The sequence below is a fragment of the Gambusia affinis genome, linkage group LG02 (genome assembly GCF_019740435.1).
Source record: "Gambusia affinis linkage group LG02, SWU_Gaff_1.0, whole genome shotgun sequence".
In the NCBI taxonomy this organism is placed as follows: Eukaryota; Metazoa; Chordata; class Actinopteri; order Cyprinodontiformes; family Poeciliidae; genus Gambusia; species Gambusia affinis.
This window is the reverse complement of record NC_057869.1, coordinates 18,998,109-19,142,287: the sequence shown is the minus strand read 5'-3', so window position 1 is coordinate 19,142,287 and position 144,179 is coordinate 18,998,109. Positions and strand designations below refer to the sequence as shown.

The 144,179-nt window shown below is 37.2% G+C and overlaps 3 protein-coding genes across 4 annotated transcripts; 2 read left to right on the top strand and 1 right to left on the bottom strand.

Moving 5' to 3' along the window:
* Window positions 1–27,180: 27,180 nt before the first annotated feature.
* Window positions 27,181–55,743, bottom strand: kif18a (kinesin family member 18A). Its single transcript, XM_044100773.1, has 18 exons — window positions 55,462–55,743; window positions 52,826–53,171; window positions 50,135–50,292; window positions 49,802–49,906; window positions 49,405–49,515; window positions 48,958–49,155; window positions 46,304–46,480; window positions 46,112–46,186; window positions 45,881–45,981; window positions 41,165–41,327; window positions 40,666–40,830; window positions 39,080–39,201; window positions 38,718–38,995; window positions 35,897–35,953; window positions 31,427–31,793; window positions 28,479–28,571; window positions 28,275–28,372; window positions 27,181–27,791 (listed from the first exon to the last, which is right to left on the bottom strand). The coding sequence occupies exons 2-18, from the start codon at window positions 53,139–53,141 to the stop codon at window positions 27,658–27,660; spliced, it is 2,718 nt and encodes a 905-aa protein (XP_043956708.1). The 5' UTR covers window positions 53,142–53,171; window positions 55,462–55,743; the 3' UTR covers window positions 27,181–27,657.
* On the top strand, window positions 55,639–109,628 carry mettl15 (methyltransferase like 15). Of its 2 annotated transcripts, XM_044100783.1 has the most exons (6): window positions 55,639–55,719; window positions 57,227–57,465; window positions 85,541–85,677; window positions 97,298–97,489; window positions 99,800–99,978; window positions 107,326–109,626. In XM_044100783.1, exons 2-6 carry the CDS (start codon window positions 57,241–57,243, stop codon window positions 107,757–107,759), a joined length of 1,167 nt encoding a protein of 388 aa, XP_043956718.1. In that variant the 5' UTR covers window positions 55,639–55,719; window positions 57,227–57,240; the 3' UTR covers window positions 107,760–109,626. The 2 variants fall into 2 exon arrangements, with proteins under 2 accessions (XP_043956718.1, XP_043956729.1); XM_044100794.1 differs by lacking the exon at window positions 97,298–97,489 and having other exon boundaries at window positions 107,326–109,628.
* Window positions 109,629–120,486: 10,858 nt separating this feature from the next.
* On the top strand, window positions 120,487–122,753 carry LOC122822252. Its single transcript, XM_044100764.1, has 2 exons — window positions 120,487–122,385; window positions 122,637–122,753. Exon 1 carries the CDS (start codon window positions 120,755–120,757, stop codon window positions 122,144–122,146), a length of 1,392 nt encoding a protein of 463 aa, XP_043956699.1. The 5' UTR covers window positions 120,487–120,754; the 3' UTR covers window positions 122,147–122,385; window positions 122,637–122,753.
* The last annotated feature ends 21,426 nt before the right edge of the window (window positions 122,754–144,179 follow it).

The following is a 144,179-nucleotide window of genomic DNA, read 5'->3' as shown; positions in this document are numbered from 1 at the left end:
CATTAGCCTCCAATGGGATGCCAAAATACTTTACCATTTTTGTTTGCGTGTTTGTTTTATCCCAGTTTCAGAACTTCTTTAAAAATATTTTGATGTAGAATATTTTGTCAGATAAACACGAACGCCACTATTAATGTCTTAAAAAAGTATTGGTACCGCTGGAAATTTTTCATAATTTTGCTCCAACTACAAAATTCATGATCGGCCACCACCAAGTAACACAAAATTGTGAAGTGGATGGAACATGCTACATCAAAAAATTAAAAAAAATATTAAAAAAATCATAAAACTGTTAGTATACTTTTACTCTGATACCCCTAAATAAAATTCTGTGAAAATATTTGCCTTTTCAAGTCACCGAAATAGGAAAGGGAGTTCCTATTTCCCATTATTCTAATCTCAGTAAAATAGAGCTATTCTGTGAAATTTGTGTAAGTGCGCTAACAAAACTGAACTGGCCTATGTACAAAATTATACTCCCTGCCAACCTGACAACATAATGCTGTGGGGACTTTTTTTTTTTTAGAAGGGACAGGGAAGCTAGTCAGAGAAAGTGGGAATCTGGATGCAATAATAAAAAAAAAGGTAATCCTGGAAAAATTAGTGTTAGAGGCTGTAGAAACTTGAAACTGGGGTGGAGGTTCAGCTTCCAGCAGAACAATGGCTGTAAGTATCCAGCCCGAGCTACAACAGAGGGGTTTAGATCAAAGCATATTCATGTGCTTGAATGGTCCAATCAAAGTCCAGACCTAGGTCCAACGGACAATCTGCTACAACGCTTGAAATGACACTTTACGGATACTTTCCATCCAATTACAGAAAAAAAATTAAAATAAAAAAAATATATATATGACAGAACTATGACACATCAGATTTTCATTTGTAAAAAAAAATTCATGACCATGTATCATTTTCCTTTGTGTTCAAAATTATACCCCACTTTAAGTTGGCCTGGCACATAAAAACATCATATACAAAACACACTAAAGTTTGTCTGCGACAGACTGGCGACCTGTCCAGGGTGAACCCCGCCTCTCGACCGGAACGTTAGCTGGAGATAGACACCAGCCCCCCTCCCGATCCCTCCAAGGGACAAGGGTGAACAGAAAATGGATGGATGGATGGACTAAAGTTTGTTGGACCATTAATATTTTACAAGGCACTTTATCCAATTCTGACATGTAGGAGAGCAGAGAAAAAAAAAACAAACCCTTTCTTTGGTGACTCCACGACTTCTCTGTGATCTGTGCTAACAATCTACACCTGAAAAAGTTCCTCTTGTCGTGGAAGAAATATTGTACAGTCATTTTAACACAGCAGTAGTCATACATTCTCCCCATTAACATCTGCTAATCACATCTGGGCCCTGTCGGGTCTCTGGAATCATCATTAAAATGAACTAAAACTTTGAGTCTCTGTAAGTGCTTTCCTCCTCCTCGACATAATGACAACTATTAAGCATGAATGGATCCAGTCGGGGCCACGCGCATCATTACTCTGTCTTAATCTTTGCTCCATAAATATTGATAACATGTGCCCTCACGTCATCACTTACTAGTACCTGCTGTTATAAATAGCAGCAAGTTATCTCTTACTGTCAGTGTACCGTCCCCCCCATGTTACCTCTTATATCTACAGGAAGTTGAGTGCTGGGACAAACACAGAGCAGACGGAAAAAACAACAAACTGTCCAACAGAAGTAAATCCAACGCCTCTTCTCTGCATTACCTGATGGTCAAACAAGTTGGATTCGGGGGAAATCAGCTGCCGAGTGTAAAAAAAAAAAAAGTTGTGATTTATTCACATGAATGCCCAATTTTGTTCAGAAATAGAAAAAAATAATGAGGCCTTCATTTCCGGATGGTCCCTGTCAAAGTAGCTTAGAGCAGTCACCCTGTTGACATTGTGCTCGTTGCCGTACATCTGTCATTCTGTGGAGCAGCTTCATAATATTTCTGTGGAGTGAGGAATTAATTATCAGGCTCGGCTGGTGACTCAGAGCTCAGGTCCTCAGAAAGTAATGCAGGCCGTAAATAATCGCCCCGCTGCCACCATACTTCACACTGATGGCGAGCGCTGCATTTGTGCTAATTTTGCTGTTCTATGTATAGTGTCACTGACAGTGTCAGGATGAATGATATTTGGGTTGCCCCAGTAGCTCAGCAGGCTGAAATTACACCAAAGGGTGCTGCTGTGACACTGATGGTTTCTATCTGTTTTTTTTTCTTCTTTTCTTCTTTTTTTTTGGACTGAGCCCAGAGTCATCCGTCCTCTCCGCACCACCTTGTACACATTAAATACCAGGTGACTGTATAAACTCTGTCTTTAGAGCCCCGGGGGCAGAAATCTGTAGCTTTGGGTGTGACATATGAGGGCATTGATCTCCTAGCTCTGACTAACCTCCCATCTGCACAACAGCCCGAAGAGGAGGATGCTGCCTGTCTGCAAGTATCTTTATGGCTGCCTGAGCGAGACGGGTAATCTTGGGGCCTGCCATTGGGCTTGAGAGGCTGCCAAACTACAGCAGAAACATGGAGGGTAAGCACAAAAGTTTAAATAATTAGAAATCTATTGGATAAAGTCTTCCGGTCAACAATTAAAGTGAGCAGGGAGGGGGGGGAATCCAAACTTGTCTCAGATCAAATACTGCCCCAGGAAGGTGACTTATTCATGACTGAAATGAATGCATTGTATTTTAATTCTGCAGTCCGGTGCTTTGAAATGAAATGGTGTTTGTGTGAGCTTGGGTGTGCATAGAGCGGTGCGGATTTGAATAGATATATTTGCATCTTGTTGCTCAGCCAAAGGCATTATTGGCTCCCAGTGGTAGTGACCTGAAATTTTGCATGCACGGCAAGCCTGCAAATGGTAGCCCCTTTACCCTCAGCCAAATGCTGCACGGAAGATACATGAAGCACTGACCTTCAGTGCAGCACATGCATGTAACACACGTCGCCACGGATTTTCACATTTCATCTTGGTCCTTCTTCCCTCCTGCCTTGTCTTCTGAACTCTAGGTGGAAAAAAGAGAGATAAAAAAAAAAAAAACAACCCAAACACAATCAATTGGGTTTGCATTTGTGCTGTTGGTTTTTGTCATCAGATTCATTCCTTTCTGCATTGCCCCTCTAACCGAGAAGCCAGACTTGCTGGAATGTAACAAAAAAGTAACAACAAAAAGAGAAAGTTGTGGTTACTTCGTATAGCTTACAGATGTGTGGAAGTTTTTTCACAGCTATGCAGCTGTATACTGTGGACTGCGCTGACAGAAGATGTAGCTCAGATATTCATAGTTTGGGATTCTTTCACAAAGCAGCACACAGACAGAGCACAAGGTGTAGATTTCTGAACTGGGGAGAAAAACTCATTTTTTATTTATTTTTTAAAAAATGAAGCAAAAATTAATCTCTCCTTCTTAGGCTACTAATATTATGAAAATAAGAGAGCACTGAAGTTTGATATACAAAAAGAGCTTCAGTATGTCAGTGTATGGGGTGAATGATGCTAAATGATGAGCTCAAACAAAGTACAAATATAAACAAACTTAAAATCTGTACAAAAAGGAGCTGATTGGAAAATATGTTGAATAGGATAGGTGTCTGAAACTTTACAAAATGCAATTGTTGACATTACTGATGTGTAAATAATTGTACATTAAGTGATGAGAATGTGAGCTTTAAGTCTCATTTAAAGGGAAAGTACTTTAAGGGTTCATCTAGTGTGGGGAGACTTGACTGATTTTATGTCGATCTGTATGAGAGGCAGGAAATTAAAACTTGTATCTTCCATCTGCTCCTTTTTGAACGAATTATGTAAAATTGAATCTCAGTTGGTATGACAATTTGTCTTATTCTCCTTTTCTGTTTTTACTTTTGAATAAATAACAAAAAACACTAACCAGTATAAATCCTTCTTTTTAAATCTCATAAGCATAAGCAAAATAAAAGCATAACGCCAGTCACGGCCAACATCCCTGCAAAATTCATATCATCCGGCATTAAAACTAAATAATAATAATAATAATAAAAAACATTCATGTAAAAGCCTTTTTCTGACACCCACACTAAAATGTTTGAGTGACGAGTATAATCTTTATCTGCTTAAGTACTTATGAGCACCCAGGAATGGAGAGGTCAACAGTTTTAGCTCTATTACTGACCATCTGATATAAAATAGAGCTGCACAGGAAGTGGAGGCTCATAACATGGACACTGGTAGTTCAAATCCCTCCGCTGCCTGCAACACCATGCCTACTGCCAAAGTGCTGCTCTAAAGAGATGCTGAAGTCGCAACTGGCCAGAAAGAAACAACAGTGGGACGGGATGCTGGCTTATCTTATGTTGTGAGGACAATCGTACAGAGTCAAAGGTCAAACAGTGTGATATGTCAGAGTAAAAAAAAACAAAAAACCCTTACAAATCTGCATTATTTGTGGGTTGTAAGTAAACAGAAACCAGGAGCAAACACTTTTGGTTTCCCCAAAGTCTTTAGTGTAGAAAAAGTGAATAAGCTTCACAACAGCGTTAACAGCTGAAGGGGATGGATTTCTCCTCACTTGCTAAAAACAGTCTGTCCACTAGAGACACTTTTAGCACCAGAATTATGAAAATCCTGGGATTTTGGCATCAGGAAAAGCAACAACCCAGGCCTGATGAACAGGGACGCAACTCAGTTAACGCTAAGGCAACAACACATCGCTCTAGCAGCGATTCTGCAACCTGATCACTGAGGAAAATGTTCCACATTAACATAAAGTTTATTTTCTGTATTTTTATGTTAAATTCAACAAGAATTTTTACAGATTTGGAGTTTAAGCAGACCACCTTCAGATCTGTATTTGATTTTTTCTGTGTTCATGCAAATTTTAGACACCAAATATTTTCTTAATTCTTGATTAGGAAACAATGAACATGAACATAATAATAATAATAATAATAATAATAATAATAATAATAATAATAATAAAAAAAAAATCCACTGGAATCAGCTGAAATATTTAATTTATAGCAGCACTATTCACAGAACTGATGAAGCTAACATAGAGAAATCAAAAGTTTAAAAAAATGTTTTATCAACCTTTATTTCTACATTACATAACTATTCTGGGGTATTGTCAGAGTAAATAATTGTCTCTCAAGAGAAGGTGATTGATTTTAACTTCATGTTGAGACATCACATTCAAACACTGACAGCAAACAAGAGTCAGAGAGAGAAAGGAAAGTCTCAAATATGTGGAAATTGACTCAAAAGATTAATTTCAAATTGTGATTCTTCACCTATAGAAACACACTTCTGCTTTCATTATGCTGTCATAATTGGTACTTGGGAAAGAAAGATTTTTACAATTATTGAATAAAATGTTTCGTCTATAATGAAACTCTTGTTAAAGCAAATGTAGTGACATTGCGTAATGTCACTACATTTGCGTATGGGAACAGAATAATAGCATTTTTAAGATTTGAAGACTTTGAAGGTGGGAAACTGATCTTTTTCTTCTGACTAAACGTAACTTAACTCTTTCTTTAACAACACATACTTCTGAGTCAGCTGTAGTGTTTATCTCATTCAACACAAGTTGATTTATTTGGCCTTTACGAAGACTCTTACTGAGTCTTGATGAATTTCTTTTTTTTAAAGTCTTCAATGAATAACACATATTGCTCAGAGACTTGTATATATTCTGTTAGGGATTTCGCTCATTTGTCAGTTTGTGCTTTTGTTGCAAATCCCAGTCCCAAAGAAAATGTGTGATTAAAGCGGAAGAGCTGTGTGTGAGTAAGGCAGCCTTTTAACCAAATGAAGCTACACCAGTTCTGCCACGAGGAATGTGCCAAAATTCCAGCAAACTATTGAGACGAGCTTTGGAGAAATACCACACGATACACAAATCCTACTGCTTAAAATGAAATTCCGCTAAACCAGAATTCCTGAAAGATAAATATTTTTTGCAATCCTGAGTGATGTAAAATACAAAGAGTTTAGTGTGATTCAATATCAGATAGTGAAAAGTTATTTCTTTTTATACAGTGTATGTAAGTATCCACTTTAAACTGTATTGACTATGCGATTTATGGTGCAAAATGCATCATATTTAAAGATGAATTTGGAGCTGTCTGCCTATGAAAAGCCTAAACATTTTAAGATCAATCTATAATTTTTCTTTGCACAATGCGTTCCATTTGGGAACCCAGCAAAATAAAATGTTCATTCTCAATATTTTATGGTAGACTTTTTCAAACCACTGACTGATTTCCACCTTTTAATAAAGTTGTTTTAATTCATTGCAGCCTGAGGGCATGAAGATCAAAGTCATTCAATCTTTATCTTCACACTGTGACTTCTTAAACAAATCTTTTCCCAGATTCTCTGAATCATTCTCCAGTATTAGTCTTTTGGAAAAATTCATCAAAACATTACTCTTTGGTGGATGGTTTCTCTTTTTATTTCAATTATTTCAGTGGAAATGATGCGCCCCTTCTCATTTTACCTAGTTTTTATTTATTTTTTTTTTAGTCTCGCTTTCAGCCTTTGTCATATTGTTTTCACTTTATTTTGAACGAACATAGGTTTTTAAATAACGTACAGATGTTTTTATTAACATTCCACTCACCGTTAAAGGATCTCTACCCAAATACGACGCCTCGACCCCCGCCGCCTCCCCCAAGTCAGACAAGATACCGTATTACAGGTGACAGACAGACAGTAGACCGAAAGTTTAAAATACAGGTCTTAAAAGGAATAAAAGCTTTGGAGTGAATGGTGAGGGAATTGTTAAAGATAATACAAAGGAGTGGGATTTCTTCTGTATTTGTCTGCAAGGGATATCCCAGCCAAAGTTTCTCTATGCATCAAAGGGCCGCTACAAATAAAAGCACACTTGTCAGGGGCGAACAAACTGCCTCCTTTATGCCTTCGACCGACTAAATTCAGGCGCACAAAGCCTTTGGATGTACAACACTGCAAAGAAGACATACTATTCAGATGACATGCTTTGCTCTCTGGTGGTTTGCCGTGTGCTTTTGTCTGCCCTGAGCAGGACAGATATATAATATCACTGGATAAAAATCCTTTCAGCCCCTTTTACTCCCTGCTAAAGACTCCCGTTACAGTCCCTCCCCCCCAAGTGCTCCACCATTCTTTCTTTTCTTAAACAAAGTAAACTTGATGCAGTCAGATAACACTTGCAGCCCTCAGGCCTAATGTCCAAAATGAGTCTGTGTTTCTTTCCGCTTTTTTTTCTCTCTCTCTCTCTTTTTGGCAGAGAGCCTTGTACAAACTGTGGTGGGACAGAATAGACACATTTCTCTGTTGACAGAAATCTTTGTCTGTTTTGGCTGCCATGTCTTCAACCATGCGTCACCTGCACCTTTCATGTACCGGTGAGATAAATCACCACCATTATCCTGAAACAGCAGTGGAATATCTTTCTTTTTTCTCAGATGTCAATGTACATAAGAAAATTATGTTCGGTTTTAAATTGACTTTGACAATTGCCGTCACTGAGTGTGCGCGCGGACTTTTTCGAAGGGCCCAGAAAATAACTCAGAAAGATTTTCTGATGACTCAATTGGCAGAAAAAAACAATTTATTTTAACACTTCCATCTTCCCTTTTTTAGTCTTAAAATTTGGTTGAGAAAAACATTAACAAGTCATTTCTTTATTTTAAATGAACAGATGGATTTAAACTTTGGAGTAATACTTGTTTTTTTGACAGTAAATATTACATTTTTGTTTTAATTTTTTTTTATTTTTGCCAAAGAGAAAATCATAGCTTCAATCTGTCTTAAAAGACTTCAGCCTGTTGAATTTATAAAAAAGAAAAAGAAAAAAATCTTGAATGCAATGAGTCATCACCAGGGTCATTTGCCTTTCACTGCAAATGAGTGTGGGTGTCTGCCTAACTTGCCGTTATGAGCTGGATATTGTTTTTTAATCATGCAAGATAGAAAAGAAGGGTGAAAAAGAGACACCCGCTGCTTGTCCATATAAGATGCATGAGAAAATATAAAGGCGTGTCTGTCCAAGAGACAAAGACTGAGGACCATATTTTCACTCTTGGAGATGTGATGCCTGTGAGTAGAGTAGAGTTTCCTTTCATCTTACCAAGACATCCTTTCCACTGTAAAGTGTGAATTTTGTGTGAGGGAGGAAAAGTATGGGAAGTGGGAGGAGATTTAGTAAGTAAAGCTCGTCGGGTGATGTTTGGAGGTTCACTTTTGAGTAGAATAGTTCTCATTTGATGCAAACAGGTGCATCAGTGTTGCTAACATTTTAAAACGGGTCCCAAAGGTAGGCAGGAGAACATTTAATTAACCTCTATCTGCAGAAATCCAGCCCACATACAGCTAGACTTATATCCATGGAAACACTTCATTTGAAAGGGTGTGCACAAGCCTGACATCACACTATGATGAATACTCGCATGAAAGTTGACACGATCAGGAGTTAAACTTTGAAACTGCCTGTAGGAACTTTGTTCAATCTTATAAGTGGAAAACCTGAAAATGAAGCACAAACCAATCACCAGCATTGAGCCAATCCCATTTTCTTAATTTTTAATATAACAAATCCTTCAAAGGACATTTTATGTGCTTTCCCTTTTTTCTCGTTTTTTTAAGCACAGAAAACTGTACTTTTTCAAACTATGTCTAAACATAGTCTAAAAAAACTCATTCTATGTCAAAGTTGTTGATGACATCTTAATTTCTTTGTTCAATGAACTCTTAGACTGGAAAAAAACTTTCATATTCTGGCAGACACTGGAAAGAGGTGAATCCAATCTGGACTATGGCGCATGGGGACTATGGAGACCTTGACTAAAGAGGACAAAGAGAAGTTCTCTTCGTTTGGGGTTGTCCGTTTAGAAAGCCAAGAGAGTTGTGGGGATAATCATAAGACCCTGGTTTTAAATTAGTTAAAAAAAACTCCCGTTGCATAGAGTGGAAAATGTTTTACTAAGTCTACTGGTGTCTCTGGAGTTTGTGTCGTTAAAATGCCTCTTCAGTGTTGAGTACGGGATTGGGACAACACCTGTGGTGTGGTAAATAAGGGTGGTGGTCCTGGTTTTGAAGAAAAGGTGTGTTCAGAAATCACGTTTCTCAGGTTCCCTGGGGAAGCTAACGTCAGATACAGAAAGAGCAATTTGACTGTCATCCTGGCACTGTACAATATTCCTGTTCTTTGTGAATCTGAAAAAGGTTTACAATCTTATCCCCAAACATATCAGTTCAGTGTGTTCACACCTGAACAAAATGTCCAGACTATGGAGAAACAATATCTGGATCACATGTGTCTGAAAAATCTTCAAAGTCCTTTGGTCCACTTCCTTGGTGTGGACCAAGAGCGGACTTTTTATTTGTTTAGTTTAGTGCGGTAAGCTATGATTTGTAAACAAAGCGACCCACTGGTCAGGAATATTGAGAGCGGAGCAGCACACAGACACAGGAAGAAAACAACCATGGAAGTGCTGGTTGCTGCATTTCTGTTGTGCTGTTCTGCAATACCAGTTCGAATGTCAAGAGCAGCCAATTCAATGCAGGCTTTGCAATGCATGCTGACAGCAGCATTGCTAAGCATAAAATGCTGGACCAGGTGTAAGTTCAGTACAACCATATGGTCAAGAGCTCATTTTTACCACAGTGCTCAGTAACAATGACTTAAAAAGACGTTTATTACCTGTAGTTGGTTCGGTTCAAGGTCAGTCTTTACTCACACCACAAGTTATCTGCACCAGATTTTTCACACCCCCAGTGGAGGAAACAAACAAAATGCATCAAATGTGAATATACCTGGGAGTGCATTCGTCTAGATGTGTGGCTCAATTTGTGTGCCAGGATCCAGTTTAAGTTCAACATTCTCAATCTTTCTTAGGTCAGACATTTGACAACATCAGACAATAACATAGTTAGACCATGTTAACTACACTGAAGGATTTAGAAAATGGTAGCTTTGATGAAAGTAGGAATCCTCTAGGACTTTAGGAAGAACTTTTGGAAAATTGGTGCAAAGTTCAAGAAGTGTCATGGACTTAACAATATTTTCCACAAGTGGTACATTTTTATTTGCAGAAAATCATAATTCTGCACTGATTACAGGTCAGACTCACCAGGTGTCAAGTGTTCAGAAGAACTGTCCTGATAACTAAAGTGGAACCGTGACCAATAGTGAATAGGAACCTCAGATTGAGAAAGCTGGAGCTCTTTGATGGAGAACTGATGGCCAGTCACCTACCTTTTTTAAATTAAATATAAATTAGGTTTTATCTATCATTAATACACATAATTTATAGGAATAAGTCCGACCTATTCATCATGCACCTGAGGTATGAAATTAGCTTTAAAACTGGAGTGTAATGTTGTTTATTCTCATGATTTCACAATCAGAATCAATGAAACCTGCCTAACAACAATGTCGCTGGACTTTTTAAAATATAAACATCACTCATTTGCTCTGCTGAATTTTACCAATTACAGTCACGGGTGGGCTGGAGCCACTCCCATCCATCAGCAGACTCTGTATGTCCTGACACCATGAATAGGTCATCAGCAAGCTAACTGTCAAGATTTGGCATGAGCGTCGCAATAATTATGTGTGAAGGGGTTGTCTCCCCTTCATATTTGAAAAATGTTTGTTAGCCTTGAATGGTAGGTATGCTACCATTCAAGTAGGTATGCTTGAATGGTATGCTAGTTATGCCAGTAAAACTCCACTCCTGTGGTAAGTGGTTACCACTCCTTGTAGGTAACCACTTACCTGGTTACCTACAAAAACTCATGCACCACATGCACCAATCATTTATGTACTTAGCATTTTTTTATGTGTTTATTAGCAAAGTGGGCCTCTAGTGCAGGCTCATGAAAACTGGAAAAAATAATGTCAGTCCTATTGACATCTCACAATGTCTAGCTTGAGTCATGAGGTGATTCAACTTTCTGGTTTAGCTTCTCTAGTGCTTGTTGAAGTAGACCTACTTGTTTTAGAGATGATTTACCTGTGTAAAGAGTCTTTGCTGAAAAGAAGTTGACTGGAGGTGGAAGTTTATATTTAAACGACAAAGGATTTTTCAACATAAAATACTCGACTACCTGCAGTTATAACAGGAACCTTGACAGACCAGTCAAGTCGGCGCGAGCCGCCTAGTGAGACAAAAGCCTCTCCTGCCCTAGCTAGTGTACCCCTCCACATTACAATTACTTTTGATGCTCCAGGATGTTTGGGACTGTACAAGACTACTACACAATCTGGAGAAACCACACAGAGAGACTGGAGCCTCAAGCCTAACCCCCAAACTATACATATGAGAAATTACTTGTAATATTTTCTTAAATGTGAGCATTGCTGTTCCCAACATAAAAACATACCTTTTTCACCAACGTTAATCAGTAAACAGCTACATACCAGAATACTGTAGCCTGCATATTGTTTTTCAATTATTATTTTTTTTCTTGTTTAAAAATGCCGTTTAGTGGCTAATAGTTATTGCTCCTGGTAAACAGCCAGCAATAAGAAAATAATATCAGTGCTTATCAGAAAGCAGCTACATAGCAACAAGCAATACACACACATAATTCTATGTATTTGTTTTTGTAATTATTTGAATATGTGCTACTTTCTCTATGCACTTCAGTCAAGTTATTATCTCTGATCACAAGCTGAACATGAGCAATATAAGGTCACCTTGATTGGAGTAATAAAAAATACTTTTGACAATGTAAAGGCAGGATTAATAAATGTATTCAGCAAAACTCTTGTATTTTTAACTTGTGTGGTTGTAGTCTCAAAGAACATCAGCGTTTCTTTTTCATTTCTATAACCATAACAACATCACTAATCAAAGCAGTTACATAACAGTAAAAAATAACCAACTAAGTCCTGTAACGATGCCACATGCTTTCCTGATTTAAAACTACATACTCAACTACATCGTCTATGGTAACAAAACCTTGAACTTTTCAAGGACATTACTGATGTGTTTTCCTTTTTTGCTTGAAATTTAAAAACAAATTTCTTTTCTGAAAGATATTTTTAAAGACCAAAAACTATTCTTTGTCAACGTTGCATTTAGAAATGTGTGTTGTTCAGCTTTAGCTATTGATGTATAAAAAAATGTAAATAGGCCAACTCAGCCTTGAAATGTCCCTGACATTTACGTTTAGTTTTTTAGCTAAATACTATGCAGAGTTTGTTTAAAGTTTAAAACTGAAATTCTGAGCTGGAGTTACTGAAAATAAACATGAATCAGACTGAGGTAAAAGTTTAGGAGTAATGTTTCCAATAGCAACATGTTTTACCTCAGCTTTGATGGAGTAGAGAGAAAAAGTGACTAATGTATAGATTCAGATTAAATCAATTTGCGTGGAGTCATACAGTCAAATAATAAAAAATGCTTTTGGTTTGTACATTACAACTATGGAATTTTAATACATATTTTAAGATACATGTATTGTAATTATTGACTCACCTGAAGTTGACCAAAATATATTTCTGCCTAACATCGATCTTAACATGCTGCATTTTGACCAAATGCTTTCTGAAACAGCCCAAAAGGTTCTGGCATAATTCTGGATTGGTTTATGACCACTAACTAAGGGTTGGTGAAGCTGACTTTAAATCATAGTCCCCTGGTTTTCAAAAGGGAATAGATTGGAAGTTTGGAAAGTATTTTATAAAAACTACATGTAACTCTGTTTTTACCTCCTCTAAAGACAAGACAAAAAGAAGAAAGCCATTGCTAAAAGAAAGCCAAAGTCTGTCACAAGCTATGTAGGGGACGAGTCAAACCTGTAAAAAAACATGCTTTGATCAGACAAATAAAATTTTTGCTCTACATGCAAAACACTAATTGTCTCAAATAAAGAATAACATAAATGTGTATCTCTAAACACACCATCCCATTGGTGAAACATGGGGCTAACAGCTGCAAGCTGTAGGGAGGCTATTTTCAACAGGATCAGTGAAACTGGTTAGATTCATGAGGAAGTGGAAGAACCAAGCTAATCCTGAAACCTCCCCCCCCCAAAAAAAAAAAAACTTGTTGGAGGCAGGAAAGGAGTTAAGATTGGGGAGAACGTTCCCCTGCCAATAATCCTAAACACAAAGCCAGAGCTACAATAGAATAGTTTAGATCAAAGTTCAACATTTTTCTTATTATGTTCAGATCTACAGTAAAATCAATTCAGAATCCAGGCTTCATCCAGGCCAATTAGTGACACTGAGCCTGAAATATTTTGAGGATGATTGGCAAAAATGTTAATCTTAAGATATGCGGCACTGGTAGACGTGGCTTGACTTTTGAGAGTCTCTACTTACAAACAGAGGAAAAATAAGGAGGGTGAGTGTTTGAAATAAAACAGTGTGCTTGTGTAAAATTAGTGCAAAAGTGTTTCTGCTAATTTTTCTCTTCTGTTTAATATTTCTTTTATTTTTGTGTTTTTGTGGTCTTACTGTAAAGGGGTCCATGAGGACACCATCTGCTTCTGCTTTATAATGATGATCTGTTGTTAGCACTTTACATGTATTAATGTTTCGTTGGAGACATCTAAATATTAATACTGGATATTTATCGCTGAATATACTTTATTGTAATCTATGACTAGAAGAAACAGACAAACTCAAACACTCATTGTATTTCATAAGTGTTAGACCAGAACCAGGAGGAAAAAGTCAACCTCCCTGAATGTCTCAGTGTAATTCACACCCTGGTGCTTCCCTAACTAGTGCAACAAAACTGGAAGAGGGCGGTGGAGGGTAGTGATGCAGATGTGAATTACGCTGCTTGTACACACCCACACAGTCCTGAGAGGAGGCCTAATCAAGTGAGGCAAGTGGAAACACCTGTGTAGGTGTAACACGGATGTGTTTCTAACTTTATTCGAAACAAATCCAATTAGACTGGAATAAAAAGTTAAGTTATAGAATAAAAAAGAAAGGATGCCAGGGAAGATGAAGGTCCTGTGGCGTGGTGTTGCTTTGACTCTCCCCATGCAGCCGGGGGAGAGTCGGCTTCTTGTTCCCAGAGAAAACCATATCAATGTGTTATAGGTTCCACTGCAATGCCAGAAAAAATCACAGTCATAATTATAAGATCCTTACAGGACAACCACTTGTCTTCATAAATCTCCTGAACAGTGAATAAAGTGCACCTGCATGTAATGCAGTCTCTGTATAAATATGCCTGTTCTGTGGAAGCTTTAGGGGTTTGATAGAAAATATTATTGAACACACAACATTACAAAGCCCAAGGAACAAATCAGACAAATCCGGAATAAGGTAGTGGAGAAAAATGAAACAGGGTTAGATGAAAACAATATCCCAATCTTTTAATTATGTGCTTAATCCACCAGTCTAAAATTGAAAAAGTGTAGTCTTCCATTTTATAAATGTGAAATAGTGTCTGGTCTAGACTATTAGACCAAGCAAGACGAGCATTAAGCAGTCAAGAGGCCGTTGGTAACTGGAGGAGCTGCAGAGATCCACAGCTCAGTTGGGAAAATCTTTTGAATGGACTAGTACTGCATGACACAAATCCAGTCTTAATGGAAAAGTGGCAAGAAGAAAGATATTGTTGAAAGGCAGACAAAAGAATTGCTGTTAAACATTTGCTACAAACCATGTAGTTGACTCAGCCAACATGGAAGAAAATGGACTTCTCAGATAAGAACAAATCTGTATCCTGGTCTTCATATAAAATGCTGCTTGGGGCAGAAAACTTAACAAGACCTGTCCCCTTGAACGCCACATCCTTGTGGTGACACATTGTAGTGGCAGAATCATGCTGTTTGTGTTTCATAAAAACCCAGTGGAATATATTGAAGTTTGTGGTTGCAGCATCACAAAATGTGAGGAAATCTATGCAGTAAACTCGATACAAAATTCCTCAAAGAAGATGCTATTTGAAGATGCAGTTACAGATAAAAAGAAGTGGGGGTTTTCAGTCAGATCTATTTAACTGAAAATAAATCTAACTCAAGCAAGATTATCCATTTTTCAGTATTTCACCTGCTGATCAGAGCTGAACAAGGAGAAACTGGCCGACTTCGGAATACATAATTTGTTTTACAAGCAGTGGGTATGTAAATAATTTGATCTGCAGGGAGCTGGCACATTGGGAACAAGAATCAGGTGGCATTACCAGCTGAACAATGTGTCATCAAGCAGTTACCGTAGTGAGTCAAGATGCCAAAATTCAGAGGATACGTCAGAGACATGTTTGATGGCATTTCCAGCACTTGACTGAGTTGGAAGGGATTTGCATTTTGAGAATGCATAAGGCTGTGTGGTTGTGAAACAGCACCACATGTAGGGTCATATATAGGCCACAGCAGTCCAACTTTAGAAATAATGAATCTTTGAAGGCTCACATGTTGTATTATTTAGCCCAACATGCCAATCAAGTGCACAAAACGATCTGTCTTCATGCATACCCAAAATGCCGCTCCTATAAAACCCGGTCAAGCATTTGTAAATCATTTGCATGGTGTTACAACCAGCACTGATTAATAGTCATTTTTAGAAACAGTTTTCCTCTCTTTGTTGACTTGATTAACACACACCCTTATCTCTTAATGGTGCTTATTTTGGCATTTCTTGGGGATCCATACAATATTCAGGGAATAGGAATGTAGTAGTTAATGAAAGATTTTAACCAAACTCTTTGTTTTGACCCTATAAAATGTAACAGTCCCTGAGCAGTCATACAACTGAACAATTAATATGCAAAAACCTTTTCTCAAAAACATAACTCACACTACTCCATTGAAAAGGTAGCAGTACATGCAGTATTAGTTGGATTTGACATTGAATCTTTGCTGCTTTTTACTGGGTAAACAAATATGTGGAAGATGACGCAGCTGCACAAACATGGAAAAATACTGTGAACACTGAGCTGCATTGGATCTGAGAGGAGAGCAACCAAACAATTCAGCTGTCAAAGCTGGCAGGTAAATTGAAGTTTCGATTAAAAAAATTGCAAAGCTAGCTTTTTCTTTAAAGTTTGTTTGTTTTTAGTGAATCCCCAATTGTTCAAAAACAGCAACTCCACTCACAATGTTACTTTAAATCAGCTGGTACTTTTATGAAATTCAGTTAAATCTCTGAATATAGCTTTGAGTGGTTCAAAAAGGCAATTTGTATCTTGTAAACTGGAATGTGGAAATGAGAAAGTTTAGATGGCCTGTTCACACCATTGTTAACCTGTTCACTACTATCTGCTAAAATGCGCACGTAGTTTTTATCTTAATACAGGTATTAATCCTGTATGATCTGACTGCTAAAAGCATTGTGTGGTTAAAAAAGATTTTTTTTAAAAATCAGAATTTTTCAAAACTGTTGGTAACAACAAAAGTCACAGGTTCTGCTATGTGAAGGGGCTCATTGGTGTGATTTTTCAACGGTTTACCAAATACCTTGTTGACTTCAATGGGAATGTTTTCATAATTCAGATTATATCTGAATGTGGTCAGCTTCCCTGTGGGGTACCTCATGGTTCACATTTTGGACCAGTACTTTAAAGAAGATATTTAGCAAATACTATGGGATGTCTTATGCTGATGATATCCAGCTGTTCTATTAACCCTATTGAGTTCATCTACTTATCGTCCTTAATCAAATGGTTGGCCTCCATCAACCAGTGGTTAATCAATAATTATTGTCACTTGAATTTTAAAACCCTGCAGTGCTCTAAAGGTGATAAAGAAGCAGGTCTTTTACCCTGCCCTTTGTGGCTTTGTCTGCTGTAAATAATCATAGTCATTTTTAACTGAATGATATTCATAACAATAAAAAAAAAAAACCAACAACTTTTAATGTCATTTTCATGAAAGGAGAAATCTTCATGTTGTTGTCCTTGGGACCACTGGCAGCACTCATACTGACTTTACTGTCCTTAAGCTTACAATTAAGAAAAACATGCCCACAAACACTTATTTCTGCCTGAGCTTCACATAATTCAGGAGAAGTTGTGTATTTAGCAACTACTGTCATACAGGGAATGTAAAAGTACATGTATTCATAACAAACATTTCAGGTATAGTCTTGTCGGTATGTACCAAACAAATGCAGAGTTATTTTATGCCTCAAAACTTGCAGAATTTTTATATGCGAAGCCAAATGTACAATGCAACTTTCTGTAGCTCAACTTAAAAAAAAAAACACCAAAATAAATCAGAGGACTCCCAAATACAAATTAACTCTGCCATGTGGAAATATTAAGGTTTCTCATAATAGATGAAAGATGGAGCGAAAAAATAAACTGTTTGTCAGCATATGTATTTTTCATCGGCAGTAAGCATGAATCTTGCTCTGTACTTAATTGAATTAATCAAGCAACTTCTAGCTGAATGGTAACATCACTGAAGAAAAAACAGCTAAAGTTCAAATCCAGAAGTCGGCAGAACTGAACCAGTCCAAAATGCTGCACACAATGTGAGATGTGGCAACATAATGCTACTGTTGTGACAGCCTCTGACCACAGGGATTTTCTCAACAGGTGCACTCTTATGTGTTTGAACATCAAAGCAACTCCATCGTGATTTAAACATGTTTGTTTCTGAATGTTTGCACAGTCTTATTGGAAATCCCTAAACAACAATATATCGTTTTAAGGGGTTTTTTATTCATCCATTCTTCAAGTCAGTTGTTATTTTCACCTATCCTTAATTATAAAAAAAAAAAAAAATCTCACATCTGTTTTACAGTAGCCACTTTTTTCTTTGTTTATTGTGGTAGAAATGTTGTCTTACAATCGGAAGGTGGTAGGTGCAATTCCAGCATCTCTCTGTTATGGTTTGATGTGCCCCTAGACAAGGCACTTAACTCCAACTTGCCTACCAACATGTATTTCTGTGTATGAATGGGTAGGGTGAATGTGCAAAGTGCTTTGGATCTGTATGACTTAAAGTTATGTAAATTCACTCTACAATATATGGAAGATTTATGCAGAAAAGTATTGTGTTCAACAGGAATATAAAAGTATGATGAGGTTTGAGGATCACTTGGAGGATGCGGTTGATTGCTACTTTTTAGATTCTAGTTGAAATGACTGAAATAAATTGAAAAAGCATATTAATAATAATGCAGAAACAATGAGAATAAAGTTTTTATGTCAAGCATTTATAGAAAATATGCATTGTGTAAATGAGCTATTAACTGTATGCTGTAGAATAAGATTTTAAAACAAAGTTATTCTTTCTCTTTTAGTAAATTAATATCCTGTTAATACACAACTAGCAGGTAGGCTATCAAAATGCATATCAAACCTGCTTGAAAAGAACACATCAATTTCAACATCCCAACTTTTCTGTAAGATATTTTCAATTTCTTCCCAATATTTAATCGCAAATATCAAGTATTAAATTGGTAATAAATTAGAATATTAAAGCAGATGGATTTTTTAAAAAATCCATAAAAAAATATTTTTGAATTATAAACGAAACAGAATGATTTGTAATTAACTTTTATCAACTTTTTGAAATTACACAGCCACTATATTAGATATTGCAACTTTAATCTTTTACATCTTCATAAAAAGGATGACCAGCTATAATATACATCCAGCTGATATACATCCATCCATCCATTTTCTAACACCCTTGCCCCTTAGAAGGGTGCAGCTCAAATCCAGAAGTTGGCAGAATTGAATCAGTCCAAAATGCTGCACACAATGTGAGATGTGGCAACATAATGCTACTGTTGTGACAGTCTCTGACCACAGGGTCAGAGGCCTCCCAACCCCTCTAAGCTAACACACCAGCTAACGTTGGTAGGCACCAACGTTGTCTATCTGCTGCAAACGTTCCGGGCGAGAGGCGGGGCACACCCTGGACAGGTTGCCAGTCTGTCGCAGGGCAACATAGACAGGACACAACCATGCACACACACACTCACACCTAGGGAGAATTTAACCTGACAGTCATGTTTTTGGACTGTGGGAGGAAGCCGGAGAACCCGGAGAGAACCCACGCATGCACAGGGAGAACATGCAAACGCCATGCAGAAAGACCCCGGGCCGGGAATCGAACCCAGCTGGAGAACAGTGCTACCAACTGCAGCACTGTGCAGCCTTACATAATATACAGTGTTTTGAAATTTCTCCCCCTTACAGATTTCTTCTGCTATTATTCATCAAGCAAATTTTAATAGCAAAGTAAACAAAAGTTGACAGAGATAAATATGTGTTCTAGGTTAATTTGTGATCTCCTGGATACTTCAGGACACTTTTTGATTAAATTTTTGTCTTTTTTTTATTTACCATTATTTAACCAGGTCAGTTGATTGAAAACAAATTCTCAATTTCAACAATGACTTCATCACTGCTTTGAGTTGTTCTACTTCATTCTGTCCAATGGGATCTAGTTAAATGATTTCTTGATTCTACAGCTGGAGAATATTTTTACTTAGGACAGTGTTGGTTTTGATAGTTGCTTTTCCAGCTCATAAATTAAATTCATCATTTGAAATTGGTCTTTGTATCTAATTAGTTTTTTTTTCATAATAACGTTTGATCTGAGATATTTAGGTGTGACAGTAAAGTAAAAACAGAAGATACAATTTCCAAATGAATGAACAAAATCAACAAAACATTGATGCATCACCTTTAGCTACATCATAATAAAGTGTAAAACCACCCACAGTGGAAAATGTTTCACTTTGAAACAAAAAGGAAACCAAGGGAGAATTTTTTACTGAGCTTCTTAAGGGAACCATGTCCAAAACACTGCCAGGAATCAAGAGTCATTTGAATGTGAGCATACTTACAAATTTTAGCCGTCCACCGGGAGGAGGAGTCACACGTCCACTCCTGGATTACTGGAAGTTGTGGTAATAAGCTTTCAGTGTAAAACAGCAGCAGGTTTGGGACTTAACCCTGTCTCCATGGCAATTGCTGCATTGATGACAAATTTGCTGTTTCAATAAACAAAATGACAAAGAATGTGCCTTGCCAAGTGTTGTCTTTTAGCAATAAAATCACCATGTATGCAACACACACAGGGGGGCATTTTAACCCACTGCGTTTGCAGTCTGATGGATCCGACTTCAACTCAGCAAAGTACTTGAGTAGACACTGCAAATCGTGAAATGTTTATTTGCAAGGCTACCTGCACCATACAGCTCCTTTCTCCCGAGGATGAGTCATCCGCCGGCTACATACGCTATGTTTGAGGTGGGCTTTGGATGAGCTCCTTGAGGAGAATGTAGAGGGGCAAAGAAACACTGCTGAGACATCGCAGACGTACAGATTTTCTGTCACATTGTTTCACAACAGGAGACATTATCTGGTAAAGAAAACTTACCCATCCCCCCCACGATTACCACCCGCACAAGGCCCTGTCAGCAGTCAGCTGTGTATTGATAACGGGAGCGAGGTATTTGCAGTCACATCTGTCTCTGTATGCAAGTAGGGGTGTAAACAAAAAAATAACATCTGAGACTGTAGAAACTATGCATGTAAGAAACAGAGGTGCACTTTCTGAATAACTGGGCAGCGATAGTGCCTCTCATTTCACTCCTTGAACATTTTGTACCTTAGTGTTGGTTATTAAGCATTGAACTTTTTTGCATATGATATAACTTGGGAGGGTTTCCTAGCCAGAGGAAATTAAAAGTAATTTTCTATATTTCAGTTATAATCTGCAAAGGACAAGTTCCCTTGGATACAGTGGTGTGAATAAGTGTTTGCCACCTCCCTGTTTTCCTATTTTCTTTCAGGTTCATCACACTTCAGTGTTTCAGATCATGAAACCAATTTAAATATTAGTTAAAGACAACACAAGCAAACAAAAAATGTAGTTTTTAAATGGAGTTTTTCTCCAGGTTTGGAGACAAAAACATCCAAACCTGAAACATAAAAAAGTCATCGCTGCCCCATTGAAACTTAACTATGGTTTATCACACCTTAGTTCACTGTCTCTGATTACTGTTTTCAATCAAGACATCATTTAAAGACCTGCCTGACAAAGTAAAGTACACCAAAAAATTCTCGAAAGCTAGACATTAAGCCAAGATCTAAAGAAATTTAGCAACAACTGATAAAAAAAGCAATGAAGATCTATCTGTCAGGAGTGGGTTACAAAGCCATTTCTGAAGCTTTGGGACACCACAGAACCACAGTGAGAGCTGATATGAACACAGGGAGAACACATGGAACAATGGAGAATCTTCCCAGGAGTGGCCAGTCGACCAAAATTACCCTAAGAGCAAAGCAATGACTCAAGAGGTCGCAAAAGACCTGGCTGTATGTTTTTTGGTGCCTGCTTTTGAACAATTTCAAAAATCTTCTGATTACTAAGTTATAATAATCAGAAGACTTAATTATTGTCTTCTAAAGATAATAAGACAATTATCAGAAGTAACGGTAACCGTTACTTAGGTTACTTAGCAACCTAGAACCCTCATCAACCCAAGCGAAGCTCTGCTCACTTCACTATTAGAAGACAGCATGTTTGGTCAGCCGGTTTTACCGCACTACGTGTTACACAATAGTTGTTGGAGAACACAAGTGTTTTGATGTCCATGCACATTCTCCCAGCAACTTCACTTCAAGAAGAACTCTTTGATAAGAAACTGTCAATACACAACATGATTTACCAACAGACTTTGACAGAAGGAAAGTTTTGCTCCTAATGTTTGTTGCCAATCTGCTGGTAAAAATCCTCCCGCAGTCCTAGCCCAATGATCAGGAAGAGCAAGGCAGATGTCACTCTCAGACTATGATGTAGGGTGTCTCATCATTTTCAGAAACCACAAAAAGAAAAAAAAGTTAACTTGTAAAAGCGCACACAGGGTCAGGCCGACCCTTCTGAAATGCTAACAGCAGGGACTGCACACAGGGCAAAAAGATCAAGCCCCGTCTGAGATTAGCTTTGGCAGCCATTAAACTGCTTTGGCAGCTGTAATGTCTGCCATGAAGGAAGACATTACAGCTGCCAATTTGAACGAAAACAATCAAAGAGCAATGCGCATGCTCTGCGTGCTCTTTCGTTCTTGTGTTTTATTTATTTACTAATTATTATAATTTGTATATAATTAAATAAAATAATAGCTACTGCAGTGTACGCAAAGTGTTACAAGAACAAAGAATGGCTCTCAGAGAGGCTCCAGTCCTATCTTCTTAGTAAAGAGAAGTTCAGAAGACTCGGATAGTTTGTGAATGTCATATCACTATATTGCAGACTTTTGGACACAGTGTTGTCCCATATATGCGACACTTTAGTCAAAACCTCCGCAAAATAATTCAGCGCAGTGAGTGACTTTTTTTCATCACGAATGCTTATGTGTCTCTGTACAGCTAGCTTTGCTAAAATCACGTCAACGGAGCTTACCTTTCTTTGAGCTTCTTTTCTAAGTGACGAAAAAAGTTAGACGTAATCCCCACCGTCTGTGAAAGCGAAGCGCTGCTGAATTAGCTGTCGCCATCGGATTTCTTATGTTTTATGCAGCGCAATTCTATTACTGACGATTAGACAGACATCTTCTGCCGCTCAAAGAAAACCACTGCGCATGTCTTGGAGCGCCGCAAAGGTGCAGGGAGCAACAGAAACACGTAATTGGTAAGTCACGTTATTGCTTGGATTTTAATCGGTGCGTTTTGCATCCAGTGAAAACAAACATGTTAATAAATAAACTGGACAGTATGCTGTAAGTTCAGTGATATTTCCACAGTTGCGGTCTTGACTGGTCTTGAAATAAAATCCCGAGTCCTCAGCGCCCGAGATCGAGACCAAGACCGGTCTCGAGACCAAGACCAAGACCGGTCACGAGACCAAGACCGACCGGTCTTAGCAAGACCGGTCTCGAGACCAAGACCGACCGGTCTTAGGAAGACCGGTCTCGAGACCAAGACCGACCGGTCTTAGCAAGACCGGTCTCGAGAGACCAAGACCAGTCTCGAGACCAAGAGACCAAGACCGGTCTTACCAAGACCGGTCTCGAGACCAAGACCGACCGGTCTTAGGAAGACCGGTCTCGAGACCAAGACCGACCGGTCTTAGCAAGACCGGTCTCGAGAGACCAAGACCAGTCTCGAGACCAAGAGACCAAGACCGGTCTTACCAAGACCGGTCTCGAGTGCAACACTGAAAGTGAGAACGAAAATAAAAATGTAATGAACATGTTTTGTGTAGCCCACAGACTTATCCTAATTCGTTCAAAGAACCATCACAGGTCTCCTTTAAAATCATCAGTTACCAAAAAGGGGTACGAAATGTCCCCCTGATGGGTACAAATTGACACACGGTTGGTACAAAATGTGCCAAAGTAGACAGCAGCAATTGGTACTTAAGAATTTGGGTCCAAAACAACCAAAACTGCAAATGTACAAAATGACCAGCAGTCAACGTTATAGCAGACTTGAACACATAGAAAGGAAATGTTTTGTTTACAGGCACAGGGCGACTTAAGGTGTGTCCCTGGGCATGGTGCTTGTATAAATGTGGCTATTGTGTGAAGTGCTTTGAATGACCAGAATGCCGTGAAGAGCGCTGTATAAATATATTTACCTTTACAAAATTGTTGAATAAAGTTGTGAGGGAGCATACTGACTCAGAGCCTGCAGAGATGTCTTGCACATTATGTTGCTGAGGTTCCTTGTTTACTCAGACAATCAGCCTTACAGAAGTACTTGATGGTTTTTTTTTCACAGACAAAAGCAGGTGCACTTCTTAAAATACTTTAAATATAAAAAAAAAAAAGCAAATACACAATTCAGTCTAAACTGATAATAAACAAGCATACCAATGCATTTTACAAACATCTAAAACCAAGTGAGAAAACACAAGCCAGCACAGTATATAATAATGAAAGCACTCTGTCTAATCAGCTAATTGTGTCTGCACTTATTTAAATCCAGAGTTGGAAGCTGGAAGGGCTTACCTTGTCCAGAGTCGCTACCTTTAAACTGCTTTTCAAACTGAAGTATCTCTCAGAGCATGAGCTGTTTCTGCAGATTGGTGGACAACTGAGCTAAACTTGTTTTCTAACTTTTATTCCTTTACCTCTCAGAGCGGTGGGATTCAGTGATACAAATGTTGGTGGTGCAGACAACAATCCTCACGGCTCTGTTTTACATGCCAAACCAGGGTGGATACATTGGATTTCCATAAACCTCTTTTAGATATTTGCATTGAGAATCACGGGACAGGATGACAGGCACAAGCAGCTCCACTGTGACTTAAAATTGTTTTATTTATTTTTTATTATTATTTTTTTCTTCCAGGAGCTTGATTTTTGAGGGAAAGATCTGCAAGTAGTTAACATGTGGCTAACATGTCTAAAATCATTTCTCATTTTAGTCGTGCAAAACATATCTGAAAGAAGTATTTTATAGCATAATTTATCATTTAGAATTTACTTGCAATGACATAAACCATGATTAATCTTTTCCAGGTCCACAAATAACTCCTGACTTACACAGGTGTGACACAACCAACAAGTGATGCCGGTAGTTGCAAAGGGAACACAGAGTACTAGTAGTCAGCTCTCCACCAGTTTGTTCTCCTCTGACGTATCGCTTTATGATATCAGGTCATCTTATTAGAAAGAGGATGAAAAGTTCACAGCCACACCGCGGGGAAAAGAAGGAACACCGTGGAAAAGATCATGAAGTACGCTCTTATTTGTCAAACTGAAAAAGGCTGCTTGTAGATGCCAGATTCCTTAAAACATCAGGAGTTTTAATTTAGGTCAATTTTAAAGATTTTATTAATCAGTGAAGTAAGGAACCATGCATCTGTGTGTATTAGCAGGTTTTAAGTGTTTGTTTATTTCTTTATTTTTTTGCTGCCATCACTCATCCTTGTCTCTGCATGCAGGTATGCATCCTGAAGAAGCAAAAAAAAAAAGAAAAAAAAAAAAAGAAAAGAGACATGTTACATTTTCTTCAGTCATAAAATACTGAAAAACCTGCACCATATTTAGGCTGAAGTGTCATTAAAGTTGCTTTAATCTGTCTAACGAAACCAAAAACTACACACAAAACACAAAAATAGAACAAACAACTTTGTGACGCATTTTCACTGGAGTGTTTTTTTGGAGTGCTTTTCTTTTTTAACCAACAAATGACAACACATAGCATGTAACGTCTCTCAGGGAGCCGAGATAAAACAATGGGTCCGACATGATCTGAGATTCTACCTGCAGTTGCTAAGCAACACCCACCTCCAACCCCTCGACCCGTCCCATTGGTCAGCAAGAAAAACGCACACTGTGCCCCATTGGCTGGAAGAAAGTTAATAAACTTTAGCCAGGACCTGCCTCCCTGTGTACGCACACACTCCCTCCCCTTTGTCTGTTTCGCTCCCCCTCTCTCTCTCACACACACACACACAAACACAATGAAGAGATTCTTGTGAATGAGAGCATGAGAGGGTGTCAGTGCTTGCGCAGTACAGTGCTGATATATGCATTGAGCTCCTGAGCTAAAAATAAAATCACACTGAATGCTGTGCCACTGCAAGTTGCAAGACTGAATTCAAAGTGACAAGTCTAGTTCTCTCCAGACGGAGCAATGAGGTCCCACCTTCATAATAGATCCACAAGGTATTTTTTTTGTTTTCCTTTTTGAGCTTGCTTTTAAGTTTAGAGTCCTGACAGGAGCTCGTTCCCAGCGATTCACCGCGTTTGATCAGGCTAAAAATGCAACACAAGACAGCCCAAAAATAACTTGAAAATGCAGCTTTAAAAAAAAAAAAAAGAAAAAAAAAAAGGCATTCAGCAGCAGTTCCCGGGCTTTATTGTTTAAGGCTGTCCCACACAGCCCATTAAAGAACCACAAGTACATTCATATTAACCACGCTGTGAGTGCCAGACCCATAATTTTAGACACAAATTTCTAGGAATTTACAGACATTTACCGTAACTAATTTTTTCTTTTGACACTCTAATATTGAGCAACAAAATATTGATTCTTTTAAAAGAAAACTTGGTTTAATCACAAGTAAATAGTTTAATAACTTACTTTTGGGATACTGGTGATACTTATGTGTGAAGCTAATCTGATCCACTGGCAAAGGACTAAAAATCAACTGCTGTCCTCTTTTACTCCCCAGACAGACAGGTTTTACGGAAAGATCCACCCAAAGGGTCATGTCTACATGTTTGACATTAACAGTAGTCACCTCACTGTTTTACAACATTTGAGATTGAGCTGAGAAACAGTCTAATACTAGCCAATGAATAAAATCATTATCGGCCAAAATTGGAATCATCAGGTCGAGACTTTTTAAAGATCGGTAATTGGCGATTGGCCAGAAAACTGCAATTGGTGGACCCTTATTAATAACCTTTGTTTTTTTTGAAGTCATGATTTAAATTATTTTTTAGATATAAATTTACTCAATGTGGAAAAGTCCACTTGGTTCTTGGTCCTAGTCTGACAAGCCGCTAGGACTTGTCAGACTGGATTCTTGACAAGTTCAAGAATCAAGTTTCACCAACCATCAGAATACTAAGAAAGTTATCAAGAGGCGGTCTGATTTTGACTGCCAACGACCTCTGGAGAGGTTTGGCTTTTAAAAATCTGCTTAGTGCCTAATTCATCACATGTGAAAGCAGCTCATGACGACTATGTTCCTACCTGTAAGGAGTGCATTGGTTTTATTGGCCACTAGAGAATGGGGAGCAGATGATTTGCTGCTACTGAATTTATATTTCAGCCTTTTATAGTTTTTCCAAGTACCAGGGGATTTGTTTCATTAGTTGTTCTTAATTCAGTTTTCTTAAGCTATAATTTAGGTAAACAAAATAGTAAACTATACACAATGCCACAAAACTAAGAAAACCACTACCAGACATGCATTTGGTATTCTGTGAAGAGGAAACAAAAGCACAAGGCTACAAGACATAACTCCCTTCACACTTAAGAAAAAACAATTTTACTTTAACGTATTCAGAAACTATAGATACAAAGCAGAATTAAGGGACCAAGATACAACCTATAGGCCAGAAATGTCCTTCAATAAAAAAAATTTCAACAATGTCACTTAAGAATCAAGAAATCTAGTGAGATTCTATTATACGCAGTAACTTATTTAAATCATATGTAAAAATAACCCCAAAGCTACCACTGTCTTACAAAATGTAAGATTAATTGTTGAATCTCTGAACATGTGAGGCTGGAACACCTTTTAAATGAGCCTTCATTTAAAATCTGGCTTTACTTTCAACAGCAATGACACAAAGAGCAAATATATTTTAGAATGGATTTATCAAATACAGGTTTATCTATACCAGTTTTATTAAGAAACATAAAATAACACAATTTATTATTGGTACAACATAAAAGACAACTATACAAACTGCTCCGAATAGAGCAGTTTTGGCTGCATCAGCTGCCCTGTGAAACAATCCTAAAATGAAGTTATTCTAAAGACACGCTTAAAATACATAATGTTTGTAAAATATCTGCCCTGACGCACTTTTTTGCTTTGTTTGTGTGCGTGTGTGATCTAAAAAACTTCCAAAAAGCCAAAAGTCGGAACAGTGATCTACACAAAAATATCTACAGTGTTTATTTACAATCAAGTAAGGTTTTCTACCACATAAAGAATCCTGCTGGAGCAAATCTACACAACAGAACGCCAACTTCGTCCCTGAACATATGCATTAACAACGGACGGAAAAGCTTGAAGAGTGAAAAGCTGTCCTAATAAAAACAAGGTGAAGGTTCACATCCGCTTGGCCACCCGTTTGATCTGTTGGGACGTTTTATAGAAAAGTGATTTGGGTTTCTGATGTTCAAGCAGACTGAGATTTCCCTCAGAAACACTCCTCACTACTCTGCGGGGCTTGTTCTCTGAACCTGAGGAAATAGAAAAAGGCAGGTAATGATTTAACAAACAAGCTTAAATAAACGTGATAGTGGATCTGAGAAAAGTCTAATAGTAGTCAATGAATAAAAAAATATAAACATGATACAAAAAGCACTTAGTTAAAAATACATCAATTGAAATCAGCAGGTGACCAGAGTATTTTACATCTTCTAGAAGATGCACAAAAACTATTGTTTACAATTTGTACTGCTAATATATTAATTGCTAAGGCTAAAAACATTTTAAAATGTGAGCTATCAATCTTATTTCTTTCTTTAAATCAGCACTTTCTATAGTAGCTGGAAGTTGCTGAGTGATCATCTGACTGCAATTAATTAAAGTCCTTAACATAAACTGAGAATAGGCTAACCAGGGCATGTCAATACTACTTGTGATTAGTGAAATATGTAACTATGTCAATCACAATTGTTATATTAACTGTGTGTATGGTGCTTTTCTTTACAGGCATTTACCAGTGTGTCGTTGCACTCTGAGAGGCCTCTGTGCAACGGAGGCTTCTTTCTTTATCCGCTTCGGTGCAGAGAAACCCTGAAACTCTTCTTTGAAGCTGCTATAATTAACAAGACAAAAAAAAAAAAATAGTACTCGGTAAAACTTTAGGATTTACATCCAGGTTACATCAGGAGTTACATCTGAAAACAAAAGAGGAAAATTACCGGTTAAATTTACGCTTTCCTTGTGCAGCTGATGTCATGTCCATGTAGGTCGGGTTCGTTCGTTTTGTCTCTTGCAAAGGACCGATATTTTGTCTACAGCAGAAAAGCTTACATTAATGCTACTGACTGAAAAAACATTGTAGAAACCATCACTTAAAATGTGATCAGCATGCTTTCCCATGAACACAAATCTATATTTCATATTGCAGCCGGAGATTTTAGTACTAAAAAAAAAAAAAATCGACTGGTTAGGTTACATCAACGAATGAAATGTTTTCGATAACGATGCACCAATATGGAAATCTGGGACAATATCAGATATTAATATTGCTGTTGTGGTCAATAAACACCACAAAACCAAGCTGAATAAATCTGCGTGATAAAATCCGTCTGGAAAAGCAGTTTATTCACATTTTAACAGTTTATAATTTGCACCATTTGTTTCCTGTCTGGAAAACAGAATAAACTGCATTGTCAAAATTCAGTTTTTAAGATATCAGTAAGTGAGTTAGCTGCTTAGATTTCTACCAGAAAAATAAGATAATTTAAATAATCTTACTATTGTTAGACTGCCTGTCTATAAATCAGTCTACATGCTTGAATTCCAGCTGTATGAGATGATCTAATGTGTTTTTCAGCATAATTGGAAATTTTTCAATTTCCAATTCCGCCTGAAATGTCATGGCAATAAATGTCATTAGCATGACATTTATTCTGAACTGGTGTTATATAAATAAAACTAACTGAGTTGTTTTCACAGAACCAATCATCTAGTTTAAGGTAGTTATAAAAGTGTTATATGTGTTTGTGTGGTACACTTCTCTGTCATCTTTTTGTAATAAAACATTTCTTCTGAGGCAAAACATTTGTTCTGTTTTCGAGTTTGCTGAGGATCAAATTTCTCCACAACAATCCAATAATTCCTGTGTCAGTTTGCCATTTCCAGCTGAAGACTTGGACGAGCCGCCCTTTTCAGTAGATTTAAGCCTCTTCACCCACTCTTCCAGAATGTAAACCCACGGCTGGTGAGAATATCCAGTGTGTGCATTCTAGTTTCAGCCTTGTTTTGAATAAGGTTTGGAGGATTTTCCACTTTTGGATGACTTGGTTGCACTACAGACTGCAGCTTAGAAACATTCTGATGTCTGCCAGAAAGATCATTTCAGAGTTGAAACATTTGATGGGAAAAAAAACTTGAGATGTCACGGTGAGTTTCATCTCAGTCAGTCATTATAATATTTAAAATATTTACTTGATATATTAAAAGTTTAATTGGGACTCCTTTTTATGCAGCGTGATCTGCTGCTCATTCCTCTGGATGGCTCTGATCGCACCAGACATTAACATGCATAGCTAAATAATCTGGTCACAAGGACAAAGCCCAGTGTCTATTTTGAACCCATATTAACATCTTGAGGGCATAATTACAACCAAACAGGACATTCTTGTAGATCATTTCTAACCCTAAATGCTGTAATGTAGCCTTGTTCTACTTTTGCAAACCTGTATCATTGTGCAAAATAATGCCAAACCAGACCAGACCATCTGTGCTTTAATTAATAGCGTGATCAGTCCTTTAATATGTTAATCTTAATCTCAATCTTTGCTTATTGGTGTCCAGTCCAACCAGATTCCCCCGTGTTGTTAAAAAGTTCTCACAGCCATTTATCAACAAAAAGAAGATTTCTTGGAGTAATGGGTGTGTTCAGAAATATGTGGTTTGTTGGTTCAAATGTTATTCGTAAAAACTGATTAAATACAAAGGATCTTTAACATGGGCTGCACAGTGGCGCTGTTGGTAGCACTGTTGCCTTGCAGCAAGAAGGTCCTGGGTTCGATTCCTGGGCCGGGGTCTTTCTGCATGGAGTTTGCGTGGTCTCCCCGTGCACGTGTGGGTTCTCTGGCTTCCTCCCAGAATCCAAAAACTGTTAAGTTGATTGGTCTCTCTAAATTCTTTCTAGACAGTGAGAGGTTGTTAGTCCTGCAATGGACTGGCGACCTGCACCCCACCTCTCGCTGTCAACCGAGAGTACCTCGGTGTACAGCGGGGTACTCTGTTCCCTGATGGTATAAAGGTGTAAGAGGATTGATGGATAAATGGATCTTTAACAGCTACCAAAAAAAACAAAACTGCAACAAAACCATGGCTGAAGGTCTTCCTCACATAGAAATGACACCAACTATGAATTTGTCAAATTTTTCTACAGTGGGCAGGATTTAAATGTGAAACTAGCAAAACAGAAACTGGAAGAAAGGACAGGGAGGGGAAGGAAAGGAAAGAAAGGAGTTGAGGAAGGATGAGGTCACAAGGGGGAAAAAAGGACAGGGAGGAATAACAACAAGGGAGAAAAGGATGGTCACAAGGACGAAAGTATGAAAATAAATCATGGAAGGAGGAAATGAAGGAAGTGACATGGAAGTATAGAACACAAGGTAGGAAAGAAGGATAAAAACATAGGGACAAAACTAAGGTCACAAGTAGGTCACAATAAAGAAAGGAAAGACAAAGAAGAAAATAATGTAAAAAAGGTGGGAGATCACAAGAAGGAAGGTAGGATGTTGGACACAAGAACAGAAGGCAAGTATGAAGAAACAAAAAAAAAAGAGGGCACAAGCAAGAAGGAAGAAGACAAAAGAGGAAGAGAGAAAGTACAAACCAGGAAGTACAGAAACAGGGACAGAAGGAGAGACGAGGGAAAATAAGTTTAGGGCACAAGGAAGAAAAAAGGGATGGAGGACAGAATGAATATATGAGGAAGAAACAATACAAGAACTGAAGAAAGGAGTCTACATTTAAACAAGGGGATAGAAAATAAGGTTGGGAAATATAAGAACTATAAGAAATAAGAACTTCCTTACCTTTCATAATTATTAAGACTTAGAAAAAACTGAATTCAAATTCTACACCTTTCAATACAACGTAGGAACTCTGCTGATTATTTTCTAACCTTTTGTCAGAAATCTGGTTGCCCTCCGCTGCTCTGTGTGGAAGCCTTAGCTGGCTGCAGCCTGAGACGTCCGCTGACGTCGATGCTTGACACGGGCTACCGTAGCTTAGGATGATGGTTGCATTGCTTGCAGTCTGATCATCATTTTCAATGATTTCAAATGTCTTGTTTGGATCTATGGAGCTGGAGCAGCCAAGTGGCAGCTGAGCAGGTTCTGGTGTGCATTGGAGAGGGAGCATGCCGTCCTCAAATGCTTGGGACTTGACAACGCTTAGTGGACTTTGTGGTGGGAGAAATGTGGAGAGATTCCTCCTGATGGACACTTTTGGAGGCTTGTCTCCGGTCTTATCCGGCGGATCTCCTCTGTCTAAAAACGAACCCAAAATAATATGGATAACATATTAGTTAAGTGATATTTGCATTCAAAATATGATAAACTGAAGATTATTTAGTTGTTCAGATCTATCCCACCATACTATGCTTCCTGAACATGTAGGAAAATGAAATCAGTTAAGAAAAAAGAAGAATGGGGTGCAAACAAATTTCACTAAAAATGGTAGTGGTTCATCACATCCCACCTGTAATCAATCATAATTAATTAAGTGCCAGCAATGGGCTTAGGAGTCGAATTTCAAATATAACCATGAAGAAATAATGGAGCATTTCCCTTTTATTATGCCACTGTGGGATCACCAAAGTCAGACTGACATAAGGCCATTTTAAATTTCTTCCACCTTTGTCTAAAAACTTTAAAATATCAGAACAAGGCTGTGACATGCATTATTCACCTAACAAGCAGTGCTTTTTAAAAATAGACCAGGAAGCACAGCGTTTACAAGCAAGCAACTTTTTTTTCTTCCAAACTTGAGAAAATAAAGTTTTTAAACTTTTTAAATCAGTTGATTTTTTTGTGAAATAATTATTCAGAACTATTGCAAGAAGTCACTTTTGGGTAAGATGGAGTGATTTGTTCAACATTTGCAGTAAAAAATAATAATAATAATAATTAAAAAAAACTAACTGTAATTTTTAAAGGTGGACATTATTTCACATTATTTAATCTTATGCTTTCTGTGCAACATCTATCCAGCAACTATAACGGCGACAAAAAGTTGTTAAGGTTACAGAACAAAAATAGGTTCAACACAATGCCTGCATCATTTTGGGTGCTGAGGGGAGGGGGCTAAAGAGGGAAAAATGCCACCACATAAAGAAAGAAGGAAGTGAAAACACAAAATGCAAAAGGTGAACGACTGATTTATACCATTCCCCAAATATCGAAAGCAATTTTTAGCAAACATGAGTCATACTTGAGACAGAGCTCCGTGTGAGGAATCAGTGATAAATACCCCTTTTCCTGTGGCAGAGGAGATGTCCCCAGCAATAAATGGCAGCAGAGTTTCTTCAATCACATATTTTTGGCTAGTAGGGGATTAATACATGCATGAGTTGCTATTTCTGGTGGGAGCTGCACTGAATTAGGGTCGCCTGGTTGCTGCTGCCTGTTTTTTATAGTGCGCCGTTTCTGGTTGGTGGAGCAGGGGAGTTTACGTATGTTGACGTTTTTCCCTGCCCTGCTGTGGATCTGCATTTTCATGAATGAAGCTCAAGAGGGATTGGGAGGGTTAGATGCTAGACAGACAGAGAGGAAAAACATTTGAGGATAGGATGAAAGAAAAGCAGTGGGTAAGCGAACAGAAAACTAAATGTGTTTGAAGCAAAAGGCATGACTAAAATGGAAGCAGGCAGAGGTAAATGAGAATTTAAAAAGTAGAAGATTTATTATAATACAGAAATAAACACCTAAAGCAGATACTGTGGGAGACAGGTGAATGAAAATTCATACAGAACATCAGGTAAGGATTATTTCATTAAAGTACAGTGATGCGGTCATCATAGTGACCAGATTTGTGGACTTTGCTTTTGTAATGCACCCCACGAAGAGTTAATGTTCTTTCAAAACCACAACCCTCACTAAAACCACTGAAATATGATTGGCTTTGCAAGCTGCAGGGTGGAGCCATTTCTCATAACATGGTGCAGTGACCATCAGGCGTTGTGGAAGCAGTGAGGCACTGATAAACAGCATCAGGATGAAAATCAGGAGGAGTTTGGATGATAAAACCACCATCACCAGTGAAAATGGTTACACAGGTGATAAATCTGCACATCTTTATATGTAAGTAGATATGTGATATTATTAGCTCAGTAAAAATAATAATTCAATTATAACAAATCAAGAATTCACAAATGAGTTTATAACTGGGCAGTTTGCAGTTTAATGTTAAGACGACTAACAGTAAAATATTTATGAATAGAGAGAGCTTCGGATTTAATTACATTGAACACATGAACTGACAAAATAATTTACAAAAGCAGCGCTTGCATGCATATTATTTATAAACAAAAGGACAACCTCTACATTTGATCATAGCTTCATTTCAAAGCAGGGCGACAGAATATCAACCCAAATCTCTGACAAAGGTGCAGCACATAGAAAAAGTAAAAAGGGGGTTTGCAAACCAGTCAGTACAATAAAATCTGATTCAGTTCAACACAACCAGAGTCCTGGTTCTGACAGAGTAGCCATGAGTTCAGGTTCCGCACAAAATCAATATATCATTTCCAGATTTTCCTGACTAGCGCTGTAACAATATTAGGAAATCAAATAATGCTGACTTGGATATTGGTAATTGGAATTAAGATATTGATAGTGATCAACCTGTGGGGTTTCTCACTCTTCAACTTGTTTTCCAGCATCACAATTTCTCCACCAGATTAAGCAATTTGTCCACTGAAATAAACATCAAATTCACACACTGATGGCAGGGTAAGTCTATAAAAGTTATTTCAATGAAGAAAGTCAATGCATGTCCCAGGCAGGAATCATAATAACCAACCAGATATTGCATCCAGCAGTCCTAAGCAATTGTGTTTATGTACGCATTCATATCCCGATGACAACTATAATTCAATACACTGAGCAGCTCTACTCCTGATTGTAACTTTTTTTTGTGTATAAACCACAGAATCACTCTATTCAAAACTCTCAAAAATTCAAAACTCTCCATCACCATGGATACACCAAAGAGCTGTCAACAATAATCAAGGACAGAGTCGATCTACAAAAGACTGGGACAGAGAACATCAGCTAGAAACTTGGTGAGAAAGTGACAGCTGTTGAAGAGAATATTGGGGATTGGAAGAAATATCACATGACCGTCGGCCGGCTCCAGTTTGGAGTGCCATGCAAAGTCTTAGCTCATGGGGTGAGAAAAATCATGAGAAAGTTGACAGTTCAGCTCCGAGCTACACGCTACATGCTTGTTTATTATCTGAAAGAAGTTGGGACCAAGGCCACCAGGAACTCCATTGGTCACCCATTTTGTCATAACAGTGAAGTCTTGCAGTTTCCTCAAAGAAGGTAGATTTACAAGCCTGTCTTGGGTTTCCCACTCTTGTTTATCAATGTCCTCCAACAAAAACCTCTAAATCTTCAAAGAACAGCTGTATTTATACTGCTTTTGTATTTATACTTACTCAGAGAACGACCCAGTTTATTGTTCAGGTGACTTCTGAGGGCAGTTGGATTTCATTTAGGGGTAGCAGAGGAAAGGCTGCATTATATATTGGCAAACAATTAGAAAATACCCAGCCACTTTTCAATAAAGTGGCTAAATAATCATAAGAGAGAAACTTGGAACTGTAACATATTTTTAAGACAAATTTTAAACTAAAATGGTAAAAATGTAAATTGAGATACGCCACCGCACCAAAAAAACCCAAAACAAACAAAAAAACAAAACATAATTACATGGTAACAATGAGTAATTGTAAAATTTTATTAGAGAATGTGGCAAACTCCCAAGAGTGTACATATTTCTCTTCTACGCAAGAAACTCTGGTCAACTGGCAGAAATATTTCATGCTCATATTTCATTTCCTGCAAAATATTTCAATAAAACATTGACCATCTGCCATAAATATCATTACCACGATTTGGGACGCGGTATTTCATAACGTTTCTCTATAACAGCTTCTCAAAGGTTCTCTATGTAATACTTCTCATGAGTTTGTACCTCATTTCACTATTCCAGTTTTGGCCTGGAAAGAATGTCTACAGCACTGTCATAAATCAAAAAAATATTACATACATGACTTTTATTGTGTGTGTGTGTGTGTGTGTGTGGGTGTGTGTTTTTTAGTGCTCTGAACTTTTTTACAGCTTTAATAAGGAATAAGTGACATTTCATGCTTTCCGTTAACCACTACAAGGTTATATTGCTTTTTAATAATAATTTATGATTTAAGATCTTTGTTTTAGCAGTCGTTTGATGTGTATTTGCAGAAGTGACTAAAAGGTGACCAGGGGAGTGTAAATAAGAGTAATTAGAGGACCAGATGATTAATATGTGTAAAGAGGTAACTAACCTCAGACGTTTTGCAACAGAAGAAAGAAAATCCATTTACCTTTAAGAGTCGGAGCTGCACTGCAGTATAACGCTCTTTTACTGAGTCTCTCGGCACCTGAGAGGAGAATAAAAAACTAATTCAACAAATTATTTCTATTACAATAAGACGATCCAAACACGATCTAGAGTATACTCTTTAAAAAGGTTTTATCACTTGATTTTACTTAGACCCTGTGAATGTAAACAGAAACCGGCTCGTGTGTGTTTAAGAAAATTAAATTTGATGATAAAGCTGAAGCATGAGGTGCAGGAGAAATGTCAAGTTGACAACAAAAACTCCCCCTAATAGCTCGGGGTTTTGGTTCATAATAAAACATCTTATCTCTTAAAGTTTAAACTATGACAAACAACAGGCTCAGATTAATATCCTCATTCATATGTCACTGGATCCTTTGTTGTACTGACATTTAATTTAATTAAAAGTCAACAAGAAGGACTTTCAAATAAAACAAGCAAACACAGGAGCAGAGGGACAGGTGCAGCCTTTACTTCTCAACAAACAACAGGCACTATTGCAGCAAGGACTGCTGGCCAGCTTCAGTTCATGCTCCACTGTCTGCCATATCTTGTGTGTCATGAGCTGCTGGTGCTGCTAGGTCATGCAGGGATGACAGTTAAAAATGAAAACTGAAAGATGCAGTCTCATGGCTCCAACAAAACACACCAGACCCTGGACTAAAGCCAAACACACCCGCCACTATTTCACTCTTTAACTGGAAAGCCAACTTTTATATTTAAAGCTATTGTAAAACATCCAGATGTGATGTGAGCAGGTCGAGCTGAAAACATTATTTACAACAGTACAGCTGGTTTTTTTTAATTTATTTTTTTTTTATTTTAAATCAGATCTTAGGAACAGTTTATTTAAATTACAAAATATAGATCTAGACCAGTGTTTCTCAATTCCAGGACTCAGGGATCAGTGCCCTGCATATTTTAGGCGTGTCTCTGTTCCAGTACACCTGATTCGAATAATTGCAAGACCTTCTTTGAATGCCATTAAGTGCTGCAGAAGCCTGTTAATCGCCCACTTATTCAAGTCATGTGTGTGGCAGAAGGGAAACACCTAAAATAATGCAGGGCAGTGGTCCCAGAAGGACTGGAATGGAGTAATACGGATCTAGGCGTAATGCCTGTATAGTAGAATGTTTGTAACAAACGAAAGAGAAAGTTTAACATCTGTCCCACAGCTGTAGAGTATGAAGGCGAAATGGGTGGAAGGCAAAGTTGTTGCACCTGGCAGAGGTGTAAGTCATAAAGCCAAACTAGCATGTGCACTAAAGAGAGAGCTATTTCTTAGAGAGAACACCACTGAACACTAACTGACTGAAACATTTGTGAGGTTGTTGATGATAGTTGAACAGCAGTAGATATAGGTGGTCTAATGAGTCTTAATTATTTTTGTTGCATTTCAGCCAGAACTGTGTAAATTGTGTCATAGCCCAGCTATTTCTAATGGGAAACTGGCAAACTACAGTGCACATAACATGCAACTAACATAAGGAAATAATCTGTGGAACATGTGGAGCTCCTCCCAACTTCAGCTTTACGAGAGAACTTATAATGTATAGAAAAGTAGAATGGGTTATCTAACAAAACATTTCAACATCCGTTGCAGTCCAGTCAAGCTCCATGTCGTTGAATACATTTGAAATAATCTGCAGCATGGGGTGTCAAAGTGCTGGAATGATTTTAAATATACATACGATTTTCAAAGAAAGACTGAACCAAATCTTATTTTCTTTCCATAAGGCACACCTTCAAAAACTCTCATATTTTGGATTTATAATGATTACTACTTCATTTGTTTCACAAAAACAGTGGATGTTTAGTTTATTGTTGAGCAGGGAAAAAAAAAGCTAATGAAAATATATATATTTTTAAATAAAAGAACAATTACAAAAACATGTATGTATCTCATGAGCACTTTTCACTTGACTATTCTGCAGACTTCAACGGTACAGTATGCAATTCTTTGATGACTTTCCCCAACCACCATCCATTAACTGCTTGGATTTTGACTCCATTTCTCTACTTGATGATTTTTATATTAATGTTGGTGATGGAAGAGATAAAGACCATATTTACTGTTTCTGACTAGCCAAAAAGAAAAAAGAAAAACCCTCATCAAAACTCTTCTCTGATCTCATGGCTAATAAGTCCAGGAAAGATTTCACAAATGTTCCTATTGATACATTTCAGAAGAGAAGACAAACATGGCTTCGCCTCTGAAAATGTGCTTATGTTACATTTGCCTTATAACTCACTGGTGCACCTAGACAGTTGTCAACTCTTTCTGTGCTGACAAGTTGTGCTGAATATGATATACTGATGATAGTAAATGCTTCTTGTAACTCGGGTCATTTCCTCAGTCCTAAAAATCTGCAGTAATCAAAGCTCGTCTTTTGAGGAGATGCTGAGCTTGTTAAATGAACTTTATGAATTACTTGCTAAAGGAAGCAGAGAAAAAAAACAATCTTCTATCTTTCCTAATCATTTAATTGTAGGCATACTTATTGTTTTCAGTTCAGTTAAACTGTTAAGACACAATCTGCCATTGAAGTTGACAATGCAACTGAGAGAAAAAGCAGCAGAAAAAGGGATCAAACGTTTCCATATTCCTCATATTCTGCAGCAAATAAATAATACTTTAGTTTTATATTTATATAAGAATATATATTATATATACCGGTATATATGAATGGAACTTAAGAATATGAAGTTCCATTCATGTTCTGCATCAAATAAATACTTTAGTTTTATATATATATGAAAATAAGAGAGAGACAGAAAAAGAAAGGAAAAAAAAGGTGACTTACTGCAAGGGCTACTCTGGTGGTATTGCAGTTGTGAGAAGGACAGGACAGGAGCTAGCTCACTGTGGAGCCTAACTTTTCTTGCCCCAATCTCGTCACCAATCTCTTCAGTTTTCACCTGCTGCCTCGTCCCTTCCTGGTCTGCCCAGACCACACCTCTCTCCCTCAACACAACGTGCTCCAGTTCTTGGTTTTCCATCTCATCTGCTAGACTGACCAAGCCAACACCATGTAATGCAGTATACTGCCTACTGTAAGCAGGCAGCAGGATGTTTAACATTCTGAAATTTAAAAGAAAAATGATAGATAGATTTGAAATAAGTGAACTTTCCTTTTATACAGTAATATGTCAACGGTCAACCTACTTCTGCATGCGCTTATTCTCCTGATCCTGCACCGAAGTGAGTTCAACCATCTGCTTTATGTGCTGCTTGAGATCATTCACCTGCAGCTCTAGTCTGTGGTAATACAAGTCCTTCTCTAACACCTGAAAAACAAAGAAAAAGGTGAGTTCAGAGAGCACAAACTTTCAAACAAAATGTCACTGAACAAACTATCTAAAAGGCAGAAAGGGACTGAACAGGTTGGATTGAGATCATTATGCTAAGGATAGGACAAAGAGTTCCGTGTTCATCCATGTTTCATCAGAAAAGTAGACGGTTCAGAGCATGGGAGGAAAGGGGAAAAAAAGGGAAAGAGAGCATCGTGACGTAAAGAAACTACGAAGCAACAGCAGAGAGAACATTTGACCGCTGGGTGCGTCATAGTTCTGGGTCAGTTCCTGGAAGAAAGGATAAAGAAGAAAAAAATAACATGGACATGGTTTTAGGTAACCGGCCGCTGTGTGAAGGATGAGCAAAAGGTATTGATTTATTCTCTTCACTGATCCACGAATGAGCTGGAGAAATAAAATAAACATGCTTCTAATTACTGAGAGAACAGATGGGAAGGAAACAAAGACGGTCACGATGCCAGCAGTGAGACAGCCTACCCTCCAAAATAAACAAACAAAAAACAGCAAGCCATGCTTTTTGACAAATATGACCTACATTGTTACGTTTTTCTTGGGATCTAATCATCTCCGTTTGCTTTCCTACATTTCATCCAGTCTACATGTTATGCAATTACGCATTTAATTTGCCTCATCCTTACCTACAGCGATCTGTTTTTCCTGAATGGCTGAAAATAGCCTGTAAGCATTCTGTCACCAATGTCACTCTTAGCTGTTGTTGGCTTTTATAAAACAGTAGTTTTAAATGGACTTCCACAGGTTTACAGTGTCAAAGTCTAGTTTATCTTGGTAAACATTTGGTCTGCTTTAAGCAAGCATGTTGTGATGCCGTTCCTACAGTTTAAGGTCATTTTAATAAGATAAAAGAGTAAGTGCCAGATTTGGGGGGTTCTGCCCGTCCCTGACCAGTTGCTTCACAATGCCTGTCAGCTGGCTGAAAGGAGGTTCTCATGATGTGGAAATTAAAGGAGCGCCTTGATCGCCCTTATCCATGAAATCCAGTTTTAAAACTTCAGTTGGCAAGCTTTGAGCACCATGCCTGTTAAACAACCAACGACGGTAAGCTAGCTATTCAGCAGGTAACCCAATTAATTAATCTCTTTATCTGAGCCTCTACTTGCATCATTATAGAGCAGAAAAGTATAATATTCTTTGCAATAAACACTTGAAAAAAAGCTACCAAATATTGTAGGTGTTTATTCTATATTTTTCTTCAACTCAGTGTATCTGAATTAAAATAGACTGCACAGATAATACATGTAATGCCAAATTGTAATAACTACAATCATTTAATTGTTGCAGAAGTAAGAATAAAATCTTTATTTTTGTTGTCTGTTTAATGAAAGTCTGTTAAAAATCCTAAGTTGTCCTTTGTCCCAATGAACTTTGTTACTGTTTCCAGTATTACCAGATGTTAATGGGTTAAAGAGTGTTTCTCACCTCTGAGGTCTGATCATTTGACTTCAGCAACTTAATCTCACTTTCAACTCGGTGAAGCAAACCATCATTTTCTAGAAAACGTGTCTCTGTCTCCTTCAGACGTTTTGATATGTGCTGGTGCTGAGTGCGCAAGCTGGCAATCTTGCGCTCATGCTTACAAGTGGCCTGTTGAAAACGTAAAAAAATATTTAAACATTTTTTGACATATGTACATATCATGCAATCATATCATTCAATACAGAATTAAGAGATTAAGGCATTTGTTTGTTCAGAAAAATAATTAAATATTGTAAAAAGCAACACTCAAGAAAATTATCTAAAGTAAATGTTGGCATTAAACGTTGTAATCCTGTTAAATATGAGAAGAGACCTAAAAACTGATGAAAAGTGACCTATTTTCTGGAGTATAGTCAATTAAGAGGCTAACAGTTCAGAAAACTGTAATGATGACTTAGCAGCTTGGAATCCAAAAAGATCATGCCGCGTGTGCATCAGTTACCTTCTCCATCTTTTCTTTGGCACAGAATTGTTGGACCTGCAGGTTATCTTCCTCACTGTAGCGCTGCCGCAGCTCATTCGCTTTCAGTTGCCGCTCTAGATCCAGCTGCTCTCGCCTGATTTGAGCACGGCTGGAGAAGATGCTCCGCAGTGCTTCTGACACTCTGGAGGAATGAGAGTTTATTTTTACTTACTATACAAAGTTTTGCTTCTTATCAAACTTTTTAAAAAATGGTTTACCACCAACAGTTTCTATCATGCTTTAGAACAAAGATTTTACCAAATGTAAGAAATAAATGTGAGCAAACGGCCTGGTACATGCATCAGCAAAGGCTCAAAACTAAAAGTTATTATATTGCATTTGACTTGTGATCAACATCCAACAAATCTACTGTTGAAGCTATAGCACTTGATTTTTACTGATGGAGAAACAAGGTCAATCATTTAACTCTACTTTTGAGAGGCTGGCAGTAATTACATAATATCTAAAAGCATTGTGGCGCATTACCATTATTAATATACCTAAAAGGATAGAAAACATTGGAAAAATTTCTTAAGCCGTTTCATTCCAGTGTTTTGTACCTGTGGCACATCTAAAAACTGCAGGACAGCGACCCTCCAAGACTGGAGTTCGACACCCCTGGGTTAATGTGTTCTGCAAGTCTGACCTATGCAATTCTGCCCAATTCTCATTTCCCTTCAGTGCTCCATTTGGGATTTTTCTCATTGAGCTTGATTGAATTTTGCAACCTAACTAAACCATATTCATCGGTAAATAACGTAGCACAAGAAACTGAATTCACTAAAAGGGTTGTACAGAAAACTCTGGAAACTAATTTGGATGTAGAGTGGATCATTTAGCTCAGATCTTAATGCCAGCTGTGAATAACCATGTTTAATTTTGGGTTTAAATCAGTATGAATGTTATTACTGGCTCGGGACAACTATTGTTAGCATGACTGAGTCCTTTATAGTTAAAGGACAATGGGGTGTGAGACTGTGGCGCAGCATAGCTAATGCAGATTCCATCCTACTGCGTAGCAAGCTCTTTGGAAACTCTATAAATTAATTGCCAACTGCCCCCCCCCCAAAATAAACCCAATATTGTTATTTAAGCATATCTAAATTGGCTAAGTGAAAACTTAGCAATGCTGCATAAATATCACATCGCTGGATGTCTAACAGAACAGTACATCTGAAGGAAAACTAAGAAACTCCGTGTCTCCAGCCTCTTGAACATGACACTTGTATTCAAACTGAGCAAGTTGGATATTCTTAGCTATATGATGCACATATGCATTTCTGAAATAGAGGTGAGCTGATACTCTGATTGGATGCTGTCTAGTTGAGTAAAGACGGCATAAAAGGCAGGAGAGGCATGCAGGTAAATAAGGCTGGAGAGCTGTCGCTGAAATGTGACTGCACTCTTCAATGTAACTCTAGTGACGTAGGAGACGCCGTGGCCTTGCTAGACTGTTGAATTTTTAATAGCGCGAGAAGCGTGCAGCCTCTATTCAGAGCCTCTTTCTGTGCAAGTTGTGAATTCTGATGCCAGTGAATGAAGTGTGTGGGAGACAGGCTCATTCAGCTTTTCCCTCATACCCCCGCCTCCAACCCAAATACCCCGACAGATGCCACTTTATGCCTTACAGACAGTCAGATAAGATGATAAGATCTGGCTGGTGTGATTTAAAGAAAATAAATGTGTATCATTTGTACTGAAAAAAAAAGGACACAACTGTTCAAGATTAAAACTCTACATTCGTTCATTCCCCGCTGCATAATCGTGGCAGGCAGGAAATGAAAAAAGGAAGATCCGAATTAAACAGCATTTTCTTTCTAAACGGTCCACTGCAACAGTTTTCATCCTGATCCTCTGGCCTCTGAGCACATCTGCCATTAATCCAAGATCTAAGACATGCTTGTCTAAAAATAAATACGCTGGAACCAAAAGAAGCAATTAAACACTGAAAATGTATCCTTTTCTATTAATCAATAAATATAAATTTTGTAACAAACAAATCTTTATTTACCTTAAAGCCTCATTTTACAACCAAAGTTTAATGTATTTTATTGAGCAGATCAAAACAAAGAAATGCATAACTGTGGAGTCTAAGGAAAGAGTTACATGGCTTTCACATGTTTCTGTTAAAAGTAAAAAAAAAAAAAAAAGTGGAATGCACATGTTATAGCAATTCTTCAAACCCATTGTATTGACTCAAAAAATAAAAACCTTATTGGTAAACAAAGTACATCTTTATGCAACACTTTCACAACATAAAAATAGTTGGTTTGTGAAGGCCTCAAAGGATTGTTAAAGAACATCAGTAAACACCAGCTGAACATAAACCAAGAAAGTCACCAGACCAGTCAGCGATAACGTTGTGCAAAACGTTTAAAGCAAATTTAGGTAAAAACATGTACAGCTCTCAACATCTAATGGAAGATACTTTGATCTATCAGCTGAAAGTAGAATATCACAAACGCATACCACACTTTTTTCTTAACTGTGCATCGTTTACCTCCCACTTCACAATTCTTTGTGTTGGCCTCCCAATTAAATACGTTCCATTTCAAAATTAAATGTGTTGCAACGCAGAAATTTCAAAATTTTCAATTTTGTCAGTTCTTAACATATTCTAGGTATCTGTAAAAAAAAAAAAGAAAAAAAAAGAGACAAAACAGTGCTGAGATTGACTTCTGATTCTGAACACCGTGATTTAAAAATGTTTGAGGACAAAAGAATAGTGAAATGCCCCTTTTAGTGAGTATCTTATCTTAATGACACAAAGCTAAAAAATAAACAGCACTATTTTTTTTTTTTCCCCCACCAGGGGGTCCTTTTTGTGGGCTCTAGTGTCCCTTTTTTCATGGTAGGCTGAGAGGAACGGGGGAAGGAGAGGGGGGAAGACATGCGGCAAATGTCGTCGGGTCCGGGAATCGAGCCCGCGACGGCCGCGTCGAGGACTGAAGGCCTCCAAACGTGGGGCGCGCTAACCTCTACGTCACCGGAGCACGCCCCTAAACAGCACTATTAAGTATAAATAAATATAGGAATCCCTTCACTTTTTATAACTTTTAGGAAAGAAAATAAGGTCATAGAGGTGTAGAAACTCAAGCCTTTTTTCATACCATTTTCTTTTTCCATACTTATCCAGATGTAGAAAATGATAGAATGAAATTTCATACTTCTCCAGGACTTTTAAAACTGAACAGCAACCCTGGGGGCTTTGAAGGGACAATATGTAAAAACTTCTGCAAACCACTATATACGTAACTAAGATTTACAATATTACAATTATGCATTACAGATCTCAACTTCTCATTCGTGTCCTGGTTAATATTCCAGTTTTACCTTATAATTGTGTTTTATTATAATTGTGTTTACAATAAAACACAACTATAAAGACATTTTCTCTAAATGGTGTTAAAAAGAAGTACACTTAAAAAAAGGACATGTACCCTGTATTTATAAATCTGAGGTGTAAAAAAGAAACAGTTCAACGGTTTGTGGGCAGCAAGGTTTCGACTGAAAGCTTTTGTGTGTGTTTTGTCTTAAATCAATGTGACTTGTTATACCCACTAGGGCAGCATGAGGTCATCAGCAGAGGTGGACCATTTTCCAGGAAGAAACAATTTTCCAAGAGGTCTAACCGTCAGGTTCATGTGGGAGTATTTCATAACAGCAACACAAACAAGCTGCTTAAAAATTATAAATCATATTTAACAAGGAGGCTATATAGCATATGCAGTTCTCATAAATGTTATGTGAATTTATCAAGGTTATAACAACAGCTGAGGAGCCTTTAGGAGGGACTATCAGTTCTGGCACTTGCGTCAGTAAGTTCTGGGCCTGCCAGCAGATGAAAAGTCCTTTAACGGGCTTAGATGCAACTATATAGCACAACATAAATTAGATAAATAAATATATTAATATGTTTGTATACACACACACACACACAGTGATTTGCTTCAGGAAATCAGATATATTCATCTTTCAGTGGTAACTGAGGGAAAAACAGGACTTACTTAACTCTGCAGAGAGTACTGACAATGTACTCTCAGAAAATTGTCTATAAATAAACTATTTTATACAGTAGACACATTTTTTTTTGAAAATATTAATAAGTAGAGTTGTTCATTGAATATCACACCTTCTATTACTTGAAATGCTTCGCTCTGCAATAGAGCCAGGGTGAGAACCTCAGTCTGCAGAAGTTAAGATCAGAACTGCAAGCACAATTTATACATAGTGAACTAGTTGTGTTGTCAGATTTTTTTCTCTCTCCTTTTTTTTTCCCAAGCTCTGGGAACCCAGGGGCAGAATCACAGCATGATGTAAGGATTGTATATCCTGTCGAGACTTGGAAAAGCTTGGGAAAGAGCTAGAATAAAACGCAAAAAAGGAAAACCTCTACTTCACCTGCCTTATGGGTGGTTTTCTGTAACTGCTTCAATGATTCAAATGCAATCTTCCAAAATTGACCCTGTTATTTGCAAGTGATTAAATAAGATTTTAATTCTCAAGGCATAAGCATTGTGTGTATCAACTGCTGTAGTAACACCTTAGTTACCCTAGTGGCAAAACGCCTAACAAGCTCCTTTTACTTGAATTGGTGTCTACATTCCAGTAACGGGATTTGACATGAAGGACTTATGACAAGCCAAAAAGAGTGACGTGTTGCAGGTTTCACTAGGAATCAGACCACATGCTTACCTTTTGAACTCCGCTTGTTTCTGGAAAGAGATCATGTTGGAAGCCCCAGGCACTGCGTTTTTCTCCTCATATTCTTTTAGTTTCTGCTTCAACTGGAGAATCTTCAGAGATGCAAGACATTGAAAACACAGTCAGAAACAAAGGACAAATCACTGTAAATATCCTAATTCAAAACAAATGAGGAAGATTTGACTGATAAAGTGTCAAATCGTGATGGTGGAATCTCCTTACCTCTTGCCGCTGCTTCTCACAGATCACAGCATATTGACCGATGTGACTGTCGAGACTCACAACATTACTCTTGAGCTGAAAGGCAAGCATTGGAAAAGAAAAATGTAATGTTTTCAAAGGATTTCATGGATTTACTTACAAGATTTATTGCCATTGCATCTCAGTTAACTATGTGAAAGCTTTAACACTGACCGAGGACTTTATCTCCTTGGCCCTGTTGGCATATTTAAGTGTGTTCTGGGTGTCATCGTAGGACTTGGATGATGGGCTAACATTGGCAATCATAACAGTTCTGCAGTTGCCCCCCAAGGAGTCTTTAAGTAGCCTCGTCAGCTTGCTGTCTCGATATGGTATATGAGCCTTCTTACTCTGAAACAAATGGGGAAAAAAAATAAGGATTAGCCCCACAATGTATGCTTGAGTTCCCTCACAGACTGCACTGAAGATACTGAAAAAAATCCCCTGAGAAACCACTGAGGTTTCACACTTAGAAAATATATCAAATAAATGTTTGACAAGAGCAAATACAAAACCCAGGAATCCACTACTCCTGTCAAACAAGACATAAATCAAAAAAGAGAAAGATGTGAACTCATACATATGACGTGTGCCTTCATGCTGTTTCTCCACTTTAACCGGAAGGAAGGCATTGTAACATTGGACTGTATGGTGGGAACCAATAAACCAAACTGGAAACACAATTTAGTACAGAGTGTACAATTTCAAGTTTGAGTCTCTCTGCAGCAGTCTGTGAAGACAGCTCAGCCAATAATAATGGCATTAGATAAACTACAGCTGTTTAGGTGAGTCACACTGTCAGTGACACTAGGACTGCAAAAAAAAAATAAAAAAATCACAATTTAGAATATCATAGAAAAAGAGCGTAAAATGGCTTTATCTGTGCTTGTTCTTAAAAAGAAAAAAACCCATCAACATCTGACCTGAAAGACCAGAGATGGAACTTTTGTTAGGTCTGCAGAGTTTCAGGAAAAATGTGGGAAAATATCCACTTTAAACAAAAGCAGGCTGTTACTGTCATTCTATATTAAGTGTCAAAAAGTAAATAGCATTGTTTCTGAGAGCAGTGCAGCACATTTAAGACATTCCATAGATGACTAACCCCTTGTTGTGACTGCATAACGCAGTACAGCTTTTATTAGCCCACCAGTGCTGAATTTTATTGTAACATCTAGAATGTTAATAACCTTAAACAGAAACATGCCTGCCGCCACCAAGCGTGGCTTTAGTGACAGAAAGCTTTAACAAATCCCAAAAGACGCATCCTTTGTTTTTGCTGTCAAAACACTACATGATTTTAACAAATGTCATATGTTCCAGCTCTAAACCACAATTATTGCACAGCTGGAGCATGGAAAACTTTTTCTTCCCATATCAAAAACCAGAACAATTAGAGGAGTGATTTAGCATGATTGAAAACAACATGTACACATTTTTAAAACGGCATCACTTTTACTAAACAGGACACATTTTCGGGAGATGTAAAACTCTGGGCTTGACTGAAGGACAAGCTGGAGAAATGGAGTGCTTCTTCAGATGGCTCGACAAAAGTATGGCCACCGCCTAAGGCAAACAACTTACAACAGAATCTCTGTACATACAGCATAATATGAAGATGACAAGAGCCCAACCAGAATCGAGAAGACATTCTTCGGCTCTCTCGAATGAATGGTATGTCAGTCAAGAAATGAGTAAGGAAATTCTTTTCTCTTAACATTGACCGCAACGTGAATTTCTTTGGACCAATAACCATGAGGGACACGGTGGCAAAGCTGTGGTGGGCCAAGAATGAATCCATGACTGCAACTCTTAAAAAAAATATGAGTGAAGTACAGCAGCAACTTAACAATGCTGATGAAAGACGACAGGCTCAACCCAAAGAATGAAGGGGAAGCCTGTTGAAGATGGATTGCATTTCAACATGGCTGTGGTAGGTTTGCACAGCATTTCCTAAATGCATGCCGCCTACTTGTGTCTTGTCTCTTGAGACTGGTGTGTAAAATGAGAAGACTGCTTAACAGGTTAATGTATGCAACTGGAATGAAATAATACCCAAATACTCAGTTGACTCTGCCCTTCCCAGGTTCCATGTTTACTACCATAGAGAGAGCAGATAACTTCATACAAAAATAAACTTAACTAGTTTAAGTTATAATACAAACCAGTCAATAAAATTCAGAACAAACAGAAAATTAATAATAATAAATGAGTGATTTGTGATGTTTTTAAAAACAAAACAAACTCTTAAATTGCTTTGTCTATAGAATTAATAAGCCTGCTTAAAAGTTTGACATTTTCTTTAGAATCGACTGTCCATAAAACATAGCTTGAGGTGGGCAAAACATGCAGTTGGCATATTGTTGAACAATCGCAAAATAAAAATGTGTTCCAAAATATTTTAACTGTAATAGTTTCTTTTACATAGATTCCTAATCAGGCCTTAATGTCTCAACTGAATTAGTCAAAGCACATATATAATCCCTCCAACGTTTTACCATTTTCCAATGATTACTTTATTTAAAAACAAAAAATGGCTTTCTAAGACTTAGTGATAATATACAATTAACATTCCATGAACACAATTATTTATATTAAAATGAAATTCATGGCTGTGTTGTAATCCTGATTGATAACTCTCTTATTCTGCATGATGGATACAGATCTAAGAAACAACATTGGATCTTGTGTAAGCAATGTGCTCACCATCTTTTATTGAGAGTTTCACAAGTGTTCAACTAGACAAAATTCTAATTCTCTTTCATGTGGTCATTATGCTGTTTTTTGACCTGTTAGGTAATTAATGAAAATATGGAGAAACACAAGCTCACCTTTGGGTCTGCAAGAGCGTTGATAACATTTCCCAGGGCCAGAAGGGAGCGGTTAATATTAGCACCTTCTCGTAGGCGCGCTCCCTTGGTATTGGTGGCGCTGGCCCTCTCTGAGCCAGCCAGGTCAATCAGGCTCATTTTGGCTATGCAGACATTCGGGTTTAGACTGGCTGTTTTGTCCTGCTGCCTCAAATATATCTGATAAATTAGAAACACAAGTCTTAGCTTAAAAAGAAGGCATGTTTAAAGTTTCTACCAGTAAAAGATTCTTTAAGTACATATTTTGTATACACACAAAGGTGGGTACAGTCAGCTCTGTCGTATTTGGTTACTTTGTAGGTAATTGTGATGTTTTCTTTCTTTTATTATTTATTTCTCTTAAAAGTAACAAAAAACAAAACAAAAAACATACCAAATCTTTTCATGTTTTTTACAAGATTAAAATACCTGAAATACAGCATGAGAGCGAGAAGAAGTGGCATTCATATCAGTTGGGTGTTGTGTCCTGTTTCGATTGCCAGAATCCAAAGCCTCCAGAATGTGCTCTGCAGACTTGGGCTGTAAAACATCAACAAAAAGTTTTTCAGCATGAGGGTAATGGATCAGGTGAAAATAGTGAAACATCTAATAAGTGCTGCAAATGAGTAAGGGACACCAACTTTAGATTAAATGTGAAAAACAGTTCATATGGATAAAAGTCTTTAAATAGCACTTTATTCATTTATTATGAAATGTATAGACACATTACATTATTTAGTAGAACCATAGGAGCAGAATTATACCACCTGAAGAAAATGGAATACAATAACAAGAAGGCTCAATGTCGTATCTTTAGCTGACAAACCTTATGAAGTGTGAGGCCCTGAACAACTACTCCTTTGGAGCTGTCCTCTCTGACAGCAAGAGGCCCAACATTAGCCAACAAGTCTCTGATCTGCTCATTGTAAACCTGTGAACCAACAAAAACATAGTTAGGCGTCAAGGACAAGCTTCAACAACCTAGAGTCACCTCAAAACAAAAAATGGAAATGCAGGATTGAACGGAAAAGTTTTTAATTAAAAATGAAAGTAGACAAATATGGAGGAGTAATGTAAGAAATGCTGTTAGACACAAAGTAACCAGCTCAGGTTAAAAATAAATGATCCATTCTACACAGAATACATACTTAGAAAATACCTCAAGATATGAAAATGCAAGTGTAAACTCTTTCTCCTCCTTAGCGTCATCCATCCGTTTGAACAGCTCTTTCATTGTGCGGTACATGACTCCAGGGTCATTTTGTGAACCCAGCATGGTATGGGTCTTTCCAGCTCCAGTAGCACCATAAGCAAATACTGTGACCAAAAAAAAGGAAACTTATTACAAAGGAAAAGGGTGCACAAACACCAACACATTAATTTTAAAAGAACATAGAAAAACTGTGATAGTGCACAAAATGCAGATTACAAACTTCCATCAATCAAGTGACAGGAATTTAAGTGTTTACTTTAGCTAAAATCATACAAAATACATAGACAAAAGATATATGTCTAAACATTAAATGAATACATTGTGAAACAGCATTTATTTTAATACTGCATGTCGTTAGTTGTTCTTCTTTGACTTGATACAATAATACAGACGGAGCACAAGAATGCTAGATTGTGATAAATAAATCTCAACATGTCAAAAATGTATGGTTTACTGTTTCTTTCCTGTTTACAACAGCCTTTGCTTTCTATAACATGTTTCACAGAACAGATGGCAACGGCCTGAATTTGTAAACAATGGCTTCGGAACCGCAAACCAGGCCTTAAAATGCTGCCTGAACTCATTTTTTTATGTGGAACTTTGCTACTTTTCCAAATTCAAGTTTTCAGATATCTAACTTGTTTTCAGCTAATTTCATAATTTTTTGTCAGATATTTCTACTGAAGTCTGGGTACAAAAATAAAACCCTAAAAAAAACCACCTGGTGATGAAGAAGATGGATGAATGGAAAGATAAGCAAATAAAAAGATGAATAGATGGAAAATAGGGGTGAATCTGTGGTATTCACATGAATGGGAAGATGGATGGATGCACATTTATGGATGAATGAACAGATTGATGGATTATGGAAAGATAGATGGATGAAAGGAGAAAGGGATTTATGGACTAATAGCTAGATGGATGGTTGACAGAATGCATGGAGGAAAAATACATGGAATAAAGGATGAATTATGAACAAATGAATGTATGAATTGTTCATAGATGGAGGGGATCCAAGTGGATCCAACTTTAGGAAAACGGATATTGAAAAAAAAATATCCGGAAATACAACTATTTTCTTATTTATTTTATTTTTTTTTAATTTTCAAACTATGCAAGAACCTTGTTTGCAAACAGCCTGAGATTTACATTGAAAAGCTGCTCAGAAAAGTAACCTTAAATGACACATTGTACTGAGAAAAAAAGAGAGTTCAGTCAAGATAGTGAACATTAAATTTAATCCTCCAATGGACCCATACTTAGCCACAGATTCATAAAAATTACATTTAGCAACACAACTACAGACAAATCTAGCAAGATATTTGTTGTTCCTAATGACAATTTCAAATATACAGAAGAGGATTAGGGCCATCGAAAAAAAGTAATAATAATTCTGACTTTAAAGTCAGAATCTCAGAATTCTGACTTTATTCTCAGAATTCTGACTTTATTCTCAGAATTCTGACTTTATTCTCAGAATCTCAGAATTCTGACTTTAATCTTTCTGACTTTATTCTCAGAATTCTGACTAATCTCAGAATTCTGACTTTAATCTTTCTGACTTTATTCTCAGAATTCTGACTTTATTCTCAGAATTCTGACTAATCTCAGAATTCTGACTTTAATCTTTCTGACTTTATTCTCAGAATTCTGACTTTATTCTCAGAATTCTGACTAATCTCAGAATTCTGACTTTAATCTTTCTGACTTTATTCTCAGAATTCTGACTTTAATCTTTCTGACTAATCTCAGAATTCTGACTTTAATCTTTCTGACTTTATTCTCAGAATTCTGACTTTATTCTCAGAATTCTGACTAATCTCAGAATTCTGACTTTAATCTTTCTGACTTTATTCTCAGAATTCTGACTTTAATCTTTCTGACTTTATTCTCAGAATTCTGACTTTATTCTCAGAATTCTGACTAATCTCAGAATTCTGACTTTAATCTTTCTGACTAATCTCAGAATTCTGACTTTAATCTTTCTGACTTTATTCTCAGAATTCTGACTTTATTCTCAGAATTCTGACTAATCTCAGAATTCTGACTTTAATCTTTCTGACTTTATTCTCAGAATTCTGACTTTAATCTTTCTGACTTTATTCTCAGAATTCTTACTTTAATTCAGTAATTTGTTACTGAAAATTACTGAATTTTGCAGTGACACTTTTTTCAGAGGGGTGGAAAAATGTAACCGATTCTCTGTAGAGAGCAAACTGAGAATGGTGACTGGATGCTGTAATGAAGTAACTCCCCTCTCACTTTGCTCCCTGCAGTGTACGTTTTCTCTGGCATTTTCCCTGAACCGCAGGCTTACGTGGAATGGACGTGTAAACTAACAATTCCAATTAACCATAAAGAATGTAAACCTTTTCGCCAGGGATTGAGAAGGTAGTTCAGGGACAATCTGTTCATGACTTTTTAGTGACCCAGAGCCTTATAAAATATTAAAGAAATTCAGGAAAGGTGAGATCTGATTCATGCTTCCTCTTACGGCAAACCAATTTTACCGTTACTTTATTAGAACCAATTTAGTCTTTTTGTTGCTGAACTATTTTGCACAAATGGGGTTTTTGCTGAACCTGAATCAAACAAGAAGCCTAACACATTCAATAATTTTGCATCCAAATTAATTACCTGTACAGTTGAATCCATTCATTAAACCATCCACTATTCCTTTAGTGGTGTTCTCAAAAATGTCCAGTTGAGTAGAGTTCTCATCAAAGACGTGGTCAAAAACAAATTTCAGGTCCTTGTTCGCCCTCTTGTTGATGTTTCGGTTCCTCATTCTTTGTGACCCAAAACATGACATGTCCTCCTCCTTGGGGTCAAAAATAAGCATGTGGTTGTCGACAACTTGGACGACATTGCGACAGTTTTCACGCTTCTCGCTGTCGTTGATTGGCCGAACCCGAACGACGACTTTTACATGACTACACACATCATTTGCCATTTTGGTCCTTCTGTTGTGAATGGAATGTTGCTGCAACACAAAGAGGAAAAAAAAGTTCTTCAGTGGACTTGTCACAATTTTTTCTACTAAAAACAAAACAAGGTAATAGGAATAAAATCTATATAAATCAAAATGTGGAATATGCACAACAGAAGCAGCCATCACAGCTTTTGACTTGGATGCCCAGTTATCAACAATAAGAATACAAATGCATCTTTGTTTACACACAACTGCTAACTATTTTTGAAATATTTTGTCACCGATTTAAAGCAGAAATTTATTTTCAAGGACGTTTAATTTCTCATCACTGAATTGTTGCCTTGAGTTGGCAACATTAACAACAAAATAAAGGAATTAACTGCTAAGCCTTTTAAGCAACATAAGTCTTGAACTTGTAACTAAGACACAAGCAGAGACAATGAAAACCTTCCAATAAAAAAAACTTATGGTTGTGTCAGCTGTTGTATCAACCTGTATTTCAGTCTTAAATAATAATAATAAATGCGGCATCACTGATTTATTAGTCTATTATGGAAAGAGTTGGATTTATTATGATTCAAAAATAATCCACCATGGCTAACAATTATTTTTAGAAAATTGTAAACAAACTTCATAAAACCGTTATAGTAGCTTAGTGGATGCAACAAGGGGACACATATCGAGCTTGAAATTTTAGTCAACTTAAATGCACCATTCATCTAAAACAAATCGTCACCTCTTTTTTTTTTTTTTTTTGCCAAAAGTGATTTTGTCAAAAAAGAGGGAGCATGTTAGTCTACTCAGGCGTCTTTATTTGATCTCCTTATGTTATATAACATAAAGCATAATGGAATAAAAATGTTGCATTAAAGTCAGATATATTTCACAGCTCCGGATAAGTACATTGATTTGCATTATGTAATGTAAACTGAACCTTTCAGGTACAGGCTAAACCCATTCTTAAACAAGTTGTGGTATGTTTAGATGAGGTCAAACCAAGACAATACAAATAAGCCTTTGAATAAATAACATAGCATAGGCCTGATTTATAGCATTGTGATGAATTTATTTTGAAATAATTGTCAACTAATCTAATATTATATTAATTAATTGATCAATATATTAATCATTAACTGGAGTACACAGAGTTATGACTTGTCATTTGCTGAAAGAATAACATACCCAAAACAGTAATTAAGACAAAACAACACACATGTACATATATTATCACTAAAGATAAAATAATAAATAAATATCTCTGTTGTGAGAACTGACTAAACTGTTATCAATATAATTTTTTTTGCTTTCATGGTTCAGCAGTTTTAGCAAAATTAATCAGCCATTGATTGGAGCTCTCACTGTTTATGTTGACTCATTTGAAAATATACGGACCATCTTTTCAGATTGCAGTACTTGTGGCCATTTTTGTCATCATTGGCTTATTTAAGTTGGAAGTGTTTTGAATATGGCCATTTTTGATAATCTGTTTTCACTATTTTTCTATAAAAGAGAGTTTCACTCTGTAGAATTTAACTTTCTGATTAAATAATAGTCCAAGTTAGAGATCCACAAATTACCGCCAGAGATTTAAATCAACTTTGATCTGTGATCTGCAGGTCAATTGCTGAAATTTTTTTTTTGCTCAGCCTCCATTCATTAAATACTTAAAAATTAAGAACTGCCAGCATTTTTAGTAGATAAAAGCACCAACTGAAAGTATTTTTGTTCATTAAAAATCAGGGAAAAATTAACGTAATATGTGTGAAGTTCATGCGCATCTGATACAAACCCACTACTTTAAAGAACCCCCAACTCATCTTTTCACTTTTATATGTTCAAGTTCGGTTGAGGGGAATCAAACAAACAAAAAAAAATAATCTTAATATGAAAAATTGTGAAAATTCTAGCCTACTTACAAATATCTTCATTAATTTAGTATTGACAAATCTTTATGACTTTCTGCTCTTGTTCACTTCATTAAAAAATTTAATCTACCACTAAAAGAAAACTAGGGAATATTGTGTCAAAAGATTGGTAAACGTGCTGCGGTTACATCAGAAATACATTAATATATCGAGATAATAACTTCCTAACGGTAAAATATATTCATATGTTGCTTTACAGATATTAAAAGACACAAAAGTTCTGCTTTTCCATTATCAATACTATAATAATGCATTCATTAAATATCAACATATCTAAATACAGAAGTACAAACGCCTCTTAGCACAGCTGACAAACACCTGCTAACTAGCCAGCTAACGTCGTGTATTTTCTAACAATACGTTAGCTTCGTTGTAGCCATCACACAGAAAACTCTCTGTGGGAGTTTTTTTCTTACCTGTTATAAACAACGGCTATCTGTCATGTCACAGCAGTTCTTTTGATTACAGTAAGTCGCTGTCACATTAAAATATAAGTCGTTAGCAACGCGTTGCTGGAGACAGCTAGCACAACAAGCGCCAATATTTTCAAACAAGAGCTCTCTTCCTGTGTGGCCGCGGATTGGCTGTCAGGATGAAGACGCTGGGCGGCCCAGCAGTGACGAGCACGTCACGCTGAGGCTGCTGGAGGTGGAGCTTCTGCTTGATCCACTACGGTAAGCTGCAGTTTAGCTTTTCTCATCTGGAGGCACGTTTCAGCGTGACACTTGTTAGTTGAGCTGTTTCACATGCTGTGCAGTAAAATATTGTTTACCGTTTGTTTAGTAGTGGACAGAGTGTAAAGTGAACGTTTAAGTAGCAGGAGTATTAATGTACTGTCACGACTTAAATTTTTACTCCATTGATATGTGCCATGGAAACCTCTTTTTACCTGTCCCTATGATATATTTCTGCAAGTGCTAGCTTGCTTGGTTGCACAGGTTAAACTTTTACCCCATCTTAGTCTTCATGTTGGTCATTTCAGTCTTGTTGCGAATGTGAGCCTGGCATATTTAGCGGAGAGGCTAAAGCTAACTAAGCAGCAGGATCTACAGTGCCGTTGCTAGCCTTATGGGTGCCCTAAGCACAAATGCTCTGTGGTGCCCCCCGTATGGTTTTGTACTTTATCCTCTTAATATTTTAAATATGACAATGCATTATCAAATGAATAAAAAAATGAATAAAGTAATTGATGCGTAGAAGAGCCCTCAATGTGTGTAGTGCACTATTTTATAATCACTATCCAGTGTTTATGTTGAAAATTTGCCCTTACAATATAGTATTTTTATTTATTCTATATTTAGATATTTTATATTCTGTCTTTTTGTGAATTTACCTGTTTTGAGAGAACTGGTTCCACATTAGTCTGGCCATTGCATTCTTATGCAATTCTGCTAAATTCTCATCTCCTTTTGGAGCTCTGTCTGGGATTTCTCTCATTGAGCTTGATTTCTCAGATTGAATTTAAACCAGCGCACAGAAAGAGTTGTGAATGATGATTTTTATTTTCTGTGCTATTTTAGAGGAACTCCTTTTCTTAAAGCTGAGGGTCCAGACACTCTGTGCAAAGCAAAGTGTAGACCTTGGGGCTGGTGTTTATCAGGCTAGTTTCACAAAAGTTATAGACTAATAATGCCTGTAGTACACTGGTTAGGCTGTGCAATCAGGGAATCTCTGGGTGTTTATTACAATAAAGCACATTTACAGGTTGTCACTGACTTAGAGTGACACTTCCTCCATCTACACTGGTAAATGCTTTACGCACATTTTAAGAGAACCTCTCTATTGTTGCCCATCATCACTTCTTATTGGGTTATTGGGCAGCAGAGAGTTAACTTGCTAATTTTTATCTTTCTATCTATATTGTTTAATAGTTACAGTTCTCAATAATACATATTGTAGTGGGATATACAAACTGTACAGTCAGAATATAACAGTAATTATGTTCACGTCAAGTTGCAAGGCAAATTGTTATTGTCAGCAAATGCAACATTGCAACAGTGTGATGTGACCCACCACATTGCTTTGTTAGCATCAGATTTGGAGAAAGTTGCAGAATGAATAGGGACAATAAAACACCTGTGTCAGACTAAACTAATTTTTTTTTTTTTATAGTGTTAAAAAACAGCCACAAACCTGGAGTAGTACATTAAATTAGCATAACTTGCTGTTGTTTCTCCACAGGTCATTACAAGAACATGCTTTTTATCTCCAATATAATGATATGGAAAACAAACCCAGCAGCACGAAGAGCATGGAGGTCATTAATGTTGAGGCTGAATTCCACCACCGCTGGTTTGTCTTCTGGCCCTGGTTTTTGGGACAGGTCTGACAGACTCTCTTGTGTTTCTGCTGAAAAGCCTCCTCACACGCCTGTCATGCTTAAAGAAGTGCTTCATTACTTGGACGTCCAGCCAGCTCAGGTACGTTCACACCTTAATTATCTGTTAACGTGTTTTTGTGTCTTTTATAAACGAATCACTTTATTAGCTACACTTTATTAGTACCACTTTGAACTTCTTATGCTTTTAATTATCATGTTTTTATTGCATTTAGCAAGATGTTATAAAAATTCCTTGGAGATTTTGTTCTAAATTGACAATACAAGATAGAACTGGGCAAAATGACTGAAAAATGCATCACAATATGAGCTTATCTTAGTTTTTTGTTTTATCCATTTGAAATAAGGATCAGATTAAGAAAGGCTGAATTTAAATGCTTTCAATCATAACTTTTAACCTTTGAAAAGAGGTTCATGCAACTATGAAAAACTGTGAAATATATAAATGTACTTGTCCGTGTGCAAAAATTAACAAGATATAAATTCTTAATGATACACATGTGCCAAGTTGAGTGCATAGCACCAAATTCCTTGCTTACGCCCTCCATCATAGGTGGGACATTCAATGCCTGGAACTTGAATGTCTTAGGACTGTGTAGTATTGGTATTCTGAAAATTGAATTAACTATTGCTTAATTCAAATAACGCAAGCTGAAATATAATTTACCCTCTTCTGTCTGCGGTGCACCGATTGCAATTTTCTGGCCAATAACTGATTACCGATCTTTAAATAGCCTGACCTGCCGATTCCAATCTTGACCAATACCAGTTTTTTTGTCTGAAAAAATTCTTGCTAAATATAGCAAGAAAATTTCTGAGTTGGCAGCAGTGGTGTGACTATTATTAACTGAAAACCTGCAGTCGTGTTTCAAACCCCGGTGGGCTGGTCTGCCAGTCAAACCTCTCACGGGAGAGCAGAAGAGGTCAGTGGTTGATTTTTAAATCTTTGTTGAGGTAGATAAGGTTGGCCTTACCTTTGCCGATCACCGATCTCCCAAAATTATGGAAATTTGCTGGCCGATAAATTGGTGCAACCCTAATTTCTGTAAGTATCTGCAGATTAGGAACTTTGTGAAAACACCTTCTCAACTTTGCGAGGCCTGTACCGGAGATGTAGAGAGACATATTACAATATTTACCAACTCCAACTTCATTGTCTCCTAACTTAACGAGACACTACAATATCTAAGCCTTCCCAAAATTGGCAATATAAAGGAAAATGGGGGAAAAGATCTTGGAGCACTCTTACCCCTGACTGTGTGCAAAATAGCCTTGAATATATTCATGAGTGTTCTATTAATGCCCGGCACTGCTTTATACAATTTAGGTTTTTATACAGGTTACATTACTCAAAAATTATGATGCACAGCATGTTCCCTGAAGCTTCACCCTTGTGTGAGAAGTGTGAATCCATTGAGAATACTCTTATTAGACAGCTATGCAGTTTGTCCTGAACTTCAAGAGTACGCATGTGACATATTCTCTTTCCTTTTCATGATACTGGAAGTTCAGGTGGTGACAAATCTAATTCTGATCACCCTGGGAATATCTGATAAGTTTATGGAGCTCCAGGTAGCACAATGGTGCCTTCTAGCCTGTGGTGTTATAATTGTGAAAAAAACAAAGAAGAGGTGCCTTCCATCAAACATTGGCTAGCAGATCTGACAGACACTCTCCTTTAGTAGAGAATCAGATTCATCTTAAAAGATAAGCTGAGAGATTTTGAGAACATCTGTCAGCTTTTTAGTCTCTTATCTTGACAAAGAACCTGCTAAAACGGTCAGTAGCATCACTGGGGAGGAAGGGGCAGTTGTGTGTTTTGGGGTAAATTCCTGCCTGAAGAAAACGTTTCTTTAAAAACATGATTGAAACTTAAATTATTTCAGGCAAGAGGTTTTTTTTTAATAATAAGTAATAATTTACATTTTTTCTCATTTGTTACCATCGTTTCCAATATAATACTTCACCCACTGATGTATTGTCATGCTAAAAATGACCCAGAATGTGCTCAGTCTGTAGGCAAATGTGTGATCTATGACTAAACTGAATGTAGACTGACCATCCACACTGGTATTTGCAAGTGATTAGGACATATTTTAATTTCAGCCATTGTTATCCCGTCTGCCTTTACTTGATCTAGTAATGCCATAGGCATTCAAACTCACAATGATGAGTGTTTCTCAGGCCTTTTAATTTTGCTCTTCTCATGTGCAAGAATGTGTGATTGCCAATTATTATTGAAAACTTCATTGTTTACTATATTGGTTTGTTTTTAATTGAGTGAGGAAACAACAATAACTAAGCATTAAAAGAATTCCCTAAACATTTGCGTCATAATTGTTCCTCACGTGTTATTGCAACTTGAAGAGAACCGTGTGGATTGACCTCCTAAATGATCATTTTTCTCCTTACTGAACGGTTGCTGAGATCGTGTTCACACTTCACATTACAAGGCACTCATGAATTGGACAGGTTGCCAGTATCTTGGCTTTCACTTAATGTATGTACTACCAGGACAGATGGGCATGAGTCAAAAGCCTTCTGGTGTGGAAGGCATGTTAGGAAGGAAAGTGATGCCCCCCTCCCTGCTTATAATACATGGTCAAGGCAGGTGGGGGCCACGGGTCAACAACTTAGTCAGGATTTGCGCCACTGTAGGGCTGTTGGCAGGACACAGGGTGCTGCGTCGCTCCTGCCTGAACTTTAGCACCTCTAAACTCCTCCGCTGCCCGCCCATTTGCCAACTGTCCCAAGACGGCTTGCCAATCAGATGCTCTTAAAAAGCAGTTTGATAGATTTAATTAAATTTTTTTTGTATAGTACATGCTGTAGACCTCAGTCAGTGTGACATTCTGGAAGAAATGATTTATGGTCACACAATAAAAGTCTGTTATACCTTGTTTCACCACAGAGGGCTGTTTATTTATTTTAACATCCATGCAAAAGTGCTGCTTCTATAACCACAGCATGCTTTCATGTTAATGTTTTTAGATTTCTAAATATAGATAGTCCTACTAGTTTCATTCCAAAAACTCATTCATTTTGTGGGTAGCTTTTTGTCAAACCTTTTGAAAAAGATTTTTTGAGAACTTCTATTTGTAGCAGTTTGCTCTTGGTGTCAGAAACATATCAGCTGTCGTTTACAGACAATCTTTACATTAAAGTTAATGTTTCTATAGAAAGATATTTTTTCATGTATTTATTTAACTATGATTTAACCATGTAGCCACCATGAGATTATGCTGCTGCCTAGCAGCAGCTGAGTCTCGCTTAAAATTACATTTTGTAAGGCTGACCTGACAATAATAGGTACCAGCATAATACACAACAGTTACAAACATTGCATACAAATAGCACCCACAATAACTATCCATCCTCTAAATCTAAAAAAGTTAACACAAATATATACATTCCACTCAATTTTGTATTTTTTTGTTTCTATTGTACATTTTACGCCAAAAACAGTGACATATATTGTTACCGCCTCCCATCATGATAGATATCGTGATATGAATTTTATGCCATTTCACACATTTCTACTTTGCAATATATTGTACAGCTCTAGTTGAAAATAAATTTAAATCCCCGTTCTTTCTCATTTTTATCAATGGTTTGAACTTTTCTTCTCCATTCCTAACTAAACTGCATTGCTGGGATTGCTTAGGTGTTCAACCAAGATTTCTTTGGTCATCTATTTTTGGAAGGTTTTCGCCAAATAGGAAAAAAGACTTAAGACTGGGCCAGAACATGCATGAGAAAATTATTCTTCCCTTTTAGCTTGGGAAGATTTTGGAAACTCAAAGGAAGATGTTGAGTCCTGCTGAAGAAATCAGTGCTGTAATCTGGGCCAATTTTGTTCTTTCATTCAGTTTTCCTTCCCTTTGTTCATTCATTCATTATTTTACAGATGGATAGAGTCATCTTGTACAGTAATGTCTATGTTGACATAACTCTTATGAACAAGCAACGTAAGAATGCCACTAAATAGGAACTGAATAGACTTATAGTTCACCTGCTAACACTCAGTACAGCCACAAAACAGAATCAGCTAAAGGACAACAGTGTCACTGATAGAGCCACGTGATGCCTATGTTATGTTATGTACCGAGCAATTTGTTTATGTGACTACCTGTGTTTCCACTGAGTTGGTGCACCATGTACAGATCATAAATATTGTGTAAAAAGAGCTGTGGATTCATTGTGACAGATTCTTTTTTACTTTCACACAGTTTTAGCAAACGTACATGCAATATAAACTAGGGAAAATGATGGAAGAAAGTATTAACTCAGCTGTGTATAACCTCACACCAAATTTGAGTTTATGTTCTGTTCTCACAATCAGAAACCTTCAGAGGCAGCAGCTGGTTGAGTGTGCTGTGGTAATCTAGCCATAAAACGAAGGACCTCTTTAAATGAGCAAATTACAGTGAATAATATAACCCAAACAAAAAAACTAAATAAGCTATTTTACTTCAAGGACGTATGTAAATTTGAATAAAAATATGTTTTAAAAAATATTTCTTAAAACTTTCACTATGTCGTGACAGTATAACATGAGACAGATTATATGTGAAAAAAAAATTAGCTCCTCTGCCTCCTCACTGGGGGCATGTCATCTGTTTCACAGTGAGAAACAACCAATCAGAGTCAGAAGGAGGGTCTTGGCACTCTATCTTACAAGTGTACTCGCTGCTCAATGTGCTAATGGCAGAAAAACAACTTACTGTTACAGGAAAACTGTTTATCCATCACCATCTGTGGCTACGCTAACTAGCTTGAGAATTCATGGTGGGTTCCAGTGTGGAGAACTAGCTGTATGCTAGCAAAGAACCAGGGGAAGAGTGTGGGCAGCATGTAGACGACGATGATTGACGCTGCTTAGCTCCTCCTCCGCCATCAATCGTCAAGGAAGAGGACCAGTTCATTTCCCCAAATAAAATGTGTCATTAATTGTTTGGCAATTAATGCTTTTTGGATTGGAAGCAAAATTTATTTTATACTTATAAACTAGTTTAGTTCAACAAAAAGTACACATTTTCTTCATTTATTTTCAGACACTGTAGCTTTAAACTCCACTAAGTGACAAAAAACAGTCCAGGGGAGTCTGGACTCACTTCACAGCATGTCACCAATAGTAGTTTATCCCATTCTTTATTTTTTGAGTAGGGGTCGGGTTGGGTGAAGTTATTGTCCATTTTTTTTTAATTGAAATTAACTGCTCAATGTATTGTGATACTGGCTTTAAGTCATATCGCTCAGCCCTTCAACAAACACAAAAAAGCTCTGAAAGACATTCAAAACAAACTGTTCAGCAAGGCTAGATTGAAAGTAAGACTAAATACTCTGAAGCAAAATGTGAAGAAACAGGAACGATTTTTGTAGGGCACCAGGAAGTCCTCATACGATGAGAAAACTATAAATTCTATAAATAAAGCTTATAAAGAGGAGTGGGCTGAAAACAAAATGGCAAAAGACTAGCCAACTTCTTTATCTTTCAGGAGTAGTATGGGGTTCTTCCCCTGGACTCACAGCTGATGGCTCATTAATCTATTCCAAAGGATGCCCTTGGCACGAGAGACCTCTGCCAATGAAAACCTCTATATGCGCTTCATAACACATTATCAATTTATTTCTGTGTATAACCAACCTAAAAAACTGACAAAAACTTACAATATATGTATATATTTAAATTAGGCTTAGGACATGGTTTTACTTTTAAATAAAAAATTTAATCTATGTCTTCATCTACCTACTTTACATTAGGAGGCACAGGCCAAGATGTGTGTTTAGCACTAGGCCATACTGCAGCAACAGCAAACCAACTTATTGCATTGCTGTTAAAGTATGATGAGCTAGCACATAATGAAGTGAAAATTTATTGTATTCAACCAGGACAAATTAGCTACCGCCACAGAAGTATGTGACAAGACATCCAGTGTGGGAGGCATTGGGGCATTGAAACACCATTTACAGACATTAGTTTGACTGCAGAACTTGACTTGACGCTAATCACCGTTTAACTACTCCAGTCATACACACGATTCTCTGCCCTACCAGTAAGCAGACACTGCACATCTTTTAAAATCGTACTTATTCAAATCACTAGCCGTTTGGACAGTTCCTGCTTTTTCTTCCCAGTGTTGTGACTTGAACTTGTTGTCAGCTGCATTGCTGGTAGTCAAGCACATGCTTCATTTTAAGGTGGTTAAACAAATTGCTTGTATTTCCTCCCTTTGTAGAACTGTCACCCCACTCACTTCGCAGAGTACATTTTTCTGCTCTTGGTTTTACTGTTTAACCCTCCAGCAATTTTAAGTGATTGGATCATTTGGACCACATAAGGTTTTTACTTTGTGTAGTCGTCACACTGACCCCTTGTGCACTTTTCCATGATTTTTTATTTTTAGTAGACAAACTACAGCAGGAGAATACTACATCTCCTTCAACTTTTGTTCGCTAAGACCTAGAAATTGAGGCTATATGCAGGGTTTTACAGTTGCACAATAACTGCTTAGAAGATGGTTGTACTGATATAGAGTTAGAATTTGATGTAAATAGGATCAAGATGGGAATCTATCCTACCCTGTTTTAATGGTGAAGGTTGTAAAATCTTTATATTTATGCATCAGTATGTCAGTTGTGCAGGAGCATCAAAGATAACATGCTCCTGTGCTTGTGCGGATTGACGAATGACCAGCTTGTTAGCTTTCCACTTCTCGCAGGTTTGTATTTCCAACTAGCTTGAGGTGGTATGACATATTTCTACTGGAGGAAGCAGAACTGCTAGTTCATACAAGCTCACTGTAAAAAAAATATCCAAAATAAGTCTTTTGAATTTAAATATAATTAGTGTTGATGTTAAGGCCACCTGCTGGCACAGCATAGATATTGCAACAGGTTTGATGGGAATCCCACAGACACTATAGATCTGTTTAAAACACATAAAAAACAATAATTTTTGCGTAATCGTGCACAGTAATTCAAATTTTTTGGCAATGTTGCCATTTGTTGTAATTATGTGCTTTTCTGATACGCAACTGGATACCAAACCTTCTTTTCCCAAAAAAACCCAAAACAATCTGCAGTATTTCCACTGACCAATAAAGTTCCCTTTCTGAGAACTTGTTTTTTTTTTACCCATCAGTCTTAAACAGAGATATTTGGCAGAAATGTGTTATTGCACAATTTAATCATCTTAAGAGAATACTTATGAAAATATCTCGCACTGCCAAAATTTCTACTTAAATAAAATCACATATTTCAATTATTTGTAATAACAGTGTTGAATAGAGCCTGCCATAAGGTTGAAGATGTTCTCTGTGACTTTGTATTTATTTCCAGACTCAGCCAGCAAGGTGAAGTGCTAATGTTAATTTGAGCGAAGCGGTAATATGATCTTGTCTCTAAATTAGTTAAAAGCTTGAAGTTGCTGTTTCAGCTGTGCAGTCAGTGGGTTAAGAGTAAATATGAAGTACATGGATTCAGAGAGATTGCTTCATTACAACACTGTTTGTGCATGTTTTTCATCAGGTACCATAATATTAGAAAGTTGTCAAACATCTTTAAACACATTTTTCAGACTGCTAGTGCATTGTAGTTGTTTTATTGTCTGGCATAAATAATAACACTTGCATATAAACATATGGAAATTCTTGTAAATGCTAACAATGGCATTTTTGTTTTTATGTTGTATATCTACCCTAATATGCTAATAGATAATACATTTTTTGCTGCAGACATTGTGCAGAGGGGGTTTGTTGTCAAATGGTGTCTTAATTCACAATTTATTGATCAAACCCTGTGTGATGCTAAATGCGCAAGTTTTTTTCCCCCCCTAATTTCTTTCTATTGAATTGGCTACCACTTGACAGTGTTTTTCTTTTCTTATTTCTTCACACTCCTTTTTTGGGTGCACTGAGTAGTGAAAGAGGAGGCTGGTAAATAATTGATCCTTGTAACTAAACACTCTAGCCGGGGATGCTGGGGCTGATTGACGGCCAGATATTAGGCTCTTGTCTCGTAAGGTTGCAAGTTTAGTCTGAGGTTATCAGTGGCCAGAAGAGTCTTTCTCCCTTCCTGGCTCATTACTTTCATGAGTAGAACATTTCATAGTGGAGCAGTGGGTGGGGGTGTGGTGTGAAGACAGTCTGGGACTTCATTAGCCAAATGGGATGCCTCAGCCTACAGAGCGCCAAATCGTTCAGCCTAGCTGAGCAGACAGCCTCTTTGAGGGCACTTCACCACACTGTCTGCTAGACTTGTTTGAGCTCCAGTCTTACAAACTTTAGCTTCAAGTTCAGATGATCAGCATCATAAATAAATAAAGCCAACTTTCTTTGCGTCTTTTAAACAAATGATACTTGTCAGCACTCAACTCAAGTAAATTCCCCCCAAAATATACATCCACCGACAGCCGACACCCATTCAATTGCCTGCTGACTTGATTGGCCACTGAGCCAATCGCAATGACTTCATTTCATTTTGATCGCTGTGAGAATGGCATGGTTATTGGTGTCAAATGGGATGGTCAAAGTGAACTTGTATATTTTTGCTGACAAAATAACTTTCTAGAGTGCAGCAATCGTGTGGGCGAAATTTCTTGCAGAAGTTTGATCTGAAAAGGACTCTTGATTTCTCTCTATCAGATCTCTATCCAGTAGAGCAGGAATACCCAAGTCTAGTCCTCAAGATCTAGTATAAAGTAACGTTTTTTGCATCTCCTTCCAACACACCTAATTCAACCGAGTGGCTTTATGCCAGGATTCTGTGGAATTGAATGATACTCTAATGAAGGAGTCCAGGTTTGGTGTGTTGGAACAGGGTTGTATCTAAAAGTTACAGTATAGGAATTCAGAAGGACAGAACTGGGTTCCCCTGCAGTATAAAAAAGTTTGGAATGTTGTTGAATAGGTGATGCTATCATGTCAATATGGAACAACATTTCAGATAAATGTTTTAGGCCAGTTGCTGAATCTATGCCACTAGAAAATGATGGCGACGAAAGAGGATGTAAGTTATAGCTAATAAAGTAGCTAGTGAGAATAGGTTACCAATATATTTTTTTTTCTTTTTGTTGTTTTCCCAAAATAAAATAAAATAAATATCTTTTACAAGTAAACCTTCTGAAAGGATTTTCTTAGGGCAGAAAGAGTGGTGAGCAAGATCAATGGATGTGTGAGAGAAAATAATCTACATCTAGAATTTGTAAGACAACTACATTGATTTGGACAGATTGGGGGAAGACTGTGCTTCTACAACATTAAGCCCAGAGAACTGTATTTGCATATAGCTTGAATGCCAAGTATTTGAATAGTATAACATTGGAATCCATATTTAATGCAGAATTGATTTTATTATAGCAGGTTTTATTGCAATGTTTACATTTTTTCCTGATGTGAGAGTGTGGGTATGCTTATCAGATGGATGCCCTGTGGACAGCTGGATGGAGATGACTCATTCTTGCAACACATCTTTATTCAGTGTTTTTGTGTGAGTGTGCGTGCGTGTGGTGTGTGTGTGTGCGCGTGAATGAATCTGTGTAAGAAAAAGGGCCAACTACATTATCATGAGTCTTTTGTTTAAATATGTTCAGGATGATAAAAAAAACATGTATTATTAATAATAGATCATTTTCCTTTCTTGACTGACATATAAATATATATATATTTTTTTTTACAGTAAATCTCAATTTCCAAAGGAATTATTTTCTTTGAATACATTTTTTAAATTATTTGTGCACTTATGGAATAATCATCCAGACAGACTCAAGAAATGCTGTAAAGTAAATTAGGTAATTCTACACTCACCCTGACACCTAATAGTTAAAACAAAGAGGAAGATGATTGGGATCAACTTACCAGTTGTAAAATCCCTTTTAACATCATTTTCTGCCGCAGTCCTGCAGTAAAGTCCAGTCTAAGCTTATTTAAAGTAGTTTTTCACAAACCTTTTCCACTGGTTTTGCTTGTGATGTGTTCCTTCATCTAACATGAGCTGTTGCACCTTTTCAGGTTAGTTGTAGTACATCATGTGTAGCCAACATTATATGTACTCCTTTGACATTTAGATAAAGTTCTGTTGTTCTAAGCTAGAGTGTTCCCATTACTTTCCTACTCTTTTTCTTGGCTAATTTGGCAGGAAGGACCATGTCAGCTTGACGTTACATGACTGAGCTGACCTAAGCCAGTGCCACAGGTTTCTTTAGGCATTTCTCAGTGTTCATTTATAATGCTGACTTCTGCAGACCACCTAGAATGTCCTTGCTTAGAGTTAATCACTGAAATGTCTGTTCAATTTTCCATGAGCAGATAATGTGGAACATTAATTTTTTTTTAAGGAAAGCTAAAGACCCAAATTCTTCTGTCTAACTATATCCTTGTTGAGAAAAACAACATTTAAAGAACAGTTATGCTTGGGATCCAACCTTTAGTATAAACTTTGGAGTACCCTAAAAGTACAGCACACACAAAACTAGCATTGCTTCTTATTAAAAAGTCACTCTTAAAATTTAGGCATATTACAGATATTCACACACCTTCCTGTACAGGCTAAATGTACAGTTAAATTTTTTTTTAAAGAAGTTATGATATAATTTGTCAACTGTACTAAATATCATTTAATTCTGAAAGCATTGTATGCAATCGCTAGTAACCTTAGTAACACTGTTACTTTATCGTAATATCTTGAAAACAGTGTTTTTGTGTGTGCTGGCAATTACATATTTCAGGTTAGGACTTAATTTATTTTTCCAACAAACACATTTGGAAATTGCTGTTAGAGCTGATACTCAAGTAAATGCTAATCCTTCACATTAACAATATAGAGGTATTGATATAACCTCTGGTTACCCCAATATGATCAACTTGCAATACAGAAAACAGAAGTAGCATTGGTAAAAAAAAGAGGTTGGGCTGAGTACACCAAAAATTAGTTTTTGAGACACTGTGAAGCTTTCCTCCAAAGCTTTCCTTCAAGTCCATCGCCTCCCTCAAGCTACTTTCACAACCTCACCCCATTGCCTAGTTCCTTTCATTTCATACTCTGTCAACCCAGTCTACAAACTACTGGAAGCTTCATCTTAAATGCCTCTAGATTTCTTTTTACAATTACCAAGCCTTCTAGTTTGTTTCCTCTTTGCGTGCCCTAATGGACTTGGCCCTGTTCATCTTTTGTCTTCCTTTAGTGCCATGAAATTCACCTTCAGGAGAGAAAGCCATCTTTTCTGTTGCTTCTTTACATTTTGTGAATATAGTTAAAGGGTTCCACCCCCTCTATTCACTTTTACTTGTATGTTTTTTTGGGCTTTATGTAGTTTGCATTGTTTCTTTGTCCCACTGTATTGACAGTAGTGTTACACTTAAGAGAATTTCTTCAGTGCATGCACCAATGAAGCACAAAATCATTTTGAATAGATGCAGGACGTAATTTTGACCTTATTTCATGTTTCTTGGTAAAACAAAGATGGATCCTTTCATATCATTAGTCAAAGCTTTTATTTAATAATGAAAGTTGGCGTCCTTGGTGCCTTATATTTCTTTAAAATAAAGCTGTTGTACATAACAAAAACGTTTAATTTCCAGTTTAAATCGTCTTATGTTGAAAAGATAGAAGTGGTAGTTCTGCCAGTTTTTATATAGGTGTTGTGATGCAGAAGGCAGCAAAAAAGGGAAAGGAGGAAATTGCTATATATAGCACTTCTATAGCTGAAACCAGAGATTGTCTTTTCTCTCAATAATTTTTATATTTATGTAGATCAGTGTCTCCTAGATTTGTGTTACAGTCATAGAAAAACAGTTTTAGGCAAACCGTATGCACACCAAAAGAATAATCAGTGCTTTTAGGGTGGTGCTTGATCACCCATCTGCATAGGTTATGGGAAACCAATAGATTACAAGTTTGAAAGCTACAAAAAGAGGATAGGATATGGTGGATGCAGAGCTCAGCTTGTCCCAATAGTGGAACCTACTTGGTTTGTTTTTGTTTTGAAGATGCCTGGTGCTGAACGATGTGAACACAAGCAATGAGTCTCGGGACACAAAGATACAGCTGGCCAAGCAATCAATAACTACCCTAAATGCCTGTGAAACAATATTTAATATACTTGCAGCTAAAAAGATTAGATCTGACTAAGCTGCTGCTTGAAGACTGATCAGTGCAACATCCTCTGTACTAAACAGTATGCAAAACCAAACTTGTAAACTTCCAAGTTTGGTTTTCCCTTTACGCTTGGGTTTAGCTGCTTTATTGCTCCGAAGCGGCACTCAGGAGATGACTTATTTAAATATGTTCAAACATAAAAATTATTTTGTGTTTATTACTAAATCTTACAAAATTACTAATTCTAGGTACAGTATCGGCAGACAAAAAATTGGGGTCAGTTTTAGAATTTTGCACATCAAAGAAAATTGCAATAGTATTTTCACCAGGTTTTAAAATAACATATTATTGCATATGCATATTATATGTTGTAATATATACATATAATACATATTTATGTTAAATTCTACTTTTAACATGCCATAGCAGTGCCTGCAGGAGCTTGTATAGTAGAAACTAGGTAGATGAGACACTCACTTTATCTCCCTCTTATCCTGACACGCCCATGTCTCTGGAACAGGGAAAATCTGAACCACAGATCTTCTTCGATTCCTCCAAGGTCCAATCTTTATGCTCCCCTGCAATCTGAAACATTTTTCTCCACTTAACCTCAGCTGTTCCTCAGCTGTTCCTTTGCTCTTACTTTCACTATTAAACACAAACCTGAGGTCTATTGTTGTCTTCCTCTGATTTGATTTCATCAAACATTGGCTTATTCATCAATTATTATTTTTCCAACCACATTTAAAATGGTAGGTTCCCACTTTCTTTCCAGATTGGTAAACAGACAGTTTTTACAATCCTGATTTTTTTTCTCTGCTTGATGAATGCCAATTATTTGACCACTCTTAAAAAGGCTACAACTATGACATATGTCATTCAATGTGGTTGTTTAAGAAATGAGAAGCTGCTCATTGCATCAGCTAACTTATTGCCAACTGAAAGATAATTGCCCATGCAGCAATTACCCAGTAAGAGGCTCTTATTGACTTAACTATCTACTTAGTTAAGTCCAGGTGGCGACTTTTAGCAGTCAACATATAAAGCAGGAGTCAACAACTCCTGTCCTGTCTCAGAAGTCTTTTCTGGTCCAACACACCTGAATCAAATCTACATATAATGGTTTGTAATAGATGCTTATGCTGGATTATAGGCGGTAATAAGTTGTGATTTTTAACCAGTTGGGACATTCATACATTCCTCGACAAAATATCCACACTTTAGGAGATCAAAACATAAGAACTACCAAATATTGAAGTTTTATTATTTTTTCCAAATCCTACATCTGTTAATCTCAATCATATGTGCGATCAGGTCTATACAATGCATCAAAATCAATTAACTGAAAATGCTGCATACTCCTGTTGGATATGGGGGAGAAAGCTATGATCACATCAGACCTATTCATTGTTCGTCTATCAGATTAAGGTCATTCACCTCTAATTATTCTTCTCTGCAAATACAATGTCACATTCTCCAAATCTGTGCTCTCACACAATGTCATCGCACAGATCTGCAGGCAGTGCTCTCAACTGAATCATTAGTTTTTTCCCTTTTCTCAGGACACACACAAGCTGTTAGACATTTTACAGACAAGTGCAAAATCGTAATTATGTTTAATAAATTCAATTAAACACAGGTCGACCCCAGTTAAGGTGATGAAGTCTCACAAGAGTTATTGAAAGAAGCACAAGAGCTGGCTGCTACAACAGTCTTAATACTATTTCTTAAAAAAGACTTCTGATCAGAACCATTTCCTTGTCATTATTTGCAGAATAATGGGTACCATATTAAAATCTCAAATAATTAAAAATATTTTAATGTCTACCATTTTTTTACACAAGAAAATCTGAAATTGCACTGACATGTTTATGTTTTGCAATCAAATGTTAGAAAGTCAGAGTTATCTTGAGCCAAACAACTCTTTGGCTTGGAAGTAGATGATTAAAATAGTTATTTGTGTGTGTGTTTTCAAGGAAATGTCAAGTGAAAAACCAAGGGGTTTATTAGTGACATTTTTGATTTTACACAATGAAAGACATTGGCTCTTTTATATGAATTTTTAGAATATGCTTGTCAATGGCAAGCATGTTTGCCAGCAATCTATATAGTATCATAGACTAGATCTTTTTTTAAATCAACAATTTTGCATAGAAATTTATTATGTTTATTTGAAGGCAATAGTAGATGTTTAATTTTCTTTTAACTTAAAACAGAGGTGTCAATATATAAATGTGGCGAAAATGAATATAAACATGCAACCGCACCCAAATACAGCAGATTTCAGTATAAAACAATAGGAAGGTAAATTTCTTTTCTGCATGTAAAATTATATTTGATTTGATTCTTGATGCAACTCTAAATCTTTTGCCTAAGTTCTGTCTGCAGTTATCTGCATAAAAGATTATTTCTATAAAAAAACATGCAGCTCTGTAGCTCTCTAACCTGCAAGGGAAAAAAAACAAAAAACAGTTTGACTGGGGGATGGAGGTTGAGAGTGATGACTCATGCACGCAGTACAGGTCCCTCCCTTTTCATTTTTTTTTTTCCACAGCTGTCATTCATTGCCTCCAAGTCAGATCCCAACAATGATTTAATTTGCAAACATTTAGGATATGCTAGGTAAATAAAAATGCTGCCTATATCACTCTGTCACACAAATTGTTCTTTGAAGATATGACTACACCAGACTGCAGGGGAGAATCCTCTTCCTCCAGCTTGGACATGCTCAGGCTGAACCTTCGAATGAAAGATACAGGCACAGTTTATGTCTTATGTATATTGAGATGTATATTTTGTTATTTTAGTTTAGTTCATATATGTTTTACTTTTACTTTACTTTATTTATAAAAAATAAAATCACTCATTGCTATGAAAAAATAAGCACCCAGACTGGTGGAAATGAAATAAATGGAACTTGTTGGAAGGTTGTGTTACTGTTTGTGTAAGTACGCTACGAGAACAAAGATATTGCAGTCAGGACCTCCAGCACAACGTTGGTTCCAATTCAGTCTATGTCACCCCTCTCAGACCTGGTTGCAAAGTCATGAAGCTGATTTAACTTATCTCTGCCATAAGTTAATCAATATCTGTCTATCAGATTGGCACTGGGATGGACTTAATGTTCTAGCTGTTCTCATTTATCTTTTTTTGGTTGAAGGATCTGGTACTTGACTGACCACACGAAGACCTTAATATCATACAGGGACAACAGTTCAGCTATATATGCATTGTCTTGTAGAAAGACTTTACCAGGATGTTGCCTCATCCTCAGGAAAAAACTTGCAGATGGGGCATGCCACTGAACTCTGTATCATCAGGTTCCTCCAACTTACGACCAAAGGGGTGACCTGAAGTTGTACCTTAGGGCTAACGTTTTCCACCCAGTCTGCTCTCCTCTCCTCTCGACTGTAGAAAGTGTCTGATGTAAATTCGTCATCTGTACTCTCCCACTAGAGTCTCCTACGACCCTTTGGAGTTTCTACTTTTGTTCTGGCTGTTTTGACAGTGTCTAATTGTTAAAAGCTTGGCCACACACAGCGAATAAACAGAACGACAGCTCAAATCATGAGAATAAAAGGAAAAACAAAAGCAAGGCTTATTTTATTAAAATACAGCAGGGTATAGGAGAAGTGGGATACCTTAATTGAATTCTTTAATTTCTTTAATTTATTTTAATTGTATTCAAAGTTGAGCTCTTTAGGGTCAAAGGTTACATCTAGATCTCAGGAAGTGAGTTATGGAGCCTATCAGTTCATGGTATCTCCACATTAAAACTACTACAGACATTCCTGGATGTTAAAAAAATGTATTAATTCAACAATAAATCTGTCCATTTATAAAATGGTTAATTCAAATTATTGATAAGAGTGTTTTTCACCAACCATAAACAATTTGCGATCAGTGATGAATTGAGTTTTGATAGAAGTACTAACATTTGATCACTTGCAGGAAGATTGATATTTATGATAAAGAAATAATGGTTTTGATTAAGCACAAAACAATGTGAGTCTATGTCAGCTTTTGAAATATGGACAGGGTAATGTTTTCCTAATAAATAGAAAGATCCAAGACAGGGATTACTTTTAACAAGTATTGCAATAAAGGTTATGATATTTCTAGGTGGAATCACTGAATTCATCTGCCGTAGAGAATGGGTCACCTTCTCTATGGCTCTACGGATATGTATGCTAGTTTTACAGTTCATTGCCTCCTGAAAGGTGAAAGGTCGTTCAGTGGATCATGGTGAAAATGAGTCTTCCTTAGATTTGCTGAAACAAATTCACAAGGTGTTCCGTTCTTAGGACTTCACCTGTTGTGTGCTTGCTGTTTTCCCCATTTAAATAATTTCTCCTTGGAAACATGGAATGATTTCCTCATATATTTTCTTATACTCCAACATGTTTGTGATCCAAAGCGAATAAGTCAATATTGCAACTTTGAACTTAATTTGAAATACTTAGCTGCCAAACTATGAAAAGGAATCTAATTTAAAAGTTGAGCCGAACATAGAACTAGGTTATAATAAAGGCTAACTGGTACAAAACGGCATCAAAACAATGCGACACACATGACCATTTGACCTCATTCAAACTTCTAGCTGATATTAATCGATCTCTATCAAGTGCTGTTAAGTCTGTCTCATGTGTCAACAAGTCATCCTCTGTGACTTGTGACCTTCACCTTTCTGTTGACTGTCGGACTCTCCGGAAACTGCTAAATAAACGCCACTCGTGATGCCACCAATGATGCCACCACTGATGCCCTCTGGTGCCTGTTGTAGACGTCCCTGCTTCTTGCATGTCAAAGTATTTACATACCAATCACTGGTGTGCAAGTGTAACAAAGTAAATCCAAATTGGGAGAGTTCTATCTATTTTTTTTTTTAGATGTTTTTTTTGTTTTTTTTTATAATTATAATTGGTCTCATTTGATCTTTAAAGCAAATGCAGTCTGTAAAACACAAGGCGACTTCTTGTTACTTTGAAATGCCCACATACAGTCAATATTAAGTTAAACGCTCATAGTTTCAGAAATCATAGACATATCTTTTATCCCTGTCTCTCCGGGGAACTCCTCAGCATCAGTGCAGTGTAAGAGGTGTCTTTGGACTCTTTGAAGTGGGTGGACACTTGACATGGGCTTTATGAACCTTTTCCTGTGGAGGAGGAATGAGACTTGGGGTTTCCTTGTTATAGAAACACTTTTGAGGCTACTCTTTAATAAGAAAGGTAACTATATTAACAGAATTGAAACAGAGCTTTGAGAAAATATCTGATAATCCTGGTACAAAAAGATGGGTACATAAATGAGGAAAATATGTGAAGGAAGAGGAGAAATATATTAGAACATGGTCTGAAATAAATGGAGAGATGGCATTAGTTTTTTAAATCACACTCTAAGTAATTGATTAGTGAAAATCAGGCTTTAAAACAATGCATTTTATTTACAAAAATACAAAAAAACACAACTATCAAAACAGGAAATGATTTGTCATTATGACAATGAACCTAATTAGTGATGTAATGGTGTATAATTCATATTCTATACTTAGCAGTGCAATCATATTCTGATTGCACTGCTAAATAACCAACACTTTGAGTAATAGATTTATCATACACTCTAGCTTATTATTAAGCAGAGTCACAAAATTTATGCAAATGTTGTTTTTAGAAAATAATTAGCACTTATGTGGATGAGGTTACAGACAATATTTTACAGTTGTACAATGCTGTGAAACAGTGTTCTTCTATTTTTGCTTTTTTAACATTTAAACGTTCATTTAAACATTGAGTTAATATCTAGTAAAGATAACCTGAAAGGTGTAAAATGTTTTCAAATGAGGATGTGATTCATTAAGGAAAGAAGGCAAAAAACAAAACTATCTTCACTGTTATATGATAAATTAACTGGAATTAACAAAAATATTTTTAAAAGGTTAACCTCAATTTCACAAGCCAACTTCAGGCATTATTATTACCTGACCAAGTGATTTAAATGAAACCTCTCTAATGACAGAAAAATCTTAAAAAGGAACACATAATTTGAAAAATGCTATTTGTTTACTCAGATTATGTTTTTAATATAATACTTACAAACAGGGGTGCTGGGTGGCTCAGATAGTACAGAAAGCTCACCAAATGCAGAGGCAATCCTCAATACAGTTGTCCTAGGTTTGTTTCCAAGTCCTGGGGCATTTACGACATGTCTTCCCCTTTTCTCTCCACCCGTTTTCCTGTCATGTTAAATGTTAATACTGGCAAAAAAATATTCAAAATGAAAAAACAAAAGCAAAAGAAATTTGTAAGATGCATTGTGCATCCTCTACTTCAGGTGAATTGTTTTGAAGTATATTTTGCTGTGGAATGATTTCAAGGGCCCGTCTTAACATCCCACATCTCCAAGGGTCCCAGGATCAGCACCCTGGACAGCGTTCAGCAGGACATAGTTGTAAACAAATTGTTAAAAAGAAATCCTCCGTTTGAACTGAAACCATCACTGAAAAACATTTTGATTCTCATGAATAGTTTGCTTTGGACTTCAAGAATCTTCAAGAACAGGACAAAATTAAATCAGAAGGAAAAATAATTTAAACATTAGTTTTGCTACCCATAAGCTGTTTAAGTACACAGCACTTTTACAATCAGCTGTGAAAGGTTGCTTTCCATCTATCCAGGTCCATAAAAGTTATATTTCCTAGTTGTAATTTAGTAATTTCCTACTTTCATTTTATTACTCCCATTATGTTTCCCCTCTTGGATTTAGTTCTCTTTTGGGTCTGTAGTGCGAAACAAACCTTGATTTGTGACAGTAAAATTCCAACTAAACGTAAACGTTGATTTGTTTCAACTTGTCTAAACAGTTTCTGCTTAAGTTGACATTAAAACTTGGAAATTAAAAGGTCTTGTTGTCCTGGAGGCCTTCACTGTCCTCACGTAGAGTGATTCCTCTTCTGCATTTCGAGCCTAGTGTTGTTTTTCTCTTTCCTCATCAGGCCTCTAGGTTCAATCTCTGTTCTCTCTCTCAATCTTGTGGTAACACTGTTAGATGTGTTTTAAGTTAAAAACAAAACCAAATAAGGAGAGAAGGACAAACCTTTCAGTAACAGTAATTCCTTCATCTCTAGTCTTCTGATTCCCAATGTTGTAGTTTGGAAACGTTTACTATTTGTTTTTCTTTTTAACATTGTGCAGCGTAAAATTGTACTTGCACATTACAGATTTGACTGATTTAGTTACTTTTCCACAAATACCATGAATTTGCTGCTGTTACTTTATGGCTTTGTGAACCCTAATAAGTCCTTAGGGTTTGTAAAGCAAAGTGACATAAGAGGGAACATAAATATGCTTAACCTTTCCTATGTGTTTTATAACAGCCTAGATTGTGCCTAAAAGTTGCTATATAAGGTTTGGGGAGACACCATAACAAACTTGCTCGCCAGCCTCCTGAAATTCTTCAAATAGTTTTTTAAGTTTGTCCTCAGCCTCCTGCTACCGTGAAAGCTGCACAGATGTGTCAGCCAGTAGCTGATGTCATCTTCCAGACAAGCCAAACTAGGAATGTTCTTAGAAAAATTAGAAAAAAGGGAGACCAACTGCACATTCAAAATGTCTGGCACTCTCAACACTACTTTCTTTGAAATATTACCTTCTTTTTTTTTTTTTTGTATTGCATACTTACATTGCTGCGAAAAAGTACTTGCCCACTTACAGACTTTTTGTTTTCGCTTTTATTGTCACATTTAAATAGATAAGTTTCTAAACTAACATGAGTCTATAAAAAAAAATTAATAATTGGCCCAGTTCATTATAAATGAACTGTAATGAACCACATTGTATGAAAGCTTTTCAGTTTCAAAAGCTATGCTGAAGTCTGAATACTGTAAAGTTGGAGAGGAGTGTGGGGTGTTGCATTACTCTAATACTAGAAATTTGCAGGACAGTGCCAAGACGGGAGCACGCCGGGGTAGAATATGGTAGTTTCTCTGACAAAATGGAGGACTTAACAGGTATGCGCCAGTCCATCACAGGACAAACAACCAAGCACACCCAAGGAGAATTTACAGAAACCAGTTAAGTCATTTTTTGGACTGTGGGAGGAAGCCGGAGTACCCAGAGAGAACCCACACATGCTGGAACTCAGTGTTGCAGCCAATGTATAATGCCGCTAGTTATAACATGTCTGGGGAAACAACTTGAAAACCATTCTAAAGAAATTAAGATTAAACGTTAAGAGCAATAAGTAATCAGATGTCAAAACTCCCTGTATTTTATATTTTTATTTGGAAAAACACTGAAATTGATCAATATTAATATGCTTCACTCTAGTTTGGTTTTTAAAGCAGCATTTTTATTTGTTATGTCGTTTATGTGTGAACCTTCTGAGAAAGATGTTTAAACATATCCTCCAATTCCCTCACTACACCATGCTGATTGTTCCTTTCATATTTTAAACAGCATTTGCATGTCTGTAAATTATTTTATTCTCCTAACAACAGTACCTAATGAAGTGTGTGTAAACCTGGATTTTGAATAACGACCTTCATCAGATTAAAACTCCTGTCCATTGAGGACACCAAATTTCACGGCAATTATTTCTTCATTATCGTCTGTGACATTTAACTGTGGTCCAAAATGATTGACTCAGGTGTATTGTGAGCTCCCAGGTTGGAATCAGACATTACCATCATAAAACATACACCTGTGTTTGTTTATGATGGTAATGTCTGATTACCATCAAGTAGGGAGGTAAGGTAGCTCCCTACTTTACTTCTAGTCTGCATTATTTGGAATAGATCATGGTTTTCTCCAATTCATACAAGGTCAGCTATATACAAAACGGAATTTGCAGAATTTGTGTAAGCTACTCCGTTTCTGACTTAACTTTTAAGAAAACTGCATAACTTTTTAATACGTTTGGGGTTCACATTTTGGGAAAGTCGTTCCAGAAACTTAACGTTAGTCTGACTAATCCGAAACCAGTTTTGAGGTTACTGGTAATTTACGATAATTGTCTTATTGGAGCGCTCAAATGAGTTCAGCTAGATTATTCAAAACTAATTTGAGGTGAAGTTGAAGAATTTAAAAGTAACCCTATTTCGTCATTATTGCACTCACCCTTTTGTTATCTGTGAGTACAACTTGTAGGGAAATGAATCTTTATGCTTGACAAGCAGTTCAGTGTTCTTGGGTTTGAAAACCTCAACCTTATTCCACTAAACAATCATCTCAACCTTTTGGCAAAATAGCTCAGTGTTATTGTTGCATTTAGTCTCTTCATGTGAGCAACAGAAAATTTAAATTAAGATTGAATATGCCAATTTTAGATCATGTGCACTCTCTGACTACTTCAGTGTTAAACCTGTTGTGACTTGTAGTGTGGTGATACTGGTGTCTCTGAAGTTTCCAGTCCGTTGTAAACTTGAGTCTTAGTGGTTCCCAGATCGATTCTGAAGATCTTAATCAATTTCTTTTCGTCTGATGGTGACTATTTAAGTTGTCTTCCAGATCTTGGCAAATAAGTGACACATTTAAATGAATGACTTTGAACCGAAAATCTCGGAATCATTATTTATTTGTAAATGAAAACCTTTTCTTTTCCAAATCTACAATCCTCTCTTTTATATCTTCGCCTAGATCCCTGCACTTTCCCATAGTTAAGTGCTGATCAACCCAAGGCCTTCTGTCAAACAAGGAAAAACTAACAGCTGTAAGCAATCACGAGGACTAAGGGAAGAAAGAAAAGTTATAATAAAACAGAAAATGCTCTACATTAATGAGTTTGTGTAAACTTCTGTCTAGAAATATGTTATCTGTTCTTACTGACAAATAAAAATGTTACACGCACAGGTTTTTTATTTCACAATTTTACAGCCTTTCTACCTAAAGAACGGCAGGCAATCAGAGTTAATTTATATGATCGCACATGTGTAATTCTTAAACACATACTTTTGGAATAACATCATGTCTTGACAATCTTGTATGTACTCCAAGACACTTATGTAACTACACGGTCACTTTTTCCTTGATCAAATTCCCAAACCTATTTCTGTCTCTGTTTTGAATTCTTAGCCTAACACCAGGGAACACCTAAATTAAAAAGTTTCCTCTAATATACCAGGGAAAACACTGTCTGCCTGTCAGGTTAAATTTATTCATTCCCAGTTTTGGAAATGACCTACAAACTTCAGATGAGTATTTTTTTTTTCTTTTCTTTTGTTTTTTTGTTGTTAAATGAACTGAGCCTGTTTTTACACTAGCAGACGAGTCTTGTCTTGACCAGTTGAAATACCTCTTTGACTACATTTGTTTAAACTCTTGCCAGGAGACTGCAAACAACACTGAAAGGATGAGGAATGAAAGTGTTTGTTGTAACTCTGTAGCATTCCTTCAACAAAAGAGAGATTAGTTCATCATAAAGGGAGGCATTTGGAAGGAGCCCTGTGGCAAAGAGTTTTTACAGTATTTCATGCTTCTTTATCCCTCATTGACTTACTCTGTCTTACTAACTTACTTACTTACTGGTACATGTGGTATTGAATGTATGTGTTGTAATTAATTTAGGTAGATGAGGCAGAAGGCTGCATGAGTCTCAGACATGACTGATCACCGTCAACATAATCTCTTGACAGGATAATTGTGGGAAGCTTTCATGCCGTTTGAGTTTGTCTGCTCTCACTGGCCATCTGTTTTGTGCACGTCCGCCTCCTACCTGCTATGCCCGTGTGCAGAGCTATTAGACTCATTTAAATGAGACAGAGAAACTTTACTTGCCCATTTTAAAGTAAAACAGATTTCCAAATGAGGAAACGAGCGAGAGATTGAGGCACTAACAACACATTTTAAGATAATATTAATATCGGCTATGCAGAGCAGCAGCTTTGAGGGTGAGATTTATGTGGAATGCAATGCTCTCTCTTAGCAATCAGTAAACCTAAAACCACTGTCTTTAATGCAAAGCTGAAGCTCTGTCCTCACCCACAGTATTTTTTTTACTGCACCCCTCCCTTCCAAATTTCTGCAAACTTGTAACTTGCCATGAACTTTGTGTGACAGAGAAAGAAATGCAACCGGTTACCTCCAGTCTTACCATGGCAACGGACGCGACAAGAAAAGCGATCCTGTACCTGTGTATCTGTCTCCCTAATGGTCTGTGTGTTGGTGTAACAAGATCTGTAAAAACTCCCCTCAATGACATTTTAGATCCCCCACTGTAACTGACCTGGGCTGGGGAGTCACAAGTAGGATTTAGGTGAGTACTCAGGCTTCTCTCAGGTTCCTGCTCCCCTTTTCCTAATGAATTCAACCACAAGTAAGCTCGAGATGAGAGTCTTGTTTGCCACATGGTCTTGACATAATATACTCTTGCACATGCTGTGTTTTGTTTATGTGAAAACGGGACTGTTTTTTGTTGTTGTTTTGTTTTCCAAAAGCTCAAAAGTAAAGCATGTATAGACTTGTATTTATTAACTAGGTCAAATGAGAGTCTTTAATGTAGTTTTGTTTTTGTTTACAAAAGAAATCCCCCATTAATAATGCTGAGTGACGACTGCTTATGTGTCCTGGATAATAGCACTTTGCAGCCTCACCGCTGGACTGCACAACTCGGACTGCTCCTAACTCTTCTGTTCCCTCTGCTGGGAAAGGCAGATATTGCACACCTCTCAAAGACCACAAAACACAGAAAGGAGCACATACCTGTTTTTAAATAATTTTCTTCTTTCATCAGTGCAGTTGTGCATCCAAAATCACCCATATTGTACCGTGGAAGCCTTCTGCTTTCTCTGCATAGGCACATTCTAGGTGAGGGCCTTGCAGACACCGTTCTGCATGAAATATCAATGTGAATGACTCATATCCAAGTTTGGTGGCAGTCATATTTGCAAATGCCAAATCTGTTATCACCAAATCTTTTCAATGACTTGTTTAGTCAATCTGGCAAAAAGAAGTACCTGGAGATGTTTTTTTCTCTACAACATCTTTTCTTTCTAAAGAGCCTTGTTTTCCACAGAGGGAACTAACCTTTTCTGAGTGACCTAAACATGGAGATTTTCATTTTTATTCTTTGGTATTTCAGTTGAGATTCAGTTTTGAATCAAGTAAAAATGTGTGGTTTTATTTTTAATCTATCCAGCTGATAACAACCAGCAACCACTTTAAAAAAACAAACAAAAAAAAAACAAACAAACTATGGAGCATTTTTACATAATTGGCATAACTGACATAAAAACGCTTGCGTAGCTTTTAGCTCACAGTTTTCCTACAGTGTGACAAAAGATCATCTTGGTAGATTCAGTTCACTCCAGAAGGCAGCCAGTTTCCCTCCTGGTTCACCTGTATCAACAATTATTATAGAAACAGCCTACTTTGCTGTATGTGTTTCTGTTTTACTTTTCCCTTTTCTTTTTTTTTTTTATTGAATAGCACAACAGGCAAGTTCATTATGCGTGTGACTCATCCCACTAGCCCACACCCCCTCCCCATCTGCTGCTGCGCGCTGGAAAGGAGAGGGAACCGCCATTGATCACTTCTTCCCTCACACATGCACGCACACACCCTACCTTCCACGTCACTATCGATCGACATGTTTAATGTTTTTGTGTGGAGAAAAGGTGGCATTTCCTTTAGTGTCATTTTACATCTATTTTCTAACATTTTATCAAAATCTAACAACTACCAGAGAGGACATGTGAAGAAGAAGAAAAAAAAAAACTTAAATGTGATCATTTCTTTTCTATCTCAGACTGATCAGATTGTAATTTTCTTTCATTTAATAAATAATTTCTGAAATCTGATTTCAGTTGTGTTACCCAAAGAGGAGATATAAGAAACTAGCTAGCATCAAATATGCTGCATAATGGTTGACAGTTATTGCACATTTTACTGCTCTCTCTCCTAGAGACAAGATTAACAAAGTAATATTTGTAACACTTATACTTTAACTGTGGTAGGCTATGGGATTATGTGAAACATTTATCTAAAGTAGTTGAGTTCTGTTGGCGCAAAATGCTAAAACTTCAGTAAAATGTAGAAAATAAAAGAATTACATTTTCAATACTTTGCTTGTAAAGGGTACAGTAAAACATTTAGCGTACAGATTCAGATCCTTACCAAAAAAGTAAAAACCTTTGTTTTCACAATTATGTTTTTTTTAATCTTACTTAAAAGCTCATTGGGACTTTACATTTACTTTAATTATTCACACACTTCGTTCTTTTTTTTATTTTTTTTATACACCCAAGATAAATAGTTTATTTCAAGGCAGATGACAATAAGATGTTTAGATTTTCTTTTTTACATGAAGTACCAAGCAGCTCAAACTATACAGACCATAAAATCTCAGTTGCATTAATGGTAAGGGTAACCCACTAGGATCTATGTCATACTTTTGTAATCTGTATAGTTTGGATATTTGCTTAACTATGGGACAACTTTCTGTCTCACCTGTTTGTATTTTCACTGGTTACTTTGCTGGTTAGTCTGGTCAATTAAAGGCTGGTAGAAAAGTGAAAGACTGCTGCGGGATCAATTTGTGAGTAGTTCCGTCATTTAGATGAAAGGGTTAGATGTTTTGGCAGTAAGATGATGTGCATTAGCATAGCAGATTTTTTTTTTAGTTTTGGTTTGGTTATATTGAATAACAGCCCCTAACTTCAGTACCACACAGAGAGCAGTCGGCCACCCAATAGACCCCCAGTCACCACAGAACCAGCAAACGTACCAGGGTGGAAGCAAAAGTGGACAAGACAATACCAAAGCTGACTACTGATTTGCTCTTAGATATCTACACATTTTATTGGTGTGACATATCAGTCATTGGGGAAAAAACCCCAAACATTTCCATGATTGTCAAGTGCAGTCCCAAGTTTTTTGGAATGTGTTACAGGCATCAAATTCCAAACAAGTGAATATTTGCAAAAAAATAAAATTAAAAATTAAAATTACATATCTTTGTAGTGAATTCAGTTGAATGTACGTCAAAAAAGATTTGCAAATGATAATTTTCTGCTTTTATTTAGGTTTTACACAATGTTCCAACTTCATTGGAAGTGGGACTGTAAAGCAAGAATCCCAAAGGGCTTTCAATTATTGCATCAGCCTATATGTATATATGTCTGGAATCTCTGTTACCAATCTTTTGTAGACATTGTTTTCTGTCTGTTTGGTGATTGCTACTCATAGTTTCTTGTTCTAATTTGACATGTTAGCTGAAGATTGTAAGTTAAAACTATTTTACAAACCACCATGAAAGAAGGGAACCTTGCAAAAGTACTCTAATCCCTTGAATTTTTTTCACGTTTAGACACATTACAACCAGCAAACTTTGTTAAAACATGTCTATTATTGGGATCATGTCATAGCCTGGCACCAAATACCGCACAGGTATATTAAAATTTTCAAATCATGCCACAAATTTGTATTTTGACTGCCTGTCTGGAATTTAACTAGGCCATTATATCACATCAATACATTTAACCTGTTTTATTGTTTTTCTGACTAAATCTTTAGGGTAGCTGTTCTTTTAAATGGTGAATCTCTACCCTAGTCTTGGCAACTTCTAACATATCCTCTTTCAGGATTAGTCTGCATTTACTTCCATCCAATTTACATGAACTTTGTTGTCCAGCCAGCTGTTGGCTGTAACATTTGGATGCTACAACATGCCAGCGGAAATGTGATAATGACTTTGCCAACAAGGAGGCAATCCTTCTACAAGGTCTTAGCTGCCAGCCTGCCTTGCCATGTATTGATTGGAATGAACCCATAGTTTCCTCACTGCTCTCTGATGATTTCTGCAAATCATGATGATTTTTGCACCATTCTTCTTGAGATTTAGCATTTGCAGCATCCAGATCAGGTGTGGACATAAACAACAGTGAAATCTCCCACAATATTATTCGTAAAAAAAATGCGATATTAATTTCTATAAAGTATTACAGCCTATTACATGCAAAGAGTATCTGTGTGTAATCATAGCTTCTGTTCCATCAGAGAGAGTGATTTTGAGTGGACTAGTGAGTTATACGATGGGGATCTTTGAAAATGTACTTACGAATTCAAGTCAGATCCGTTTTTGAAATGCACATCACTACTTTTGGGTAATTTACATTCATTATAGCGAGATGATTGTGCACAAACACTAAACCGGATGACAAGGCCAGTATTTGTTTAATGTGTCCAAAGACAATGATTTTATTGTCTGCTTGAGTCTTATGAATGTGTCCAGTTCCAGCTGACTCCATAGGGCAGGAATCTTCAAATCCTTGGTCAGTTTCCTGCAACTTTTAGATGCATTTCTGCTTCTACACACTTGAGTGAAATAATGAGGCCATCAGCAGAACTTGACTGGATACTGAGGAGGTAATTCAGACATTTGATTCAAGTGTGCTAGACTGGGGACGCACCTAAAAGTTGCAAGACATCGGTCCTTGAGGCCTGGATTTGAAGAGCCCTGCCATAGGGCATTTTTTTTTTTACATTTTGAACAAAGTAATTTTGTTGTGGGTCATTAAGCTTCTTAAGAAGACTACTGGCTAACTCGACCTGTAAATCAGTTGGAAAACCATGCCGTCATCTCTGTCATTTCCCAGAACTTGCTAGAGATTATAACCAATTTCAAGAATGATTAAACAAACACTGGCCCTGTCATGTTTGTTGCCATAGTCATTTTTATACTTGTCAAAAATTTTACAAAAGGTGAAGGGTAAGACTAAATATAGACACAAAAATAACTCATTAAAGCTTGTTGTTAAAACCTCTTACTGTGGGTGGATATATAAAATATATTTCAACCTTAATTTGAGATATGAGCGTTACATGTTTTCATTTGCACACTAATATATTCTTTGATAGTTTAATTTGTGAATGTCTAGTCAAACTCAGTTATGTCCTAATATAGAAATGATGTTGCTTGAGATGAGACAGAATAAAGTGTCTTAGCAGTGAACCACGGACAAAGAAACACTTAAGTGATAAACTACCATCATGATGACGATGATGAATCGTGTATAAGGAGCCCTGTTGTGAGAACAATGTGTTGTTTTCTCTCTTTCTCGCATGTAGGTGGTCCTGGACATGACATTTGGAGGTGGTGGTCATACCAAAGCAATACTGAACACTATTCCTGAAGTCACTGTCCTGGCCTTAGACCGGGATCCCACAGCTATTTCTCTGGCCCAGCAGCTAGCCAAAGAGCACTCGTAAGTGATTTTCTTGACTGTACCAGGACTCAAGTTAAAACTAGTCAATGTTTATGTGTCAGAAAGTCTAAAATTTACCACTAGTTTTTCTTGTCACAGTTGAAAGATAGACAGTTTTCAAAAGTGTTAGGTTTTATGGTAATTTTTTTCTCCTTAAAACATACTGTTTGCTTGATAAACAGCAGCATTGCAGCTTTCTGTCCATTTCTCACTTCTTCGCTGAGACCAATCCAATACAGCTTGCCAAGATACAGCCCCTGAGTTTCAGCATCCAATCAAATCCATCGTTCCTTCTTAACTTAAAGCTTTTCTCCCCCCACGCAAAGCTGGTGGGCCCGGCATGTCATTTGTCAGAGGAGGGCCCACGCTTGTTGCGTGAGGGAGAGGCTGCCTCCCACGGAGGAACTATAAGGTATGGGGAAGAGGGAGGGGGGTGCGATGGGTGTTGAGAAGTGAAGGGAGAGGAAGAAAAAAGACAGAAAACATAAGCGTGAGCGAGGAGGGAGACACGAGGACACAGTGGCAGGGTGAGAGGGAGTGTGTGTGTGCATGAGCGAGGCGCGGGTGGATGAAAATGAGATGTTCCTAAGACCATGGCGTGGGAAGGAATCCTTTTACGTAGATTCTGGGGAAACCTCTCTCAAGGGAATCTGCTGGAGAAATGTGCCTATGAGCAGGGGAATGACAATTAAGAGAGAGAGAGAGAGAATGAGAACCCTGTATTCAGTCAGCAGCAATATATCCCCGTTGTAAACTCCTCCACGCCTACTCGTGACGCAAGTTGAGAGAGGCTAGAGAAATCTAGCAATTAACCAATATTATTGGGAGCCTGAGTAAAAGACCCTATCTGCCTACGCGGTCCATCCACGCAATAGTGTTAGAGGATTTTCTCCCTCCTCTGTACTTCTGCAGAGGAGGGAGAAACCCTTAATGCAAACTGTTGAATGCTGGTGCTGGCTGAATCCAGTCATACCACACAAGGAAGGTAATTTCAAGTCCAAACACCTAAAAAGTACAAGGTTGTGAAGGCAGTTCTGCCTCCTAAGTAATATTCAACCATGTATTTAATGGGATTTGCCTCCTGCATGTTGAGCCTTGCTGTTCTCTGCATCATTCTTCTGGTTGCTATGACTTCACTGCGCTTGAAGCTCTGCAGTTGTTGCGCCCACAATACACGTCTGAAACGGCACTAGTCATTATTGAATTGACAAACATTGAATTTGCAATTATACATATTGCCGCACACACTGATTAATTATTTACTGTGTCCATCCGTCATCATTGGAACTGAATTCTTTAATGCATCAAAAGTAAATTGTAGTAGTTTACTAATATTTCTATTGTTTGTTCTGTTAGTACGTCTTACTTAAGGTGTTTTAAAAGATGCACTATTCTTGTGTAAGGGATTAACGCTTTGTGTAAAACAACAAAAAAAATATTCTTGTGGCTTTTAGAAACATTTGACTCACTGAATGATTTAGATTAAAAAGTTTATCACTCTATCAGTGAAATATTGAAAAATCCCTGCCTTTTACTCTTCATCCTCTCCCAATTTTAACTTCAAAGATTCTTCACTCTGCCTTGGATATAAAACTTTGTGATTTTGCTTTACTGTGAACTGCATATCTTCATCAGAGGTTTGATATTTAATAAAACTTTAGAAAATAATGTGCTAATAGCTCTCTATCAGATCTGTATCCAGTGTTTTATGCGCGATCCAGAAAATTTGTTTTATTATTTTAGTGGCTTCTAATGTTTTGCTTGCTGGAGAATGGTTATTCTGGACCCAAAATAAATGGCAGCCCGTAAAAACAACTTTCCTAATCGTCAAAAAACATAAAGAAATATTTTGACAATAAAGACCAGGATTTTCAAAGTCGATATGTGGAGAAAAACAATGTGTGTGATTATTGAATCAACATAATGGCTTTTTTTTTTTTTTTTACAATGTTTTTTTTGAGATGTAGTGTTTTAATAAACCATGGCTCCCATAAAGATTATGCCACAAAGGAAAATCTTATTCTATGGTCAGACTGCACACAAAGTGCTTGGGGTTAATTTTTTCAATCATTTGCTCAGTTCTTGTTTGAGGTTACTCTTTCTGTTTTAAACTGTGAGGTTGAATACTTAAAGCTCCTTTTAGAAAAGAAGCTAAAATGTGTGTATCCATCACTGTGTCTGTATTCATCTGAATATTAAATAAAGTCAAGTTTCTTTATAGATGAAAGTGCTTTTCATAATAATATAATACAGTAGTTGGTCATCAAGAATAATCATTATGACATTTATTAATCAATGTTCCAGTTTTTCTTTTTTTTAATTCAACTCTAAGCAGGTGGTTTTAAGTTAAAATAATTAAATTTGTTGTCTGTATTGAAATTTTCTGGAAGTTTGCTCCAGCTTAGTGGAGCATAAAAGCTGAATGCTACTTGTCCATGTTTGGTTCTGACTCTGGGGATGCAGAGTAGGCTAGAACCAGAAGACGTGAGTGGTCCAAAACACAATTTTCATGTATTTTGGTGCTAAGCCATTCAGTGATTTATAAGGTAATGGGAGTATTTTTAAAGCCTATTCTCTGAGCTACAGGAAACCAGTGGAAGGACTTCTGAGCTGGGGACATGTGCTTTGTTTTCTCGTTTTAGTAGAAGGCAAGCAACAAAATCACCTGTAGCTGTCTAATTTTTTGATCTGTGAAAACACTGTTGCAGCAATCAATTTTACTAGAGATAAACACATGGATGAGTTTCTCTTGATCTTGCTGGGACATTAGTCCTTTAATCCTAGAAATGTTCTTCAGGTGATAAAAGGCTGACTTTGTAACTGTCTTTATATGACTCTGAATGTTCATGTCTGAGTCCATCACCACGTAGATTTCAGGCCTGGTCACATGTTTCTAGCTGTAAAATCTAAAGCTGCTGACTTTACACAGTTCCTCTGTAGATCCAAAGATAATAACTTCAGTTTTGTTTCTGTTCAGCTGGAGAAAGGTACGGTTGATTTTGCTCTGACCAACTGTTCAGTGCCTGGGTGGGTTTGGAGTCACTTGGTGACAAAGCATTGCAGAGGTGTGTATCATCTGGTTTGTTATGTTAACTAATATTTTTACTTGTTGTCATCTCAGATAGCGGGAGCATGTAGCCATGAAGTAGTAGTGGCTGCAGGATTGACCCTTAGGATGCACCACATGCGTCTGCTCTGAACTTACCAATTGGCACAAAGACGCCCCTTTGTACATAAGATTTGAACCAGTGAAGTACTCTATATTCACGTCAATAATATGCCATGGTCAACAGTGTGAAATGCTGCGTTGAGGTCCAACAGAACCAACGCTGTGGTTCTTCCATATTCAGCGTGTGTGATGTACTAGCAAATATAATTAGAGACTGCTGACCTGGAAAGACTTAGAAATCGGTTTGTTACCCAAGGACTTTAGCACATCCACATTTATAATGAATCTGTCATCAGTGTAAGGTGATTCATTTTCAGCCTATAATGAAATCTATATATTGTCCTTGTGTGGAAAACAGTGACTCATGGGAAGAAATGCATCTGTTAGATTATCCAGTCGTCCCCCCACACCTAAACATTTTCCGTTTAATCATTGTGTTAATCACTGCCTAATTCAGAACTGGTCAGAGAAATCACTTGTATGTTCATCTGCAGTGACTAACCGTAAATGTAATGTAAAAGAGGATTCGTTTGATAACAGAAGACTAAGTTACATTTAAATGAAATTACTAATTAGTATTTTCCACATCTTTACTTTTAGGGAAAAGTACATAAATGGCACAATCTGCGGTGTTGCTGGTCTTTATTTACCCATTGCCATGGTGAATCATAGTATCAAAGCTTCATTGACGATGGCTTTTTTCCTCCCATTAATGACGCACACGCTTGACTCGGAATGAACACACTCAAATTTAACTAAAGTAAATCGGATTAGCTCAAAAGAAAAAGTCACGTAGCAGGTATAAGCACTTTAGAAAATGATTGCATCCATTTTTGGTAATACACTGCCTGATGTTAGCTCTAAAGACGTTTTCCAAATGTTTCTGTGTTGTCCTTGTTTATTCCGTATGGCAGCAATGATGGGTGTATTCTTATTTTCTGAAGGGATTTACAAATTCAAACATATCTCTTTTAATACCAGTCACAGACATATTAAACAAACATTTAGAAATTGAGATGTCTTTCCACACATTTATCACAGTGGCTTGGTCAAATTTTGGTCCATTCACCCAGACAAAATTATGTTTTAGAGTTAAAATTGTCAGGGTGAATGGCAGCCTTGCAGCACAACCTGATTTCTGGGTTATACAGTACACCCCTACTTATATATGTACGTACATGGTGATGAAGATTCAGTATATTTGAATATTATTAAAAAGACACAGAAACCGATGTTTTTAAGTCTTCGTTTCTTTCAATTATGATGATTTGGAATGAAAAAATTACATTTAGAATTAGAATATTACAACAGACTAATGAAAAAAATAATGATATAGAAAAGTAGTCCTAATGAAAAGTGTGTTTAACCTCTGCTTAAAGGCTTTTTCAAATGGTAAATGACCTCTTAAGCATTTTTCAAGTGCAGAGGATCCCAAAGTGCTTCACACTACATCCAGTCACTCATGGAATCACTGACACTTCAAAAGATTGAACATTTATTTTACTACTTATTTATTTAATATTTATCTAAAACAGGAACAATGCACAACATACAATAACCTCAAGAGGGAAGATGCACTTTAGCAGGTTGTAGCGCTAATTGCTAATTTCCACCTCTAGTCCCTGACCCAGCTGGTGAAAATTTTAAAAGAAAAAAATACATAAAAATTGTCTGTCTTATTGCGGCTGTTATTCTGACAAACCACCTGAATGCATTTAAAAATAGATAAATCGATAGCTTGATAAAAGAATGACTGGTCCAAAGAATGTACCAGCTATTTATTTACCACAACTAATAAATCACCAGAAGCAAGCAAGTTTATTTTGGTAAAAAAAAGAAAACTAAACAAAAGACGAGTTTCTGTTTTTATCCCACTCCTTTTTTCTTGACTCACTGTAGATATTTTCATCACTTCTCCCCTGCTGAAAGCAATCAATCAGCATCTTGTCTTAGGCTTCAGTGACGCAGGTAAAGAAACTGAGGAGGTCAACACAAGGGAATATTGCAGGCTTGATTTGTAAAGAGGCTCCATCATCTTGAATGAACATAGCTCAAATCAAGGTTGCTGCAATAGATCTTGATGTCTTTCAGAGTTCTCTTACCTAGAATTACAATGTAAAATTACATTTTGTTCGGAAATAGCACTCAAAATTGGATTAATAAAGTTAAAATTTGAGATCAAGAGGTATTATTAGGCTAACATTTTGCTGTTTTGGAAATGTATTTCATTTAGGTTGGCTCTGAAGATGGTTGTTAACCCTGTAATGTGGTTAGAGGAAGCTTAAGCAAGATATCGTGATTTGGAGCATTTTATCAAACAACTGTCAGAATATTCTGAATGACAAAAAATGCATATAGATGCTGAGGAGAAATCATGTTTATTGCCATTTTATTTAAATAATCCTTTTTTTCTCATTAGCACTTAGTATTTTTCAGTAATGTGGTTTATTGGGCAATGTTTTTCACAACTGACAGGCAACTATAAATAAAATTTGTACAACTTATTAGTCCAATTTACTGATACAACGCTATAACTAAAAGAGTATTTCTGATGTCATTGATGTCGGTGCTAAATAAAAAATAACTCGGATCTCTTAAGCAATTATGAGCCCACACTTGAACTTCAGCACATACACCACTAAAATGTGTCCTCTTTAATAATATAAGACCTTACATAAGGCATTTATATCTCCAACTCTGTGTCTAAGCCCCATAAAGAAGTTAATAATTTACAAATGTTACATAACTGTTTTGCATATTTTTAAATACTTTCAATGCTTTTGGAAACATGTAAAAGAAATCACAGTGTGTATTAGAAGGACTGTTTGTTATCTATAATGGAGGGACACGTAACATGTTCCAGTGATGGACCTTTCAGGGTTTTGTAGAAGCTAATAAAAGACTACCAGTCATAATGTGGGAATTCAATAGAATAAAATAACTTTTTTAAATGTCACAAAAAGTTGCAGACTGCCTTCTGATCAGTATTTTCCTGTGTTCAGGGTTGTGAACATTGCCCGATTACACACAGTGGACTCTGATATTCAAATGACTGAGACACCATAGTGACCCATGAATAGCTGAAATCTACAAATACTTGAGACACCCTCCAAAAACTCATAGTTGCCTATTTTTATAGTTCAACACCAAATAGGCCTTAATGCGCGTGAATATGCTTAGTGGAAACGATGTTGGCACTACCGCAGAAGCTAACCTCCATTGTCTTCCTTAACTCAGCTTTTGAGATGAGGATGTTCGATTGACTGGGAGTACAGACAATCAGCATCAAGGAAAATAAGCCCTTCAATGTTGCTAACACTCCTACTGAATACATTGACTGTAATTAAATTGTACATAAATTATTTTGAAACCTCTCAAACTTTTTAAATCCATCTCCTAACTCTGCTGGACCTTCATATATGACATTTTGTTGTACCTTTGCTTTACATTGTCTTTACATACTTATAAAAACAACTACCTCACATATTAAATCCATAAACTTTTAGCATTGAAGTATTTCTCTGGCTTGGCATAGATTATTTTCTCCACACAAATGTTTAGTTAGTCTTTCACAAACTTGGTCATGATGACTTGGATAACATACCTAAAAAAAACAAACTCGAAGATTTGCATATATGATGCTGTCTCTCTCTTTTTTCCCCCTTAGTTGTGCAGTTGACAAACTATTTAAAAACCTTGAAGCATAGAAATGAGAGGAGGTGTGGTTAAAATCTTCAGTGACTGCCATACATCCTTTAGGGATGTTGTGTTTGTAACCTGTTTCCAGGTTACAAAAGCTGACGTCACACTCACTGCCGGCAGCAGTGCAGGGTTATAAATACACCTGCATGTATCAAAATAACACTCGTGAACTCTGTGGGTAGAATGTAGGTACTACAAATTTATTGCCACCAGTGTCCTGGAAAGACATTCTCTCCCTACTGGCACATAAATTGCAAATCTCCATTGTGAAAAATTATTTTCACAATGGTGACAGTCAGCGAGACCAAAATAATTTTTTTTCTGGACTGAACATAATCTGCATTGCAGAATCACAATGTGGTGGACAGCCTTCATCATTCATGCATTTGTGCTAAGATGACCCTATCAATGGATTCCCTTAGAGTTATGTCATCAATAGATATACGTTGCAACAACTTTCTGCATATGACAGGAATCTATTGCAAGGGTTCATAAGGCTCTACTAAATAGTGTCAATTACATGATCAGGATTGCCACTTCGTTAGTGAGCTCTGGAGTTATTCTGTTTGGACTATTGTATTTCTCTTTGCTTGTCCTTAAAGTTTGAATGTCAATAAGAAAGGCATTGATGTTTAGTATGTGTTTCTGCTGCCTAGATTTTGTAAAATATCCAAGGTTTTCTGCATGGTTGTAGGATCTTGCCAATGTTCTCACACTCGTGTTCAAACTATTTTTGAGTCAGCTGCTCCCAAGCGTTCGCCCCAGCGTTTGACTCATCATCCTACAGTTTTGCACCAAAGTCCAATAGGTGCTGAAAAATTGCTGATAAGCTTGTTTTACTGCTGTAAAAGAAGTTGTTCTTGCTTTTATATTGATATTTTACGATGTGTCTCCTTGTCCGTGTGCTGTACGATGTTAACGGAGAATGTCTTCATGCAACGTTTTCTCAAAGCATACATCATTGTTCCTGATTCATGTTCTTTGTCAGTTTTGTGCCACCTTTTGAATGAAAGCTTTATCTAAGATCATCTATAACAGACAGGCACAATTATTCATAATCTTACTTAATATTTTTCTGTTTATAAAGTAAACTGAACCCTAACAAGGAATGCATTTGATTTCAAGGATGAAGCTACATAAAAGTTACACTAAGGTCAATGAGAAGTCTTCATAAATCACTGGTTTAGATGTTTCATTTAGGCTTAGACCTGATGTAAAAGCGGTTTAAGCTCAGACTTGAATTTAAGAATTAATGAAGTTAAAAAAGTCCGTAAATTATACACATTATTATGATATTGCAGAACATTGTAATACTTTATGTGCGCTGTGTAGGCTGTGCGTTTTGAACAAGATTCATTCTTCAAGTCACCAGAGATGAAGTTATGTGTTTTTTCATAAAAGTTAAATAATGTGATTTCCAATTAGAATTACACTCCGATATTGGAACCAAACAGCATAAGCTTGACAATGGTTGTAGTGTTCTTAGCTTGAAAAGTCTCACCTTGACTTCGACAGCTGAATCTTTGTCTCTTGTGATCATTTGTTTTTCCCCAAAGGGGATTTGCATTGTTCATTTTCGAAGCTGCAAATTTTAGCTGAACTTGAAGGTTTTCTTTTTAGAATAGAGGCTTTTTACTTGGTGACCACACTGTACACAATGTCACTAGTTCTCTGAGTTCATGCCAGCTTTGCACCATAATGGGTACTCGGCTCTTCATGAGCATCCTAACCAATTTAGTTTTTGTTTGAGGTAGGTAGGACCTACCTCTACACCACTGGTGCCCAACTTTGGGCCTCGAGAGCCGGCACCTTGCATGTTTTATTTCTCTCCATGGTTTAACGCACCTGGATCCAAAGGTTGTTACTGCCACCAGGGAGAGAACTAAAACATGTAGGATACCCGACTGACTTTAGGCACTGTTGCACACATTGGTAAAGTGCTGGCACAACAGCATAGTTGTGGTGTGGTATTAAAATGGTTCCAGAAGATTTTTTCCAACATGTGTAGTTCTCCTCATAGATATCCACTTGGTTTCAGAGACTTTCTTATTGTTCTAATGCTGTGTTAGATGTGTAATTTGAAATTGAATTTCCAAAAAATCGATTCAAACAGATGCAGTAAGTAGACCAAATGTTGTGAAAGTTGTAGAATTAAGTGGTGGATGGCATTTGTTAAATAAATGAGATACATGGTACTGTATAACACGTGTTTTGTCAAATGGTTCTCTTAGTCTTTAAATACACAAAATTCAGAAAAATCCATTGGTATTGGCTTGTGCTGTTAATGCTAACATGAACACAAGCATTGTCATGTTCCATTGGCTTCCCTTCTTGCAACAGGAACACAGAAGTTGGATCCTTGTTCCAACTTCTGGAGCAAGACGGCATAAGTACTGGGTTTTCTAGTTTGTTCTGTAATACAAATACCTTTCCTCCTAAATAAACCACTCCTTTCACAGAATTATGATCAGTAATGAGAATTGAATGTGCTTTGACTATGGCAAAATAAAAGGTGTTAGAGAACTGTCAGGTCATATTTCATAAAAATGTAGGTTAAAGTACAAATATATATATGCCTGTGGGCATAATTTCAATCCTGTTGTTGAGAGAATAACCACAGTTAATTTAAACATGCTCACACATTTCTTGTTTCTAAAAAATATATTTTAGTTGCATGTTGAGCAATTATTTGACACAAACAAAGGAAAGGTTGAAATAAATCACTGGCATCACCAAATTAATGTTAAATACAATTCTATGAGTGTATGTAAACTTTGACCACAACTGGTCAATGTTCTCTACCAAGGATAATTGGTAGAATAGGTTTTTTTATTCTAGAGAAATGTTGTCAAATTGTTACTGTAACTTTGCCAAATTTTCTTCATCCAGTATCTTGTTTGTATGCTATGTCTACTGCACCAAACAGCAGGATAAATTTAGAAACGGGCTTCAAAGAAACAGCAGAGTCACGATCAGTGCAGGACGACTTGACCTCCAACTGTCAACATAAATACTCTCCAGACAAAATCCAGGTTAAGTAAAATGTTGTAAAAGCGAGACAATAAAACGTTTCTAAGCTCTTACCTGAAACTGCTCACAGGACCACGTTTTATAATGAAACCTCAAATAAGCGAAACAATGGTTGGGGGAGTGCTGATGTGGAGGTGATGACACAAAAGGATGGTGCAGGTCAGGAGGGAGAACAACAAAAACTTGCCATAGATTTTTTTAAGGAAATACCACCGTGAGAGATGGTGAATAACAGCAGCAAAGCGATGGAAGGCCCCAGTAGCGTGGGTGAGATACTCCCTTGCCATTTTATCTTCTGTGGGTTTTGAAATAAAGGACCTGCCAGCTTGTGTTCTTTTCTTCAATGCCCATAGTTAATCTTGAGAGGTGGAGTCATTGAAATATACATAAAATGTTAAGATTGTGTTAAATTTAAGCATAGTTTTTAATATCCCAGGGGGCAGTTTCTTATAGAAAAGAGTTAAAAGTAAAAAGGGAGCTTATTCCAAATGTTTTAATTGTAATAAATGTCTACGGCTGTAGTGTATTAAAGTGTCATTGTTATCTGGAAACATTAATTGAAATAATCTCGAGCTGACAGACTGAAGGTGAAAGCAAGATCCAGTGTCTGCAAGAAAGACATTTTAGGCATTTATTTTTATGTTAAATAATGAGTAGAAACACATGGGTTAGAATTTGTTAATGTGTACCTTATAAACCACCCCATTCTTGTAGGATGAAAAAGAGAACATTTTCAAAACTGGAGGTTGTTTTGAATGCTCATTGTGGTCTTGCTTACACATGGTAGGCATCAACTAAATCAACAAGCTTTTTCTTCCAGATGGAGTTTTGTGTGTTGAGAGCAGTGACTCAGTGTATGTGCGCAGGTTGCTAGTTGCTTCAAAGAATGGCCAGATATCAGATTTAACAAGCCATGGTAAAGTGTCCTGTTACATTCAAAGGGAAGGTTCAAACTCAAATTGAATAAAATCTTTTTCTTTTTTTTCCCACTACCTTGGACTGTTATTTATCCATCTGAATTGTTTTGGTGTTGCTGAATGCCTAAAATATTGACCATTGTGTTTTCTTTAATAGATGTAGATATAGAAAGGGATAGACAAAAATAGATATGCAGTTCATGCTTTGACAATAAACCAACCTTGTAGACATTTTTAAGGCAACACTGCAGGAGTGATTATTTGGAAAGGATAGTACTCTCCAGTTTGAGTGTCAGTTTCTTCCTTAAGTGGATGAGGCATCTTGGTCTTTGATCATGTGTGATGATAATGGACAGAAAATTAATAGATCGATTAGTGCCTCACCCTACTTCTGATTTAGACATAGGGTAAGAAGTTCTAGCATTCAGGTGCAATTTTTGTACAAGTCCTTGTGGTTGTTTTAGAGATCTTCCAGATATAATGGACTGAACTACGGCCATGGGAATAACCCAGAACTTGGTGAAGGGATTAATCTCCCAAGTAGAGGTAGGTGGAGATGCCCTAGAAGGACATCTAGATCCCTATAGGTCTCTCTAGTGGGAGACCTCTGCAAATTTCCTTTTGAGTGCTTCTACTGTGACTTAAAAATGAATTACTTGATGACAGCATAAGATAAGAAACATGATTAAGTCAAACTCATTCAAATAAAACGTGATTCATACCTGGAAAGCGAATGTAAATTAAACTAAAAGCATTGCATCGCAAATAACTAATTACTGTTCTCCCTTCAATCCTCCACCAGTGGTCGTGTGAAACCGCTGCTCGGCCGGTTCAGTGAGCTTGAAGCCTTGCTCTCTAACATGAACATTAAGTCAGGCAGCATTGATGCTGTCCTGTTGGATGCAGGCTGTTCCTCCATGCAGATGGATCAGGCAGAGAGAGGCTTCTCCCTCAGCAAGGATGGACCTTTGGATATGAGAATGGATGGAGAGAGGTAGGACATTTGCCACATGAAGCGGTGGTTACCTTTGTAGCTGCTGGATTATCAGAGCCAGGAAAACCTTAAGATTGCTCACTGATGCGAGAGTCTTTTAGTGAAGTTAAATAGGCTCACAATAAATCTAGAAATGATCTCTTTTTTGTCCTATTTGATTTAATAACTACATTTACTGTTTAAAATGTTAAGTATAAACAATCCATTTATTCAGTGAGGTGTTGTTTCTACATTTAGTTATGTATATGCAACATGTACATATGATGTATATGTACACATACATATGTTTTTTGCCACATATACAACTCTGGAAAAATTAAGAGACCACTTGAAATGATCAGTTTCTCTTTTCATCGGTGTATGTTTGAGTAAAATGAGCATTCTTGTTTTTATGAACTACTGACAACATGTCTCCGAAATTCCAACTAAAATTTAGTACTTATTTGCACAAAATGAGAAATAGCAACGGTTTCTTATTTTTTCCAGAGCTGCACATACTTACTATACGCAAGTATCTTTTTCTAAAAAGTCTGAATTTCAAAGATCTTCATCTGCAAACAGGCAGAATATTCAGCTACTGTTAAAATAGGTTTAGAGAGGGCACAGTGTAGCCTCTTTAAACGTGAATATATTGCTTTTGTATTCGGCGGATGTTTCAAGTCCAGCTCATTACATGAGGTTATTTGAAAGAAGTAGAAACTGGAAAATATGTAATTGACTAGTATTATCTTACGTTTTTCATTTCCTACAGAGTTATAAAAGATATTTCTGAGTCATCATGGACTCCATAGGAGGATAATGTGCTGTACGGCTCAATGGCGTTGTTTCAGATCGAAGAGTCACAAAGCTGGACTCTTAGATCTGCTGAACAGGTTGACGGCTGTTCAGCACATTTTAATGGAGGTAGAGAGGAACTGCTCTTGGAAACGCACCTAAATGTCATAGTGGAATAGATATGTTATTGCTACTACATATAACAGACAATGCCACATAGATGCCATTATTCAGTTACCGGCCATTTAAGTTCTGGCAATGCTAAGCAGCCACTTTATTAGGTACACTTGGTTAGTACTGGGTTAGGACCCTCTTTTGCTACCAAAAGTGCCTTAATAAAAAGATGTCGGTCAAATTTAGTCCAAATTGGCATTATAGCAATACTTATCAGATGCAGACTTGTCCACTTTACATCCACAGTAGGATTCTGCTGTTCTACCACATTCAAAATGTGCTCTATAGGGTTGAGATCTGGAGTACAGTGAGATTACTATAATCTGTAAAAAAAAAACAACTATATGAAATCCTACATTATCTTGCTGGCAGAAACCATCATTGAATCTGCACTCTGAGGTCTTAAAGGGATGGACTTGGTCACCAGAAATACTCAAGTTAGCTACTTTATTTAAAGGATGCACAGTCATTTAAGAGAGGCCCCAAGTGTATCCAGAACATATCCGTCACACCATTAAACCACCTGCATCAACCTGCACCTGTTAATACAGGGCAGGATAAATCTTTGTTTTCATGTAATTTTATACCAAATCCTGAACCTAACATCTGAATTCAACTAAGATCAAGACTCATCAGACAAGGCAATGTTTTTCCTATGTACAATTGTCCAGTTTTGATGTGTGTGTGTGTGTGTGTGTGTTAATATCTTCTTAAATAAAAGGTTATTTGAAATCTAAATCTGAAAGGGATATGAATAATTTCAGTGGTGAGAATACAAGCAAAGCTAAGCCCAGTCCTCTACTTCTTTTGACTGTTTTTGTTTGTGAGAACAGCCTTGCTGGATGGCCAAAATAATTTTTTGATATAGAAAGCCACAGGTGGTTTCCCATCTCCAGCTACCAACATTTTTTTAGTCAACTTTCCTTCTAAATAACCAAAACCAAATGCTATTCCTATTAACATACTTAATATAATGTGTTACTTTATGTTTAAAATATGGAGCAGTTTAATAAATTAGGAAAGATAAAGGATTCCTGAGGTGTAAATATAAGACAACAGTAATAGACCTCAGTATATAGGCACACTACATACAAATGGGAAATGTATCTGCAAAAATAGTGCAATATGCTTAAAAATGCCTTTACTTTGATTTTTAACATTTGCAAACCTGCAAATCAATCCCTTAACCTCATCACAAGCTGTTGCTAAAGCTGCATTTCCCTTTTTTCCCGCCTTGCAATGATTTTGCTCAGAATTGTCACTCATGCAGGCTTTCAGCTGTATCTCAGAGTTGTCAGGATTCGCCTCTGTCAGCAAGGACATGACGTCAAACTGCTTAATTGGGCTTCTTTTTGTGCGTAGGTACCCTGACATGCCCTGCGCTGCTGACGTTGTGAATACCTTAGATCAACAGGCTCTTGCATCTATCCTCACTGCATACGGGGAAGAAAGACACGCCAGGAAAATAGCTTCAGCCATTGTGGAAGCGCGCCGTGTCAACCCCATCACCCGGACACAGCAGCTGGCCAGCGTGGTTGCAGGTAGCGAGACTCTACACTGATTAATTCCCCGCAAGATTTTTGGGGCTGTACGGAAAAATAAAACACGAGTGGAGTTATTAATGCTGTCTCCCAGAGGGACACGCATGTCTAAGAAAATTATACTGACTGTGATCTCGGCCATCAGCATTTCTTCTTCTGCTTCAGTTCTAGTCACCTTATTCCACACCTTCTTTTGAGAGCAAGATGAGATGGAGATGGAGGTGGCTGGAACAAAATGTGGTTAATGCCTTGAAAACAGTATTTTGCATACAGTCGCCATCTCTCTCTCCCCACTCTCTGCTTCCTTGTTCCCTTTTTGCCCACCCTTTTTTTGACTTGCAGACATACACCTGACAAACATCCAAACACCCACATGTCCCCAAACAATTGACGCACTCGTGCATACAAAAGGGCTTAGCTATATTTTCTTCAATGATTGTTTTTATTTTTTCCCTTTAGCTTTATGAATCCGGATTTGAGATGCGAGGTGTCGTTGCAGCAGTTATTGAACAGAGCGGCGTATGCGTCAGTGTCGCCCTGGGAGAACAGGTGTGAGTAAGAGCAGCTGTTTGATCTCTTTTCAAGAGCGAGGCAAGTTAACATCAATGTTTATTTGAAGCGATTCAAGACATCTTGATTTAGGAAAGTTCCAGGGGAAGCTCTTCGACCACCAGTGACAGTGATGGTTTTAGGAAAACATTACAACCCCGTAACAAATCATGAAGCTGTATGTGTGAGGTATATGTTACACTTTCTATTGGAGAGCAAATTAATTTATATCACCATCATTTATCAATAGACGGTTGCTCTTCTGATTGTATTATATATTATTAATAAATTAAATATCAGCTTGCCAATGCATACATGCCTCTTGAACTTTTTCACATTATGTCATAATATAACCACAAATATTATTCCTTCATTATCGGTATTTAATGGAATTGAGCAACACAAATTACAGTATAATTGTGAAATTAACCCTTCCGCTTTCTGAAGAGAAGGGGTAATTTGGACCCAGCAAGTTTTTTTTCCCGGTGCACAGTCCGGCCATTACAAGTTTTATTGTGTGTGTGGTTTTGGGAACTGACGATCTGATGGAACACCCGTCCTCCACACTGTCCGACCTTGACATCTGCCGCATTCTTCCTGAGTGTTGCACTAAATCTGCAGGGGGGTTAAAGAAAAAAGAAACAGATTTACATCATATATTCAGATTTACATCATATATTCATATTTACCAAACTAGACAACCCAGCAATTCACAGACCATTGCTGCCTCAGTCACCGTCCACCACCACCAAAACCTCACCCCAAGGTACACACATTGCCACCCTTAACCCACTTCTCTGTGTGAAATGGGGGATGGTTATTTACAGCGCATTCAATTTCTGGTAAGCTTCATAGTGTAGCTTCCTTCATAGTCAAGTTGGTGCACATACATTACAACCAAATGGTAGCAACTGGGTAAAATGTAAAATCAGATGCAATTATTTAAAACTTCCACGCCTCCATTAAGCAAACATTTATCAATAGCCAAGAGTCCAGACCCTTTGTATGAAGCAAAACATAGAACAAGGGGTTGGTTTTTACCAGGCAACCTTTTTTCTAGTAATTAATATTTTTGTTGCAATGAACCATAACCAGTTTAAAAAAATATATGGCATAAAAGTTTTTCCTCAAGCAAAAAAGTATCTCTTCTGAAGTATCTGAAATATCTCTCTTACTCTGGCTGATTGCATGAGTGACAACAAAAAGCATAAGTTTTCAGCTAATCAGGAGTTCTCAGCTTTTAAATATAAGTTTAAAGCAGGGGCCTCAAACTCCAGTCCTCAAGGGTCGCTGTCCTGCAGTTTTTAGATGTGCCACAGGTACAAAACACTGGAATGAAACGGCTTAATTACCTCCTCCTTGTGCAGATCAGTTCTCCAGAGCCTTGCTAACAACCTAATTATTCTATTCAGGTGTGGTGCAGCAGAGGCACATCTAAAAGTTGCAGGACAGCGGCCCTTGAGGACTGGAGTTTGAGACCCCTGGTTTAAAGTGAGCATAAAAGGCCTACGTCTTATAAAACAAACAACCAAAACAAGTGCAAAACACCTGCACAGCATGTTTAACAAACTACTTGATTCAGTAGGCATAAGGAAATACTGCCCATTTTGTTCTGCACTGAGACCTGTGGTTCGTGTTTAAAGTCTTTCTGACTGTTTGAATTATTCAAAAAATGCACGTAAAAACTTTCACTGTCAGAGCAAGACTGTGAAACATGTCCAAGTTGTAAATGTAAATTACAACATAAAACGTGAGGTGTGATTTAATAAGGTGCATAGTGCATAAACAAGTGAATATTTTGAGCATGTAAACACTTTGCAGCAATGGCTTTTTCATTCTGGCATCAACATTGTTCAGTGTTGTTGCCGTAACGCATGCTTTGTTCACGTTCTTTTATGTAAAAATAAAATCCTTGTTAACTTAAAAAATTCACGTAAAGTATTACTCACACTCTTGAATGTGCTCATTCAAGCATAATAAAGTGAACAGGTGAATTCAGACACTTGCTTGGTCTTGCTTTTCTGTTTTATTGTCTCTATAAATTCTTACTTAGGCTTTGACCTACAACATAATGCGCTGATGCAGAAAAACTGGCTTTACATCTTCTTTTTTTTGGACAGTTAATGATTCCAGACACTGGCAGGAGAGCAGTTTCAGACCTCAGGAGGTTTCCAATGATTTATCTGTGGTATAAATTCTGTCAGTCAAACCTTTGGACACGTCTATTAATTTTGAATGAGGCAGTTACTGAAAAAATGACTGGCATGGTAGTTTTTTTTAATGCTTTTCTTCCTCTGAGCAACATGAATTTTAAGTGTAAATGTTATGCTTGATATAATGTGCTAATATTGTAACATCCTGCCAAATTTCAAACTGAAGATTTCAAAGGAAGTGGTGCTGTGCTTCTGTATTATTACACATCAACATTTAGTGTGCAATAAAGCACACGTCTGCCTTATCCTAACATCATCAGAGCATGTAAAAAGGAAAAAATAGGAACATTTTAGACAAATATGGTTATTTTCCACAGAACCAGTGGCTCACGTCAAGGGGATGATGAACGATATGCATACAGACATGTTGGTGCCAAAGCCTCCAACAGAGTCTTTTCAGCAATGGGCTGATGATATTGACCTGCCTTTGTCCTCCACACATTTCAGACTAGTAGCTTTATTTGCTTCTTTATTCTGATGTTTCTAACATATAGAAACTATTTTCTTTGCAGACAAGCACAAAGGTTGTACTAAAGAGTAGGTTTATGCTCAGCATTAGTATGAATGTAAATAATTTTGTGCTTTTCGTGATTTTTTTTAAACCATACTTGTCCACCATGTGAAAGAAGCGATATGAACAAATACAACTGACCTTTATTTTGAAAATGAGAGTTCACTGCAGAACTTTGAACTTTATGGAGTTTTTTTTTATTGTTATTATAATCCATACGAAGTCAAAATTAAATATGCAGGCTCAAAAATATACATAACCTCTGCTGAAGTTAGGCTGAATTCATGAACAATCTCCAGATTTCATTCGAACTGGATATTTTACCACACTTTTTAAACGAAATCTTAGTTAAGTTAAATTGGTGTTTAGACGCACTGCAAATATTTGAAGTCAAATCAGTTGGGCTACTCCAGAAAGCCTTTTGTTTGGTGCTGATTATTGATTTGTTCAATCATATTAGTCTGCTAACTTTTTCTTTGTGGTGAATTTGAAGCTAATGCTGTTTCTGTTCATTTGTTTGCTCAGAGAAACACACAAAGTAGATTAATTTCACCCAGACTGATGTTTTCAAGCCATTTTAACTATGATGATTTTCTTCTTACCTCTTATGGGAACAGGGGACTTAAGAATAGCATTTTTATAGAAATATTGATTTGATAAAGAGCATGTTTAATAATGCTTATTTTCATAAGATACTTTTAATTTGACTAGCAAAACTGATTTAAATGCATATTCTAATTTATTGAATATGAGTGTGCATGGGCAGCTTGTTGCAAGTTACCCAACTGCATTTCAGTGAGATCAAAATCTGGACTTTGACTTTGCCCAGGACTAATGTGTCCTTAATTTTCACCCAACTTTTGGTGGATTTAATTATATGTTTTGGGTCATGTTTCAATTACATGTTAAAGGTTTTAGTTCTGCTATGTGTTTATACATATTTATGGTGGGTTCTATGATGGTGATCTAGCTAGGCCCTTTTGCAGCTTGGTATCCCCAAACTATGACACATGTATATTTATGCTTCACAGTTGGTAAAAATGTTTGCTTCCTCCAATGCTGAATTTGGTTTATGCCAAATTCTTGCTTTATTTAACCACCTGGGCTAATTAATTAATATCTGTTAATTAAAAAATAGATTTAAGAAAATGCATTTCTTGTTACGTTATTTAATTTTGTGCAGAGCCAAGCTCAACCTTAATTTTTGTTCAAAGACAGAAAAAAATAAATCATATTTTTTATACATACCACTGTAGCATCTAAGAACACATTCCTTTTTTGTGGCTTGGTCAAAACATGAACTATTCCAACCATCTACAGGCCTAAACCTGTACAAACAGAGCTGTGTGAGGTTTATTCTGCAGTTCCATGTTACACACTCAATGTGTTTTGGTTCATCCTTAACCAGCAGATTTCCTCTTTTTGTAATCTCTTCCTACCTCCATAGAGCTGCCTGCAGGACCTTTCAAAGGCGAATTAGAGAAAGAGTGCCTGGCTTGGTTGAGCTAGACCAGAGCTGGTCCTTGCTGTGCAGGCATTGTATTGATTGCAGCGTGAGTCACACCTTGGACTGTTCAGTGCAGGAGAGAAATGCCACATCACTCACTTCTCTATTTGTTGCTCTATCTCTTTGGATCTGTGTAAGTGCCTAATTGTTCTTTTGTTTTCTATGTGTAGTTGTCATGGGTTGGTCAAGATTAACTTTACAAATTTCTTATTTGCTTTAGTTTTGACTTCAAAACTTACATGAAAACATCTCCTTTCTGTGACCGTTTTAGTTGGAGGTAAAAACTGCAAAATTCTTGACATCTTTACATTTTTTTGTTGCGAACAGGAGGACAAATTATATTATTCTACAGTTTAACTTGAATGTGACAGTGACACATAATTAGTGACACATAAGCAATAACAACACCATCTCCACCCTCCATCTGGTCCACACAGTGCCTCTAATGGACCTGCCGCTCAGTCCAACTGCAGCTCCCTCTTCACTCCTAACTTTGGCTTGTTTATATCCTTTAATAAGCTGTTTTTTTATTGCTGTGACGTATTTTCTCTGAACCGATCAGTCCTGTGTTAATGATATAAATCAAGCTGTTATTTGTGTTGTTTTTTTTCAGTGAAAGAATGGTGTACATACAGTACTGAGCAGAAGTATTTACCCATCTGTCCTTTCTTTATATTTCGTTTCAAAAGAGCCAGATTGTCTTGTAATTTTTTATTTTTTTTTAATGCTCTTGAGCAATAGTTTCCAAGACTCCCCGAGGGTCTTTCAAAGCTTTCTTTGGACATGAACTTGTTCTGGAATAACAAGTCTCTGCAGAACAATAAAAACTTCTCTTTCCTGTTTTTTGGCCAATTACCAATAGCCTTTGAATGATTTAAGCACAAAAGAGACCCCTTAACTTAAAGAATAAAATGTTGTGTCAACATAAAGCAGACACTCAAAGTAAATTGGGATTTTTGGGGACTGTGTCATACATAGCCTATTAGTTCTGCTGTAATCTGTTTAATCTATAAAAAATAATTAAAAGGGGTATTCCGTCACTTTTCAGACTTTCCCTTTTGTGTTGTGTTTGGGCTTGTAGCTTAACGCAATTGCCCAGCGAAATGTTGCAGAGCAATTCATTGATGTTATATTTGGAAGATAAAACTTCGGCATCAACGCAGTGAAGAGTTAGGAGTAACACTTTCAGTAACATAGCAAACCAGCACCCTGTGGAGGGTTTTTAAAATGGTTTGTGACTAGTCCTGTTTGCTTGTTATTCATAACAATGAAGAAAGATGAAGCAGCTTTCAGATCATTTCTGCTACAGTTTTAACCAGGAGTGTTGCTTTAGCTACTCTAACGCATGGGCTTCTGCACTTCCATTTTATTCGTGAGTGATGTAGTAATTGTGCAAGTCTCTAGTAAGTCTCTGTTTTAGGCTACTTATAAGAGTTTGACACTCTCAGATCCTTCAGTGGTCTGGCTGTTTACTCTTTAATTATGCTCTATAAGCGTTACATTGTACCTGTAACTCACATTTTGGTTGTTCCTTCTCTTAAAGAAGCTGTTATGGTCATAATCATGGACCAAAAAATTGCTTCCTAAAGAGAGACTGTTGATGGAGGATCAGGAAAGATATTCTGTGCCTGTTTCCTCTTATGATGCTCACTCTCTAGTCCTGCAGAATCTTTGCAGCAGAAATGCTTACTATATGCTTTTTTTGTTTTTCCATTAAGCAGCTATACATTTAAAATATTTCTTTTAGAAAGTTTTTTCTTAAAAGAAAATAATCTGTTTGCAGCCATTGAAAGAAACAGGATCTAAACAATAGTGTATATCTGGTCTGAAGAACATCGTTCAAAGATTGTGTTTCTATCAGAAAAGTGTGTTTTAAAATTACTTGTTTGTTTTGAAATGTGGGCTGCACAGTGGCGCAGTTGGTAGAGCTGTTGCCTTGCAGCAAGACGGTCCTGGGTTCGATTCCCGGCCCGGGGTCTTTCTGCATGGAGTTTGCATGTTCTCCCTGTGCATGGTGGGTTCTCTCTGGGTTCTCCGGCTTCCTCCCACAGTCCAAAACCATGACAGTCAGGTTAATTGGTCTCTCTAAATTCTCCCTAGGTGTGAGTGTGTGTGTGTGTGAATGGTTGTGTGTCCTGTATGTCTCTGTGTTGCCCTGCGACAGACTGGCGACCTGTCCAGGGTGAACCCGCCTCTCGCCCGGAACGTTAGGTGGGGATAGACACCAGCAACCCTCCTGACCCCATTAGGGACCAAGGGCGATGTTTTGAAATGTAATGGAAAAAGACTGATTGTGGTTTAACTGTTTCTGTACTTTCAAGATCTTTATATTTTTTTGTTCAGAAATATGCTAATATTTAACTTTTGAGACAGAATCTGTTTTTAATCCATAACAGAAAACAAAAATTAATCCCAACAAAGTGATTCCCAAATACTTGGCATGTCATATTTACTGATTAAATTGGTCCTAAATTACAGCACTAAAAAAATCCTTCGAGCTCCTCATCCATCTGATACCAAATGGACTTACTTTGACTGTTTTATTTATTTTATTTTTTTTTTTTTAGGAGCTTTTCCTCCAGCCATTGTCTACGCACGTAAAGACCGTCTTCAACGCCGTGCCCACATTGCAACTAAGACGTTCCAGGCCCTGCGGATCTTCGTGAACGATGAGTTGAATGAATTGCACACGGGGCTCTGCGTGGCCCAGTCAGCGCTGAAACCTGGAGGAAGGCTCTGCGTGATCACATTTCATTCGTTGGAGGACAGACTGGTCAAACGTTTCCTGCAGGGGCACGACTTGTCCAACTTGGATCAATACCACTTTAGCCAAAACCAGCAAGGTAGCAGAAAGAAAAAACTGGTGGATGAGAACAGTGGATGTAACAAAAGTCCTAACTGGTTACCTGTGAAAAGAAAAGTGGTCAGTCCAGAAAAAGACGACGTGAGAGAGAATCCTCGTGGACGATCTGCTAAACTCCGGATAGCTCTGCGGCAGTAACTTTCAAACGATCAAGGAAAAAAAAAAATTATTTCATATTGAAAATTTCATTTTTTTACTGTGAACACAATACTGCACACATATCTGAGTTTGTTGCCTAGTGAAGCAGTGAAGAGGTTTGTCTTTGAACTGAAATGTGTAACAGCTTTGGGACCATTTGGTAACAGAAAAAGAGGTGACAGTATCTGAGCTTTTGCATCGAGTGACAATTAATGCCAGGCAGCAACATGCTTCATCTTTGTGATCTAGTTTTTTAAGGAAAGGAATAAAAACCAAAACCTCATTCTTGCAAAATTCCTTCAAAGATATTTCACTGTCAGTTCATTATGTTTTAATATTTATTTGATACAAGCATTCTTATGTTAAGCTTCACTGTAATTGTACATTATTCAATAGACTTTTTGCAGAAGATGTGTCTTTTCATTAGAGTGCATCACTTTGCACGTCTGCAGTGGCGTTATTAGTGAACAGCAGCAACAGGGTTTAATTAAAGACGACCTAAAAATGTCCCAAGTCCAAAGCTGATTGGTATTCTGGCAATGGATCAGTATGTTTCAATAGTGTTGCAGTTTTAATGTTTTTTATAAACACAAGCTGGCTGTCTTAAAAGATACAATAATCGTAATAATTAACATCACAAACTCCATTTTTAAAATTAGTTAAAGTTTTTGTGACCGTTCAAAATTTGCAATGTTACTGTTGACACTGAAGTTAAGAAGCAGTAACCTTGTGTCATCAAATTATTCCTCATTTGACTTTTTTTTAAATTGATAACGCAAAATTTTGTCAAAACAGGATGAATGTTCTCTTCGCTCTAAATTTCTGAACATGGAGGCTTCAACATTTTAGTTTGTTGGTCTTCACAAATCTGTCTCCTGCTACCAATGAAATTTTTAGTTTAATGGTTGTGGCCCAGCAAAGAGCTGCGTTGCAATGCATTTTTTTTTTTTATTAGTCTGAGATTCCTTTGTGGAAACAGAAGTAACTTTTGCAAACCAAGCAATTTATTTTGGAAAAGATTTGGCTGAGAAAAACAACCCAATGCCATTTTTGTTGTTTTACAGTAGATGATTTGGTCATAATGCTGCCCAAGTTGACAGATGTTTGTCATCATCCTGGTTTGATTTCACTCATTAATTAGTCTTCGTATTTAAGTGAAAGTTCTTAACCTCTGTTCAAATGTGTCTTTTGATAGTATTCTTTTTCTGAGACTGTTTTTGACTTGAGCATCATGTTTTAAAGTTGTTGTTTTTTTGGTGAGCCCAACAGTTTATTCGTCTGAACAATATGAACAAAATTGAGGATGTTGTCAGTTTCTATTCTTTCTTTTCTATTGAAATTTTTATTGTTTGTAATATCTTTAAAGGGTCCTGAGAAAAGCCAAAAAAATATATATTTTACAATGTAGGAGCAGACCTTTTCTGTTATGTCCTTAAAATGTCATTATAATAATTGTGAAATAAGGATTTTGTTGTCGTTTCTGTTACCTAACAGCTCAAAATAAAAATGTTATAAAGCTATCTCATTGTCCAGATAACAATTGTGCATGTTTACAACACGTTCTAGATATGTATAATGGCACCTGAAGTTGTTGCTGCCCAGAAGCTTAATATGTAAAACCAGCACAGAAATAATTGTTTTTTTCATTGACGTCTGTATTTTCCCTGAACCTCCCTTGATGAGTAGCTCAAGTGCAACCTCTACTGCACCATATGAATCAGTAATGCCACTAAATACTGAATGACGCAAGTGTCAGAAGTGGTGCTGAATGAGCTGGGAGGTTGTTCTTGAGCATTCTCTCACCTTCAACTGTAAGCAGATGAGGCGTTCTGATCTTTACTATTTAACTTTGGCTAATTGTAATTGCTTCATCAAGATTATTAATAATTTTTTTTCTTCTTTCTCAGTTTTGTGCTCTCTAAATATACCCTTGCAGTTACCTTGGAAACTAAGTGGTGCAAGTAATACTCAAGTGCATCTAAATTTATATCCTGTAGTTTAATCTACTTTGATATTAAGCTGTATTGGGAGTTTTCTACGCCCCATCCTGGCGGCATCAGTGGATGTTAAACTCGGGATGTGTCAGGACATTTGATCTTTTTCCTTCTTCACAGAAGTAAAGTGTTTGCTGAGCTTCAAAAAGCTGCGAGAATGAAGCTCTATAACGGACATAATAGCTAAAACAAACAAGAATTTATCCTTCAGCAACTTTCAGTATATTATGAAAAGTGTAACTTTCAAAATCCAGGATTCCACAGTAGGTAATGATTTCGGTGTTGCTGGTGTTGATCCTTTTTGTTAAGCGCCTCAATCTACAGACATAGAAATGTTAATTGGATTTTCAATCAAGATTTAGTATCTCCCACACTGACAAAAGTAGCAATATACCTGTTTTAATACTCATTATCTCACAGTGTAAAACCCCACAATGAAGCTATTAAGTATTATCGGGACAAAGATGAGACAAACTGATGTGATACATTTGGGTTTGATTTAAGCCATTTTAAGTAAGAATTAATGAAGAGGTGTCCTTATTGATTCTTCACCAGAAATGTCACTTTTGTATTGCATTTTATGAATATTTTTTAAAATGTCCTTTCTTGAGTTTTGTTATATTACATATTTTTTCTGCATTTGTAGAAATGCATATATTGATGTATTTGGAAATACGAGATACAGTCACACATGCCTCCCATGCCTAGACCAACTTCTAAAGGCTGGAGCGTCCTAAAGAGACAAACAAGGTCACAAACATAGTTTATGTCAAATATTTAATTTAAATGCTATAGCAGCTGCTGCTGTGAACAGTACGTTTTGGCATGTAGGTGATTAAAAATGCTGTTTGCGACCAAATTTTATTATTTCAGACAGCTGGCACAAATCTGTCTCAGGTGATGACAGCGAAATCCAGCTTGTTATGAGCTGACACTTGAGAGCCAACATATGTGCATTAATGCGCATGACAAACGTAATTTGCACCATCTGGAAAGGGACTATTTGAGGCAATGAAGATGCATTTCTAAGTTGCTTATTTTTCTCTTATTTCAGTAGCACAGTGTCATACACCTTACTGTATGTTTTGCAAAAAGCGTACCACTGTTGTTCAAATGTAGGAATACTAAATATTTGTAAATGAACCTTGTTAATTCTGCTGTTTGATCAGTTTTACTTGTTGTTTGGACTGTCTTTAGTTACCTTTCGAAGTTCACTTCCAGAGTCAATGTTACGAAAAAAGTTAGGCACCCTGGAGGAACAATTTGATTTCGATCTCATGTGTTTTGCACACAGGGTTGGGTAAATAAATGACGTGAAGTGACGCAAAAGGGCAGGGCGAGTAACATACGAGTGAAGTAATTTTTTTTTTTTCCACCCCACCAGGGGGTCCTTTTTGTGGGCTCTAGTGTCCCTTTTTTCATAGTAGGCTGACAGGAAAGGGGGAAGACATGCGGCAAATGTCAACGGGTCCGGGAATTGAACCCGCGACGGCCACGTCGAGGACTGAAGGCCTCCAAACGTGGGGCGCGCTACCCTCTACGCCACCGGAGCACGCCCCAATGAAGTAATACTTTTACAGGAAGTTGCTGGATCATCAGACAGTAAGTTAAAAAAAATAAAAATAAAACAAGCCACTACACACAGCGGATGCCTTGCTGATGCATGAAATGGCTCTGTAAGCTCTAAATGAAGTTTGATTGCGGTACCATTTGCAGTGGGGAAAAATAGATCTCATCTCAGAGAAATGTATCCTCATCATGCCTGGTTCCTTGGTCTCTTTTGTTTTGATATACAATCTGATTGTTCTATCTAGATGCAATGATTTGACCAAAGCACGCCCATGTGTGTATCAGGTTTCTGAGTGGACTTGGTTTAAAATAAGATCCTCTTTTTTTTTCTCTTTGTATCTACGCCACTTTTGCATAGAAATGACTTGTTGCTTGACGAAGATGATCATAGCTGAGATTCTTACCCTCAGATTGTTCTCATCTATTACTGTGATTCTCAGTCACCATGGAAACAGTAAGGGAGAGATAACAGTAAATAAAATGTAAGGTAATGCTATTATTAAATCCTCAGATGATTCCATAAATTGACTACCTGTAACGAGACTATTAGCAGCCGTAGCAGAATCACGGTTCTGAAATGCACCGAGCCTCATATGGATCCAGTCTTCATGTATCATAGATAGTAAAGTCAATTTTCAGCCTCTTCTTGCTGTGCAGGGAACATAGGACAGTGTTGCTTTGTGTTATTTTGTCACTTTAATGTAGATATTTGCAAATTTCCCTTTAGACCGAGTATGTGAGGTTGGCCTCAAAAAGGTTATAAATGAGGCTGATATTAAATGGAAGGCAGTTTATCTGAGTACTTCAACCCACCTTCTGAATGTGTCAAACTGTGCACTTTGTTCCAGCGTAGAACAAAATCTGCAAAATCTGTGACAGTTTACCATACTTCAAATAATAATAATAATAATAATAATAATAATAATAATAATAATAATAATAATAATAATAATAATAATAATAATAATAATAATAATAATGTGATTTTTTTTTTTTACCCTAAATTTTTTTTATCTAGTGAATCAATCAAATGTTTGAAGTCACAGGGGGAGAGGTGTGATGTTTTTAATCACCATATGTATTGTTATGGGCATTATACAATTTTGTGTTGGATTTATATTTAATCTTTGCTTGTTTACCTGTTTCAATTACCAGTTAACTTCATATCCAAACAATTTAAACTTTTTGTCAGTATGCTTATTTTTGCTGTTGGGGTTCAATAATTTTCAGGCTATAACGATTTACTAGCAATGCCCTGCTTGATGGTTTTCACACAGAATAATCAGTAAATAAAGAGCAATTTAATTTTGCCAGCTATCTATCTGTTCCTTTGGTTAGTTTTCTTCCCAACAAAAGCCGATTCCAAGAACTGCAACCATTTTATGACTCAGAAAAACGTGTCACCTCGATTTTATCATGTTACAGATGCTTCCCAAGGTTTTATTACATAAAAAATGTTAACTAGGGAAATAACATGAGTATTTTCAAAAATGATTAGCAAGCTCTCTAAAATGTTTTCAACAAAACTGCAATAAAAGCCAAAGGAAGCTGTTACTGAGTAACACTTAGCGAGCTAGAGTCCTGTCAGAGGTGCCTGCAATTAATGCTGAACATTTCTGTGTGTTACAGTTCATTTTACTATAATGTGCCACAAAGCTAGGTTAGGAGAAGCTTCAAAGCAAGCCATTTTGAAGTAGACATAATTAAAGGGGATCAAATGAAATTATTTAATGACTTTCAGATAAAATGAGTTTGATGCAACACTAAAACGAATAAAACCCCGGCAGTCAATAAGACGGTAAAAGTAACAATCCTCCAGCTGTGTGCATTGGGATTTTACATGTTTGAGGTTAGACTGAAATGTTTTCAGACCTTTTAAAGTTAATTTCATTGGAAGAATCAAATTTACAGTGGCCTGGCTCTTAATTTTTCAGAAACTGCAAGAGATCTGAATTTAATTGACGTTGGGGTTCAAAAGTTGCCATTTTATGGTCATAAAAAACCGGCTTGCATTTTTCGGTAGCGCTCAAACTTCATTACTATAATATTCTCTAAACTGGAAACAGATGATAAGGACTGGTACTTTCATCAAGCGGCTACTGGCCCTCGCAATAAAATGACAACCAAAAATAATGTGACATTTTCAGTTTTGTTGCAATCCTATTATTCTGCATAGTTAAAGTCCTTAACTGAATCTGCAAGCTTTGTGGTTGCACCCCCTGTCAACTTGCTATAATCCCACCAACTGGGACTCCAGTTGTATTTTTGCTTTCTTTGTTATTCGGCACAGTCACTGTAGACTATTTAGAAATTATTAAAATAGATTTGTATGACACAGCTGTTTAGAGAGTAAAACTCAAAAAGAGAACTGGAGGAGATTTAATATAACGAGACAAAACAAAAAGGCAGCTGCTTGGAGAGAAATGTCTAGTGGGCTAACGGATGAGGCAGTATTTCAACACTCTCGCAAAATGAATGACGACGCACTTCCTCTGGATATTCATCCTGCCCTGACGGTAGTATTCTGTTATTTCTCCACTTGTGACTGACAGGAGGGAGTGAAACGCTGTGACCATTAACTCTCGGTGTAAAGAAAGAGACATGCGTCATTCTGTGACTCCCCGTCTGACAGACAGAAAAGCGTTTGAATTTCAGAAAACAGAGAGCTCATTCAGGCCACATCTTCCCTCCCTCTCCAGCTCCCTGCCCATCTCAGCTTCTCCCGCTGCTATAAAGGGATCTTTCACAGCAATACGCAGAGTTTGGAGCTGTTTGAATATTGTTTGCGAGACCTGCAGGTCTCATGGGTGGCTTATTGCAGTGTGAAAAAAAGTTACTGTGACGTTACAGTCCAGCCAGGGTCCACTACTGTGCTCTGGTTAACTAAAGTTTTTATTTTTAAAATCAACTGAGAAGGTTCTCTGAAGTCTCTTCTGCTTCCGGCGTAATCAGGTCACAACTTTACTGTCACTGGACAATGTGCCTTGGGATCACTAACTTAGACTGCTCTAGCTGGCAAAGCTTAGATTTTATTTAATGGAACTTTTTTTCTTTTTTTTTTTTTGCGCATTTTTGTGAATTGGAAACTTTTGTGTTTTTGTTTGAGTCTCATTTGACTTTTTAGGATTTTCCTTTGGATTCTCCAAAGGTTCTGTTGTTTCCAGCTTTGCACAGATGCATTTTACCACAGTGACAAATTACAGGTGTGCTCACCTGTACTGATGAGAAACAGGTTAGAGTTGCACACCAATCTCATCGTGTCTTCTTTCCCCGAGTTTAAACATCCTATTTTCTTTCAGCTGGCTACCATCTACCAGCTCGTAATCTCCCTGAAGCCATTCTTTTTCTTTTGTCTTTTGTCTCAATTAAGAAACTAAAAATCTTCTGATTTTCTTTTGCTTTATTGATTTATGGGTTGTTTTGTTTTTGGATTTCCTCCCTCATGCCTGCATTTGGGTCCTTAAACCACTTACATACACACAGCAATATGAAAGACTCCTACTTCCTTCTGAAAAGAAAAAAAAAAAAAAGAAATTTCAGCCCATGATTGTGTCACTACCAGGTTTTGCAGCAGGTAAGGTGTTTTTAGAGTTGTAGAGTCAAATATACTTTTGAAATTTGGTTTTATCACCCAAAAAGATATTTAGGTGCTGACTTTATTTTAAACAGTTCCTGTTTCACAACAACTCTTCTTTGCAGATGGACAAAGCAGAGGATTATTGTCACACGTCGAACATACCTGGTGGTTGGCAGCTCCTTGAGTGTCAGGTTGTCAGATTCTGGTAGACTCCCTGACCAGTTTCCCTCTTATCGAATCTATTAAGGGGGAAATTTCCACTTTTTAGAAAAAAATCTTACTGCTGTTCAATATTTTTCAAATTAAAGATGAAAGCTTTTCAGATGTTAAAGTAGATATCTAATGGGGCAGCATCCAGTTAGTTGGTAATCATCTTGGTCATGCCCTCTACTGGTCTGAGAATCTGTTGTTCGTAATGAAATTTTAAGGAATAACCCAACCTGATGCTCGAACTCACCATCTGGAAGCAAATCCTTCTTTTCCACACTCAAATACTTTTTTGAATTCAGCTGATAAATGACAAAAACAATAACTTCCAGAATAGGGTTTAGGAACCTGCTGTAAATTCATCATCTATGAAATGGTCACCTCATTTTACCTACAAAGAAAATCACAACGAATTACCTAAAACGTCCCAATCTGAGTTGCAGAGGCAGCTGGTCCCTCTGCTGCTCGGCAGGTTATCTTCACATTGTTGTGGCTCATACATGCTGCTGAACTTCCTCTTGTCACCTGTCATATAAATGTCCTCAGCATTGCTCGTCGTCTACCTCAGAGATAACTTTCAGATATTCTGAATTAATGCTGGTTTAATATTTCCCCGTCCTACCCTGACTTGTGTAGAAAGAGTTTGACAATTCTGTAGGTGTCTCAGATTTTTGTTGTTTTTTATTTTATTTTTTTTAAAAAGTGGTGCAATGTAAAATTTTACACTCCTGTTCTCAATTAAATTTCTCTAATGAATAAAATCTTATTAAGACTCTCAAGCAAATATGACGTGGTATTTCATTCTGTGACATGACACACACTTTAAAGGTGTGAAGCATATAAAGACAAGGAAGAATATTGGTTACACTGATCTGATAGCCAGTTTTTATCCAGCTATTGTGTCTTTTGAGCTTGGGGAGAGTTAAAAAAAATTATAAACGGCAAGATATGAATACAATATTTTTAAGTTTTTTTCCCTGTTTGAAACACTTCTTCCTAATTTTTCTCTTCGATATTTAAACTTGTAACTGCACTCCTTTTGCATGTCAACAGATATGCTTGTGTCTCTGCAGTTTTTAGGCTAATTTCAAATGATTTTATAGTAAAGTCTAAAAACCAGAGCCCATCTATAATCGGCACCAATGAGCCGAAACATTGGATGCTGTGAGAGCAGAGTAAAATCACCACCCTCTAAGTAGGTGTGCCATGTATGAGTAAATCTTTCTTCCTTTCCATTATTCCAAGGTGGTGAAAATTGCCTGTCTGAGTACAAGCCTGCAATATTCCCAGCAGTCGTCCATTTGGCTCTTAGAGAGGCTCCACTCTCCACAACAACAGTGAAACAGAGGTCACATGCTGAACAGTCACCCTGGGGTTAAATGATAGAGTTTGTTCCAGTTTAATTTACTCAGGAACACAGGACACCATCGCTCAGGCCTTCAATGGACACCTTCTCTTTTTATGGTTATCAGTGCATGCACTGTTGGCTGGAGGAAATTGCAGCGAGAGTGTAAACACGGGACTTTGTTATTCACTCACACGTCAATGACTCTTATCTGTGGTGATAGTTTGGTCATTTCATGACCTAATGATGATAACCAGGGAACACCAACTGGGATCTCATCGACGAGGTCTTTTTGAAATATGGGTAATAATTTGAACATCTGGAACCCTTTTTGCTCTACGTTAAACCAATATCTGTGACAAAAAGATCATTTATTCAGTGCATAAAAAAAGAATCATTAAAAGGCACTGCTTCAGTGAGTTGTTTATGCATGTTTTTAGTTCAGTGTTTCATAAAATGTCTAAAATAAGAAACGATGTATACAGTAGGCTGTGTTTTAAGGTTTTGCACAGATAAAGCCGTGGCATGTGCCGGGTTATTAAGGACAAAATCATGACGTGTTTTGTTTTCACACTCAACGGTTGGTACCAAGGTTAATGTATACATTTGGTCCAGTTACACAACCAACACATTCATGCTGCGAATGTACATTCTGCTGTCATTGGAAGAATATGCTTGTTTCTTATTTAGGTTGGAAACAGCTGCAGGTTATCAACGTCCTGCTGAATGCATGAAACGCAGAAACTAATTTGACCATTTGATTCTGGGTTATTCTAAGAAGGTGCAAGACCTCTGGTCTCCGGACTGGACTGTGAGACCCCTGAACTGACCGGGAAAGGTAAAGACAAAAGAAACACAGAAATCAGAAATCTCAACAGAACATAAAACAGCTGAAGAGTGAAGGAGAGACAGGAAGTAAATAGAATAGACAAGATACAGTCCACCAACAAAATAAGGATTTAAAGTCCACAAAGAGAAAACCAATCATGAATAAAAATCAGAATAGAAAACATTGCATGAGAAAATTCAAATAACGTACAGAAACATAAAAAACACAAACCTTTAATTACAATAATCCCCTGATTATAGGAATATAGTATTGATTATAGGATTGTTGTACTCCATTTACTTTGTAAACTGGTTCTGGTTTTAAATTTGACCCAAGTGCTGATGTTTGCTTGTGATGTATGAAATGTGCCAGTTCGACGCTGTGAAGTTTACCGGAAATTGCCAGTGCTGTAAACAACCGTCCTGCACTGCAAAGAGAGAAGAGCCAAGCTGAACGAGGCTACTGTTAATTTTAATTCAATATTTGGAAGTGAGGCCAACACGGACCGAATGGATTAGATCCTTTCCTCGGCTGCCATTGCTAAAACTACAGGCAGACTACAAATCTAAAACACTGCAGAAAATTAAGAAGTTGTTCACAACGTCTCCTTCTACTGGGCTGATTGGGCCAGTAGAAAATCTACCAAAGACAATCCAAGTCTAGCAGAGAAACTGCAGACTGAGACGTAAGTGAGAATTTTTTTTCAAACTCCAAAAGCTGACTGAAAATTTATGCAATGCTTTATGCTTTCAGATGCTTGAGCATCAAGTCCTGATAAATCTTAAGAAATCTGAAGAAAGACTGGATATACTTTGAACCAATAATATGTTGCTTGGTACTTATGAGTTTAACCCTGTATAGAATTAGTAGCATTTGTAATGGTGGAATTTGTTTAAATTATAATAATAATAAAAAAAATAAATAAACAAAACAAAACAAAACTGTGGATTTTTTAACTGACAAGGATTCAAACAGAGTTTGTCAAAACCTTCAGCTAAAAAATCATGTTTGTAAAAGTTTGCCACAGATAAATCAACTGTTTGAGCACTACAGTACTATAATACTAGAAAACCAATAAATTAAGTCTTTTTTAAATGCTGCAAAAAGCTCTAAGTGATCTCTGCAACCTGTGGAGGCATCGATGTAATAGTTGCTCAATGTTGTTTGATATGCCTTAGGATGGGTCCTGTTAGTGACGAGGGCAACGAATTTGCATCAGATGTGTCATGTTCCCAATAAAGATGTGTGGTGACTGGTTGTTGACAGGTGGAGCTCTTTAAGATGTTTGCGTGACACCAGGGATAGACCCGTGGGTGAGGACCTTCCAGTGTACCAGCAGGAAGTGAGAGAGGACGGTTCCCCTCTGGTCAGAGAGCTGTGTGGCTCCTGGACGTGACATCTCAGTTTGGCTTCAGAGATGTTTTTTTTTTTTTCTTTCTCACCAGGTTCACAAATATTATTTCGCACTGCTGGTTGGTTAGCGTGGAGATAATTAAATTCTAGAGTAACTGTACAATTATTCTTCTTATAAACCACTGATTTGGACTGCACTAGTGTTTCAATCTGCAAAGTCACAAAGAAAGTCAGACAGAGCTCTCAGAGAATGTTTTGCTGGTCCTTTTACAGAAAGTAGCTTAGAAAGTTAAAGCTTGAACATTTTTTGTTTCTACCTAAAAATGATTGAAAACACACATGAGAGAGGAAAACATGATTCACGCAGGAAAGAGTTAAAGTTGGTGGCAGTCATTTATATTTGAACAAAACAAACACAACTCTCGCAAATCACTATGTTTACCAGCACACATTGTGTCCTTGATTAATGCTTGATGATCGTAGCTTTGCAACCATTTACACTTTTATCAACGATACTGTATAACAAACTAATAATGACAACCACAGTAATTACCCGGATTAGTCAGATGGTCCTGTCTTTCCTGTCCAGCACCAAGTGTCCCTTAAACTAATTTACACAACACCAATTTATGGTCCTGTTGGCGCCACTGCCTTCCACACCGCTGATACCGGATTTTATAAACCACAAAAAGGCTATTATGTCTGATGAATATTTGGCGATATTTTCACATCCTTTATGAAGAGACACTATCACCAAAATCCACAGTTTAAACAGGCATATAGATAGAAATCTACAAACAACATGGGAAGCTGGTACTCTACATATACACATGCCAAAACTCAGCAAGCAAATCTGATCTAAAATAAACACGGTTCTGACCAAATTTGTTTTGATTTCTCTAATTTTTCATCTTTTTCTCTCAGTTTTTGAGAATCTTATCCCAGTGGATGATACATAAGCACTGGTTATTGGTGTTTACAATGTAAAAATTTTTAATTTTCGCACATGACCAACAGCCTGAGTCAGTGGAGAGATCACAATGAATGTTGTAGGTGGCTGTTTTTTCACCTGCCCCACCTAAAATGTGAATGGAACTGAAATCGTTTGACTAGAGGAAAAGAAAACAGGAAGTAAAAAGATTGTTTTTTTTTCAAGGATTACGAAAGCAAAGTTTAGATAGATAGATAGATAGATAGATAGATAGATAGATAGATAGATAGATAGATAGATAGATAGATAGATAGATAGATAGATAGATAGATAGATAGATAGATAGATAGATAGATAGATAGATAGATAGATAGATAGATAGATAGATAGATAGATAGATAGATAGATAGATAGATAGATAGATAGATAGATAGATAGATAGATAGATAGATAGATAGATAGATAGATAGATAGATAGATAGATAGATAGATAGATAGATAGATAGATAGATAGATAGATAGATAGATGTATTTTCAGAGTCTCAGATATGAGAAAAGGCTCAAGTGTGGCTGCTGCACACAAAGAAGTTGAAGCAGAGAAATGCCACAGCGCACACTGAGTGACGTCAACCAGGAGGCCCCGTGGGGATGAGGTGAGTCAGAGCCAGGGCCGCGGCCTCGCCAGCTCTCCGCAGCCATGAGCGCGTCATCACCAGTCTCACTGACACCCTCTCACATTTCTCTGCATCTGCTTCAATGTGCCTCTGCCTCCTTCCATCCCTCCACTGCCTCAGAGCCAGTCGACACGCCCTCACCAATGGAAGTACGTTCCATCTGGGCTCAACCCAGCAGACTACGGGTCTCGTTCTGTGACAGCAGCCCAACTGAGCAACACAACATGGTTGGAAGGTCCGGCCTTCCTCCTCAAGCCTTCACTACAGGTACCTCCTTTTGAAAATTACAACCTTGTTGATCCTGCTGCTGACATAGAAGTACGCCCCTTGGTGACAACAAACCTGACTCGCGTCACAAAACCAGCAATCGCTCCAACATGTTTTGAAAAGTTTTCAAACTACAGCGCTCTCATCAGAGCAATAGCCCAGTTGATTCATGTTGTTCGCTCATTCAATCACTCCAACCAAGCATCCAGCTGCCACGGCTGGCACCTTTGTCGACCTACAGAAGAAGAAATGGCAAAGGCAAAGATTTGTGTCATAAAGAATGTTCAAAGTGAGTACTACAAAGAAGAGCTAAAATGCATATCAGAAGGGACAAAGATTCCCCTCTCAAGCAGTCTTTGGAAGCTGCACCCCATATTGGACAATGATGGACTCTTAAGAGTTGGGGGCCGAATCGCACATGCTGAACTGAGTATCGACACCACTCACCCTCTCATCATTCCAGCCAGACACCACTTGGGTACCCTCCTGATACGCCATTACCATGGATCTGTGAAACATCAGGGGAGGCATTTCACAGAAGGCGCGATAAGAGCTGCAGGATTCTGGCTGGTGGGAGCCAAACGAAGCATTAGCACTGCTCTTTTCAAGTGTGTCACATGCAGGAAGTTACGAGGAAAAGCTGAATGTCAACAGATGGGAAACTTGCCTCCTGAACGGATGAAGGTCGCACCCCCATTCACGTACGTGGGTGTGGATGTGTTTGGGCCGTGGGACGTTTTCACCCGTCGCACAAGAGGAGGTCAAGCCAATTCCAAAAGGTGGGCCGTCATGTTTTCCTGCATGTCTACGAGAGCAGTACATATCGAGTTAATCGAAACAATGAGCACTGACAGTTTCATAAACGCTCTGAGGCGGTTTTTTGCAATCAGAGGCCCGGCAAAACAAATCAGGTCTGATTGCGGCACAAATTTCATCGGCGCCTCTCACGAACTGAAAATGGTTGAGACGGATCTCTCCATCGAAGATGTCGAAGGCTACTTGAACAAACAAAACTGCTCATGGATCTTCAATCCTCCGCACGCATCACATATGGGTGGTGCTTGGGAGCGAATGATCGGGATTGCCAGGCGCATCCTCAACTCCATGTTCCAAGATTGTAAAAGGGCAATCTTGACCCACGAACTGTTGTCTACGTTTATGGCTGAAGTCTGTGCCATCATGAATACTCGTCCTCTTGTTCCTGTGTCTACCGATCCTGAGTCACCTCTTATCCTCACGCCGTCGATGCTGCTCACCATGAAAACAGGATGTGCGCCACCACCTCCTGGAAACTTTGAAAATGGGATACTTCTGAAAGAACAATGGAAAAGGGTTCAAAGTCTCGCTGATATCTTTTGGTCGAAATGGAGACGTGAGTATCTTCATACTCTGCAGTTGCGCCACAAATGGCAGGATAAGAAACAAAGCCTGAAGGAAGGAGACATCGTTCTGCTCAAGGACTCTCAGGCCAAAAGGAACGAGTGGCCCATGTCTATTATCTCCAAGACCATCCCAGGGAAGGACGGACTTGTCAGGAAAGTTGAAGTAACTACTTCTCATGCGGGAACTAAGAAGACTTTTTCGCGCCCTGTGACCGAAGTGGTTCTGCTTTTGTCCCCCGAGCAATTCAGTGACTGTTAATTTGAATGTGGGATAGTATTCTCCCAGGCGGGGAGTGTTATGTTTATTGTGTATAATATTGCTAGTGTTATTATTAGTTGAAATACGCCACCTTGTGGTCACTTTAAGTTATTGTTTGAATTAATAGTAGAAGAAGAATATGGACAGGAAGTGCTACATTGTTGCCCTTGGTTACCAGAATCGAACGGCCGCTCCACACTCCTCCTGGTTCTTTCTTGGTGTTTGTTAAAGCATTGTCTGTGAGTATTACTTGGTTAAAACATTGAGACACCTGTAATGCTACATGATATGATGGTATTGTGTAAAGTTGTATGTTTATAGCCCGTTATTATTACGCTAATGAGTCCGTTTTTATATGCTAATTTCTTGTTGCTAATCGCTAGCTAACATCCTCATTTCATTGAAAGTCAATGCCATGTTGGTCCTTTATTTTATTTATATCATTCTGTAAAGCCTAGATTGTAATACATTGCATTTCTGTATGTTACAGTTTCACAAATTGAACTACTACTGAAGTAAACTTCATTAACCAGTCATCGCTGTCCGGAGTTTCTTCATTGTTCAAGATTGTTTAGCTGTTTGGATAGCTGGTGCAGTATCTAGCGAGGCCAAGAACAATCTCACCACCATTTCCTATCAGGATAAAGGTAAGAAAATATTTAAAGTTCACTGTCAGAACACAGAGTTTCATTTTGTGGATATTATTTATAACAAAAAATATGTCGTATATATATTTTGGCAGCAAGAACATAATCATGTATTTAGCAGTGCATATTTCACATGGGAAAATAATTGTAAAATGGAAATTTGCAACAAATGGTGACGTGCAGCAATTGTCATTGTAAACAAGGAGGAGCGACTGTGTAAATATCCCTCCAATTCAAATGTGAAAGTGGCTTTTCAGTCAAAGTGGCTCACACAAACCGCTTTGACGTGTGTGAATTGAAAGTTGTTTTGATGTGACAACTGTCTCCTTTGACAAACTATTAGCTGGGAAATTTTCCTATATAATCGATTTGCTCCAAGCATTCATCAGTCAACAAAAAACATCTGCAGAGAAACAAAGTTTTTTGCAAAATATCTTTACTAAATCCTCATATGCAAGCAAAGTATTTGCTTAGATTTCCTTGAAAAGATTATAAGGAAGTGTAAATTTCACATAAATCCATGGTCACCCTATGTGCAACTTTGTCACATGTTTATATAAAATACATATAAAATATGTTTCTCTGTCTAGTACTGTTGCTTCGGCAGCTTGGCGTGAATGTCCCTCTGGTGGATACAACTGCAGGAGATCCGGTTGGCAGATGCAGAGCTGCAGAAATAGTTTTTGCACCGGTTGATATCTTGTGTGTTAGCTGCACACAACTTGTACCTGCCATTCACACAACGTAAACGGCAGGTGCGTTTATCAGCTGGGGTGAGAGGGCGTCTGCTGCGGGAGGGACGGCTGTGGTGGTGGCGGGGATGCTGGGTTGAGAGCAGGGCGGGGGAAGTAGCTTGCCCGGAGAAAGAGGTCTGCACCACATACAACATTCAAGCGAACATCTGACGTCAGTACATAAATAATTAAAGCATTTTATTCATAGCCTGGGAGCAAAAGAATCAATTGACAAATCACATATTCACTTTGAGTTACTTCAAACGGTGAGACAATTAAAATGCACAATGAGTTTGAATGTGTGTCTGTGTGTGTGTGTGATGTCGTTAACACATTTTCTATATATAGCTGGCATGGTGTTGAGAATGCATTTCCCAATATATGGCCATCATTAAAATAGCGGCTCAATTTTTTATATTTTTTTTTAAACTCAGCTGCTTTTTGATTAGTTATAAGCTGCACCAGCTGACAGTTTTCATGTCACTCTCCATACTCCTCAGTTCTTTTTTATTTTTTTTTAAAAAGAAAAACTTTATTCTAATAGTAATCACTTTGTTATGCTCAGAATTGTTTTGCGTTTTTTCAAACGAGATGATGAAGCCAGTATCCATTTGACAAATTAATTTTAATAAGAACAGAATAAACTTTGACTGTATTAGCAATGCATAGAGCAGAATGATGGTCCTCAACCTCTGGTACATGTACCACTAGTGGCACACAAGATTCTTCTATATGGAAAAAATAAATAAATAAATAAGAATAATTAAAAAAAGTAATAATAATAATAGCTGATAAAACTCTGAGACAAGCTTTACTCCTTTATTTTGTACATTAATTTAATTCATAAATTTATTTATTTTTACCACAGCCACATTTAATTCCATTTAGACATAAATGCTTTTATTTGTGCAGCTTTTCATAGTTTTGAGTCACACTTACTCAGTGTTTAGAGAAGTAAAAAATGTCTTGACTTTTCCAATAAATTGCTTCATTTCAGCGCGCGTTATTGCTAAAGATTGTGAAATATTTTGTGAAAGCAAATTTAAGAGGCTGTCAACTGTGCAGCTAAGCTGTATTTAAAAGAAAAAAAAAAAAAAAGACAATAAAAATGTAAACCATCTACCAGTAAATAAATGTAGTTGAAAACATGTTAAAGTTGATTGAACAGGTTAACAAAACGCTTTTATAGATGAAATCTGAACTGGATGTACTAATTTTCATCTTATTATTCTGGACCAGTCTCTGTGTTGGGCTAGCAACATGTCCAGGGTTTACCCCGCCTCTCAACCAATAAATGCTACAGAGAGGCACCGGACAACACGGAGCAGCAGGTATAGAAAATGAATGGATATTCTGGAACAAACATGAACATTATCGGTATTCAAACTGTGAACAGCATCCAGTTGTGATTGTAGACTATCAAGCTGTTTTTGAGATACTGTGGGGATGGACTGCACAAAACCCTGAGCTGAAACTTGCTCTCAAATCCCAAAGATTTTAGTTTCATTACTCTTATGTCCAATTATACCTGTTATTGTTAATTTGCAACATATCTACCTACAGTTATATCTATTGTATGTGGTGTTTTGAATTTAACAATCCCTACTGAACAGAGCAAGACAGCACAAAAACAAATAGTTTATTTTTCATAAATAAACAAAATTTCCAGCAATTGGTTGAAGTTTGACTAGTTTGATTTGAATTCTTTTGTGTTACTCATGGGATCTTTCACAATTATAATAAAATAAAAAATAAAATAAAAAAGAAGCAGTAATTTGGTGATAAAACAAGATGCAATAACAACTGTTTATAGACAATTTTCACAAAACAGTAATATTTGATAATGGAGCCTGTGGAGATTTTTTATTTAAATTTAATAATAAAAACATATTTATAGAATTAGTTCCAAAAAGTAAAATGTGGTTGCAACTCAGTTTTCTCTAGCTGTTGTTGATGCTGACTGGTGTGGATCTCCTGTAGGGGTTTGCATTACAGCAAATCTAAAAACGTCTATGATGAAATGCTCAGGATTGTCCGTAATTGTCTTGATTTCTTGCTGCCTTGTGCTGCTTCCCCAGCAGACGATGGCAGTGGAGATTGCCCTCTTTGCAACATACTTCTGCAAACCTTGAAGGACCTAGACTTACTTCATGAGGAAATTCTGTTCTGTTCTCTCTTGTAGACAGCTATGCTCTTGAGTCTCCAGTCCAGAATTATTGAAGAATTTCTGCAGATGAAGGGAGTCTGCTTTTAATTGAAATCTGCAGTAACTCAATAGTTTTCCACCTTGTCGCCCATGTATGCAGCGAATGTTTTTGGCAGTAGACTTGAAAGATGAGTGGACAGGATACTCTCCATTCAGTTCAGTTCAGAAGGCTCAGCTGGGGGGTATTATTTGCTGTTTGATTCTGTAAAGGTTTTGTAAAACGGGCATTGAGAATTTTAGCTGTGTGATTCAAGCTGCACGAACACATTCAAACAAATAATTAGAGTAAGGCATTGGCAAGCACAAAAAGCGTCAGCACAGATCTATTTGCTCTGCAACTGCAACATACCACGACATGTGGCAGAACTGCTCCGTCTACAAAGAATTGTCAGGTTGCCACACCCCCTGACACGGATTGGACTGCTTGTTTTCCAGATAGTCGACAAGCAGCAGTGTATGGCAAAGTCAAAAAGGATCACTTGCGATGTTAGCCAAATTCCCCGTTACTCTTCTGATGTCAGCCAAGGCTCACAGAACCGCCCCAGCAAGTTCAGGGTCAGTTTGTGCAAGTCATTCATTGGAGGTTAGCTGCTGAATGCTGAATATGTTGCTTCATAAACCATCCAGTTTTTTACAGGGTTGAATTATTCGCAGTTTTATTCTAATTAAAATTTTCAAGTATGAATGAATGATATTTGAATGGAATCAGTTAGTATTTAGTATGACATTGTCATGTTTAGCGGTGGTGGAGGTGAGGCAGAAACGCAGCTGAACCAGATTGCATGTAAAATATGATGAATTTAATGGAGTAAACCAGATCACAGGGAACAGGACGACGGAGGGACGAGACATAGACGTGACGAGGATCCGACAAACACACGGAGACACAGGTGACATTAAATACACATGAGGTAATCAGGGAACGAGACACACCTGGGAACTAATCACGGGGAGACAGGACAACACAGAGACTCAGACACACAAGAAAACTAGAAATAAATACACAGAGAAACATGGATCCTGACAGACATATTTGTACTTTCATTGCAATATTTATATAAATCTGTTTGTATGTTCAGTACTGAGGATGCTACTGGTGATAAAGTTTTGTTATTACTTGAAACCCAGACTTAAAAAAAGAAGAGGACATAATTTGATAAGGTTGTCTACATTCTGTGGTTTAATCAGGCTTTTCTCATCTGAAAACACTTCACTAGTTATTAAAATAAAAGTAAATGCACATTTCATTAACTTGCCAGCCATGTCCTCTGTTCCTCCTATCTGCCCTTCTCTCCCTCACATGATGACCCAACCTGACCTCCGCGCCCTTTGAACCTCCCAAGAAACTCGGGGCAGTTTTCCTGTGGGTCAGGAGCATGCTGCTGTGATGGGCTGAATTTAGTAGTATAAGCTTTTTACATCTTTCTCTTATGCAAGCATAGTCCAAACGAGATCCAGAGAGAAAACCCTGGGGCTAAAGACAAAGAATAAAAATATTCCAGTTACATAGTTTTTATTTAACTAAATTTGCAGTAGCTTGAGCTGAGTGAAGCGATCAAATGGGAGACGGTTTTGGAGCTGCTGTTCAACTTATGGCTTTTTGCCTATGGATCCCAGCAGGCTTTGAGGAAAAACAAAGTAAGATTCAGTTTGTCTTTGTCAGAGGTAAATTAGCCATCATTTTATTTAGAGGTGGACCTCAGTGGTAGTCGTCTCTATAATGTAACCATGTATGAAAATCACAGCGGCTCTGTCAGAAAAAAAACAAAACAAAAAACTATCACATTTCTTTTAGAAGAAAGCATAATCAGCCTTCAGACTTTTATAAATCAGTATCCCAATTGAGACAGAAAATATGACCAACCAGTCAGGTTTTAATTTGTAGCCAGTAGGATTTTTTCTTGTTCTTATTTTAGAAAATTTGGGTTTTCTTGTCAGCCTAAAGATTGGATTCATAGAAATCTGTCAGAGATATGCAGTAGTAAATTGCAGCAAACTGTGTGACATTGTTGCATACTTACGTGTCCTGGTACCCAAGGATGCAAAATGATATTTGCTGAGGAAATTAGAAACTAGATTGGGTTAATATCGGCTGTAGCCACTTCAATAATTCAGCAAACTAAAGTAAGTAAATCTTAATCTGCACAGACAACTAATTTCTTTGCTAATATTATTATTAGCTATGCAAGCAATATTACCTTCACTTTATTGCTGTGATATTTGAGTAACATTGTGTGAATTTTGTTGCACATATAGTATCAGTGACAGGGTATTTTGATATGTCAAAAAAAAACCTTGATTAGCTCATGATAAAACTGGTTTAGTGACACAGCATCACATGTCTTAGCATCATTTAAGGTCCTATATGCAATGTAAATATACAATAGGAAGCCAAATATGGACTCATAAAATGCAATGTTCTCACACAATGTTGCAAAGCTACTCTTTGCAGGATAAAACTGCTATAGACTCTGTTTACTGCAAAAGATTTGGTACAAACTTTGTCCTCAAATTGTCAAAAAAAAATATAAACAGGAAACTATAGAGGTATGTATCGGTACTACTTGTTTGCTATTTTCTTTATCTTGTACCACAATACACTTTTCCTTAAGCAAATGCATCCAACACACATAAGGTTGAAACAGCATATTTCACTGAGCAAAATTTCTCAACTCTCCTTTCATTTATATTTACATTGAGAGTACAAAATGATCCTTAATAGACAATAAAACGAATAGACAGATAGTTTTAGGCCATTTAGATTACCTTGGTGACATATTTGTGCTCAAGCTTTAACTTAAAGATAAAGTCCTTTCCTTATGAAGGATAGTGTAGTGCACCAATCCCTCCTAGTGCCAAACGTGATGCTGACACTTGTACTGACCAGTTAGGATTTTGCTGGGTTTTTTTTTTTTTTTTGCTTGAGTGTATTTGCAAAGAGAATCCTGGATTTTTAAATTACTTTGTGTAATTTCTTCACTCAGTTGTCTTTCAGCCATTTTAATTTAAACCATGACAGTCTCTTCACCCAGCATCTTGAGAAGATGTTTTTTTTGTTTTTGCTTACAGTTCATACGCACATTTTACAAAAGCACATTCCTTACTGGGAGACTGAAGCTTTCTGCTATGTGAAAGGTCAGATGGCTGGACATTATTTCCATGTTAGTACATTCGTGTATCAGTTTGAATGTGGTATTGTCACACCTGCTTTAAAATATATCCACAGGTGTGTCTCAGGCTAAATAAAATGTTGTGAGTCAACCTCAGAAATGTACAAGCCAGTAAAGCAAAAAATAAATTAAATTTAAGCCTAATTTATGTAAATCATGAAATGTTTAATGTGACTGAAGGTATGACAATGATAAAAAAAATATATTGTGTCTTTGATAAAGTATATGTAAGTCTCTGGTTTCAACTGTATGTGATGTAGCCTAAATGATTTTAACTTGTCAGGATTGTGTCCATGTTGGTCATGTGGTTGTGCTGGGTGACAGTGACAAGCCAGGAGTCAACAGGATAATCCCAGTTAAAGCTTTCACCATCGTGAGGATTTTACTGCTGAGAGCCAGAAATAAACTCCAAAACCTTTCAGGTCTAATGCAGCTGAAGATTCTCCACGTCCTTTTGACTCTGTAAAATTCACACATACATAATCACCGCAGTCCCCTTTAGCTGGTGCAGACCGACACATGTGCACACATGTCCTGCTCATCAGCAGGTGGGTAACATGGCCATCTCTGGTATTAGGACATAAATGCATAGACACACACACACACATTGTCTGCGTCATGTGCACACAAGAGCATCAGAGTGTGTATGTCATGTGTTTGTATTTTGATTCTAACATGAAAAGGCACTTCCACACCCATATATTACCTTCTAAAAATAAAGTTGTGACGTCAATAAGTTATTTCAGTTGGTCAGCTAACATTTCCCCCTCCCGTCTCAAAACACACTCAATAACGGAACAACTTCCAGACTTCAAAATATAAAACTCTCTTTTTAGCACACAAGCAGCACAGAGAATGCTTTTTTATAAATAAATGCTCTCGAATGCACAATTTTAGAACAGATGTTTTGTTGTTATTTTGGAGGTGAGCTGTATTTTTGTACACAGACGTTTTCTTTCTGCATTTATGTCACACTTCTTTCATGTCTCCACAGAATTAAGTAAAGTATGTTAGCAGCTATTAATATACTCTGCATGTTAAAAGAAAACATGATGTCCTCCTGCTGATTTAGAATGAGGCTGAAGTGTGGAAACAAGTTTAGAATTGTTGCCTTGATAAGTATTCACATCACATATAACTCTCTGCAGTGAGGCTTAGAAATGAGTCATAGTCTAGAATGGTAGGAGGGCACATAAACAGGCTGACTTTTTATTACCACAAAAACAAATGTCTTCCATGACTGCAGATGCGCGCCGATAATTAGGAATGGATTAATTAAAGAAAATTTATACTGTGGCTCTGGCTCAGAATGTAAAACTTATTTCAGTGGTGGAGGATTTGATGTACCGAACATAAATATCCATATTTACGTCATTCTAAGAACGCCAGCACATCTGACTATTTATTTACGTCATGAAATCTGAGCTCTGTAATTGTGATTTTTACACCGAGTTTTGATAAACTTGATGCAACATACATCCTGTTTGCTTGGTTTTCTTATTTTATTCACACATGTTCTTCGAGTTAAATTGATTTCATCTGCCATTTTTGGTGAATTTCTTTGCATGGCAAGAAGATATGTGGCGTTAAGATATTAAATCAGATTTAGAAGCACATTCTCAAGGAGAATTAGCTCCTCTTAATCGGGACTTAAGCAGGATTTGTGGCTTTTTAAGCAGTGAAATATTGACAAGTTAGGTACAAACTAATTTGTTTTAGAGATGAGATGGACTAAATGCTAATAATTAATGTTCTTGAAATACCCACATGTTGTAAGTGACATTATTATTATTATTATTATTATTATTATTATTATTATTATTATTATTATTATTATTATTATTTCTCTTTCTTTAGTTAATTTCTGAAAGGCAACTTCTTTTTGCAGCAACCAAAGATCTAATCTTCAGGCAGCATAATTAGAGTCAAAACGCTGCTCCATATCCTGCATCAAAGTCCTCCACTATGTGGCCAGCCTGTAAAGGGCTTAGAGATGAAAGAATACCGAAGTGGGCCTCTTCCTAAACCCCATTGAGAACTTGTGGGTGAAGGAAAACAGTACACATCTCTGATCACTGTCTGGTAGGCTGTGGCTGCTGCAGCACAAAAAGTTGATCGTCAACAGATCAAGCAACTGGGAGGCTTGTAACTGCTATTGAAAAGAAGGGCGGCTATTTTTGGTCACTGTTTTTTTTTAGTTTAGTTTTTTTTAAATGTCAAACATGTTTCTTTGTCAATTTTGAGTTGCGTGTTTATTATTCTCACTTTAACGGATGACAATAAACAAGTGATACGGGAAAATTTTCAGTTTCAATTCAATTGTGTGATAATTCTGCACACTAATATTTGCCCAGTAATCGTGCACACATAGATATTGTCCTAAGAAAGACAAAATCTCACTTTTATTTGATCAAATTTTTAGGTTTGAGAAGTTATTAACATTTTGAATTGACCGAGATTGCTGTAGTTGTTAAACAATAAAATTAATCCTCAAAACTACAACTTGCGTAATAACTGTGCACACAGTGTACTCCATGTCAAGTCTGAATCAGCCAAAACAACAATTGCTGTTAATGTAATAATTATGTTGTGAAAGTGCTTGTCTTCATAGTACGCTGAGTATTCAAAATAAATCTGACATTGTTAAAAGGTAACAGAATATTTAGTTTTAAGGACATGTGTTTGTTAGCAACTACATTCATGATCTATAATTGTTTTAAAGGCTGAAAAATTATTTTAAGAGGACAGAGTTAAGCGATAGAGTGAGGAGAGACATAAATAAATGGTAGCACTGCGTTCAGACCGAGTGGCTCCAAAGATGACAAGATGAGTAGCGTTGTAACTCCCCGGCAGCTAAATTTGAGAGGTGGACATTATTGAAAACTTACTGCGAGTAGGTCAAGAAAGTGACACCATGATGAAATGGAAGTCTTTGATTACATTTGTCTAATTTTTAAAAAATATGTTAAAAGGAGACTTTATTAATTCATTTGTTTTTTAAGATCACAGAAAGCTGGATTAATTCTTTACTTGTTTATAGAAATCCACTTGTAATCCAAACTGTTACATCTTGTTTTTTTACTATCATTAATGTCAACTTTGTCAGCCGGAGTTTTATGATATGCTATCTGCCTTTGACAAGTCTCCCTTGGAGAGGCATTTAATCCTAAATGGATGTTCCCTGGCTAAACAGAGGTCATAAATATGATTTTTTTTCCCCAAAAAAACCCCTAGAAAAGCGAAAGACATTGGATGTTTTTCTGTATTTTTCTGTGGTGGTTGTTGTCCTCAGTAAACCAAACTTTGTTCACAGTCACACAGGACAACGACCATGCACATACATACTCATAATACCTAAGGGAAATTTCAGACCATGTAACGTAACATGGATGTTCGCAGACTGTGGGAGAAAGCTGGAGTAGCAGGTATAAACCCTCTGCAAATCCCATGCAGAGAGGAACCAGGCCAGATTTCAAGTCAGAATATGCACATTTTAAAAATAAAAAACGATACAAACCTAACAAAACAGACCGAAGTGCCGTAAGCAAAGCTGTTGAGCATCATTTTTTTTTAAATTGTAGTTTAAAAGCTGGAATAATCCTTTCCATGGCAGAAACCAGAATGATAACCCAAACACCTCAGGCTGACGATTGTTACAAACTATTTAACCACTACTGACCTCAAATATCAATAGAGTTTCAGGATTCTCCTCAAGACTTTAAGGGCTCCAATTCATTCATTATTGTAGCAAAATGCTATTTTTGTTTGAAAAAATATAAAACACAGGGATCTGATGAATATGAAGTGATGTTGTTGTATTCACCTCATTTATTATTCCTACACCGCTGGTAATTTAACCCACCCGAACGCATTTTGGGACCTTTATTAGCTGTGGTCCCCATGTTATTTTTTGCTGCTATTATTTGAGAGATATTTAACTGGCTTTTATAAGAGAATTTAACTCCTTCCTCTGGGCACAGGACATGACTATTTAATCAGAAACACAGTGGTGAGAAAGAGTTTGGGGAGGCTGCATGAGTTTGATTAACATTTCTAGTTCAACAATACTCTTTCACTACCTCAAATTTCATGCCTGCACCTCATTTCACCTCCGTTGCCTCTGTGTTCCCGGCAATAAACCCTTAGAGTCTGAATCATTCCTGAGTATGTGAGCTTCGGCACTTGGACCTGATTTCACTCACCGTCACTTGCTGAAGCATCACTCATGAACGCAAAACCCAGCAGGACTTCAAGGCAGATACTCCTTCTTCTGAGAACAGAATGATTCACAGCACAACAAATCTGAGAATGAAAGAGCGATGCATTGGTCACTGAACAATGGGAAAAACAAAGTAGGGAAGCCTGGGAAGTAGGATAACTTTGTTTTCCATTTAACTGCAAAGTGCAGTAAAAATTGGATTCAGTTTTTTTTTTTTTTTTTGATGCACTCGCAACTGGCGACTTTAGGAGCACAGGTTTAAAAACCGGGACGATGAGAAACTAGGTTCACTGCCATGTTTAACAAATTATAAGATCCATTCCAACAAGGCATGTTTATGGAAAAGGTTTGTTTCAAAGTGTGTTTTAAGAATAACTCTTAATCCAGTATATTTAACACATGTTTTTATAAAATCCACATTTCTGTTTTGAGACTGCTTTTTTAAAATTTATTTATGTATGTTTTATGCATGTTTATTAGCTGTGAGCAGTAAATGAAGAGAAATAAAGACTTGAAAGCATCCATTTTGATCTCATTAACCTATGAAATGTGTTTCATCAGTGAATTGAGTTACTGAAATAAATATTTCTAATTACTGAGATGGACTACAATATTTCGTTGACAAATGTGCTGGATAATGGATGAATTTTATTTAAATTTATTAAATATGACTGTATATCACTAAACATCAGAACAAAAGCATTTTTTTAGAAAGATGATAATCACACGCACTCCAGTCCAGCGTCCCAAGTCATCACACTTGACTAAATTTTCTAGCAAGCATTTTTACAATTTTACATGCTTTAACAACACCACACTATAATGCATGGTTACCCGACATAACTGCTTTCCAACAAGATTGTTGTGAAAGTCTCAGACCCTGACTAACCTGGATCCTCTAGAAAAGTGAGGAGTAGGTGTTGTCCCTTTACTAGGGCCTGTTTTACCCACAGGACCATATAGAGGGGATAACGCTGTACAGTAGAAACAAGGGATAACACAGAGTGTGGAAACTATGATAACCGACTGGGTGAATTTACACAAAGATATTCAACTTTTAAATCTCACCAAGAAGATGATGGTTTGGTATATAATCCAAAACACAGTGGTTGGGTAAACGATCCGGTTCAGCAACAGAGCAGGCAGCGAGGGCAAAACAGATCCAACATCTGAGAGGCAATTGAGGTCCAAGCACACAGGGCCGGCTTCAGAGCTATAGGCAGAGAATCACAGAGCAGACAGGAAGCAAGCAGGAAACAGATCAAGTATACAATCAAGGACATTAAAACAATGCATAGTTGATGACAAACTCCTTGAATGCAGAATAGCAGTATATAAAGATATAAAGATAGTAGTATAGGTGTAAACAATCAGAAAGTTTTGAGCCCACCAGGTGTTTTCGGCAGCAAGTTTCATATATATGTAACCGGGTGGTTCATTAGATTGAACACTGTTTATATAAAATAGTTGTGGATTCCCACCCATGTCGGGTCCCTGAATGCACCATACCCCGTCACAGTATTGTTGGGCTTGTTAACGTATATAGGCACCAGGTGTGCCCGCCAAGTGACAAGTCAAGTCCATTGTGGCAGCTGGGATTTGTTGGATGAGCGCTGGTGCTGTGCTGGTTGAGCTGCTGAACAGGTAAATGGATTTTTGTCACTTTTGTCTGGTTTTGGCTTTATTGTTGTCAGCAGAAACTTTATTGTCTGTTGTGGTATTATAGGTTGCTTATGTGCAATATTATGCTCTCACCCATGTGCAGTTTTATGATGCTCTCAGTAATAAGGGGTTGTCCTCTACAGCTGGAAATCTAGCAAAGCCCCACAGAACCAGAACCAGGGTTTATCTTTCTTTTTTTATGAATTAGCAGATTGGGCGCAGCTCTAAAGGACTGGACTGAGGTGACGGAAGATTTATATTTTCTTTTGTTCAATATTATTTCTGTGTGATGAATTTGTTTCTATTAGTTTGGTTTGTAGTTGATTTTGTTATGTTTCTGATTGCTTCAAGTGCTTTCCTAGATGCCTGTGCCAAATCAGGTCTTAAATTAGAATAATAAAGTATATTTTTAACATTGTCAAAGAAAGTATAAATAAAATATATTTTTGTATACTACCTCTGTTTCCTCACTTTAAGCCAGACTTACCTGAGTACTTTTAATTGGGAGACCCTAGGCTACTTGAGCATATTTTAGTAGTCTACCAGTTGGCTTTAGAGCCACGCCCTCAGTCATCATCCGGGTCTTTTCCCCGTGTTACATATATATGAAACTTATATATATATATATATAGCTGGTTCATAGCCGGTGAGGCACTGACTTAATCATAATCATATTTACAAATATAGACCCCTGCATGTTATTATTTACATCAGGAAATTCCACGCATGCGGACAACGCTGGAGGGCAAAAAAACTATTCTTTTTACATGTCATGCAGAGCCGCTTCAAATGCGCTTCCCAGCATTTGAATGGGAAAATTCAGAAATTCTGCAATTTTGGAGAAAAAATAATCAGAATTGGTGAAGCTAAATGAAAAATAGGTACTTTATAGTACAAACTACAGGGTGAAAATAGCAATATAAATTATTTTATCATTATATATTATTTTTCCATGATGACCGCATGTCACTGATAAATATATGTATGTTTGTGGTTTGTCATGTGTATTTGAAGCTCGTTCCGCTCCTCTGCAGTATCCTCTCAGGCACAAGCACAACATGATGTAATCTTAGAAGTAAGATCACTGTGTTCCCTAAATTAATAGCCTGAGAATGCTTCAGATTCCACTGTGGCCATGTGACAGTACTTGAGATGCTTCAAGAATCAAGACCTGCTTCCCTTTGAATAACAAAGCAAGGGCTCTGCTTCACATACAACCTCTTTTTGGTAAGTGTGCTTCGTTATGATGCCACAGAAGAATGTAAATATTGAAACACATCACAATGTGTGGTGGGAGGAAAAGTCAAAGGCGGCTTGCCAATAGTGGCATACATATTTTACCTGTGAGAAAACTAAGCAGGCGGTTTTAAATAAACTCTTCTGGTGGCTCTAAATGACATAAGTGAAGCGTCATAACTGCAATAAAACAACGAGCCAGGCTGTTTTTAGTAAAGCCCTGCTACCCATTCCAGTAATTTGTCTCACAAGCACATCATGGAGTGAATTCTCCTTTTGAAATTACCAGCGCTTCCTTTGTGATGCTCCTTACCTCCTCATTGATCTCTTGAGCAGTTTTTGTCTTTGTTTTTTGCTTCCACGTGGAAAAAGCCCAGACCCCAGTTAAGGAGACAGCGCTGCCAGTTTTGTGAACATGATTAAAGCAGCTGTACCAAGACAGTGAATGATACAAGCCGCTTGTAGCTACAAGAGGAAAGAGGAAGTAATATTTCCTAATGCTGGGACACTTGGGAGATACACGAGGTCTCATTATCTCCCTAAACGCTTGAGGCTTTCCAATGTTCTCACCTTACACCCACAGCTGACCTATGACTCACCAGCCCCTCTATCCTCATAGTAAACCTTTATTACATTACCTTAATCGTGAAGCATCATGTCGAAAGGTTGGAGGGTGAATAATTGGCTTCTCGTGATTTATTTTTCTCCTCTCTTTTCATATATGACGCATGCACGACTTGCATCTTACCTCTTCGGTAAAATGCTGCACATGCCATGCATTCTTCCAGCCTGATTTATGAAAAGAAGCAGATCACTTTTATTTAGACTCACAAGACCTTGGTGTCGGCCAACGTCTCTGCATGACAGAACACAGGCGTATTCAGAGGCTGGCGTCAGTTCATTGATGAACTCAATGGGGTGACTTCTCTAAAAGAACTGCTGTGTGCTCTGCACAATAATGTGGTGTTCCTACTAAACATTGAACTACTCTGCCCAAACAGGACTCAATAAACCCCCAAAGCCTCTAAATTATTAGCTGTCTCACATTATACTGTGTTACATTATACATATTGTACATTATACAGTATAAAAATATTGAGGCATTTTCTTTCATTTTAATGTTTTTCTATTAAGTTAGAAGCAATCAAGAAGCTTGAGTATTCAGTTTGCAAAGCTTATGATGAACAAAATGTTTTCAAGTTTAGTTAGGAAGCGAACTGAGGATATATGAATAGAAAACCTGACGCAAATTCCTTTTGCTGCCATAAACTTTATCTTGTATAGCAGCATCCTAAAAGAAAAGGCTGACAAAATGAATAAAGTCTGGAACATTTAAGCATACAGTCACAGTATTAAAAGCAGCATAAATACATGGTCATAATTAAATCTGTCAATGTATTATAATCTAATTTAAGCAGAAATTCTTTGTTTTCCACAACTAGAAGCTTTGCTTCCATTTAGCATGTTTAATTAACTACAGGAAGGACCAAATAAGAAGTAAAAATAAAAACCTGAATTTCACATCTCCACTTTTCCAAAGGCCAATATAAATACTGTAACATTAGTCCAACAACCCATTTTATGAACCAGAGTTTTATTTGATTGAAGCTCAGATCTTGTTAGAGAAATATTTTATTGATAACTTCAACAGTAACTTTGATATTTCCTTTCAGAAATTAACTGAGCAAATATATTCTGATGTGACAGAATATAGTTTTATTACTTCTTTTATTATATGGAATTAGGGTTTTCATCACATTTATTTTGTTATGATACCAAATGATGATTACAGCAATGTGTGCCACCATCTGGAACGTATAAAGAACATAAATTTTACCTTAGACTAGCCGCTGGCAGGACTTGTGAGAGCTGAGAAAATAAAAAAATCTGTGGCTCTGGACCAAATGAGCCAGTGACCACTTCTGAAAGAGAACTAGCAATTTCTCCAAAAGAACTATAATGAATGAATTCAGTCGCCACAGCCAATAAACAGGTTCACTGCACAAAACTCCACTGCAGAAGAAAAATATTGCTGCAGTTCATTTAAAGATTACTGCAGAACCTTTGGACATCTGTGTGAAAAAGTAGGAGAACCTACTCTGGTCAAATGTGGCCAAAATGTCACTTTTGTTTTATGTCATTGTAGTCACCATATTTCAGGGAGTAAATAAATTGCACATCATCCCCTAACCACCATGCAAAAAAATTAATTATGTAGCTTTAAATAAAATCATTTATCATATGGAGAAGAAAGTCATTAACATTCAGGAATAGTCAGCTGATCTGAAGCCCAACTCTTATGTCTGTAAATGAAACCCAAGCTTTTAGCCTAGCTTCATGATAAGCTGTACTGCAACATGGAGTCTGGAAAGAATAATCTGCTGAGATCAACAAGGTTTAGAGAGGCTGTTGGTCGGATTAATGGAGGAAATAATAACAGTAAAAACAGTGCATTATTAGAGTTTTTAAAATGATTATTTTTAAGCATATTGAACAAACCTACTGGACACAGCACCGACATTTAACCCAGAAAAACTCCTTTCTAACATTGTGCTTTTCAGTTAGATAATCAGTGTAAGCAACCTGTCAGCCGGAGTCTACAGCATAAAAAGAGTATTTTGAGCATTAATGGATCGATTCAACATCACAGCAATATCAAACACCCAGATCAATATGAAGAGAACATTTTGAATTAAATCAGCATGAACCAATTCTAAAATACAAAAAAATGCTAAGATAAATCAAGAAGGGGTGGAAAACAAAAAGGATAATATAATAATACAAGACACTAATATTACAAAGAACATGTTTTTTCTGAATTATATATATTAAACAAGAAGCACCAACTTTTCATCATTCAAGAACTATTTGATGAGTTAAATGTATATGTTAACAAAAAGTCTAATAGTAATTTTAATGTTTAGACACTTTGAGCTTCTATTTAAGATTTAATTTGAATATTCAGATGAGCTAACGGTGTCAATATGTTTGTCTTCAGGATTCAAATGTAGGCAGACTGAAGACAACAGCAGTGCAACAATGAAATATACTAACTGATTAAAAGTGACCTTTTATGCTTCCTTTTGAACAAATTAGGGCAGGTCTATGGGAGACAAAAAACATGTTCAATACACGTTTTGCACAAAATCATTTGTAGATAATGAGATTTTACCTGCTCAGGTCTGCCTGTTTTGAGCTCCTTTCAGAATAAGCCATTTTATTTCTCTGTCACTTTTATGCAAATAAGATGTTGTTGGACACGCCCCACAACTCAATGTGTACACTCGTACTTTATGCACGTCACAACGGCTGCAAAGAGATGCGCAATTGTACAATGTTACATCTTTGACCTCGAGTCAGAAGTGGAGTTTCCTGCATGGTAAGTCAACAACAGAAAGCAGCCATTTTACAGCATATACAGCCATAAAACCAGCTGATGGGGGCTACATGGGACTGAGACGGGACACACCTGGATAAGAGATAGAAAAGAGGAAGCATACCCTCTGAGCTCCCTCTTTGAAACTTGAGAGAGAGGCAGGTGGTCATGGAGCCCCTCATTTAAGACAGGGACAAGAACTTGAGAGGGAACAGGATTTTGAGCAGAAACACCCGCTTTGGTCTCCTCTTTGAAGACGAGAACAAAATCTCACATGAGCTTGAGTTGAGGCAGTACTTAGGACATTGACTGACATGGTTGTGGTCCCGTCCAGGTTGTTGGCGTGATAGTTCAGGTCTTGGCTGAGCAGGATTGAGATGAGATTAAAACTGGGGATGTGAAGATTTGAGATGAGGCTGTGAGATTAGATAAAATCAGTTATGAAATGGAAATAACAAAACGAAAGCTGCTTTAAGTCCATTACAACAGTATGAAAGTCCCTTGGTTTCTTCTAACTGAGATTATCCAGACAGTCATCTACTGCAAGTAAGACATTCATAAACTACTAGTCAGAAAAGTAATCGACAATAAAAGTCAGGGAACGCGCTACATATTTCCAGATAGTTTTCCATACACTAAGTATCCAGCTGGTTTTGTCTCAGTGTTAATCGAATTATTTTCATGAAAATGACCATTTTTGTGAATATTGTCCTCATTACTGTGTGGAATGACTCACCCATCAGAATTGTAGCCAATAGGTATTATAATCATAATTAATTCTCTAAAATGAGTGCAACTCAAATGAGACGGCAAGGGATCTAGTAGCCCTTGTGGGGCACGTCAGTTGCACAGGACTGTGCTTGTTTCTGAGAACAAGAGATTTTCATCTCAGCTAGAGGCCGCAGTCTCCACTTTCCCTATTTCCAAGCAACTCTTCCGCTGATGACTCATCCCTCCTGCCTTATTACAAGGAGCAGCTCTCATTCTCCATTGTACTTCAGTGCACACACCTTATAATGAAATTGAGATGCCAATGCAAAAAGTACGATCTGTAACAAATGGTTGTCAAATGTTCCTGAGCGTCTGTGTAAACCACAGGAGATCTGATATTATGATTACATGCATATTTATTGGAAAAATTTTGTAGGAATTGAAAAGCGGTTTGGCAACAAAGACAAATATGCTGAGCATATAACACATCTGACATGAATAACAATGTTTCTAAAGAATATTTAGGCAGGTGCTTGAATATGGGCTTCAGACAAACCTGAAAATGTATAGGAAGAGCTATTTTGGGACAGCTGATTATGTTACTTAGATCAAAACTGGGAGGGAAAGATATGAAAAGCCAGAGGTGTTCCCAGAATCAAAGAGCTGCTGTTGTCTGTGCCCCGCACAACTTGAAACGTACCATCTATTTATGTTGCACTGCTCTTGAAAATCTCAGCAACTCGCAGTCGAACAGAAAGTGCGCTTTTCTTAAAACCCAATTACTTTAAGTCACGACAAGATGCATGATACTGGCTTTTTACAATTTACAAAACAATCATCTCTTCTATTTGTCGGATTAAATATTGTTTACAATCAAATCGTGAGAACTCATGCAAAAGTCAGAATAAGTAAAAAAAATTATTCTTTTTTCTTTTTATTCATAGTTAGCGCTGAAAAATTTTATATTTTCAAGCCAAACTAAATGTTTTACAAGTTGTGTTGATGCCTAAACCTAAACAAACAGATTTCCCGAGTCTATATTATACACCAACAACTGTTCTGTTCTAGTTGACAGGTGTGGTACTTGGTCTGGTCATCTCCTGCTGCACTCCAATTTTTGTGTAAACATCCAATATTTAATTTCCATCTGGCACCAACAACAATGCCATGTTCATAGTCAATTAAATTCCCTTTCTATGCCAGTCTGACGCTCAGCTCGAACCACTTTTAGACATCGTAATTCATCAAGTCGCCTGTGTTACCATATGACTGGTTGATTCACACCAATATATTTGGTGTACCTAATAAATAGGCCACTGAATGTGTAATCAGAAGGTGTTGGCAATTTCCTGAAGTCATTCAGCCTTGCAATATTACAAAGCCAGGGAATATAAGACATCAAGAAATTCCTTAGAGAACAGCTGTTGCTGTATATGAATCTAGGAAAGGTTACAAGGAGTGCAAAACATATTCAGACGTTTAAAAAATGTAAAGTATTTTAAAAAAATCTCAAGAGGGGAGGTCTCAGCAAGTTCACTCTGAGGTCAGACCATGTAATGCTCAGCCGACCTCATTGAGCTTCAGTCAGAACTAAGTTAGCATATTAAATGTTAAAGTTCATGAAAGTACAATTAGCAAACGACGGAACAACTGCATCTAATTTGAGAGGCTGCAAGGGGAAAGCCTCATCTTTCTAAACAGAAGATGGCAGCACACTTGGGTTTGTAAAGAGACATATCAACAGGGTTGCAAAATCAATGTCTTTTAGCCAAACAACATCAAATCAGATGTTGTTTGGATGATTTTGTGAAATATTCCAAAAAACTTTGTGTGTTGTAAAATGAACTTAGACCAATTGTTAAGCATGGTGGTGGAGGACTGATTGTGTGCTTCTACTGCTGGTCCTGAATCTGCTGCAGTCTCTGAATTCAATATGAAGTCCTCTAAATAAAAAAAAATATTTTATGATCAATTGCGAGTCCACCAGCTGTAGCTTTACCCACACTGGTTTATGAGACACAGTGATCCCAGTTACAGCAGTAAATCTACAAGAAAGTGACCAAAAAAGGAAATATCACAGTGTTACTGCACTCAGCTATAGCTCAGACCTGGCTCCAACATAAATGCTGTGCTCATAGCAGTATCTCTAAGCCTCAAAGGTGTACATTGTTTTCTAATGTTTTAGGATTTCAGGATAAAAATTAGATCATGTGTTGAGTTCACTTATTTTCATTTACTTAGTTTCACTGCATCACCACAAAACAATTGTCAAGTGAGAAAAAGTAAACAGCTTATTTTTATGTACAGAAAATGCTGATGGATTGGTGACAAGAATATCAATTCGAATGTGTTTTTTTTCTTTTACTTTATAGAAAATAGCAGAAATACTTCTGGCAAAACGTGGAAATGTTTCTTGGCATTTTTGGCATGTAGAAAATCATCTATGTTTGAGGGAAAAAAAGTAGTTACGGATAATTTAGGGCTATAAATATCAGTTTGTTTTAAAGTTATTCTGCCCTCTAGTGGTAGGAAATTAATAACTACAACTTCGTGAGCAGATATCTTCTTTGTGGTCATTGTTGAATTTAGACTATAAACCACATCTGCTGTCTGTTGTCCACTCTGTATACACCTATAATTGATGTTATACACTGGAAAGAAATGACTATTCACAAAGGGCTTTGTGAACTCCAACAGTTGCCTGCACAGTTTTTATCACTTTGTTTATGGCACTCAATTACTGGCACATGCATAGGACCCAGTGTGTTCAATAATATTTCTTTTTCTTTTTCCTTTATGATTTAATCAGTGCTTGTTGGCAAGAGCCTAATAGCGAGGCCAGTGATGAGTCAGCCAGGCTGCAGTTTTGGGAGCTGGAGGTGAGAATAACACTGAGGGGAGGAGGAAGGCAGGGACAGAAAGAAAACAAGCACATTGGAAGACAAGCTATGAGAGATCCCATTTTGTCTTACGCTGAACTTGGACACAAGTGCTTTCTCTTAAGAATCACTGGAATGCAAAAGGTCTGCTAACTCCAAAAGCACCTCATTAATAGTCGCCCTTGAAATGTTTAACACCATAAAATGAAGAGATGTGTTCCATACATAGATCACTTTCAGGTTTGCGGATGCCTTTCCTTAATCAGTAGTCTGGGTTAGGAGCTGCTGCCATGTTCAGTGTTCATGTCATCTGCACTTTGCTGTAACAGCATGAATGTAAATGTTGCGTTAAATGTTTCCGTTAGAATGCATAACCATGTTAGACACACTTATATTCTTCGTGTCAACCAGACATATGAGTCACTCCTGGAGTATTCCCTTCCACATCCAGCAAATTTCCACTAGGACTGGATTGCTTTCTGTGCCTGTATTTACTCACAGCCCAAATGACCTCATTTCCAAACATTACAGAAAAAGTAATGGTTAACTGTGTACCCATTTTAAAAAGGCCTGTTTTTTCACTGCTAGAATCCAAATTGTGCACCACTGTTCAGACCGTATGGTTTTTCCATTTATTACACTTCAGTTGCAGTTCCTTGAAAAATTCCTAATACAAATTAAAATGTTTGAAATGTTATATATTTTGTAAATGAACAACAAAACATAGCACATAATTGTAAAGTGAAAAGAGAACAAATGGTTTTAAAGTTAGTAATGTAAACTCTTATACAGTCATGTGTATACAGTCTGCACATATATATGTTTGTATGAAGCCCCTCTAACTCTTTTTCCCTGAAAATAGAAAGAGTTAAAGGGATCATTTACCTTCAAAAGACAAGCAATTTGCAAATCTGTCCCATGTGTGTCATATTTTTAGAGAAAATTGGGGGACAAGAAAAACTGTGAAGACAAAGGAACACAGTAAACATGTCAGGGTTTACATTTGTGAAGAAGTTTAGAGAAGGATTCCGATTTAAAACAGAGCAATATTCGAAGAAGCAGACAAGGTGCCCATGGTAACTCTGGAGGAGCTGCAGTAATGGACTGTTCAGGTGAGAGAATCAGTTGACAGAAGGAAATATTTGTTGTATTTTCCTCAAATCTGCCTTTTATTCAACAGTGGCTAAATTGAT

What these genes read in the sequence shown, in the direction of transcription:
- LOC122822252 (XM_044100764.1), top strand. Translation starts at nt 120,755, where the DNA reads ATGGCAAAGGCAAAGATTTGTGTCATAAAGAATGTTCAAAGTGAGTAC.
- kif18a (XM_044100773.1), bottom strand. Translation starts at nt 53,141, where the DNA reads ATGGCAAATGATGTGTGTAGTCATGTAAAAGTCGTCGTTCGGGTTCGG. An exon ending in GAATGGATTCAACTGTACAG is followed by an intron (nt 50,293 to 52,825) that starts GTAATTAATTTG and finishes TTTTGGTCACAG; the next exon opens with TATTTGCTTATGGTGCTACT. An exon ending in CAAATGATCAGACCTCAGAG is followed by an intron (nt 39,202 to 40,665) that starts GTGAGAAACACT and finishes TTTGTTTTTCAG; the next exon opens with GTGTTAGAGAAGGACTTGTA.
- mettl15 (XM_044100783.1), top strand. Translation starts at nt 57,241, where the DNA reads ATGCTTTTTATCTCCAATATAATGATATGGAAAACAAACCCAGCAGCA. An exon ending in CAGCTAGCCAAAGAGCACTC is followed by an intron (nt 85,678 to 97,297) that starts GTAAGTGATTTT and finishes ATCCTCCACCAG; the next exon opens with TGGTCGTGTGAAACCGCTGC. An exon ending in ATGAGAATGGATGGAGAGAG is followed by an intron (nt 97,490 to 99,799) that starts GTAGGACATTTG and finishes TTTTGTGCGTAG; the next exon opens with GTACCCTGACATGCCCTGCG.